At 39.6% G+C, this 113977-nt stretch overlaps 6 protein-coding genes and 1 pseudogene across 12 annotated transcripts; 2 read left to right on the top strand and 5 right to left on the bottom strand.

Annotated features, from left to right (window-relative positions):
- The first annotated feature begins 14379 nt into the window (after window positions 1-14379).
- On the top strand, window positions 14380-55402 carry LOC143611504 (amino acid transporter AVT6A-like; annotated as a pseudogene). Its single transcript, XR_013149783.1, has 4 exons — window positions 14380-14644; window positions 15130-15233; window positions 54747-55179; window positions 55264-55402. The product of XR_013149783.1 is annotated as an amino acid transporter AVT6A-like (transcript).
- A 516-nt stretch (window positions 55403-55918) lies between these two features.
- On the bottom strand, window positions 55919-62889 carry LOC143611493 (uncharacterized). The gene is made up of 10 exons (XM_077085701.1): window positions 62657-62889; window positions 62433-62534; window positions 61935-62292; window positions 61741-61854; window positions 61050-61672; window positions 60776-60972; window positions 60481-60700; window positions 60263-60382; window positions 59168-59944; window positions 55919-59089 (listed from the first exon to the last, which is right to left on the bottom strand). Exons 1-10 carry the CDS (start codon window positions 62804-62806, stop codon window positions 56036-56038), a joined length of 5715 nt encoding a protein of 1904 aa, XP_076941816.1. The 5' UTR covers window positions 62807-62889; the 3' UTR covers window positions 55919-56035.
- LOC143611494 (cell polarity protein mor2-like) lies at window positions 62872-75419 on the bottom strand. 2 transcript variants are annotated; one of them, XM_077085703.1, is made up of 7 exons: window positions 74362-74413; window positions 74153-74271; window positions 73629-73674; window positions 63516-63588; window positions 63373-63430; window positions 63187-63282; window positions 62872-63119 (listed from the first exon to the last, which is right to left on the bottom strand). In XM_077085703.1, exons 2-7 carry the CDS (start codon window positions 74209-74211, stop codon window positions 62987-62989), a joined length of 465 nt encoding a protein of 154 aa, XP_076941818.1. In that variant the 5' UTR covers window positions 74212-74271; window positions 74362-74413; the 3' UTR covers window positions 62872-62986. The 2 variants fall into 2 exon arrangements, with proteins under 2 accessions (XP_076941818.1, XP_076941817.1); XM_077085702.1 differs by lacking the exon at window positions 74362-74413 and adding an exon at window positions 75322-75419 and having other exon boundaries at window positions 62877-63119.
- A 1616-nt stretch (window positions 75420-77035) lies between these two features.
- LOC143611499 (biogenesis of lysosome-related organelles complex 1 subunit 2) lies at window positions 77036-78360 on the top strand. The gene is made up of 2 exons (XM_077085707.1): window positions 77036-77125; window positions 78088-78360. The coding sequence occupies exons 1-2, from the start codon at window positions 77036-77038 to the stop codon at window positions 78358-78360; spliced, it is 363 nt and encodes a 120-aa protein (XP_076941822.1).
- Window positions 78361-78836: 476 nt separating this feature from the next.
- LOC143611489 (DNA-directed RNA polymerase 2, chloroplastic/mitochondrial-like) lies at window positions 78837-85301 on the bottom strand. The gene is made up of 19 exons (XM_077085696.1): window positions 84736-85301; window positions 83687-83899; window positions 83456-83592; window positions 83304-83370; window positions 83165-83223; window positions 82962-83079; window positions 82754-82867; window positions 81677-81808; window positions 81186-81602; window positions 81048-81098; window positions 80289-80359; window positions 80124-80208; window positions 79879-80034; window positions 79732-79806; window positions 79573-79662; window positions 79424-79471; window positions 79225-79339; window positions 79044-79147; window positions 78837-78968 (listed from the first exon to the last, which is right to left on the bottom strand). The coding sequence occupies exons 1-19, from the start codon at window positions 85177-85179 to the stop codon at window positions 78858-78860; spliced, it is 2607 nt and encodes an 868-aa protein (XP_076941811.1). The 5' UTR covers window positions 85180-85301; the 3' UTR covers window positions 78837-78857.
- A 1642-nt stretch (window positions 85302-86943) lies between these two features.
- Window positions 86944-89723, bottom strand: LOC143611490 (uncharacterized). Of its 5 annotated transcripts, none has more exons than XR_013149780.1 (7): window positions 89385-89723; window positions 88679-88715; window positions 88354-88590; window positions 88208-88255; window positions 87685-88109; window positions 87464-87602; window positions 86944-87045 (listed from the first exon to the last, which is right to left on the bottom strand). XR_013149780.1 is itself a non-coding variant. In XM_077085697.1 (7 exons), the coding sequence occupies exons 1-6, from the start codon at window positions 89681-89683 to the stop codon at window positions 87527-87529; spliced, it is 1122 nt and encodes a 373-aa protein (XP_076941812.1). In that variant the 5' UTR covers window positions 89684-89723; the 3' UTR covers window positions 86946-86969; window positions 87521-87526. The 5 variants fall into 5 exon arrangements, 2 of the variants coding, with proteins under 2 accessions (XP_076941812.1, XP_076941813.1); XR_013149782.1 differs by having other exon boundaries at window positions 88684-88715; window positions 89385-89598; XM_077085697.1 differs by having other exon boundaries at window positions 86946-86969; window positions 87521-87602.
- A 7113-nt stretch (window positions 89724-96836) lies between these two features.
- On the bottom strand, window positions 96837-97247 carry LOC143611503 (uncharacterized). The gene has a single exon (XM_077085709.1). It carries the CDS (start codon window positions 97245-97247, stop codon window positions 96837-96839), a length of 411 nt encoding a protein of 136 aa, XP_076941824.1.
- Window positions 97248-113977: the final 16730 nt, after the last annotated feature.

Here is a 113977-nt window from a genome sequence, read left to right as displayed (position 1 = left end):
GCTTTCCCACCCTGTTTGGCTGCATGTTGCCTAGGTCCGGGCAAACGGCGGCGGACCCGCCTGCCGGCTATATATCCCTATATAGCCACTTTTTCACCCACTGCAACCTTCGTCTCCCGATGACAAGGTTTGTGGGTGCACTGTTGAAGTTCTATGGGATTCACATATCCCAAGTCCATCCGTTTGGACTCGTGCGCGTGACTCACTTTGAGTTCATGTGCAAATCCCAGCGCGAGGAACCCACTCCTCGGCGCTTTCAATATTTTTATAAGGCCAAGATCCAAGACAATTGGATCTCTTTTATTCCTCGCAGTCAGAAGGTGAAGTGCTCCACTGTTTCATTCAAAAGCCTTCATGACTGGTCTGAGAGGTTTTTCTACATTAAGGCCGGTGTGATCCCCATCCGTATGACCATGCGCTCTATCACTTCTGCGCCTGCGGATGAGGATGTCCTCAAGAACCCAACTGGCGCGTGGGTTAAGAAACTGACCGCCGAACCATCCCCCGCGAAGAAAATTTGCGAGGAGGCACTGGTTGGGGTCGGCATGAGCAGGCTCTGGGCCGACAGCGCGCTTGAGCCCGTTATCCAAGTCGACGGGTTGTGTAAGTTTTTTTTTTTTTTTTTTTTTTTTTTTTTTTTTTTTTTTTTTTTTTGCGCGAACATCGTTCTTTTGCTGATATCATTTAACTTGTCTTTGCGCAGTCACCAAGGATTACATCCTTGCCGCTTATGATGAACATGTGGAGGGCGGCTCCGTCGAACTTGGCGTTAGGGAGGTTGGTTTCCCGGATCGCTTTGATGACATGTTCATCCCAGTGGATCTGGATTTTGATTTTGACGGTGACGCGCCTGGTAAGCCTTCGCACTCCTGGTCATTCCTTTAGAATACCCAAGTTTATTAACAGTTCTGTCGCTTGTTTTTTGTAGATGCGCTTGAAAACTACGAGCTAGAGCTCGCGGAAGAGGAGGAGGAGGAAGAGGAGGTGCCTCTACTAAAGCGCAAAGCTAAGGGGAGATCTGGCGCAGGGGCCAGTAAGAAACAAAGGAAAGATGACACCCCTGTCGCTCATCCCCATGCTCAAACAAAGGGACCAAAGGAAACCCAGGTGTTTACCACCAAGGTCTCTTTATCTTCCCTCCCTGTGAAAGTGGGCAGGCCTCCTGTCCACTTGAGGTATGGTGCCGTCGCCTCCTCCGTTCGCGCTGCTGAAGAGAGAAGCCGCGGCGCGCCTGCAACAGGTATACTTTGCTTATCTTCATCTGATTGAGTTGTTATTAAACCGTTGGTTATTTGAATGTTTGCAGAGCCGGCGTCGGTAACAGATCAGCCGCAGGCGCCACAAGGTGCTACGGCTGCGCCGGGGACTCCATCGAAGTCCCCTGTTCTACCCTCTGAAAAGGGTAGAATGAATTTTATGGCGATGTTCGACGCGCGAACAGAGTTGCGCCAAGGTAAGTTTTGCACATTTGTCTTCTGAATTTTTCCTTTTGGACTTAGTCATAAACCATTTTTCCTTGTTTATTTGTTCATAGGAGTTGTAGCTGGCACAACAGTTGCTGGTGATACTCCTGGCGCCGCTGCCAGGCGCCGCTGGTTCTGGTCCTGCTCCTGCTAGTGCTGAGTCTCCCCTTGTTGGGATAACCAAGGAGCAGGAAACCTTACTGCGCGCCGAACTTGCGGCGTCGAGACCTCCCTCGCCTCCTCCCGCGCGAAGCCCTCCCCGCGAGGCTGACTTGGAGCCTTTCAGGTCGCAGGAGAAGAGGCCTGTTGAAGAAGATGAGGGGGACGAGGGGGTTCAAGTTGAAGACTCCTTGGGAGATCGCGCCAGCCCTGCGATGCCGCAAGTGTTTGCAGCGCAGACCTCTGGTGGGGCTGGCGCAGACATTCCTGCTTCATCCCCGCAGGTATGTATTGATTTGTTAGTCCACTGCGCGTATCTCCATATAAGTATGTTTTATGACTTAGAACTTTTCTTGTGTTTTTGCAGGAAGGTGACCACGTTTACCGCCCGAGATGGAATATTAATGAAGAAAGTTCCTTTCAATCCATGGGCGTATGCGAGGACTTCTGGGCTCATGCCGTGCCTCCTACTGAAAGGAGGTATCAAGAGGAGCGCACTCGCGCGGACTTGCTGAACGACCATGTTTTCGCTGGGTCGGCTTTTTTTCGCTGCTTCCCAAGAGCTTCGTCGTGATTATATTAAAGTACGCGACGCTCTTGTGGAAGCCCAGCGAGAGGCTAAGGTGGCCGCCTGGAACCTGTCTGATGCTCGCGCGCGAGCTGAGAAACTCCAGGCGGAGCTCAGTGAAAACCGAGCAAGTGCCAACACCGCATACATCAAGCGCGGGCATGAGCTCCAAGCTGCGCGGGAGAAGCAAGCAGTAGCGGAGGCCGAAGTTGCCAAGTACGCGCGCAGAGTGCGTGTCTTGGAACAGCAGGCCGAGGCGCGTGACCAAGCTATCATCCAGAGTATTACTGAGAAATCATCTCTGGAGAGCGAGGTTGCGCGCCTGAAAAGGGATTTGGCGGCCGCGCAGGCCGATAGAGATGAGGCCTTGGCCACGGCGGCGTCTAGCCAGGAAGCACTTGGTGCTGCGCAGGCGGAAAAAGAAAAAATTTTGGCGGGCAGCAGCGTCTGATAAGGAGGAACTAAAAAAGGCTAAGGAAACTGTTGAGTTATTAAACTCTCAGGTTCCTGCCCTCGAGACGTCTGTTGGTGGCCTCGCGCAGGATCGCCAATGGCTGGTGTCACAGGGCATGGCTCGCTGCGCTTTGGCGATGAAATATTCCGCCGAGTTTCAAGCCCTTGTGATGGACTGCAATGCCGCCGCGCGCTTGGTTGGCCGAGCTGAAGGGTTTACGGATGGGTATGAGTATGGCATGTTGAGGAAGAACCCATCCGAGTACCCTTACAAGAGCGATGCGGCCTGCGCGGACATGGCCACGGTGGGGGAAAAGTATATGAATACTCCCATCCCCATCCTTATGCAGGTACCTTGATCCTAATGAGTTTTACTTTACTAACTTTTCTAAGTGTTTTGTACTCATTACTTTTCTAATGATTTACAGATAGCTGCGCTTGCTGACCAGCCCGACCTCGGCGCACTAAAGAAGTTGCTTGATGATTGCGAGAGGGCTGGTGGCGATGATGGTGGCGCGGGGGATGTTGCCCCTGCCAGCGGCTCTGGCGCGGCGAAAGAATCTGCTCGTGACACCGTTGTGATCGAAGACTCCAATGAGGAGGAAGAACTTGACTATGGTCAGTTTGGAGATGAAGAGCAGACCGCGCCAGATGCTGCGCGAGATGATGAGGGTGATGAAGCGGCTGACGTCGACGTGGAGACTTGAGAAGCCCTTCATCAAATTTTGTATATTTATCTTTTATACTTGTAGTTTGTAACTCATCATACTTGTAAATTTCGATCCAATGAAATGAAACTTGTTATCTCCTTTTCGTATCTTGCGCATTTCCATTCATCTCTTCGTGTTTGGTTGTATAGATATAAGATATGCTTGAACGTTAAAATAAGAACAAGGTTGTAAGGAAATTATTCACTTAACCTCTGTTCTATTTTGTTTGTGGTTCTCGCAGTATCTTGCTCATGCTGACATGCGCGCTAATTTTTCGTTATTTCTTTTTCGCGCGTTGGTGTCACGCGGTATGGAAGTATGAGTTTAGCCATTACATGTCAGCTTGTGTTACTCAGATATCCACTATGGTTCCGCGCGCGGCCTCGACCTGAGACCTTAACATGATATGGCATGTACTTTGCCTTAGTTTTGTTTAAGGATTTTTATGATCAGGCTGCGCGGGGTGTAAGATGGATGTATGTGAGTGTTTTGAGCTAAGGCTCTTTGTTTTGGGCTAAGGCCCTGACGATTTTAGAGTTAAGACTCATTAACGTGTTTGAGCTAAGGCTCGTAATTTTGGGCTAAGGCCCTGACGTTTTAGAGTTAAGACTCGTTAACGCGTTTGAGCTAAGGCTCGCGCATGTATGTTTTACTTCGCTTTATTTTGTTTTGAAGTCAATATAGTGTTGTCATATTGTTCCAATTTAATAAAGGAAGTGTGAAACATGTATGCAAAGGTAATAGAACAAATTTTGAAAGATAGCGCGACAAATATTGAAAGATAGCGCGAATCATCATTCATGATGGCTTGAAAGCCTTGATTACAAATTTGAACTTTTTACATGAAGCATTTTCTAAGTTGTGTCGCGTTCCACGCGCGCGGTATCTTTTTTCCCTTCAAATCTTTTAAAGCGTAGGCGCCTTTCCCCAAATCTTCTGAAATTTGATAAGGTCCTTCCCAATTGGGAGACATTTTTCCTGGGGGTATTGCGCGACTAGCTTCGTTGTTTCGAAGGACAAAATCATTTTTCTTGAAGTGGCACTCTTTAACGCGCTGATTATAATATTTTTCCAGCTTTTTCTTGTATCTGGCTTCATTAATGATAGCCGCTTCTCTGCGCCCTTCAAGCAAATTAAGGTCCAATCTTCTTTCGCGCGCGTTATCAGTTTTGCTCATCATGAGTACCCTATGGGATGGGCACCCAATTTCCGCTGGGATCATAGCCTCTGTCCATAGGTTAGGCTGAACGGTGACTCGCCGTTGCTAGTTTTGCTTAATGTCCTGTGCGCCCACAGGACATTAGGTAACTCTTCGACCCAAGAATGGGATTCTCCCTCCAATCTTTTCTTCAGCCCATTTAGCAAACTTTGATTCGCGCGCTCCACTTGGCCATTCCCCTGAGGGTGGTAGACGGACGTGAAGATTTGGTTGATGTGCAATTCTTTGAGCCAGCTTGACATCTTCCTGTCAGTGAATTGTTTGCCATTGTCGCTCACAATTTCCATAGGAAGGCCAAAACGGCAAATGATGTGGCTCCAGATAAATTGCTTCATCGCCTCAGCTGTGATTTTTGCTAGTGGCTTGGCTTCAACCCATTTTGTGAAATAGTCCTATCGCCACTACCAAAAATTTCACTCGCCCTTGCGCTTGCGGCAGGGGCCCCACAATATCAATGGCCCATTTGTGGAAAGGCCATGCGGAGGTGACTGGAATCAAGTTGTTCTTTGGACGCATGGTGTTTGGCGCGTGGCTCTGACATGCCTTGCATTTTTGGATTTCTTTTAGCGCATCCAAGTACATGCCTGGCCAATAGTAGCCTGAGCTCATCGCCTTGGCAACCACCATGCGCGGACCAGCGTGAATTCCACAGATTCCTTCATGAATCTCCCTAATCACATAGCTTGCTTCTTCCGCATCCAGGCATTTCATGAGCGGTCCAAGATAAGAGCGCCGATACACTGTACCATCAAGTAGTTCATAGTTCTGCGCCTTGTGTCTTATCTTTCTCGCCTGTGCGCGATCATCCGGTAACTTCCCCTCTTTCAGGAATTCCATTATTGGAGTTATCCAGGATGAAGGAGTTGTATGAATTACCAGGACCGATTGCGTTTGCACTGACGGGCTGCTCATTATTTCCACCCTGACATCTTTGCCAAAGTGATCAAAATTAGTTGATGCCATTTTACTCAACGCGTCTGCGGACTTGTTTTTGCTTCGCGAGATGTGTATGATTCTGAAGAAGTCAAACTGCTCAACGAGCTTTTTTGCCTGCTCTAGATACAGAGGCATTGTGTTCTCCTTGGCGTCATATAGGCCGTTGACCTGAGCAGCTACCAAGTAAGAATCAACATGCGCCTCTAGTCTTTTAACCCCAAACTTGCGCGCGATGCGCAGACCAGCCAGCAGGGCTTCATACTCAGCCTCATTGTTGGTACTCTTGAAGTCCAACCTGATAGCATAAGTATATTCATGATTATCAGGGTCCACCAGTTTGAGACCTGCGCCAGACCCTTCGCTGTTGGAGGCTCCATCAGTGAGTAGCCTCCAAACATCTTCTTCATCATTTGGTCGCGGAGGGTCTACCTCGCGCTGAGCTTCTTCAATCTTTCCCTCTGGGATTTCCGTGATGAAATCCGCCAAAACTTGACCCTTTATTGCTGGACGGGGCTTATAAGTGATCGTGTGTTCACCTAATTCCAGCGCCCACTTTGTCAGCCTTCCGGAGAGCGCGGGACGTCGCAAGACTTGCTGGATGTTGTAACCAGTCAGTACTTCAATAGGATGACCATTGAAGTATCTATGGAGCTTGCGCGACGCGTGTGTTAGCGACAAAACTAACTTTTCCATGATGGAATAGCGCGTCTCAGGGTCTGTGAGCACCCGACTCACATAGTATATCGGCGTTTGTATCCCCTTGCGATCCACCAATAATACTGCGCCGATCGCTGCGGTCTCCAGCTGACAGGTACAATGTAAGGGTCTCGCCAGGAAGTGGAGCTGTGAGCGCTGGCAATTTAATGAGACATTCTTTTATCTCAGTGAAAGCTTGCTCAGCCTCAGGCGTCCACTTGAATTGGCTCTTCTTCAAACAGTTCCTCAAGGTGTTAACGAATGGAGTAGATTTGCTGGCGTGGTTAGCTAGGAACCTGTTGATTGACACCAATCTACCATTCAGCTTCTGAACCTCTTTCATGGTGGCTGGTGAAGGCATGTCAAGGATGGCTTCCACCTTCTCAGGATTCACCTTGAAACCATCCTTAGTGACCATTACACCAAGAAATTTCCCCTCTTCCGCGCCGAAAGTACATTTGCTCGGGTTGAGCTTCATGTTAACTTCCGTTAGGCGCTGAAGAGTTTCCTCGATGTCGTTGAGCATTTGTCTCTCCTCCCTGCTCTTGATCACCAAATCATCAACGTAGACTTCTAGATTCCTTCCGATTTGTTCATTGAAAACAGAATCCATAAGTCTCTGATAGGTGGCGCCCGCATTCTTTTAACCAAAGGGCATTTTTGTGTAACAAAAAACACCCTTGTCGGTTCTGAAGGCCGTCTTGTCTTCATCCTGTGGTGCCATTTGAATCTGGTGATAGCCTTTGTAGGCATCCAAGAAACATTTGAGTTTGAATGGCGCCACGGAGTCCACCTTTGCGTCGATGTTTGGTAGTGGGTAACAGTCTTTCGGACATGCTTTGTTGAGGTCCTTGAAGTCAATACACATCCTCCATGACCCGTTGCTTTTCTTTACCATCACAGGATTGGCTACCCACGTCTGGTATCGGATCGGGCGGATAATGTTTGCGCGCAACAGGTCCTCAACTTGCTCATTCATGGCCTTCGCCTTTTCATCCCCCATGATTCTCTTCTTCTGAGCAATTGGCTCCACCGACTTGAACGTGTTAAGAGAATGTTGCGCCAAGTCTCGCGGTACTCCCGTCATATCGGAGTGTTGCCACGCGAAAACCGACGTGTATTTTGTGAGCAACTTTTTCATTCTCAATCTCGTTTCGTCTGAAATGGTAGCGCCAATTGTGACCGTTTGCTCTGGGAATTTTGGGTTTAAAATCCACTTCTCTGGCGCATTGTCAGCCATTGTAAGTTTCATTCTCCCTTCCCGCGGCGTGCTTGTCACTGCGCACAAATGATCGCGGTAAACAAATGCTACGCCTGTTGGTGTAGGGATCCCCAATGCGCCGTGCGCTGGCGACGGTACAGCATTAAATTGGGCAATCGTTCCCCTACCCAGGATCATATTGTGGCATGACGTGGTGGGCAAGACCAAGAAGTTGACAACTTCGGCTCGCTTGTGCTCATCATCCCCCATAGTTAGTTCAAATTGAATCTGGCCTAGGGGATGTATGATTTCATTTGAGACACCACAGATGGGTGCGTTCACAATTTCGAGCCGAGCTTGGTCTGCCGGGTCTAACTTTCTGAAACACTGCTCATACATAATGTCAGATTCGCTTCCAGTGTCCACCAGGACCTTTGACACTTCGTAATGAGCAATGTGTGTGGTAATAACGAGAGGACTGCTTATTGAAGGGCCTCCCCTGATTCTTGGGAAGATGACTTGCTGCTCGCGCCAATCTCCGTGAATTTGCGCGCTTCTCTTTCTTGACGTCTGCCCTTGTCGTCCCCCCTCAGCCACACAGATTCTTTTGTACTTCTTGCTGGCAGAGGCTCCCTCCGGTTGCTCATCTTCTATTCTTTGGTTTTTTACCAAGTGAGCCAGCCTGCCAGACTTTACATCCTTCTCGATCGCATCCTTTAAATGATGGCATGCGTCGGTGTTGTGGCCCGGGGACCTGTGAAATTCACAATATTTACCACTGTTTTGCGGCCCCTTGTAGTGTAGTTGCTTGGGAGGCTTGAATTGGACATTCTCAGTACTTAACACCTGTGAAGGTGTTTTAGTGAGGGGAGTCCATATTCTTGGCAGAGGTCTGCTAGGATCTCTGCCGCCCTCCCTCTTGTCACCCTCCCCGTGTTTACGAGCATCCTTTTGGGGCTGGGGTGAGCTTGGTTGCGCTTGTTTTTCCGCGGAAGAAAAACTTGTTGGCTGCAACCTGGACCATACAGAGTTTTGTTTGGCCCTCTTCTCTTTGCTGCGCGGTGATTCAGCCTGATGCGCTCTTTCTCTTGCCCTATCTTGGGCAATCTGTTTCTCATTTCTCGCGAAAACTCGCGATGCCTCCATTAACTTGGCCCACGTGGTGGGCATACCATCTTTGCTTACGAGAGCTCGTCGTAACTGATCACTGCGCGCGCCTTGTATAAAGGCCACGCGCAGGAGCTGCTCAGTTATGCCCCCGATTGCCAGGGACTCCTGATTGAAACGAGTGATGTAATCTTCAATCGTTTCATCATTCCTGCGGATGCAGTGCATGATGTCATCAGGATCGCGCGTGTGCCTGCGCTGCTGTACGAAGTGGGCCTGGAACTTTTCTAATAGTTCCTCGAACCCATCAATTTGCCCTGTCGGCAAGCTCTCGAACCATACTCGCGCTGCGCCCGTGAGGCAGCGGGCAAACATATGACACCATGTTGGCATCGTCCAGCTCTCTAGGTTTCCCGTGTTATAGAAACCTTGCAAAAAGTCATCTGGATCTGTCGTGCCATCATATTTCCCCAGACCACTTGGCATCTTGGTCTTGTGCTGGATGGGAGCCTGCGCGATGCGCGCAGTAAACTTTGAGTGTTTTACCAGGATGGCTGGTCTGTAGGGTGTGGTTACGTCCACTTGCCCTCTGACCGGTGGGCTGTATGGCATGTGCAGATCCGGATCTGCTCTGGCTCCTGGCGCCATGTTCACAGGCGCGCGGAGCTGCGAGCCTCCTGCATGAGTATCCCTTGTCTTTCTCATGCTATGCACCTCTTCATCACTGAACTCTGTGTGTGCAGTGTGAACAGAATGCCCTTCTTCCGGCGCGCGCGGCCTTTTTGTGGGCTGTTTCTCCATCGCTTGCCTTTGTGTTTGGTCGGCTAGCTTCTTCTGTTTGATCATTTCAGTGTACTTTTCCATCAGACGCCGCTGCTCATTTATGAGCCATTCATTCGGATCGTCTGCTTCATCTTCTGGACCCATTGGTCCCTTCAGCTTCGCGCCGGCCATATTTTGTAACGTGTGATCGTCTGGAGGAGTTTCAGTCTGGCCGTGAGGGGTTGTGACGAAGGGACGGTTGCTGGTGGTACGCGTAGAATCACGCGGAACCCTCAGAACCTGCTGTCCGTCGTTAACACCCTCACGTTCAATATCCTCCAGAGCTTGATCAACGTTACGAACTCCAGAAACCATGGTGATTGAATTTTTTAGATCTGGATGAGATCTGATTGCCGTTTGTAACAGTGGATGGCGCCAATGAAGAAACGTGGATCTACTCACTGGTAGCAGATCTACTTTCCTCGGGTGTGATTAAACTATTTCACCGATGGTTCTTCTGGATCCGAGTTCTTCCACCTACAAAATGAACAGCGCCGTTACTTACCCCTCAGAAAGGGACAGAGGGGTCCTCTTTGGGGTAACCCTCCGGCGTGAGAATCAGTATCTTTTGGAGAAGATAATAATGTTTGTAGGTAAGTCAATCTCCAGAGTATTGCTGAATCGCTGAATACCCTTGATGATGTGACTGTGTGTTTTTCTGTAACTGACTGTGAGTGAATATAATTCAATATGACTGAATGTGATATCACTGCTTGTAACTGTCAATGATTGAGTGTGAATGAATGTGTCATCAAAGTGGAGTTGATGCTGTATTTATAGTGCTAGGGTTTCCACTGGTTGGGCTCAGCCTCGTTGGCCTCCTCCAATCGCACTGCGCCATGTGTCCTCTGGGACACCTGGCGCTTTCTCGTTGGTTGTAATCATGTGGTAGCACATGTGTCATGCTGAGCTGTCGACCTTTCATTTGGCAGCTGTCAACATCAGCATATTCTTACTCCTTAAAAAGATGCCTTCTAGAAGATTGTCTGACGTGCACAATCAAGGTTGCCCTAATCCTGATTTGGATAAGGACGAGGTTGATTATGTGCACGTGTGATATGCGCCCATCCTGAGGATGCGCGAAGTCTTCTTTTTATTCTCACGCGCAGATATTTCATGCGCAGGTGTGATATGCACGAGCGTGTGATATGCGCCACGCGCTGGTGCGCCACGCGCATATGTGACGCGCGAGCATATGTGATGTGCAAGAGCATGCGATATGCGCCGCGCGCATATGTGATGCGCGAGCATATGATGCCTGAGCATGTTTTGTATGCGCCATGCGCCTGGGTTTTGGCTTTGTGCCTTCATAATGTCTTTATCTTGTGGGTTGACCCGCCTTGCTTGGTGTTGAGGCGGGTACATACCTCTTCAATCATGAAGCTTTGCATATGCATTTGGATAACTAGCTAAAGTAATTATGAAATCACTTATTTTGAAACTGATAAAGTTTTGAGTATGTATCTTTTATAACTAACGTAATTATATACATTACTAGATTAATTATTTAATCAAAAGTGTACCATGTTGTCACAAACTCCTTTCCCTTATTTTATTTTTTTTGGATTTCCTTAGGCGTAACTGATGTGTGAGTGAAATATCGTGTATTAGATGAGTCATATCACATGTTTTGTGTGTTTATATGCCGGAAACACGATTACTTTGTGTGAGTTTATAATTGCAGGTGTGCGGAGCTTAAAGGAGCTAAATGGGAGCATATGAGATGGAAAGGAAACGAAGATTTTATTGCATGAAATGATAGAGCAAGTGAAGACGAAGACGTGGCCGAAAACGGGGCATAAATCGGAGTTCAAACTAAGAAATTACAGGCGAAACAGTATGGTGGGTGACAGACCCACCGTAGCTTACGGTGACCCACCGTAGCCTACGGTGGGGCTGCCACCGTAAAGCAGAGAGTGTTGACCGTAGGCTATTGTCCCCACCGTAGCCTACGGTAGTCAGACCGTAGCTTATAGTCGTCTGGACGGGGAACACGATTTTTAGGTTTCTTTTGTGCTATTTAAGGCCGGTTCAACCCTAGGACAGCTATCTTCGATATCACAGCATACTTGGACGTTTTTGGAGGCTTCTTCCACCATTCTACCACATCCGAATCACCCGAATCATCCATGGTATCATCCACTCAAGAATCAAAGAATACATTCAAGATGCAAATGCTAGGCTAATTCACTCGTGACCATCTCCGGGTGTATGGTTGAGTTGTTCATTGGATTGTTGGCACTCTAAATGTAACATCCAACTTTTGTTAAATAATAATTAACGGAAAGTTTTGTTGTTAACAGTGTGTCGTTAAATTAGTCGTGTGTTAAGTGTTTGGATAATATTGGATTTGGAATTGTGAGTAGGTTGTGGGGCCCATAACCCCCCTATATAAACCCAACCCCTCCTTCCTTTCACCATTTTCCTTCCTTTCACAACACACACACTTTCTCTCAACATTCCGAATCCAAATCCGTGTAAAAGGAAGAACGTATCGTGGGTGTAAACACCATAAAACAACAAGAATCATGTCCAGATCTACGAGCTGGTCCAGATCCGAACCGAACCGAACCCGAAGCAAAAAGGTGAGTTTTGGTTTAAAAGGGGTAAGTTTTGTGGTTGATTCGACATGCAAACTGATAGAACGATAGATTAGGTTGTAGAACGTAAGAAAAACATAAACTTGGTAAGTTATAACCTCACGGGAGTGTTGTATGACAAAAGATGATGTTCGGGCCATGAAAAAACACGGGTATACAAAGTTGGTACGACCCAAAACTCATAAAAAGAGTAGAATCGGGTCTTAAGGAAAAGTCTCGGAGGAAAATGGCCTTAAAATAGTGAAAACGAAGTAAAAATGGGTTTTTCGCATGAAAAGGAAATCGCATCGCATGACCATGCGAAGCGAAAAAGTCATGCGAAGAGAAATACTTCCATGCGAAGCGAAATACTTCCATGCGAAGCGAAAAAGTCATGCGGAGCGAAATACTTCCATGCGAAGCGAAATTCTTCCATGCGAAATTCCTCTCATGCGAAATTGTTTAGTTGCTATTAAAACGTAACCCGATTCATTTTCTAATGCGTTTTTTATAAAGGATCTATTAAGGAAAATTCTTCCATGCGAAATTCCTCTCAGCTCAACCTCAGCCAGGGGCTCTGCCCCTTGGACCCTGCTAGGGACTGCCGCCCCTAGACCCCGCTACCAGGGGCGCTGCCCCCGGACCCCTGTTAGTTGAGGGTTTCCTTAACTTAGATGTTGGAAGTAGTAGTATTGGATAATTGACACGCATAATGTCTTGTACAGTTAGCAGTGCACAACTAAGGAAGGGCATTACCATTAACGGCGAGAGAAACCGACTCCAGGTGAGTTCTAGCTCCTTTATCTGTTATGTTTTCAGGGCTATGTGCATACTCCTATGTGGTAGATAATACACTTACTTGATTGATAAAGTGTATGATACGTGTATGATTGTGTATTGAATGTATTGTTACATAATGATTGTATGAACGAGTATGTATATATATATTTATAACTAGAAGATAGGTAAAGTATGCATGTGTGATAAAGGTATGGTTATTCGAGACAGAAGGGACCAGACCCTCATAATATCTGAGATGATAGGGACCAGACTCTCATAATATCTTAGATGATAGGGACCAGACCCTCAAAATATCTGTGATGTTAGGGACCAGACCCTTATAATATCTGTGATGTAATGGACCAGACCCTTATAATATATGTGATGTTTAAGATAGAATAGCTTATGGTATACCATAGGGTTTTATGAAAGAAAGTATGTAAGAACATATGTATGTATGTAAAGTATGTATGAAAGAAGTGATAGTAAATAAGGTATGAATACGTATCTCCGAACATGTATGAGTATGGTATGAATGTAATGTATGTAACTAGAACTCACTCAGCGTAGCTGACTTTTAGTATGCACGCAGGCAAATAGGTTGAGGCAGCTGGCTTAAGGAGGGACACATGGCACGAGCTAAAAAGACTGGCATCTATGAAGAAGTGTCATGACTATTTTATGTTAATGTTTATGAAAAGACAACTTGTATGTTAAGACATGATTTGATGTTTTATAATGTAATGCATGAAGTTTTAATTATTTTGCGAAAGTTTTTATTAACTCTGATTTTAGAACTGTGTTTATGAGTAAATCCAACATCAAAGTAGGGTTACCGGGAACGGGGCCTTACACTAAACCTTAATTTTGGATTTTGTTTGTGTGCTGGAACATACTTTTGGGTAATCAATGATACTTGCAGTTTATTAGTTATCGATTTTGGTCATCAACAATTAGGATTGAGTTCTTAGTGTCATTGACCTAATGTCCTTAACCATAAAACTGAGTGATTCATCATTGCCTAAGATTAACAATCAAGTAGATTATTGTTTAGCCGTGTCAATCAATTGGATTAAGTTCTAACGATTAACATAGCCACACATCTAGTCTCTTGGTTTATTGTTTCAAACAAAGGTTATAAATTCAATAGGTTTACTCATCAATATAATTTACTTCAAAACCTGAAACCTGGAGTTTGGTTACTTTTTAATAATTGTTTACAAATCAAAATCTTTAAAACCGCTTGACATCGTTTGTCCACCTAGTATAATTAGTAATTAAGTATTAAACTTGATTAGCACTTTCCACTGATTCCTTGTGGATTCGACACCTTACTTGCTCTAGCTAGTAAAGGTAATTTATAAATGTTTTTGATTGACCTTTCGACATCGATCAGTAACATAGTCATGAAGCCCTTATTGTATATGTTTAGTCTAATGAACGGATTATGTGCAGCCAAATTATGTGCCTACTATATTCACCTCCTATTTGTTAGGCTAGATTGATTCTTATTATTTTTTTATGTTTGACCAATGTATCCATATTATCTGTGATTCTCCAATGTATTTTGACACAATACTTTCAATAGAAAATAACCAATCTTTGTGCCTAATAACCATTTTTATTATGGCATCTGAGCATTAAGATCCACACAAAAAAAATAAATGAAAACTAAAACCCTTGTTCATGGCAACCGACGAACAGCAGTGGGCCGTCTCCGGCACAAAAAGATCTACCAATGGCTCCGTTGCATTTCAAGCTTCTATCAACTCTAAACGTGAACAAGGTTACTTGGAGTGGTGGCTGGGCAAAGCAAAGCAAACAAAACCGAACGACGCTTGTGTTGAAAATGAAAAGAGTCCTATACAGGGGCTAAACAATGAAGAATTCAAAAAGTTCATCAATTTCTTTGGAAACAGGGAAAGCACACCAAATGCCAGCATTACTACAGGTAATATCGATTGAGAGGGTAGGTGGTAATTGATTCGGGTGCAACCGAGCATTTTACCTTTGATTACTCTTTACTTAAAAACAAAATCAAAAGGCAATATGAGTATCTCGTCACTATACCAAATGGTTCAAGTATACCCGTTGAAGGTCTTGGTGACCATACTTTACCAAACGGAATGACTATTAAAAATGTTTTACACGTTCCGGATTTCAAATGCAATTTATTATCTGTTAGCAAGATATCTAACGTCCTACAGTGTGCTGTGACATTTTTTCCCACTTTTTGTGTCATGCAAGACTTGAATTCAAGGGCATTGATTTGAGCCGGTGAATGTAGCAATGGTCTTTACAAGATGGAGACGATGGGGAATAAATGACAAGCAATGGTTGCAGCCGTTAATACGTGGCATGAAAGACTAGGTCACATATATATCTCTAAATTTTCTTATGTCGATTTTCTTAAGAATATTTCTTTAAACTCGAAAGGTGTTTCTGGTGCTTGCACCAAAAACAAGTTGCTATATTACCTTTTTCTGTTAGTGCAACAAAAGCTAATGCTTGTTTTGAGTTATTGCATTGTGATGTGTGGGGTAAATACCGAACGCCTTCTTTCACAAAAGCCAACTATTTCCTCACTATTGTTGACGATTTTAGTCGAGTCGTATGGGTTTTTCTACTTAAACATAAATTTAAGGCTAGCACCCGTTTAATCGATTTTCATAAAATGATACAAGTACAATTTGAAAAGAATATAAAACGTATAAGGTGCGACAATGAGGGTGAATTCACGTCCAATAAAATGCTCGATTTCTATGCTAAATAGGGAATAATTTTGGAAAGCGCGTGCCAACACACACCACAACAAAATGGTGTTGTGGAGTGTAAGCACCGACACCTCTTAGAAACGGCAAGGGCATTAAAATTTGGAGCTAATCTTTCACACAAAATTTTGGAGAGAATGCATTTTAACTGCTACTCATATTATAAATTGGCTTCCGTCCGATGTGATTGATGGCAAGACACCGTATGAATTATTATACAACAAAAAACCCGACTACGAACACCTCAAAGTTTTTGGGTGTCTCGCTTACTACCGAAGCATGGAGACAGAAAGTGACAAATTTGAAATCAGAGGTCGATCGGGAATATTTATAGGCTATCCATCGGGCATAAAAGGTTGTAAAATCTAAGACTTACAACATAATAAAACTGTCATTACAAGATACGTAAAATTTATGGAGGACGTGTTTCATCTCTCATGAGTTAATATTTCAAACGATGAGGATGAAGTTTTTATTTGGCCAAAGTGGTGGGATGATGAACCTACTGTTCTACAAAAGTTGATTATGTGATAAATCATAGTGAGCCCCAAGAAAACCATACACAATCTATTGATGAGCCCTTAAACAATGAACCAAACTCTAGCTCACAACCGATAAGTGATTTTACCACCAAAAATCCACACACTAAAGCCCAAAACATACCCAGCCCATAAAAAGTTAATCTTGAGCCCAATGAAAACTCACACCTTGAAGCCCAAAAGGAACCCATCCCTAATGCCACGATAGTCAAGCCCAGCGATCCTGTAGCCGAGCCCAACGAAGCTGTTTTTAGGCCGACTATTGATAATCGGCCCAAGCAATAACGCAATATGCCGTCCTATCTAAGAGATTACAACGTAAAACTACCCCCATCTTTGGACCTAGAACATTCACCCATCGTCTCCAATCAACAACCCTCAACGGTACACCCTACTTCTCATTTCGTTTCCTATAATAGTTTTACTAATGCACGCAAAGGTTTTTTGGCTGCCATTACTTCTAATAATGAGCCAAAACATTTTAACCAAGCAATTCGTAATCCTAAGTGGGTTGAGGCGATGAAAAAAGAAATTCACATTTCCCATCTGTGATATGTTATATGGAACAACTATTTGGACTCATGCATTACATATATCATGTAATTGTTGGTATCTAATTGTTTCCTGAATTTTTTAAAAAATGGAGTATATTTAAGATTCCTAATTACCTGGGGGGGCTGGATTTGTCTTATAGTCACAAATTAGGTATTAGTTTTTAATAGTGGTAAATAAGAAATTTGGTATATGTGTGTAAGCGAATGTAAGAGGGTTGATAGGTGAGACTCTTATTTGCATTTGATAGTGGCAACTAAGGTTAATTTCGTTTAATAGTGACGAGTAAGGTTAATTTCATTTGATAGTGGCGAGTAAGAGTGGGGTCACGTGACCAGTTACCATTAGCACTTAGTATTTGCGAATAGCCTTAATATCGCTTGATATTAGCGAGTAAGGGGCTAGGCTCTGCTTCGAATAAACCTGTATTGGGCTCACATCCTAAAATTATGAAAACAAATTAAAAATAAAAGTAGATAAGACTTTACATGGGAATCTCTCGAAAATGAAAAGAAAAGGTTGATAGACAACTCTTACCAAACTTGTACATAGAGAACCTTTGCAGTAAGTCACATGCATGATCATGCATGATGCATCCACAAAATCCAAAAATCAAATGAATAAAAAACTCTTAATTTAAACATGTCGATGCTTTTTCTATTGTTAGTTTGTTATTCATTTTAGTATTATTTTGCATTCAGTGATGATGTGCTTATTTAAATTTAGGATTGTTCCGGTATAGTTAGCAACATTGTGAACTCATGCATTACTTGTATCACGTGTAATATTATTTTGCATACATTGGTAATTTGTTTCGTTATGCCCATTATTCGCCATGGTGGGTGCGATACTCATGCTCTATTTCAATCAAGTTGTTGTCTTCGGTTTCCTTTATTGCTTCTTTCATGGTGTTAATTAAAACATGCCTAATCTTTCTTCTTTTAACATTATTTTGCCTTCATTGATTATGTTTGTATTAATAATGAGGATTGTTTTACAATTGCTTTTGATTTGAAGTTTTTGTTCATCTATACAATGAAATTATTTATTACTTTCCAACTTTGTTAAATGACTTCTTTGTTCATGGAATACATGTTTGTGTTTATGTGCCATCATTGACATATAATTTGTATAATCAAAAATCATGAGATTTTTACGTAATTTGAGGTGTATGGAAGTGTATGTCTGATTATCTTCTGTGGTTAGTGTTAGATGTTCTGTTTTCCATGTTTAGCATGTATTTTGTTATGTTGTAGTGGACTTTCTTTTGCTGTGTTTCTTGATAATCTGTTTTTTCTTTTGTTAATTGGCAGCTTACAAATGTTGTTGTCATATGCTCTTAGTCTTCTTTGAAGGTTATTGGCAGCATTTTGTTTAAGGTATGTGTCATGTAGTTTCTTATTTAAGTCATATGAGTTATGAAATTTTGACTATTTTGATTGATGTAACATGAATATGCTTTTATTCGTTTAAGTTATGGCGCAGGTTTAAACAATATCGACCGAGTTTCCGCGACTCCCCGCCAAAACTTGCGGGTTGCAAGCAACTCGCTAATATGTAAATATGAGCGCATAATATAAGCCGATCAATTTTCCAGTTGTCGGAATAGTTACCCACTACGAAGGTTGCAAAAACCAACTCGGTTGCAGAAGAACGAGAGAGATGTGACGTGGGAAAAGATAGTGGTGACATCAACCTCACACCAGTACAGTGATGTCTAATGCACACCTCTTAATTATAATAAATGTATTACAATAAACCTATGTAATATATTGTGCCTAGTATGCCCCGCGGGGGCAGACTTGATGTTAAACTAGGGGTAGCCTCCGCTACCTCTTAATTTCTGTCAGTAGTGCAAATAATAATAATAACAACAACAACAACAATAATTGGTTAGTTTTCGTATTCCGCTACCTCTGAAAAAATATAGCGTTACTCCTATTTGTTTAAAGCTCAACCAAAGTTTAAAATCCAACCAAAGTTTAAAGTTCAATCTAATTAAACTCATTATTTTAATGTAAAATGGCAAAAGCAAAAATAATATAAATAAATAAAGCCCAACATAAGCAATATGATTTTTCTTGTTTAGTGCTATACTCCAACCAATCATGTTTATCAAACCATTTTACATTAAAACGTCTCCGGCCACTAGAATAGTTTGCTCATTTAAAATCATGACCTCGTAGTTGAAAAGTCTTTCTAACAAGATACCAAGGTTGCAGAAGTTGATAAACGGACCCTAGGCGACAAACTGAGGAATTGGGCGTCCTCGAATTACTCGGGGAGTACTCGAACAAGGTAAATATAAAGAAAATTAATTTTGGATATTATATATATGTCAAATATCATAAGTTTATTAATATTTATAACAAATTAGGTGAATATCAATATAAATAGGAGAAATACATTTTTAAATACTAAATTGTTTCAAAAATTGCTAATCATTAATTAATAAAATGATCTTCGATCTTTAATTCTATAGAAATACGAATTATGTTTTATTTTTAAGTTAAAATTGGCCGAAGTTGGCTGACTATATCTAATTATGGCTAAGGTTGACTACCTTTGATCAATTCTTAATAACTGCGCGAAGTTAAAGAAAATCGTATCGGCGCCATACCTTGTAGCGATTACTCGGGAGTACTCGGCCTTCTAGACCTACTTTTACAGCATTGCAGTATACGCTCTTCTTATGTCATATATTTGATTAGAATGATAACTAGCATAGGTGGTCTATCAAAGAGATCCAAAGGAAGATCATTAAATCGATTGTTGTATTGGAGGACTTGAAGCCGAAGGAATATTTGGACCAATATTATCATTTTCTTGTATATCATTATCAATATTTGAACTTGGAGTGATATCTTTATTTTTTTTATATCGTCAACAGTATTTGAACTTAGAGTTGGAATATTTGAAATTGGTTTTGGACTGATATCATCATTTTCTTTTCTTTATTATTTATTGTTGTTTGATTTTATGTAGTCACACTTGGGAAGGATTAAAATGCATTTAAAAAAAAAAGAAAAAGAAAAGCATCATTATATATCAACAGTAAATTGAACTTTCAAATTTTCAAAAATCAATCATACATAAGCAATAGGTTTGATTGGGGAATTGATTATAGTTTTATGGTTTACATTTTTTTCGTTTAACTTGAAAGATGAAAAAACAAAGTCTTATCAACAATTTTGTTAAACGGCAAAGAAAAGAAAATGATGATATTGGTTCAACACCAGGTTCAAATATTCCAACTCTAACTTCAAAAATTGTTGATGATATGCTAGAAAATGAAGATATCGGTACAGGTTCAAATACTAATAATGATATGCAAGAAAATGAGAATATTTGTCCAAATATTCCTTCAGCTTGAAATCCTTCCATATGATCAACAATGGATTTGATTGATATTCCTACGGATCTCTCTGATAGACCACATATTCTTAGCAGGGTCGGCCCTAGAGGGGGGCTGAGTGGTCAACAGCCACAGGCCCGACACCCCGCCATACCTGAATTTTTTAAAAGAAAAAATTATATGTATTTTTATTAAAAACGGTATGTATATTTAATGTTTAAAATCAATTACATAAACTTGGTCTAGTGGCAAAGGGGTATTACTTCTAACTAAAATGTTATGAGTTCTAGTCTCATTAGAGACATGTTTAATTTTATTTTTATACAAAAAGTTTTTTATACAACCCAAATTATAACCAGGTAAGCCCATATAAAGAATAAGGGTATGTTTGGTTGGAGGTAATGAAATGAAGGGGGAATGAAATGGGAGAATGAATGGAATGGACAACGGAATGAAATGGATCATTACCATTCCTTTTCTTTGTTTGGTTAACCTATGGGAATGGAATTGATTATTAATTTTTATTGTTTGGTATCCAAAAAAATTGTAGAAATGAAATAGAAATAATAAAAACACTCCTATCTCAAAATATTGTTTAACCTGAAACCAAAAAAAAAATAAATAAAAATAAAAATAAAATGGCGACGGTGGTAGCTCCGGCGACGAAAATGGTGGTGGCAGTGGCGATGGTGGTGGCGGTGGTGGTGGTGGTGTCGACGGAGTTGGTGGTGGTGCCGATGGTAGTGGTGGTAGTGGTTGTTAGGTGGTGTTGAGAAAGTAGGGTGAAGGAGGAATGAAATGAAAAAAAAAAAGTAGGGGGTGGGAATGAATGGATTTGATGGAATGAGATTCCATGTGTAATGGATGATTTTATTCCATTGAGCAACCAAACATCACTTTTTTCATTCTCACGTAATGAATCATTTCATTCCTACTGTTATTCCTGCATACCAAACGCTACCTAAATTGTTTAAACCCACAAAATACTCCGCTTACTTAAAGCCCAAAAAAATTTTCACCTTCGGCTCAAAATTTTTTTTCCGTTCTTGAAGCCAGCCCCGATTCTTAGTTATCCTAGTCAAATAAAAAGAGTGTATCTTGTTAAAAAGGTTTTTCAACCATAAGGTCATGATTTTAAATTGAGAAACTACTAAACTCGATGAAGATAATGTACATGTGAGACTCGAGTATGTTGATAAGACCTTAGAGAGGATTAAAAAAAACGCTAAATATATTGAAGTAGACTAACCGCAGATGAAGACGTGCAAGACTGCAAGACAATGGCCAAATCCGATTCGAACTTATGGTCCTGTCCCGTGTACTTCTCACATATATACGAGAAGAATGAGCCTCAGGCCCAACTGCATACATTAGCCCATCTTCAATAGCAAAACAGCTACTCTTAAAGCCCGATTGTATAACCAGCCTGTTGCAGGTCTCTAGCCCACAATTAAACAACTAGTTGGCCCAAAGCCATTATTCTCAAAATAGCCAAGCCATTAGAGAAAATATCGACATATGTTTCATAGCATGCCAGGCAGCATTGAAGGCGGCATAAGGCAATGTTGTTAAACACTAAAAAATTGTTTGGAGAATCAACGGGCTTTCGTTTATCCCTTTTGCCTTTGACACATTTGATTTCTTAGCTCCGGATGCCGTGGACTTTCTAAACAGAGTTCAGCGGGTCGTGCATAGTAATATGTCGACCCTTAAGAATCAAAACTTTGTTTTTAATAGGATTAGGTTTGCTATCCAAAAAGGGGCTACCATGCAGCATGTTGCACGCTTATCTGCAACTTCATTGTAAATCAATTGAATGTTTATTAATGAAGATATAGATCAATGATAAAAAAAAATTAAAAAAAAATTATTAACTAAACAATTTAGTTTTAAAAATATTTCGATGCAGTTATTCAAACTTATTTGCTTATGACTTTTCTATACCCATTACCCAATTATTAAAACACATTGTATGGAGTTCCAAGAAGTACTAACATCATATGCGCTCACGTAATACTAACACAACACGCTTATTTGCTCGTATCATATGACTATACTAACCCAACATACCCGATCAACGCATAAAAGCTTAGGCTTTTAGGTAATGCATCGGAGTAGCAAGTGTGACTAATAGCGCCATATCTGGTGCGCCATGTACCCATTCGACACTGACATTCATTATTCTAGTTCTCTCTAAGCATGTGCTGGTTCTCAGCTAAGTCCGGTCACGTTGAGTTCCTTGCTACCAGTGTTCGTGTATATATTATATACATACATCAAAATCAAAGGAAATTAAACAGGAGCAATGGCGGACCAAGTGCATATCGGCTCGAAAGGCTCGATGACACTCCCATCCCAAGAACATGGAAGGGAGCTCAATTACACATGCTGCATGTAGATCAATTCCAAACTTGTAAAGAAAAGGCCCAGAGCCACTTCTAATGGAAATGATTCTCCTTATCACATTGACGCTGATGATCTTACATTTATACTTGTAAACTTTCCACACTGATATGCCGGTATTCACCGCATAAGTGGAGACGTTGTTGCGTGTGGACGGCGGCAAAACCCGCATAAACACAAAAAACGACAAACCTTCACGCAGGTCAGTTATAGGTAAAGTTTGGTCATCCCACTAAATGAAAGCGCCGGTCTTATCCGCACAATCATGATAGAGGAAACTGAACACTAACCTATTAACAACCGCGCGTCGAACGGTTAACTTATTCAAAGCACTGATATGCCGGTATTCACCGCATAAGTGGAGACGTCGTTGCGTGTGGACGGCGGCAAAACCCGCATAAACACAAAAAACGGCAAACCTTCACGCAGGTCAGTTATAGGTAAAAGTTTGGTCATCCCACTAAATGAAAGTGACGGTCCTACCCGCACAATCATGATAGAGGAAACTGAACGTTAACCTATTAACAACCGCGCGTCGAACGGTTAACCTATTCAAAACACTTGGAAAATTGCTAAGTTAAACTAAAGTATGCACGAGCGAATCATATATTGTTTATGCGGCAAAACAAGTGCCAAATTAAGCTATAATATGCATGAGCAAGTCATATAACGTTTATAAAGCAAGTCATCCAGTGAAATTGGCGGTCCTACCCGCACAAACATTTATATTTCATAAAAAATTCAAGCATTACAAGAATGGCCGGGTATCTACCCGCCTACGGAAATATAAATCTATCCTAACGGTGGGAAGGGATCTCAAGGTTCAAACTTCAGGACCACTACCTCCAAACCCACTTGTACCCGCACCACCAGTTGGCTGTGGCGGTTCAAGGAAAGTCTTGAGAATGGTTAGCCCATCATCAGCAGCAGCAATCTCGTTCACCTTCTCCACCACCGGATGCGGGAAGACAGCATACTGGTTCACTGCTTGGTCATAAGCAGCTTCAGTATCCACATCATATAGAGGGAAGTTGGAAGGCGGGATGCCCTTCTCAACAAACCCTAGACCAAGCAGGAAGCCAGCCTTTTCCCCATCCTCATGAGAAGCGTTAAGGGCTGCGCTCATGGCATCGTCATAAGATTTATTCGTGAAGACTCGATGCACAACCTACAACAAGAAAAAATACAAGTATCAAAACCTTTTCTAAGTACAAAGAAAAGCGTAAAGACGTTATGAAGCTAAGCTTACCTGCGACAACGCTTCTCGTAGAAGCCATTCCTTGGTAACCAGAGCCTCCTGGAGGGCAGCTTGAGCTTGGTTACGGGCGCGTTCGGCTTCACTTTTGTTAAGGTTGGCAAGCAACACTTCCTTAGCAGCAGCCTCTTCAACGCCCTTTAGCTTACGCTCAGTATGGTCAAGCATACCCCTCTGGTCCAAGATCTCTTGAAGCTTCTTGGCGTCTTCCATGACCAAGGCGTCATGAGCCTGCTGGAGCCTCTCTAGTTTGGCTTTGAGCTCCTCATTCTCGGCGCGCAGAGGATCCGCAACAGCTTCAGCCTTGGTGGCCCTCTCGGTTGCGTTCCGCGCAGTTTCCTTAGCCAACCGAAGCTGTTCGTTAACAGCTTGGGTAGCCTTGGAACGGGCCTCGAGACGGGCCTGAACTTCAACCTCAAGGGCCTTGAAGGCCTTCTCCTTCTCCGCAGCAACGGCGGAGAGTCTTCTGTTCTCCTCCCGGATAGCCCGCGCCTGAGCTACTTCTTGGATACGAGCCGCCTTTAACTTGTCGTTTTCACGACAAAGCAGCTCGACGCGCGGCTGCATCCGGGCAAGGAGAATTCGAAGCTCGTTTGTCAGCCTACCCTCCTGGTAGCTTGACATAGCTTCCCCCAGCGCCCCACTTGGGGCGGCGTGGCGCGCCCACTCGACGCAGTCCACAGCCGTCCGAAGGGTTGTTCCTCGGCGGATGTTCCAACGTGGAACATACACTTCATTGGAATCCGACACTGTAAAAACAAAAAACAGTTAGGAAAAGATGATAAAAAAAAAAGAGGCCAAAATAACCCTACGCACCTGTAGGGTCGACAACAGGCCGATAGCCACCAAACCCATCACCTGAACCTAACGGATATCCATCCAAGAGGTCAGGCAGATGGGAAGGAGGCAGAGATTGGCTAGACGCCTCAACCCCAAACATACCTGCTGAACCGGCCGGGGACGAGGTAGTCGCCGGTGCCGGAGGCACGGTTGAAGCCGCCGCGGTAGAGACCATCAGTGGTGAACTCACTGGAGGTGAACTCACAACCGTGGCCGCCGCTGCGGGAGAATCCGCAGAAAACACCACTGCCGGCTCAGTAAAGGATTCCGTGAAAATGGCACTGACAGCCGGCGGAGATGATGTTACAATTGGAACAGTTGCCTCAACGGGATGAGCAACTGAACCAATGCTGCACACAGGCGCAGCCGCCTGGGTCATCGCCTCGGGTAGGTTGACCAAACCTACCGTCATGGGTCCAGAGACGCTCCCTCCCGCTCTACTCTGGAATGCGGTAGCATCCACGCCTGCATGAAGACAAGATATATAAGTACAATGGCGAAAAGATATACAGTTAAAGCAAATGAAGTTTATACTTACGGGTCCTCTTGAGCTTGAAGGTGCGAACAGGCGGGGACGAACCCGATGGAGCCGGCCTCTTCGCGCCGGTCACCGTCGTTGTACTGGGCTGCCCGGAGGTTACATCTGTCTCAACCTCCGGAACAGTGGTCTCACCACCACCAGGGTTCCCCGCCGCCTCCTCGCTCTCGGTCTCTGAGTCAGACCGGTTCCCCTGATCGGCGGTGGAGGCAACCTTCGCCTTCCCCTTCGCGCCAGCCGCCTTCTTCTTCCTCACGAAGAAAGGACCATCTGCGGATTCCTCATCAGAAGATGACAAAATTAGAGGAATTCCAGCAGAGGTTTGAGCATTGAGAGGGCGAGGGTTAAATAATCTTTTACCTGGCCGTGTGGCGCTCAGTATCTCGTGGCCTGGCGGGTAGGCCTCCACAAACCGATCCGCCGTCTGCTCAAGGATGGACAACTCGTTCTCATCAAGAGCACGAGTACCCAGCCGAACGGGACCACCAGCCTCCCGCGGATGCAGGAGCGATTGTAAGTCATTCCCCTCTGAAATAAAAAGAGAAACAGTTAGAAGAAAAACCCTAAATCAGCAAAGAAGACGGAGCATACCGTAAGGGATAGAGTTCAAACCGTATTCGAGGACGATGGGAATCTGTGGCGCCTCCGCCCCAGCATCTTTCCACACCCGGCTCATACCGAGCATCACCATCCCAGACTCCGCGAAGCGGTAAACCGGAGTCTGGATCCGGGAGATCTTGGCAAACCATTCCGCCTCCTGGTAGTTGGAGGCGTGAAGGCTGGGGAGTGCTCTCCCGTTCTTGAATGTCATCGCAATAGGGACGACACGGGCAGAGATGTAGAAGAACTCCCGCTTCCAAGACCGAATACTGCGCTCGGTAGCACAGATCTTCAAACCCTTAATCCGGGTGACCAAGGTGTACCAGCCTTGGATGCACCTCCAGGAGTAGAAGGTCATCAGGCGGTCGACGTGGGGATCCACACCAAGAATGAGGCACACCCATTCAACATGACGGATCTTGGCGATCGCCATTGGATGTACCTTCGTCAGGTGCACACCGTGTCTTTCCAAAACACGGTATACAAACTTCGTCAATGGGAACCTGAGATTCCCATAGACGAAGAACGCAGCATATACCCCTATCTTGCCTTTGGGGGCATCGTACACCGTCTGATGAGGCCCAGGAAACTCAGGCTCGAAAGGCTCGAGCATGAACTACCTGACCATGTACTGATAAGTGTCGACGGAAAGAGCACACTGGCACTCACCAGCAGTACTCTTGTCATCCTTGTCCGACGTGGATGAAGGATTCTCGAGGTATACATCTGACTCCTCGACAGTAACCTCAGGATCATGAGTAGAAGACATGTTTTGGATGTAAAGAAGAACGATTTCAGGAGAATGCTCGACAGAAAAGTTAGAGTATTCGCCGGAAATCGTTTAGCAGAAGAAGAGAGAAGTGAAACTGTGAGTTGAGATGCATCCTCTCCTCCCTTTATATACTCATCGCAATGAATGCGATGAATTTAATGCGGAAGAGAGAGGAAAACGCAGGTGCAATGAAACTATGACACGTGGAAAAAGCAAGCTGGCAACAACTGTCGACAGGCCACGCGCCCGAAAACTCGCGCCCACGCGCCAGAAAAAGCGTCTGGAATGACCATATACTGTCACGTCGCCATAACTTCATGCACGTCCTGAAACTGTCAGAAGAAACCGTCAGACCACGCTGATGTCCCTTCAACAGTTGGACTGTTCTTATCCTCACCAACTCTTCGAATTTCAAAAAGAATTCAAAAAGATTCAAAAGTAAGCGGGACTATGCCCCTTACCTTGGCAACCAAGTAACTATAAGACAGGTGCGAGTACAGTGTCAAGGCAAAACCCTTCACATACTTAGCACCTGCAGGGAATTGAAGCCAAGAATACCTCGGCAACCAAGTAACTATAAGACGGGTGCGGGTACAGTGTCAATGCAAAACCCTTCACATACTTAGCACCTGCAGGGAATTGACGCCAGGAATACCTTGGAAGTAAAGTAACTATAAGACGAGTGCGGGTACAGTGTCAAGGCAAAACCCTTCACATACTTAGCACTCCGCAGGGAATTGAAACCAAGAAGGATCTTCTGGGCCATGCTTGCGGAAACGGAAATAACATCCCCGCATAGCGGGGAACGTTGAGAACTAGATTGTTTGAAGCTCCAAGATGTAATTGGTTGTTTAACATAATTGATCACTACGTTCAAAACTACCAAAACCCCATGGAGAATCTACACAAGTGGAACTCAACGCTCCTGACTTGCGAGGAGGTTACAGACCTACCCGCATCATACCCAAAGATCAAGCAGAAAAGTCGAGAATTTCTGCACGTGACATTAGGACTTCCGCGGGAAGAATCCCCATGGAAAACCTTAAAACTAAACCCCTTTTCAAAACCCCTTGCTTAAGTCCAAAAGTTCACCTCACTTATTAACAATTCATGAGAAGAACATTGGACTGGGGGGACTTGAAGAGGTAGGTCCCAGCAGAGCCCAGTTGGACCGGCAAGACTCACCTCAAATAGAGACGTCTGCGCAGTCGGACCCGCAAGACTCACCTCAAAGAGGGACGTCTGCGCGGTTGGACCCGCAAGACTCACCTAGAGGGGCGTCTGCGCAAAGACCAACTGGATCCGCAGGACCCACCATGCTCAGAGACGCGACGTCCTTACGCGCAGTACGCAAGCTGCTCCCGCAGGAAACGCCTCCCAATGGTCGACGTACTCCACCTGTTCCCGCAGCTACGGATACTAGCCATCAGGGAAGGCTACCCGCACAGCAAGGCTACACGCACAAGGCACTAACTCTCAAATAATTCAGTAATGTCACCTGAAGAGGGAATGAGCAAGCCGGGAACACTCCCGCCCAAAGCCGGGAACACTCCCGCCCAAATGAGCCAGTCCGTACGATACTGGAGGATCTTTTGTACTGTACCTGCCAAGGTATGGACAAAAGATCTGACCAAAGCTGCTACAGCTCACTGACAACAGCATGACGGGCAGCACGCTCTAGTACTTAAAGTCACTATTAGCCGCTGCCTACTCACCAACCCCTGTCGGGGCACGTCCATAGCCTGCAGTTGGTGGAAAAGGAATAGTACACAGCCGGTCTGGTCACTATCAGCCGCTGCCTACCCACCAACCATCAGCATGGCACGTGCGTAGCCCACAGTTGGTAGAACAGGAATACTATTCAGCCGGCTGTACCTGCTTGGAAACCTACCTTCGGCTATAAATACTCCAACACCTTGGAACGGTATCATCATCTTATATCTCCATATATTATCTGATATCTTCTCTCTAGCTATTTCTCTTAATATACACTTATATTCAAGAGCAATCTAGTCTGATTCTCACGCCGGAGGGTGGTCACAAGGAGGTACCCCCCCCCCCCGCTTCTCAGTAACGAGCTCACGGTGTCTGTTTTGCAGGTCATCAGAACAACCATCTTTGCCGGAACTAACCCTCGTGGGAAACATCCAGATTATCCGTAATCTGCCCGGGGTCGATTAGTGTTTCTTCAGTAATGCATCGGAGTAGCAAGTGTGACTAATAGCGCCATATCTGGTGCGCCATGTACCCATTCGACACTGACATTCATTATTCTAGTTCTCTCTAAGCATGTGCTGGTTCTCAGCTAAGTCCGGTCACGTTAAGTTCCTTGCTACCAGTGTTCGTGTATATATTATATACATACATCAAAATCAAAGGAAATTAAACAGGAGCAATGGCGGATGTAGCATATAACTAGGGGTAGCCTCCGCTACCCTCAACTTTTCGCCGGTAGTACAAATTTTATATGTTTTGGTCGGTTTTCGTATTTCGCTACCCTTGAAAAAATATAATGTTACCCCTGTTTGCTTAAAGCTCAACCAAATTAAAAGCCGAAACCAATTAAAACCCAACCAAATTTAAGCATAAACTAAATAAAACTATTTATTTGTTTTTCCTTTATTCTTAAACGTTTGGTTTAGGTCGGACATCAACATTCAACAAAACAAAGTTTCATTAAGTCATGGCTTCCGCCCCACACTGGTCCAACCCCCTACATGCTGTAGCCGAGTAGCCAACGGTCGGTGCTCCTTTAGTCCCCTACTCCCTCGTCGATAGTTTGACTTATACTTGTTCAATTTAGGTATTCTTCTATTTCTACTTAAAATTATAATTGTTTATTTATTTATAAAAAATGTTAATTTAGAATTGTTTATGGGCAATTAAATGATTTTCTTTAATAGTAAACTTCTTTTTAATTTTTGTTGTCTTTAGGCTTTACGTTTACCAATGGAGCACCACCCCATTGGTAGCAATTGAATGACTGATTATGGTTTGTTGGATATTCGGATAATATAAATTGGAAATTGTAATTTATTAGGGATTTATGGTTTATGTGTATTTTGAAATTGATTATAGATTCATGGTTTAAATTTTATCCCTTTAAAATTAGGAAACTTGAAAGATGAAACAACAAAGTCTTATTAACAATCTTTTAAATGAAAATTACACGAAAATGATGATATCGGTCCAAAGCAAGTTAAAAAAAAACTATTGTATGAAATATCGTAACAAAAAAAATCGGTTATTGTATGAAATACAGTAAAAGAAATTCGTTTACATTATATGAAGTACGGTAAAAAAAATTTGTTTGAACGTTACCCCTAAAATTATGGTCTAGATCCGTCACTAAACAAAAGCACAAGTAGTCTGATTAAACACCACCACATAATCTTTATACCAACACCACCACAAACAGACCATGCAACCCAAAACGAGACAACTAAACCCCACATTAAATAATTACTATTCTATTACGGTATCCAATATTTTCTAAAACCAAATACTTAAGTTTACGTTAAATAACTTATTCATGTGTTATTTTGTTAATATATTCTGATGACTTAAATGTAATCAGTGTTGTAAAAATTTCTAGTCGTTAGTCCGGTGGTAGGGTGAGGATAAACGATAATCGGGATTAATTGGCAGAGCCGGCTCAACTTAGTTGGAGGCCTAAAGCTATCTAAAATTTTAAGGCCTTTTTTTATGCTTATAGTATTAGAGAGTATCCAAGAATTATGGAAGATGGATGCATGATATATAGGGATAATGGATATGAGGCATTTCTCCTTAACTTATGGCCATCACTTAGTTACTAATTGTAAAAAAAAATCTACATTCAAAATCCCAAAATACATATCTGTTCTTTTAAATGGAGGCCCTATAAACTGAAGGCCTAAAGCCGTTGCCTGGTTTGGCTTACCCAAGAGATGACCCTGTTAATCGGATCGGACTTTAATGTATAATTTTCAATTTTATATATACATGCACACATTTTTATATGTATTTTTCAGTTTTATGCGTACATAAACACATTTTGGTCGAAAAATGACTGAAATCTTGCTGGAAATCGCTGGTTTTTTATGGAATCTAGTCGGAAATTACTTATTTTGGTCGGAATTTCACCGAAAACCACTGATTTTGGTCAGAATCACGCCGGAAACCGCCGATTTTGACGGGATTTGACCATTGACCAATTAATTGGTAGATTAGCCCAAAATTAATCAGTGAAGTAGAGACTAACGATTAATCGGAAATTAATCGACGCCTAGTCGGGATTTTTGCTACACTGTATGTAATGTGTCACTAGAATTTTTTTTTTTTTTTAATAATTACAACAGTTAAAATGCTAAACACAATCTTCATTAAAACATAATTTTTAATACACCAAGACCGGGATAGTGTTTATCCAATCATGTTTACTGAATGACGTGTGGATCTTTTTGCTCTATTTTTAATATACATATGTGGTGTTTCAATGTAAACATATTTATCAAATATAACGTGTGGACGGGTAATATCTTGGCAAGCCGGTCATTTTCGGCTCCCTTCGCCGCGTAGACACAAAAATGGTGGGCCCAACTGATGGCATTCATATAAATTTCGTGGTCCATAAATAAGTTGGGCCCATGTGGGCCATGTCTAGTATGATCCAACTCACATTAAAAATTTAGAACAGTTATTACCCCACTTTGTTAAAACAAACACGTCTCTAACTTGACAGAAATTAAATTATTTACTGTTAAAAGAGTATAATATTTTTGTTAGATGGAAAAGTAGAACTCGGTATCTATCATCAAAGTTTATACTGCTTCAATTTGGAGTGGTAAATGTGACCCATTGGGTTAAATAGATTGTAATAAATGTATATAATATGTTAGCATGGGTCAAACTAGAAAAAAGAAAATGATTAAAATGAGTCAAAATGGGTTGGTGTTTCTTGAGTTTTTTTTAATGGAATGAGAAAAATAGAGGAAACTTTTTAGTTTTTCTACTTTTTTAGTTTATAATTTATATTTAGAGTTATGATTTTTTAATTGTTTTTTTTTATTTTTTAATGAGGGGCTTTTTAAATGGGTCAAAATGGGTTGAGATTTCATAAACCCCTTATTAAAAAATTCAAAAAAAATAATAATTATTAAAATAAATCAAAAGCTAAAAAAGTAAAAAAACTAAAACTTCCTCCGTTTTTCTCGTTTCATTAAAAAAACTCAAGAAATGTCAACTCGTTTTAACCTGTTTCATTCCTTTTCTTTTTTTAGTTTGACCAATTCTGACCCATTATATACATTTTGTTACAACTCATTCAACCCAGTGGGTTACATTTGCCACCCCTAGTTTTAATATAATAAGACTACCAAATGTATAAATGTAATGAAACTTTGTAATGACAGGAATGCTGATTACGATACCGACAAACAAATAAGAACAATAGAATGAAGAAGACAATTCGTGATAATAAATTAGCTATGTTGATGCTTGTAAGATAACTGCGTGATACACGGTCAAGGTATTAAACGTCTTTTGTAGTAGTTGTTTATGTTCATGATTACGGATAGTTGCCACATAATGCGCATACGCATTTATAACAAATTTGAAAAGTTGTACACATTCTCTGATTAGAAGATATCATTTTGTATTTAGGTGAGTACGGTCTTCGTCTTCGGTTATTTAAAATCTAAACTATTGACTAAAAAGATTTAGCATCCAGCATTCTATTTTGAAACCGTTTGTAATCCATGGTATCTAATTCTAGATATAAACGATTCTTTGATATTATTGGTTCTTCTAAATTAAATCCAACTAATAAAACACGAATAAAGAACAACAGAAATTGATTGCCAAGTAGATCCGTTCACCAATGAGGTAGATGTATTATTTATACGTGTCACAATTATAACCACAAAAATTTAGCATATAATATTGTAGTTAACATACATTTTATCTGACTAATTAAGCATTTAACAACCACAAGTAGGATGATTTTGTCATGAGTTAGTTGTCTGTTTTTTAATGGTACAAAAGATTCAACAAAATGATGTGAGTTCAACCAAGCAAACTAATGTGTTAGGTTCGTATTTAACGATAAAAGTTTCATGTAATCTCATCATGGGTATGTTTGGCAATGAGCTTTTAAAAGTTTTTAGAGGCTTCAAGCTTTTAAGAAAAAACTTCTATCTAACCAAAAATCTTGTTTGGTTCAATGGGCTTAAAGCTTTTATATTAGGAAAAAAAACTTTTTTTCTAAACGCTACTACTACTAGTGTTTGAGAAAAAGCTACAAGCTTTTACAATTCAATTTACAATTTTGGTACTTGAACTTTCATTAATTTTATATAATAGTTACATATTTTATCCTTATTCAAAACTAACTATCCCCATGACTCTTTAAAAGTCCATAACTTTCTCACAAGTTAATATTTTTTTAAACACATTACATCATAAAAAAGAGCATTTTATTCTCTTTAATTTGAGTATGATATTGATATACTTCTTTACCGGTTATGATTGGCAACAAGTCGAGTCAGACGAGCTCGGGTCATATGGAAGACCAAATTAGGGTCGGAACGAGTCGATAAAAAAGGGTTAATTTAGTTCGGTTCGTGTCGGTACGGTTTTGGGTCGAAAGGGGCCAGGTCAGAACATGTTTCAGATTAAAACGGTGTCGGGTCGGAAAGGGTTTCAAATCAAAAGAGGTTGGTTTAAAAAACTATCTGTTTGAAATTACTGTATATTTTAGCTTTGTTTCTTGATTTTCGTCACGATTACACCCTTGCTGCCTTTGCACAAAGTACACGTCTGCATTCGGGTTATGCGTGCACTAATATCAAGTGAATCACGTACCGACACTTATTATGTGGTTGATCTCAGGTTACGCGCGCACTCCGTTGCACCGCGCTGGCACCCATTTAGTTTTATTAAAAGCTCCAGCTACTCTGCCAAATACCTAATTATATCTAAAAAGCTCCAGTTACTCTGCCAAACACCTAAATATATCTAAAAAGCTACAGCTAACAGCCACCAGCTACAGCTTCCAACTTCTAGCTACCAGCTTCCAGCTAGTTTTGCCACAAACTTTTAACAAATATACTTTTTTTTGCTAGGAACAAACTTAATTTCGTTAGTTTTTTTGTCATAAAACTTTCGCATACTTTTTGGCCCTTCAACTTTATTCACAAGTTTTGGTTTATAAGAGACTTTTGTCACGAAAGTTTCGCATGTATACTTTGTGACCTCTCAACTTTAGTTTCACATATTAACTTTGTGGCATGTCACATTTGGTAATGAAACTTTTATCAATAAACTTTATTATAACGAATTGAACTGATACTTGTTCTTATTAAATATTATTATTGTTGTTGTTGTTATAGTACAAATTCATATAAGATTTCAACATCATATAGGAGATGTTTAGGATTTCTTATTTTTGCCTTCTTATAATTTTTGGAAGAAGTTATAAATTATAAGTTTATAATTTATTAACTTTTTCTCTCACACATTAAATAATTCTAAACACTTTTTTAACTTTTTAAAAGATTATAAGGTAAATAAGTTGTCCCGAAAGACCCCATAAACTATAACCCTTTACTATTTCAACACTAAAAATTTAAACATTATTTTAAAACGCTTACTAAAATGAGAAAATGAAAAATCGAGTAAAAGCATTATTAAGCTAAAATAAAAATACAAAGGTACAAAACACAAGGAACATGTTAGTTTGAGGTGCGTTTGGGATTAGAGATGCACAAAAAACCCGAATCCGGAACCGGACCCGAAAAAAGTACCCGGAACCGGTTTTTTTAATACCCGGGTTTTTGATACCGAACCCGTACCCAACCGTACCCGTAGGGTACAGATAGGATGTGCATTTCAGTACCAAAACTCGTACCTGGAACCGGACCCGATTTATACCCGGTAATACCCGAAAACCGGAACCGGTTCCATACCCGGAACCGGGTTTCTCCAATACCCGAAACAAGGTTTTTCAAATACCCGATTTATATCCAAAATTACCCAAAAAAATACCTGAAAAATACCCCAAAAAGTGAGACCTCTTAAAAAATCCAATCTATACCTGAAAAATACCTAGGAAAAAGCCCGAAAAAGCCCGAAAAAGCCCGAAAAAACCTGAAAATAGGGTTTATTCAATATCCGAAAATAGGGTATTTAAATACCCGGTTTTAGAATACCCGATTCAATACCCGACCCGAACCCGATGCATAGGGTATGGTTTTTAGAGACAATACACGGACCAGAACCCAACCCGGGTATTGAAAATACCCGATTTTCCAATACCCGGTCATGCCGAAACCCGGTTCCATACCCGAACCCGGGTATTTGAAAAACCCGATTTGTGCACCTCTATTTGGGATTGCTTATTTTCACCAACTTATAACTTATTAACTTTTCGAAAAATAATAAGGTGTTTGAGATTGCTTATATTGTGAGAGAAAAAGTTTCATAAGTTATAATTTTGTAACTTATTAACTTAATGAAAAGTTATAAGGAGATAAAATAAGGAATCCCAAACACCCCTTAATTTAATCGCGTAATGATTGATTTCCACTTTTTAGTTTGGGAAAATTCTCAAAATAGCCTCTTTTAGATAGAGAGTTCCCAAAATAGCCTTTTTTCCTCAAAAGAATTTAGAATTTGGACTGTCAATACGCATTAGAAAAATATAAAAATAAAGAGGCAAAAGGCCAAATTTCGAAAGAAAGTCAGGTAGGAGACGAGATTTGGGGAAATAATGAAGGTAAAGTCCAAATTTTTTGTCATCTTAGAGCAAAAGTTCAGATTTTTCCAAAACTTTTTTTTTTCAAAAAACCGACTTGATAGACTGTTTTTTTATATTTCCCACCTTTCTCGCCCATATTTTCAAATTCTTGAAAAAATATATTTTTTACAATTATACCCCTAAACCACCATCACCGACGCCGTCGGCCCCACCCCATCACCACCACTGTCACTACCACCATAGCCGCCTCCACCACCATCACCGAAGTGGAGGAAGAGCTCGCCACTGCTGTATGAGTTAGACACAGTTGCAAAATTTCGGTTTCCGGGTCTCGAGGGGTTAGATCGGGTCATACCCGGTCGGAGGGTCGTTAGTATTTTCCGGCGCCACTTCTCCGGCGAGCAACGTGCTTCCCGCGGGTAATATTTGCCCTTCCGGCAGGGTTCTGAAGACGGGTATGATGGCGAATTGGAGCTCCAAACCCGACGTGTTGAGTTTACGGCAGTGGCGAGTATTAATATCATATATGTGTATGATATTTGCCCCCAAAAATAAAGTTTTGAGTTTGGACGTTCTAGTCTTTATGTGTATTATCTAGCTATGCCTATGCTAGTATTAATATCATATATGGTTGCGAATTAATAGTGGGGTCGAAGCCCGGGAAAGAAAGGCTCACATTTCAACCCGGATAGTGATATATTTCTTCCTAACTCACACAGCAGCGCCGAGCTCTTACTCCACTTCGGTGATGGTGGTGGTTCAAGGTGGTCATGGTGGTGGAGGCTATGGTGGTAGTGACGGTGGTGGTGATGGGGTGGGGCAGACGGCGTCAGTGATGGTGGTGGTTCAAGGTGGTGGTGGTGGTGGTTCAGGGGTATAATTGTAAAAAATATTTTTCTAAGAATTTGAAAATATGGACAGGAAAGGTAGGAAACAAAAAAAACAGTCTCTCAAGACGGTTTTTTGAAAAAAAAAAAGTTTTGAAAAAATATGAACTTTTGCTCCAAGATTACAAAAAAATTGGACTTTACCTTCATTATTTCCTCAAATCTCGTCTCCTACCTGACTTTCTTTCGAAATTTGGCTCGCTCCCTCTTTATTTAAGTCATATCGTTTCTACTTTTTCGGGAAAACCGGTCTTCGGGTATCTAGGCATGGTTTATGCCATGATCAGTATAGGTGTTCCTGGATCTCTTGTTTGGGCTCATCATATGTTTACTGTGGGCTTAGACGTTGATACCCGTGCCTACTTCACCGCAGCTACCATGATCATAGCTGTCCCCACTGGAATCAAAATCTTTAGTTGGATCGCTACCATGTGGGGGGGTTCGATACTGGGAAAAATCATAAATAAAATAAAAAATCATAAAGCAAAAAAAATGTTAACAATGGGAAAACTCTTGCATAAGGTTCTCGGTATAGTGTTTCTTGTTTTTTGGGGTGAGATAGGGTCAGAGGGCCTCACTCGGGTGTCTACGCATTATTTTATTCTTTCTTTCTTTTTATTACTAGCTTTCATTCTGATTTATCGAATAAGGAGAATCAGGGGAAAAAAGGATTATCTTATGTTCTTCTTTATTCTTTTTCTAATTTCGTTTTTGGGTGCTTGGCTGAAATCTTCTTTTCTTTATTTTGGCTCCTTTTTATTCTTTTTTGGTGGCTCTCCGGGCAACGGTGCCGAAAGAGGGCTTTCTCTTCCTTCCGCTTCTTCCGGCCCATTGGGCCCTGAAGATGATTCTTTCGCGGTCGATGTGTTGATGGAAAGCTGGCCAACATCAATGGAGAGCGGAGACAGCAGCGCGACGGTCAATCAGCCAGAATCTAGGCGCGTGCCGCCTGCGACTCATGTTGCTCCACGGGGGGACGAAGCTGGTCCATCGAATCAGCCAGAACCTAGGCGCGTGCCGCCTGCGGCTCATGTTGCTCCGCGGGGGGACGAAGCTGGCCCATCGAATCAGCCCCCACAAAAGCAAGGGGTCCCCTACCCATATCATCCGGAGGAGCTGATCGGGGGCGATTCCCGTCTCGTCCATCCAACGGCGACTTTTGGCTTCTAAAGTTGGGTAGCTAGACCATCTACCCTATGTTTCAAACTTGTTAAACCTGGTGGTCAAACCGATAGAACATTGTTTAAACCATACTTGTGAGAGTGACTGTCTTACGCTACAGTAGCTACTGCTGCTACTGTCTTACTGTGTACAGGAACTGTGTATGACTGTAGCTACCCGACCCCAAGGGAGGTACTTGTTACCGCTCCTCAGGTGGTTAGTGAAATGCTTCTCAGGTGAGGAGTATGAACGAGATAATACTGATTGAATCAGAATATTATTTTAATCGACTTAATTAGAAGCTCTAATAACTATGAAAAATTGATGGTATTTCAACCACGATAATCTTGGTTGGTACCAAACCCGATAGTGATTCTTTCGATTCGTATTAGAGTGATGGCCCCTGTTTCACTAATAGCTGGGAAGGGAATACGTTCTCCAATCGGCATGTGTTAACCATTTTCTATTCTTTGGATGAAATGTCGAGATTCAAGAGAAGATGGATCGGGTCTTCTATTAAGATGGACCTTGAAGCAATCATTGTCATTGTGGATTTGGGGGTTCTAAACCAGAGGAGAGGCAGAGGCAGCGAAAGAAGAGAAGCTTACTCTATTCCAGAAGCAGGAATAGCGGGACGGAGACAGCTACTTTGAGAATGAGAGGAGTCTTGCATTAGTAAAGGAAAGCACCTTTCTTAGTTATCAGTAAGGTTGTAGACTTCTTGTAGTTCTCTTTCCCCTATGTCGATTCTCTTATCTTTCCCAATGCGTCTTGACAGTCCAAATTCTAAATTCTTTTGAAGAAAAAAGAGCTATTTTGGGAACTCTCCCTCTCTCTCTAAAAGAGGCTATTTTTTGAATTTTCCCTTTTAGTTTTGTCCTCCTATAGTAAAGCTTTACAAATTCAGCCCCTGAATTATAGTAGTCTTCCATCACTTTCCCTATATTTAAGCCTAATATTAACCAATTCTCTAAACCTTAGTGAAGAAACACTAAGTGACCCCGGCAGATTAAGGATAATCTTAGGGTTAAGTAGATGTTTCCCATGAGGGTTAGGTCCGGCAAAGATGGTTATTCTTCTGATGACCTGCAAAACAGACACCGTGAGCTCGTCACTGAGAAGGGGGGGTACCTCCTTGTGACCACCCTCCGGCGTGAGAATCAGACTAGATTGCTCTGAATATAAGTGTATATTAAGAGAAATAGCTAGATAAGATAATATCAGATGATATGTGATAAGATGTGATATCCATACCGTTCCAAGGTGTTGGAGTATTTATAGCCGAAGGTAGGTTTCCAAGCAGGTACAGTCAGCTGTATAATATTCCTTTTCCACCAACTGTGGGCTACGTACGTGCCATGCTGGTTGGTGGGTAGGCAGCGGCTGATAGTGACATGGCCGGCTGTGTACTATTCTTTTTCCACCAACTACAGGCTATGTACGTGCTACGATGAGGGTTGGTGGGTAGGCAGCGGCTGATAGTGACATTTTGTACTAGAGCGTGCTCCTCCTCGTACTGTTGTCGGTGAGCTGTCACCCTGTGATTGGTTCATGGGCTTCTTTGGTCAGATCTTGTCTATTTTGTCCATACCTTGGCAGGTATAGTACAAAATATCTTCCAGAAGCGTACGGACTGGCTCATTTGGGCGGGAGTATTCCCGCCTTGCTCATTCCTTCTTCAGGTGACATTACTGAATTATTTAGTGCCTTGTGCGTGTAGCCTTACTATTAGTGCGGGTAGCCTTCCCTGATGGCTTGTATCCGCAGCTGCGGGAACAGGCGGGGTACTTTACCATTGGGAGGCTTTTCCTGCGGGAACAGCTGGCGTACTGCGCGTAAGGTCTTCATCTCTCTGAGCATGGTGGGTCCTGCGGATCCAGTTGGTCTTTGCGCAGACGTCCCTCTTCAAGGTGAGTCTTGCGGGTCCAACTGAGCTCTACTGGGACCTACCTCTTCAAGTCCCCCCAGCCCATTGTTCTTCTCATGAATTGTTAATAAGTGAGGTGAACTTTTGGACTTAAGCAAGGGGTTTTGAAAAGGGTTTTTAGTTTTAAGGTTTTCCGTGGGGATTCTTCCCGCGGTTTTCCTAATGTCACTCGCAGAAATTCCCGACTTTTCTGCTTGATCTTTGGGTATGATGCGGGTAGGTGTGTAACCTCCTCGCAAGTCAGAAGCGTTGAGTTTCACTTGTGTAGATTCTCCACGAGGTTTTGGTAGTTTTAGACATAGTGATCAATTATGTTAAACAACCAATTCCATCTTGGAGCTTCAAACAATCTAGTTCTCAACGTTCCCGCTATGCGGGGATGTTATTTCATTTTCCACAAGCATGGCCCAGAAGATCCTTCTTGGTTTCAATTCCCTGCAAGTGCTAAGTATGTGAAGGGTTTCGCCTTGACACTGTACCCGCACTCGTCTTATAGTTTCTTGATTTCCAAGGTATTCTTGGCTTCAATTCCCTGCAGGTGCTAAGTATGTGAAGGGTTTCGCCTTGACACTGTACCCGCACTTGTCTTACGGTTTCTTGGTTACCAAGGTAAGGGGGTATATTCCCTCTTATTTTTGAATCTTTGAATCTTTTTGAATCTTTTTGAAATTCGAAGAGTTGGTGAAAGGATAAGAACAGTCCAAACTGTTGAAGGGACGTTAGCGTCGTCCGACGGTTTCTTCTGACAGTTTCAGGACGTGCAGGAAGTTATGGCGACGTGACAGTATATGGTCATTCCAGACGCTTTTTCAGGCGCGTGGGCGCGAATTTTACGGCACGCGTCCTGTCGACAGCTGTTGCCAGCTTGCTTTCCACGTGTCATCGTCTCATTGCGCCTGCGCTTTCTCTCTCCTCCGCATTAAATTCATCGCATTCATTGCGATGAGTATATAAAGGGGGAGATTCACACCTTCACTTCACTCTTCTTCTTCTAAACGATTTCTGGCGAATACTCTAACTTTTCCGTCGAGCATTCTCCTGAAATCGTTCTCTTTCATACCTCCAAAATGTCTTCTACTCATGATCCTGAGGTTACTGCCGAAGAGTCTGACGTATACCCTGAGAACCCGATGTCCGCGTCTGACAAGGACGACAAGAGTACTGCTGGCGAGTGCCAGTGTGCTCTCTCTGTCGATCTATACAACTATATCGTCAAGAAGTTCATGCTCGATCCTTACGAGCCTGAGTTTCCGGAGCCTCACCAGACGGTGTATGATGCCCCCAAGGGTAAGATAGGGGTTTATACCTCATCCTTCATATATGGGAATCTCAGATTCCCATTAACGAAGTTCGTATACCGTGTTCTGGAGAAACACGGTGTACATTTGACGGAGGTGCACCCGATGGCGATCGCAAAGGTTCGCCACTTTGAATGGGTGTGCCACATTCTGGGCGTTGAGCCCCGCGTCGACCTCCTGATGACCTTCTATTCCTGGAGGTGCATCCAGGGCTGGTATACCTTGGTCACTCGGATCAAGGGTTTGAAGATCTGCGCTACCGAGCGCTGTCTTCGGTCTTGGAAGCGGGAGTTTTTCTATATCTCCGCTCGCGTCATCCCCATAGCGATGACGTTCAAGAACGGGAGAGCACTCCCCAACCTTCACGCCTCCAACTACCAGGAGACTGAATGGTTTACCAAGATCTCCCAGATCCAGACTCCGGTTTACCGCTTTGCGGAGTGTGGGATGGTGATGCTTGGGATGAGCCGGGTATGGAAGGATGCCGATTCTGGGACGCCGCAAGTACCTATCATCCTCGAATACGGTTTGAATTCTACTCCCTACGGTATGCTCCGTCTTTTTTGCTGATTTAGGGTTTTTCTTCTAACCGTTTCTCTTTTATTTTTAGAGGGAAACAACTTGCAATCGCTTCTGCAACCGCGGGAGACTGGTGGTCCTGCTCGACTGGGTACTCGTGATCTCGACGAGAACGAGTTGCCCATTTTGGAGCAAACGGCGGATAGGTTCGTGGAGGTCTACCCGCCGGGCCACGAGATTTTGAGCGCCACGAGGCCAGGTAAGGGATTCTTTAACCCTCGCCCTCTTCATGCTCAAACCTCAGCTGGAGTTTCCCTAATTTTATCATCTTCTGATGAGGGATACGCAGATGGGCCTTTCTTCGTGAGAAAGAAGAAAGCTGCCGGCGTGAAAGGCAAGGCGAAGGTCGCCTCCACCGCCGATCAGGGAAATCGGTCCGACTCGGAGACCGAAAGTGAGGAGGCGGCGGGGAACCCTGGTGGTGGTGAGACAATTGTCTCGGAGGTTGAGACAGCTGTCACCTCCGAGCAACCAAGTTCTACGACGGTGACTGGCGTGAAGAGGCCAGTTCCCTCGGGTTCGTCCCCGCCTGTCAGAACCTTCAAGCTCAAGAAACTCGTAAGTATAAATTATATTCAGCTTAACTGCATATCTCTCCGCCATCATACTTATATATCTTGTCTTCGTGTAGGCGTGGATGCAACCGCATTCCAAAGTGGTGCGGGAAAGAGCAGTTCTGGACCCACGACGGTAGGTTTGGTCAACCTACCCGAGGCGATGACCCAGGCAGCTGTGCCTGTTTGCAGTGTTGGTTCAGTTGCGCATCCCGTTGAGGCAACTGTTCCAATTGTGACGTCATCTCCGCCGGCTGTCAGTGCCATCTTCACTGCATCCTTCACTGAGCCGGCGGTGATTTTTTCTGCGGGCTCCTCCGCAGCGGTGGCCACGGTTGTGAGTTCACCTCCAGTGAGTTCACCTCCGATGGTCTCTACCGCGGCTGCTTCAACCGTGCCTCCGGCACCGGCGACTACCTCGTCCCCGGTTGGTTCATCAGGTATGTTCAGGGTTGGGGCTTCTAGCCAATCTCTGCCTCCTTCCCATCTCCCTGACCTCTTGGATGGATATCCCTTAGGTTCGGGTGATGGGTTTGGCGGCTACCGGCCTGTTGTCGACCCTACAGGTGCGTAGGGTTATTTTGGCCTATTATCTTTTTTTTTCTTTTTTATCATTTTTTCCTAACCGTTTTTTGTTTTTGCAGTTTCGGATTCCAATGAGGTGTATGTTCCACGGTGGAACATCCGCCGGGGAACAACCCTTCGAACGGAAGTGGACCGCGTCGAGTGGGCGCGTCACGCAGCCCCAAGCGGTGCGTTGGGGGAGGCCATGTCTAGCTACCAAGAGGGTAGGCTAACGAATGAGCTCCGAATCCTCCTTGCCCGGATGCAGCCGCGCGTCGAGTTGCTTTGTCGTGAAAACGACAAGTTAAAGACGGCGCGTAACCTGGAAGTGGCTTAGGCGCGAGCAATCCGGGAGGAGAATAAGAGGCTTGCCGCCATTACTGCAGAGAAGGAGAAAGCCTTCAAGGACCTTGAGGTCGAGGTCCAGGCCAGGCATGAGGCCCGTTCCAAGGCTACCCAAGCTGTTAACGAACAGCTTAGGTTGGCTAAGGAAACTGCGCGGAACGCGACCGAGAGGTCCACCAAAGCTGAAGCCATTGCTGAGCCTCTGCGCGCTGAGAGTGAGGAGCTTAAAGCCAAACTAGAGAGGCTTCAGCAGGCTCATGATGCTTTGGCTTTAGAAGATGCCAAAAAACTCCAAGAACTCCTGGACCAGAAGGGTATGCTTGACCGCACTGAGCGTAAGCTGAAGGGCGTTGAAGAGGCTGCTGCTAAGGAAGTGTTGCTTGCCAACCTTAACAAAAATGAAGCCGAACGCGCCCGTGACCAAGCTCAAGCTGCCCTCCAGGAAGCTCTGATCACCAAGGAATGGCTTCTACGAGAAGCGTTGTCGCAGGTATGCGTAGCTTCATAATATCTTTACGCTTTTCTTTATACTTAGAAAAGTTTTTGATACATATATTTTTTTTTGTAGGTTGTGCATCGGATCTTCACGAACACATCTTATGACGATGCCATGAGCGCAACCCTCAACGCTTCCCATGATGATGGGGAAAAGGCTGGTTTCCTGCTTGGTCTGGGGTTTGTTGAGAAGGGCATCCCGCCTTCCAACTTCCCTCTTTATGACGTGGACACTGAAGCTGCTTACGACCAAGCAGTGAACCAGTATGCTGCCTTCCCGCATCCGGTGGTGGAGAAGGTGAACGAAATTGCTGCTGCTAATGATGGGTTAACTATTCTCAAGGCTTTCCTTGAACCGCCACAGCCAACTGATGGTGCGGGTTCAAGTGGGTTTGGAGGGAGTGGTCCTGAAGTTTGAACCTTGAGATCCCTTCCCACCGTTAGGATAGATTTACATTTCTGTAGGCGGGTAGATACCTGGACGTTCTTGTAATGTTTGAATTTTTTATGAAATATAAATGTTTGTGCGGGTAGGACCGTCACTTTCACTTAATGACTTACTTTATAAACGTTATATGACTTGCTCATGCATATTATAGTTTAATTTGGCACTTGTTTTGCCTTATAAACAATATATGATTTGCTCATGCATACTTTAGTTTAACTTAGCAATTTTCCAAGTGTTTTGAATAAGTTAACCTTTCGACGCGTGGTTGTCAATAGGTTAGTGTTCAGTTTCCTCTATCATGATTGTGCGGGTAGGACCGTCACTTTCACTTAGGATGACCAAACTTCACCTATAACTGACCTGCGTGAAGGTTTTCCTCATCTTTTTAGAAATTTTCTAAGTGTTTTGAATAAGTTAACCTTTCGACGCGTGGTTGTCAATAGGTTAATGTTCAGTTTCCTCTATCATGATTGAGCGGGTAGGACTGTCACTTTCATTTAGTGGGATGATCAAACTTCACCCATAACTGACCTGCGTGAAGGTTTTCCTCATCTTTTCCTTAGAAATTTTTACCGTTTTTTGTGTTTATGCGGGTTTTGCCGCCTTCCACACGCAACGACTTACTTTCCCACTTATTTATGCGGTGAATACCGGCATATCAGTGTGGTCAGATCATAAGTAAATGTAAGACTATCAGCGTCAATGTGATAAGGAGAATCATTTCCATTAGAAGTGGCTCTAGGCCTTTTCTTTACAAGTTTGGAATTGATCTACATGCAGCCTGTGTAATTGAGCTCCCTTCCATGTTCTTGGGATAGGGGTGCCATCGAGCCTTTCGAGCCGATATGCGCCTGGTTCGGAATCTCGTTGTTTACGCAGTATGTAGTCTCCAACATTGAAGCTGCAGTTTCATTCGTGTTTTCCCCAACTGGGGTTCTACACGCATTAGCCTGCTTAGCGTCCATTATGCCACGAGGTGTGTGAGTTTCCCATCTCTGACAAATGTCTCGACGATGTCTTTCAAGGATATGCATTCCTCAGTGGTGTGACCTTTTGTCCCGTGGAAGTCACAAGACTTGCTCTGACCAGCGTTGTGACGCTGTCGGATTATTGGAGCCTTTGGCCATGGGAGCCTCTCAGTGGCAAGTATTTCGGTGACGCTTTTGGTGAGTGGCGTCCATCTGGGATTCCGGTTCGACTGCATGTTGTCCTTTCCGCCTAAGAGAGGGCGAGAGCTGGATGAGGTGTCAAAGTTTACCCTTGACTGCCAAATACCAAGCTTCCTCTTTTTGTTTTGTCGGGCGGTAAGGACGTTGTTTTCTCTTGTTTTTTGAGTGTAGAGGTTTGTGCTCTGGGGAAGATCTCTACCCAGTTGCTTTTCCGTTTCCGCGAAGCGTTTAGCTGCTGTCATGATGGCATCCCACGTGGATGGCATGCCATCTTTACCCGTCAAGGTGCGGATGAGCTCTGGGTCTTCCGCGCCCTGGATGAAAGCAGCGCGAACAAGATTTTCGCTAATAGTGCCCAGACTTAGCTTCTTTGAATTGAAGCGCGTGATGAAGTCTAGTAAAGACTCATCTTCCTCTCGGATGCAGTTGAGGATCGTCCATTGCTCTTCGGTATACTTTCTTTGTTGACTGAAGTGTTGGCTGAACTTCTGCTGGAAGTCTGCCCAATCGTAGATGTGGTGGACCGGTAGACGGTCAAACCACGCTCTGGCTGCCCCAACAAGCGTCATTTGGAACATGTAACACCACGTGGGTTCCGTCTAATTGCTGACGGTTGCCCCCGCTATGAATCTGTTCAAATGATCGTCTGGGTCAGATATACCATCATATGTGCCTATGTTGGACATTTGTTTGGCACTTTTCGGGGCAATTGCTTCCGCAATGTCCCTTGCAAATTTGGACGTTCCCGCATTTGCAACAGTTGGTCTGAAGGTTTTAGAGAAGTCACGTGGGTTTCCACCCGCGTTTTTTGGTTTAAAGGTTTCTCCAAAATTTCTTCTGTGGAAATCTGCTTGTTTACGCTTCCCTTTCGCCCTATGGCGCGGGTTTGCGTCACTGTCAGATTCTTCCCAATCTTCATCATACTCGCACTCATTACTCATGTTGAGCTGTTGTCGAGTGTTTCCGAACTCGTCATTAGCCTGTTGGAGTGAACGTAAGCGTTCATCCAACTCAGCTTGGAATTCCTTCTGACGTGCTTCCGCCCACGCTTTAACTTGATCAAGTGTTTGGCGGGGGAACCTCGTCTGTTGTATCTCCAACTGGGTATCGGTGAATCCCAGTGAAGGATTGTTTACTGCACTTGCCTCGGCTTGGGTAACCGGGGTAGTGTTCGTAAAAATTGTGTACTCGCCGGTGTTCCCCCCAGTAGCTGGGGTTGTGGTTACCGGGGTTTCTTGGTCACTCGCTGGCCTTGGCACCGGAGTAACCTTAACCATCTTTCCAGAGGTTTTGAAAAAACTGAGAAAATTAGTTCTAGCTTTTATGCACGGATGGCGCCAATGAAGAAACACTAAGTGACCCCGGCAGATTAAGGATAATCTTAGGGTTAAGTAGATGTTTCCCACGAGGGTTAGGTCCGGCAAAGATGGTTATTCTTCTGATGACCTGCAAAACAGACACCGTGAGCTTGTCACTGAGAAGGGGGGGTACCTCCTTGTGACCACCCTCCGGCGTGAGAATCAGACTAGATTGCTCTGAATATAAGTGTATATTAAGAAAAATAGCTAGATAAGATAATATCATATGATATGTGATAAGATGTGATATCCATACCGTTCCAAGGTGTTGGAGTATTTATAGCCGAAGGTAGGTTTCCAAGCAGGTACAGCCAGCTGTATAATATTCCTTTTCCACCAACTGTGGGCTACGTACGTGCCATGCTGGTTGGTGGGTAAGCAGCGGCTGATAGTGACATGGCCGGCTGTGTACTATTCCTTTTCCACCAACTACAGGCTATGTACGTGCCACGATGAGGGTTGGTGGGTAGGCAGCGGCTGATAGTGACATTTTGTACTAGAGCGTGCTCCTCCTCGTACTGTTGTCGGTGAGCTGTCACCCTGTGATTGGTTCATGGGCTGCTTTGGTCAGATCTTGTCTATTTTGTCCATACCTTGGCAGGTATAGTACAAAAGATCTTCCAGAAGCGTACGGACTGGCTCATTTGGGCGGGAGTATTCCCGCCTTGCTCATTCCTTCTTCAGGTGACATTACTGAATTATTTAGTGCCTTGTGCGTGTAGCCTTACTATTAGTGCGGGTAGCCTTCCCTGATGGCTTGTATCCGCAGCTGCGGGAACAGGCGGGGTACTTTACCATTGGGAGGCTTTTCCTGCGGAAACAGCCGGCGTACTGCGCGTAAGGTCTTCATCTCTCTGAGCATGGTGGGTCCTGCGGATCCAGTTGGTCTTTGCGCAGACGTCCCTCTTCAAGGTGAGTCTTGCGGGTCCAACTGAGCTCTGCTGGGACCTCCCTCTTCACTTAGTTATCTTTGCTACCAAATATCATGTTACACACTTACACCACACAAACCCTTTTAAAAGAAAAAAACGATACTTTTAATTATCTTCACCTTTTAAACTTATCTTTCTTTCTTAAAGAAAACACACCAAAAAATAAAAGAATACATATATATTGGTATTCTTCTAATATTTTTTATCTATCGTTTCAAATTTATGCTCTCTCACATAAATAAAACAAACAAAATTCTTTCTGAATATCTGTTATTATTTTGTAACCTTGAACGAAGACCAGCGGAAGACATAAACTCAAATCGATAACATGAACTTTTAGTCAAGATTGTTGGCATTGTGCCAAAGTATGTTGATGTTTGACAAATAAGGTACGTGTTGGGATAGCAATGCTTTAACTTCAATAAATCTCTTGTTTTTATAATAATCAAAATTAAGTAACTTGTAATGTTGTTTGTTAAGAACGATTATATACTGCATGCATGTCCCTACAATTATCTTATTGGTAATCAAACATAAAAAGATTCATGTAGGTCTACGTAGAAGCAAGCATCAAAAATTAAATCAACTGGCTTTGAGGATCGAAAGTTTAATTTTGCAACATTAAAAACAAAAATGATCAAAGTGCCTTGGCAAAGGTTTATAAAATGATTTATAAATCATATGGATTTCAAAATGCTAAAGCCTAGATACAAAAGGAATGGACCAACTCAACTTTCCAAAATACGAACGTAAATCTTACCAAAATGGTGAAAACGAAATGGCCATGGAAAAGGGTCAAATATGTTTGCCAAAGTGGACAAAATAATACACAAAATCCAACTTGTGGTTGATGGACCAACCATGGCGTCGATTGTGGGATCACCAGAAGTTGGCACGTTTGTTTTGTTGTCTAGAAATTGAGGCTTTTGTGAACCATTTTCGTCACCGCTTTTTTTGCTCTAAACACTCCCAAATGCATATCTAATATACATCTCTCTAATCAGTTCCTTCATATTTAAACAATAAATAAAGAAGAGATATCGAGATCAAGATCAATATCAAAAGAAAAATACAAGAGTTATGCTACAACTAAATCAATTTATACATACTTGTATTGTTGTGAAGTCATCACTATCATTGTATTAGTGATTAGTTTGTGAGTGGTTCACCATACTTGTTTGGTGACTCGTGAGAAAGGTAATTACTGCCTCTTGAGATTAGTGAGAAGAAAAAGGTGATCACTACCTTGGACCAATGAAAAGTTTTTACGAGGTGATCATTATCTTTGAACTATGAGTGCTTGGTGTATCAGTAATCACCTCTCTTCAAGAGAAACGTTAATTAAGCAACTCCAGATTAAAGAATCGTGAAGAAGACGTAGAGTGAATTAGTTAAAATCCACTTGAATCTCTATAACCAGTTTTGTCACCAAACACCAAATATGGTTAAAAGTACGTATTAAAATGCTTTGAAACAAATACTACGTTTTGTACAAATGTTGCTTGATAAATAAAATAAGACAAACCATAGGTGTTTGTGGAGTGACTCTGACCTATTCCGGAGTGGGTTCTTTAATTTTTATTATTTTTTTCTTTACAATGGCTAATTAATTTTGTGTGTGTGAGCATATATAATTATTTTAAAGGCCAATTGCTAATTTATTTAAGGAAAAAAAATTAGAACAACCAAAAGTGTAATCTGAAATTAGTTTATATAATGATTAAACTCAAGGGCGGATATATATGGAAAGTGGGTGGTTCTGGATTTCGAAATAATGGTGTATTTTTATATAGAAAATATTATAGGAACCACCTTATAATAGGAAGGAACCACCCTAATATCAACTATAAGCGCTAATCTAGTGGTAAATACTTGGCTTGTAATTGTGAGGTCGCGAGTTTGATCCGGTTTTGAAGCTTTTTTTGAACTTTTTTTTAATTAAAGCATTATGTGTTATCAATTTAGGGTTTTAAGTTTTAAAACCCATCACAATTCAGTCGCTGCCTCTCTTTCTCTCAAGACTCACGCACACACAGACCACACCATCTGCGTCTACTACTCTGCCATCGCCGACCTTCTCTGACCAACACCCACCGCCGCTGGCCGCCTGGCCCTCTCTTTTTCCGGCCAGCCACACGTCCACACTCCACACAACTCCTTCCTTCAGCCTTCTACTCTTCCTCAAAGCTTGAATCCTCCCACTTTGAAGGTATGTTCACATTCATTTGTTAAATGCTAATTACTTGTTCTTGTTAATTGTTTTTTATGTTGTTAGTTGTTAAGTTATTTGTTAAATTTAGTTTTAATTTGTTAGCTTGTTAGTGTCTTAGTTTTTATGAACCATCGAACCTTAGATCATCTTCAAGTAGTAAACCGTCAAAAATAAATTTGGATGATCTTTCATGGGATCCTTCCGAATGGCAACCAATTTCATCTTATCACCTAAGTCAAAAAGATGAAATTAGACAGGCATATCTACTTAGAGGTCTTTTATTATTTTATCGTATTTTTATTGTGTAATGAACTTTGCCATCGAACAGACCCGAACCTCAAACCGACCTGAAACTTTTTTATGCCCGACTCTATAAAATTAAAGCATCTGTAAGTAGTGCACCATCCGAAATAAATTTCTGGATTCGCCACTGATTAAAACTTTGTAGTTTGGATTTATGTAATTCTTGTTGTTTGTAAATTTTGGTTTATGTAATGATAATTTTGTAACTTTTTAAAATTAATGTAGTGATTGATTTTTTTTTCTTTAAAATTTTCAAATTTCTCCTATTTTTACAGCATTTAAATATATTATAATATGTGTTATTATTAATAATAATACGAAATTAAAAAAGTAGTTTAGTTTAAAAAACAATTTGATCAGTTATAAAAAAACAAATCTAATGTAACATCCGGCCCCTCGCACCATCAATATTGTCCGCTTTACCCATGAAGAGCTCACGGATTTGTTTTTGGTTGCCCAGGTGGAGACTTCCCAGGAGGTCACCCATTCTGCTACTACTCCTACCTGAGCATGCTTAACTGTGGAGCTCTCCTCTCGTCAACTACCATTAAGTCCAAAATGCGTTGGTGATTTATGAGGTGGGGCATTTACTTATGAATCAAGGATCTCTTCTGTCTACGGTCGATGTGGGATTTTCCTAGGGTGTTACATCTAAACACCACTGGTAATGTATAAATCTAAGGATCTTTAAGAATATTTATATGGTTAAGGAGAAACATGAGTATTTTTTGATAGATGAGTGAAAATTTGATCTATGATTTAATTAAGCACATATATGGTCTAAGTAAGAGTATCAAAAAAATAAAAAAATAAAATATAAAATAATAGTAAAAAAAGGGTGATCAACTAAGTGGAATATTAGATACAAGCCATCCTAATCAAAGGACTAAATTTGTAATTTATTTCAGTTTTTATTCACATGTTGCAATATAATATTTTGATTTTATTTTAATAATCTAAATATTTATTTTTAAATCTCACATTCTAAATTAAATTTTGGGCTTTCACACTTCATGTTTGGCATGACAATAAAATAATTTGTTTAGTACTTTAATACAGTTTTCAGATCTATAATATATATAAACAAAAACCCAAAAATCCTATGTGTCGTAATGTAGTCGCTCACCCCTTTCATGAAAGTTACCAGATTTCTTGATTTTTAAATGGAGGCTTCTTATTGATTTAACCCAAATTTATGGGTATGGGTTTTACCAAAACCAGATAGCTCTTAAACGGGTTATAACATCTCAGTAAATTAAAAATTAATCTTACCACTTATTGATATACTAAAATTTAATATCCAATTTAAAAAAAAAAGTTATTATTTATAATTAATAAACAATTTTATAGTAAAAAACATAAGCTGGTCACGGGTCACCAAATCCAGATAGCTTTTAAACGAGTTATAAAATATCATTTATTTATGAAACTCTTTCATCATCAAGCCCTAAGTATATTATTAACTTTATTACAATAAATAAAATTAAAATTCAAAAAATAAATATTAAAAAACGAAAAATGTAAAACAACCATTCTCTCGCCATCAGATTGCTTTATTTGTAAATGATGGTTTTTCACGTATTTGACCTGAATTCACGGGTAAAGGTCTCACCAAACCCAGATAGCTCTTAAATGGGTTATAACATCTCATTATATTAAAAATTAACCTCATAAAATATTTGATATGAAAATCCTATAAAATTGAGATATACTAAAAATTAATATCCTATTTTATTTAAAAAAAGATATTATTTATGATTAAGAAACAATTTTATAATAAAGAAAATAAACATGTAATGGGTATCACCAAACCTAGATAGCTTTTAAACCGGATTATAACATATTATTTATTTGTGAAACAATTTTATAATCAAACCTCAAGTATATTAATTATTAACTTTCTTACAATAAATAAAATTAAAATCCAAATATACATATATAAATATTAAAAGGGAATAATATAAAACAACCCCCGTAATACGGGGGATAAAATCTAGTTATTGTATATAACATACCCATGTCTCATTAGTTTGGAATTATAATCTCATCAAGCTAAAATTAACTCTCATTTTTAGCATGGTTATCACTTCACAGTTCATACAGACATGATCTCGGTAAAACCTCAAAATACTTTTAGAAAAAAGTTTTAATGAATCGAACACACGTCACATGAAACATCAAATCTCTTCTCTATCACTCCACCGCAAACTCATCTAAACGGCTTAATGAAAGTTTGCCTTTTCAATCTACCTATACTAATAAACAAAAATAATAATGATGTTGTGTCATAACCACATTCATTCTAACATTAATTCCCTCATATTTTTTAATCTTCACCCTCGTTGATCTATCATATCCATGAGTCATGTGTTTAATTGGTATGACCCATTAGTTATAACTCATGAAAAAAAAGGTATTTAATGTAATTTAAATTACAATAACTTTTACTACCAACTACATCTAATTTTACTATTAGATATAGAAATTTTGACCATGATTTTTTTAAAAAAACATATAAACTACTGAATATCTATAATAAGTTTAAAATCAAACAGTGAATTATTAAATTAGTTAAATAATAATCTACGAACCATTATCGTATAATATTTAGTGACTTATGTAATAGTATTTAATTATATGTGTACTTTAAATTTCGTTGTATAAGTACAATAGGTATTTACATATATCCCCTCACTAAGTTCTCTTATTACATATTTACCCAACTCTTAAAAATCAATTACATATTTCCCCTTCCTAAACCACATATATCGCATATTTCCCCATTTCATTAAAATTAACTAAAAAAGTAACTATTTTACCCTTAATGAACTAGTTAAAGACTTACTTATATGTATCCCCTTTCTAACAAAAATAATTACATATATCCCCAATTTAACCCTAAGTGAGTCCGTGCTAAGACAAACATATCGAAGCTATTAAAAGGCTTAAGGAGGAGATATATGTAAAAGTTTCTTTTATTATTATTATTATTATTATTGTTGTTGTTGTTGCTGTTGTTGTTGTTAGTACTTTGATGTGGCTAATGTTACAAAAGTGAAATGAATATTATTTAATATAAAAATAGTAGTCTGGGTTGTTTGTTCAGACTTACTCAAATGGACATATGTATAGATTTAATAACTTAAATTTATGGATATTATTTCCGAAACATCACTCGACGCACTGAAATCTTAAATGATACAAGTTGAAATTCATATAAAATGTTTGTAGACTTTTATAAAACTTTAATCCCTTTATTAGAGCATTCTCATCCCACCCCTATCTCCAAACTAAAAGTTACACTAAAACTCACTTTATTTTCTCTCTCTATTTCAATTAAATAATACTTTTTATACCTTTTATCATTATCTTTTCTCTTTCATTCACTCACAACCACTTTCAAAATATATTAAAAAATTATAGAAGATGAATAGTAACTTTTCAAATATACAGAAAAATCACTACTTTTTCCAAAATATAAAAACTCTTCACTCACTCATAACTCCATAAATCACTCTCTAAATTATAAAAAACACCCCTCATATTTATGGTTGGATGAGAATGCTCTTAATATTATTATTATTAACACATTATTGGGGTCAATTTTTTAATCGTTAGCAAATATAAAAAATATTTTTTACATAGTTAATAAGCTAAATATTTCTAACATGGGTGGCATATGAACAAATTTTTGTCACATAATAAGGGTAAAAGGGTAATTGCATGCTAAAAGAGGAAATATGTAATTAAGATTTTAACATTAGGAAGATATATAATTAAGAGGCATAATGAGAGGATATATGTAAAAATCCCTAAATGCAATATATATATAATCTTACAATTTGTAAAACACTATTTAACTTACATTCATATTGATCATAAAACTCTTTACTATGCTTAGGTACCAATAATTGATTTTATGCTATCTTAAAACATTATTTCAATCTTTAGAAAATACAAAATTTAAATATGTAATATTTGAAGTGTGTGTGATAATATTAAAATTAATCTATAAATTCAAAAGAAAATCCATAAACTGCGTATGATTAAATACATAAACTTTAGTCATTTGACAAATCCCGTGTAATACACGGGCTCAAAAGCTAGTACATAATATAAAATAGAGAAAATTACTGTTTGAGTCCTTGTGATTTTAAAGCGGAGGCACAATGAGTCTTTGAAAAAAATTTGAACTGGTTGAGTCCCTGTGGTTTCAGAAACGAACCATTTGAGTCCTTGTCATTACTTAACTTTCAGGATAAAACTTTCATTTTACTGAAACCACATGGACTCAAATTGTTCGTTTCTGAAACCACAGGGACTCAACCAGTTCAAAAAATTTTTCGAGGATTCATTATGCCTCCGCCTTAAAACCATATGAACGCAAACAATAATTTTCTCTAAAAAAATATAAAAAATCTCAAACGCCCAAATTAAATTATTAAGTAATTAATGTCTTAAAATATACATAAATCTCAAACACTCAAAATCTCAAAAGACATTACACATCTTCTCAAGCAAATATTCTTCTCTCCAAAATTAAGAAACACATTAATTGCGGTAGTATCAGTACACGTCGGCTGAGGCTGTGTCATCATTTGATTGCGGGTCACATGAAATTGGGTATTTTTGGAATCTTCGTCGTCATCATCCTCACTCACGACAAAACCCGTCGATTACGACCCGATCCACCAAATTCATGATTGCCTTGCCACACTGTACCTGTACTGTACTGTAATTCCAACCCTATTTCACTTTCACTTCAGTAAAAACTTGCGTGTAATAACACTGCACCTTCTTCGTCTTTATATAAACCAACCCCACTTGATATTTCAACTGAAAGAATTATTCTACGCCTCCCAATTTCTTCAATAGACTCCATATTTGATTCAATCCGATTTCTGGGTTTCACACCCAATTCAAATTGTTGACTCTTCGTTATTCAATTCTATCTTTCCACGTATGATTTTGACTTCAATTGGTACGGTTTTGACTTCAATTTTTACGGTTTTGAATTGGGGGTTTTGTAATTCAGCTTATTCCTTCATAAATCTTGTTAATTTGGCTTCAATTTTTGCTTTTTAACTTCAATTGTTACGATTGTGAATTGGGGTTTTTGTAATTCAAGTTCTTCCGCCATTAATTGATCATAAAGCTTGTTAATTTGTTTCCAATTCTAGGGTTTTGATTCAATTTTAGCTTTTTCACTTCAATTGTTACGATTTTGAATTGGGTTTTTTGTAATTCAAGTACTTCCGCCATTAATTGATCATAAAGCTTCTTAATTTGTTTCCAATTCTAGGGTTTTGATTCAATTTTAGCCTTTTCACTTCAATTGTTACGATTTTGAATTGGGTATTTTGTAATTCAAGTAATTCGGCCGTTAATTAATCATAAAGCTTGTTGATTTATAAGGTTTTGAGTGAAAATGACGATTGGGAACGGTAAATCCGTTAAAGAAAAGAGATCAAGCGGTTGTGAGAACATCACTTATCCTCTGTTCATCTGTTTATGTAATGACAAGCCTTTTCGGGTTTTTGTTATTCGGTGACGGGACGCTAGACGATGTACTTGCAAACTTTGACAGAAACCTTGGAGTCCCATACAGCTCGTTACTAAACGATGCTGTTCGTGTTAGTTACGCACTCCATTGATGCTCGTGTTTCCCATCGTGTTCTTCCCGTTAAGACTCAATTTGGACGGGCTGCTTTTCCCTTACAAAGGCCCGTTAGTGTCAGATAATTTGCGGTTTGCATCCATTACAATCGGGCTCATCAGCGTCATCTTTTTGGGTGCTAATTTCATTCCGAGCATCTGGGATGCTTTTCAGTTTACCGGAGCGACTGCTGCGGTTTGTATCGGGTTTATTTTTCCATCTGCCATCACTCTTGGGTAAGTTGCATTATTTTTTTTTAGATTTTATTTCTTCAAGAACATAATATTGATATGATGATATTGTTGGTTTATAAAAATTAGGGATCGATATGGGATAGCGAGTAAGAAGGATAAGATCTTGTGTGTTTTCATGATTGTTCTCGCGGTTTTCTCGAACGTGGTGGCGGTTTATAGTGACACATTGGCTTTATTTAAGAGGAATGGGCCGACTACCGAGTGATGGGAGCCGGGTGGGTTTCTTTGGAGCTCTGGTGGAGGATGAGATGAGACGCAACTCGGGTTGCTTTCTCGGGGCTAAGTTGTATAGGTGTGTGATTGATGTTTTCAATTGTTGTCATCTTGTTTGATATGTATTTATATTGTGTGTTCGTTTGAATGCACTTAGAAAACGGTTTCGTATTGTGAACATCTACTTTTAAGAATATATATAAGAAATTGCTATTGCATAATTAAACAATTAGTAGTTTGAATCGGGTATAAGCTGTGGTATAAGCTGTCAATTACCCATTGCTTTTAACGTTTGAAACATTCACTTATTTATTTTGATCGTATTTTATCTATTCGTTCTACTATAAAAACACAATAGTAATAGTTCGGCTTCGGTTTACAAAGGTTAAAAATCGTTAATAACCGTTTGGCTCACGGTTTAACCTAAAAACCGTCAAATCCGAACTCTTTATCATAATGAAATAAAAGGAAATGAAGATGAAATTCTAAATGTTGTAACTTAACAAAAAGGGCATATTGCATGCTTATAAATAACTATCTCAAGTCCAATTATATACAACAATACAACATCAACCCAAAAAGCCATTCACCAATTTACATACACACAGCTAACATAAACTATCATTTAAGGGTTACCAGAGGTGGTCACAAAAGGCACAAATCTCTTATAATCCCTTCTTTTTCCAAGTGCACAATTATCAAGCACCCGCCCGAGAATCAACCGCGTGTTCTGCAAAGCCAACTCTCTAGGCGAAACACCCGTCTCAGACGGGCTAGGTTGTGCAGCCATCATAGACCCCGGTCCAAAGCCTAAACCCATGGCCTGTTGCAAAGGTCCACTACGAGCCTTGAAAGACGATTGAGGAAACAGCACCTTATCTTCATTCCCACTGAGCCCGTTCTCGTAGGACGCCTGATCATGATTGTGGGTCCCAGTCATCGAGCTGCAACTTTCTAGAAGAGCTTCTTGTACACTGAGTGCCTCCCAACATAATGTGCTTTCAACTAACTGGGAAACGATTGCGTACATATGCGGGCTTTGTGCAGCGTCCATTGGAGTATGTTGAAGCAAGGCTTTCATAATTAACAGAATAACCCGTTGATACTCAACAGGCCCACGTTCTAGAAGCTTCAACAGATGCCCAAATGCTAAAGCTGAGTGCTTTGGTAGCCACTCGTTGCATAATAAAGGTGACACGCACGCAAGTAGGTTGTCTATTGATTTAATTTCCCCTTGCGAATACGCCATGAAAACCGTCGCTAATTCATCTAACGACTTTGCACGACACCAGATCGCTAAGTTTGTTGATACGCCACATGCTTTTTGGTATTGGTGCAATAAGGGTGAAGCGGGCCCAGCCACTGCTTCTTCGTTGAGCTGTAAACAGAGCCATGGGAGCAAGCCGGTGATGTGCATTAAGAGTCGTGTTTCCGGGTCCCCGAATATCGAGTCACATGAGTGGACTGTGATCCGTGAGAGGACCTCGATTGACACACCATGGCTCACGGTTGACATGAGTCCTTTCAGTACAAGTGGCTGCACCCCTTCAAAAGCTGGGACTTTGCCACTCGATGGCGCGATGGGATCCGCGGTTTGTGATTCTTGGAAGTCGGTATGATCAAGCTCGTCTCGTGGCATGCTCGATAGGAGGACGTTTTCGGTGGTCCGATCACGAAACGATAACCGGTCGATGACTCGAGCAAACAGCTCGAGTACCTGGCAATAAACGTGAACAAAATCCGTGTGCATCATGGCTACACAACCCCAGAAAAGCTGTGGATAGAGAATAACCTTCTCGGGCTCCATATTCTCCACCATTACTTGTAATGTCAAAAGTATTTCCATAACAAACCCTAGAACTGAAGGTACGGGATTCGCTAAGCATCTATGGAGGCATCTCAGAAGCGACACACACGCATCATTAGTGACACGTGGTCGTAACGCGCGGTAAATCTGGTGGGAACGACATGACAGATGGCGCGACGTGCACTCCATGGCCCACTTGAGTGCCTCAGCTCCCCACGTTTCTCTGAGGTCACCTTGAAAGAAGATAGCATCCACCATGCTTTGAACCAGTGCAGATAATAGCGCTGCACTCGGAAGCTCAATTTTGACAAGTGTCGGGTCCTCGTTTTCCCACATCATACTCCCGCGTTTCGACTGGACATACTTTATTAAACTTACAACTTGTTGCTTGTTCTCACCGTCACTATTTTCAACATCGTAGAGCTCCAAATGACGCCCCGCAAGCGAATACAACAAATTAACAAGCAAATGCTGGCAATGTTCCAACACGATGTCTTCCGAGCTATCCATCGAGACAAAGGTGACGTGAAAAAGTAACGGTAAATGCTCACGGAAATCCTCGTCATTCTCGTATGCAATTTCCGCTAATAATATTAGCGCGATATCAGCATGGGTTAACGAATGCTGCTGATGCCCTTGTAAAGCCGAGTGAAGTTCTTTAGCATTAACACCGTGGGTCCCACCGGCCGGATGCAAACCGTCTATTTCAGAATTTGGGGTGTCAATAAGATAATCACCACTGTCTCGAGACATGTGTCGACTTCTCATACTTCCGGTCGAGCTTCGAACCCCCATTAAAGGTCCAGACATGTTGACTAGTGCGGGAATGAGTTGACCCGACCTCCCGGCAGTCACAGGGACCACGTTTATCTCGGGAGCCATTGGAGTTAATGGACCAGAAGCACTCCGCCCACCTACACCCGCAGTTCTCCAGCTTAAGCTTCCACTCGTATTCCGTAACGGACCGTCAAGCGACCCACGAACCAGCAATGGTGACATACGAGGCTGGTTGTCTAAAACCGCTGCAACCTGGGCCACTGATGAACTTTGAGAAAACTCCAACACATAGTTCCCATTAACGTCACCCTTGTTAGCCGTGGGTCTAGCCGGATCCAAGCTATCTTCAAGCATACGTTGAGCCAATTGGTAAACCAAGTGGTCAATGGTCCCTTGAGGACATATGCGAGCTAAGTACAAACTAACTCGTTTAGCAACCGAAAAATACGTAGCAAACGCACCACTTATTTCAGCAGAAGCACTTGAATCACAATCTTCAATCCCTTTAGTGATCAAAAAATCCAAAACCGGGCGTATATTACGGGCCTTACTCGCAATAGTACTCCAAAGCTTCTCGATCTCATCAGGAAACTGATCACCGTGCCTCCACGTTACATAATAAAGACTCTTCAACAACCGGTCACTCCAACCAGAATCTTTGAGTTTCCAGAAATTAAGATTCTCGATCCACGGAGCCATACATGTTAATACCTGATGTTGAGCGATTATATCAACCGCATCGAGTTGCCTCTGCATGATTTCTTCACAAAGAAGCTGGCTTAACTCGGGATGATCTTTTGCAAGCTTGCAAGACAATTTGTACTGGAATTGTTGGTAAGAGTCGGGCAGGTTCCCAACGACTGCTGCCCGATAACTGCCCGACCCCTCGATTTTATCTTCAGCCCATTCCCGGACGGATAATGTTTCCAGCATCTGTAAAGCATCATCACGAATCTGTCTAGAAGGGTCCACCACTTTGTAGAGGATTAGACTTAAAAGTCTTTGTATTTCACATTTAGGTATTTCTTGACGCATGTAAACTTCAGCCAATACACTGAAGTAACCATCTGCTATTGCAGCATCAGAATAGTAACACTGTAACACAAAAAGATTTAATATTAGTGTCTGATAGCCACATGCAAAAGTTTACAAGTATGGAAGAAGATGGATGACCTGGTCAATGCAAGCAGGGAACAAGTCTAAATTAGTAAGAAGAAGGTTTTTCAAAGCCATTTTGGCAAGGGAGACACGAAGGTGACCGCCTCGGTTCCGATCACGTGGTGCGCCCCCTCGACCGCCTTCTCCTGTGTATTTATTAGTATAAGACGGGGTTCTTGGGTCAACGGGTGAATAACCAAAAGGGGCCCGTGGTGTGGGCTCAATGAAGAGGCTATTGATCCATGAAATAACCCGCCCGCTCATTTTTCTTGCACTGTCATCAAAACATGGACCGTATAACAATGAAGCCATAGCATTCATGGAAGCCCACTGAATCGCCTCAACTTGTTCAGTTACTTCTTTATCAAATGATATTTTGTCAATGGAATCTTTTGACCGGGAGTGCTGACTGGACTTGTAACGCTCGAGTTCACGTCGGTAATCGCTCGAACTGTCTTGACTCCATGTGCTACCAGATTCATCACACCACGAGAGAAGAAGGTCAAACAATCGTTTTCGGGTTTTAGGGTCAAATTTCTCTGATTTTGACTCTACAAACTCGGGGGCTAGTGATCTTAGTACACATGCGAGTGAATAACGAATAGGTTGCATTTCTTGAAAACTTTCAAGAGGTGAATTTGAAATTATTCTTGTGGTTTCCTCAATATACTTTAAATAGTGAAGACAGAAAACGGGTTTACGGCTTAGCATGCCCGGCCAAATATTCTCAGCAACGGTTCTATATATATTTGCAATGCGAATTCGGAGTTCTTCACGACGAGGTTTTTGACTCTGCATCAACACAAATAGGAATAATAGGATTTATATAGTTATGAGAATTGTGAGTCAATTTTAATGCCATACAACCTCCTAAATATTTTTATTCAAAGGTATAGATTATTGATGTAATATTACTGCTTTTGTAATTATATGTATTTTCATTGACAATAGACAAAGAAAGGGCTTGTGGGTCAACTCAACAAAACCGCTGTTCGGACACACAAATGACCCATTTTAACCAAAACCATTTTGACCCGTTACCAAACCCATCTTGACAAGAGAACTGCTTATTTATATAAAGGCGACCTCCATTGAAAACATTAATCATACCTTCCATTTTGGTTTTCCATCTGTTTCCATAGAAATATCCTCCATAAAAGCTGCAAGCTCGCTGAACATTGTTTCACACACTTCCAAATGTGAGTGCCCAAGAGCCATAGTTGCTGCATGCTGAAATTCAAGAACAATAAAAGATAATAACAGTTAGCTTAACCAATATGTGAAAAAACAAAAAATGCATCTGTTTTTATATAAAGTTGATGACTCACAACACGTGCATCAGAACCAGATTTTAATGAAGGGAAGATAATATGGAATAGATCTAGTGTCGTTGCTGCACTGGCTCCTTCCCTGCCAGGTGGACATGAGCAACCAAACATAGCATACATCAACCACTGATCTAGTTTACTGTCTGCTTCCTGAAACTGATGAGCTTTCCCACCCAATTCAACAGGCGTGATCTGTTGAAGCCGCATAATAACCTCCACCCTAACAGTCACAAAAACACAGATTTGAATTTTGACCACTTTTGACATCAGAAGAAAGCAAAAAATTAATAATTACTTTGCTTCCTGAACCGACTGTGGGCACAGCACTGCACTATATTTAACAAGCTCACTAAGACTTCGGGCCCATCTGTTCTTATCAGGGCTTTCAAAAAGTATAGACTGCAGTGTTGCATCCGGAGGTACAACATCCGATTCTCTTCTAAGATCAAAAGGCCGCCCAGTATCCCAATAACAGCTTTGAACTATATCATCCTGTTATAATATTAAATGTCAGACTTAACAAGAATAATAAGCATATTAGAAAATGAAGTGAACAAGGTCAAACGCACCCCGTTTTCTTCTAAAACATCAATTATAAAGATTGGTTCAGCTTCATCTTTTATGAGATCTGATCTTTCATACAAAGATAAGTCACGTATATCGTTCCGTAGGGCCCGCACGCAGCGAAGTAACTCCAATGCCGTGTGTCTGATTTGACTATCAGCAGAGCTAAGAAAGATAAGACCAACAGAATCAATCTCTGAAGCACGATACTCTATCGGTTCACCTTGATGAAATGAAGATCTTTTATATCCTAGTTTTTTCTGCGCGCTTTTTACATCCGAAACATCGTTTTCAATGTTGTCATCAGACAGACAAGCTCTCCAAAACCGCAGGAGTTCCAAAAGGCGGCCCAGTGAGGTTTGGATAAGAAGCGGGAATTCGTCTGGTAACCGTAGAATGAAATTAGCCATACCTCGCATAACTGCAAATCTACGGTGGGGAAGGTATCTAACGATACGGTTCAATACTTGTACCGCTTCTTCACGAACACCCGGATCGATGCTGATTCCATGTTGTGGGATTATCTCAGTTATTTTATCGGTTCTACCAACTTCTTCGATTAGGTCAGGTATGCACTTTAGAACTGAACGGAATAGATATCCTTGTGATTTTTCCTTGGTAACAGCATCTGCATAAGATATGTTAGAACTTAGACATGAACCAAGAAAAATTGTGGTTATGTTATAAAACAGTTACCTATAGTTGTTTTTGAAGAAGTAAGAAGAGCTTGACTATAAGCTCGATTGCAAGATCTCAAAATAGATTCAATTGCAGCTTTAACTTTTGGAACATAATGCCCTATGTCATGAGCTGGTAAGAAAAAAGTCAAAAACATAAAAAAGGTCAAAATAGATATGGATATCAAATGAATTGAATAAGTGAATAAGTACCATGAAGGATTTCTAAGCCGACATGTTGGCTTGTGGGAGACATTGCGATGGCAAGTAAAGCACGGAGACCGATAACTTTTCCTTCACTAGGACTGTCTTGTTTCAGCAATTCTAGAATCACATGATTCATAGAAAAATCAAGGTTATGTTTGGCAATAGTAACACAGAACTCAACAACTTTATCATGTTGTACATCCTGTGTAAGCATCCCTTTTCTGAGAATTGTGAGAAGCTGAGCTGTCACGCTGTCTAGGTAATCCCATACACGATTTGGTGGTTGGGAGTTTCCATGAACACTCAAATAAAATCTTAAAACACGGTGAAGACAGTCTAAAGCCATGAACCGGTTGTTCTTGTCCTGTAAAATAAGACTAAATTAGGTGGTGCTTGGAAGTTGTGATAATCAAATAATAAGATGTTAGGAGAGTTTGAATTATCCTTGTATTTTAAGGAAATAAAAGAAAAAATGACCAAAAAGGTTCTTAAAAAGAATGTTACCCTTAGATGCTTGTACAGTTGCTCCATATGAGAACCAAAGTTATTTAGAAAAACAACAGGATCACCAAGACAAAGAAGCAAAGTCACCAAAGGATAAGCAACCTAACACAAACAGAGAAGCATAGTTATAATAATAATAATAATAATAATAATAATAATAATAATAATAATAATAATAATTGAATATAAGAAGAGTGTTCTAAAAGATGAAGTGAACGGCTTACAGCTATATGTTTGTTTTGTTTATCAGTCCAATGCACTAGTTGCCCTCGTATCCGTGCAACAGCTTCATACCATAGAGTAAGTGCGGGGTCCACACCAGGAGGTGTACCTTTACTATCATCTGCAAGTGGTGCTAATATGTTTGACAGCATATTGCAAAGAGCATGGTAAAGCTCACTCTTCCGTTTATGAGGAGCACGATTAAGAGGATTGGCTTTTGCCACAAAAGAAGCTGATGCGTTTAAACCCCCCTCTGTTTTCACCTGCCAAAGAGTATTCAAAGTATGTTACTATACAATATATACTTCTCTCATAAGTAAATTAATATTTATTTAAAACACTTGTACCCCAAGTTTTAGATAGCACATTCCATTAATAATACTGAGTGTTTCACTTCGAGCGCCACTGGTATCAATCCGACGAGTATTGAGTTCCGCAAAAAAACGCTCAGTTACAGAACTAAACCTGTTAAGGGATAGATAATAGAAATGTTTTAGGAATTATGTTAATTTAAAACTATGTATATCTTTACCTGATACGCGATAGAGCACCAAGAAGTTGTGCAACTAGATCTAGAAGGAGCCCACGTAGATCAACCAATGAAGGATATTCAACCTGACTAACAACCCTGCGATGAGAAACTTTTCAGTTATTTGCCTGTCACAATGCAATTAGATATTGTAAAAGGATGAAGGCTATAGAGTTAATCTGGTGTTACCTGTCAGCATTTATCAGCCAGTCAAACACAAAGTTTTCAAGTCCAATCCAGAGTTTTTCTGCAGTGATAGTAGAAAATATTTTATCTCATGATACCATAACTTAACTTACAGAGATAAAGTTAAATTAGTAAAGATGTTGAACCTGTAAGTCCCTCTTGTGGACAACACTCTACAAAGCAAATACATGCTGAGCAAAAAATGCACTCCACAGCAAGCTGGAATGATAAAGGCCCAATTAAAGTATACTCGAGAAGAAGGAAACGGGCCACAGCTGCCAATGCGGGCCAGCTGAATTCTGTTTTTGGGCTTAAGCTGGATCCACTTGGTCAAGGAGTATTAGACAGAATATGTTTAGTCATAAGGGATCTGAATATGTAGAGTCAAGGGATATGGACGGTCTGTAGGTTTCAGTTGTAATCCCTTTATATATCCCTATATTCATCTTGTACATAGACATTCAAATACAATATACAATTACCAAGTTTTACTTGGTATCAGAGCCTAGTCTCTCTGCCGCCACCGCCGACACAACAGTCCGGCTCATCTTGTTTTCTGACACAGCCAAACAATGGCTCTCCTTGCTGCGTTTACCACAACTGAGAAAACAGCCCATAATTCTCATAAGTTTGGTTTCACCTTATCACCAACAAACTATGGCTATTGGAAGACCATGATCCAACCCTTTTTGGTTACCAATAATCTGTTTGGTTATGTGGACGGAACCATACCGTGTCCACCAGAAAATATAGGTTCTGCCACTAGTTCTGGAAAAGACAAAGATGAACCAACTTCCAATCCAAACCCTAATTTCTCGACATGGACTGCCAATGATGCCCATGTTCGGATGCTGATCATATCTACCATCTCTGAGGCGTCTTTCCAGCATGTTCAGGGACGTACTTCACGAGATCTTTGGCTCTCTCTTGAACGTGCGTATGCTCCTCATACTTCCTCAAGAGAATTTACTCTTAAAACACAACTGCTTAAGATCCAGATGCAAGGTGATGAAACTTCCTCAGCCTATCTCACCCGAGCCCAGGGATATGCAGATGCTTTGGCCAATATTGGAGAACCTGTGAAAGAAAAGGATCTTGTCCTGCTTGTGATATCAGGACTTCGAGAAGAATAAAACAGTTTCAAAACAACTATTCTGACTCGTCAATTTCCAACTGCATTTACCGAACTTCATGGTCTTTTATCTGACCATGATCACATGGTCAAGAAATCCCTACCTGATATCTCTCCTGCTCAGGCGTTCACTGCTGTTACAAACAGCCATGAATCTGCTGCCTCCTCCACTACTAGTGTCTCTCGCTCTCAACCAGCACTTCAACAACTACAACAACTAGTTGGTCAGCTTGGCCTTACACTACAACCCGCAACTCAGCAGGTTTCACCATCCCCACAGGCCTTTTACTCTAATCGGTCTGGTGGAAATAGGGGTCGTGGTCAATACAATCGCCGCGGTAGGGGTAATTACAACACCAACCGTAACCAGGGAGGAGGAAATCGTAGCCAGTTCTCTTGGGCTTCAAACCAAAACACCATTTATGGTACATGTACCACGTGTGGTATTGCTCATGTTCCTTCACTATGCCCCAACTGTGACCCTGCCACACTAAGGGGAAGACAACCTTCAGCCAACTTTGCTGATTACCGCTCACAAGCATCATCCTTTTGGCTTCCTGACACGGGTTCCACCAATCATGTTGCACCAGATCTCTCCGACTTTGATGGTGCACAACCGTATCATGTCGAAGACAATCTTCATGTTGGCAATGGTAAGGGGTTACCCATTCTACATATTGGTTCCTCTCGTTTTTACTCACCAACCAAAACTTTTTCTCTCACAAATATTCTTCATGTTCTCGAAATTAAAAAAAACTTCTTTCGGTTCAAAAATTCTGCCATGATAATAATGTGTTTTTTGAATTTCACTCTACTTTTTTTGCTGTGAAGGACATATTTACACGCACCACCCTCCTCACGGGTCCAAGTAATGGTGGGCTATACTCCTTTTGTCTTCCTAGGGTTGAGCATGTTCACAAAGTTGCCTTTTCAACCACACGTGCTTCCTCCACCACATGGCATCAAAGACTTGGTCATCCACATAAAGACCTTTTACAATTTATGCTTTCTAAGTACTGTTTACCTCTTTCTAATAAGAGTTCTGTTTCTTTTTGTAATTCATGTCCAGTTGGAAAATCTTCCAAACTTCATCTGTCACCATCTACTTATAAAAGCAATGGTATTTTGGATTTAGTTTTTTGTGATGTGTGGGGACCTGCTCCCGTTAACTCTTCTAATGGGCATCGTTATATTTTATTGTGTGCTGATCATTTTTCCCGGTTTATGTGGATTTTCCCGTTAAAACTTAAATCTGATGTGTATGCCACCTTTAAATGTTTTCTAGCGATGGTTGAACGGCAATTCCACACTAAGTTAAAATCCGTTCAAACCGATTGGGGAGGAGAATTTCGGAATCACAGTTTTTCTCCTGTCTCGGTATCATCCATCGATTATCTTGTCCACATACGAGTGAACAAAACGGTTTTGTAAAGCGTCGTCATCGACATGTGGTTGAAACCGATTTAACCTTACTTGCCCAATCAAATGTTCCACAATGTTTTTGGCATTACGCTTTCGACACCGCTGTTTACTTAATTAATCGAATGCCATCCAGTACAAACTCAAACACCTCTCCCTTTGAACAAGTGTTCAATCATAAACCTGATTTCTCTTTCCTTCGGGTTTTTGGGTGTCAATGTTACCCTCATCTTCGTCCTTACAACAAACACAAAATGGATTTCCACTCCACATGTTGTGTGTTTCTTGGGTATAGCACCTCTCATCATGGCTATAGATGCTTTGATCCTACTTTTGATCGCATCTACGTCGCTCGCCACGTTCGTTTTAACGAATCAAACTTTCCTTTCCATACTTCCCACACCCACACCGACCCTCCAACTACACCAACTCAATCTCCCTATGTTTCGTCCTACCCAACTAATTTTTCTCCATTAGCTGCAATACCTACAAATCAATTCATTCCAGCCCAAACAACTCCTCACACACCAACAACCCAATCTACTTCAGCCCCTTCCACACCACCACCCTCTCCTCAAGCCCAAATACAACCAGAAGCTGCAAACCCATCTCTTACAGCCCAATCTCCGCCGTTTCGCACATACAGCAGGCGTCCCAAACCAGCAGCCCCTGTCTCCTCTTCCGACCAGCAGCCTGCTGCTCCCATTTGCTCTTCTGACCAGCCCTCTCAACCTCGTGTTCGTCCTAAAAACCTTCGGTCTAACCCTAAACAAACCACCAAATATAATGCTCATTCCTTTCACACCTATACCACTATTGGTTCTGTTACCGAACCCACCTCATTTACCATTGCTAACAAAGATCCTAAATGGCGTCATGCTATGGCTGAAGAGTACTCAGCCCTAATCAGGAATGGCACCTGGACCTTACTTCCTCGGGGTCACAATGTTAATGTAGTTGCTTGCAAATGGGTGTACAAATTAAAACGTGACCAAACTGGAGCCATTAAGCGCTACAAAGCACGTCTTGTTGCCAAGGGGTTTCACCAACAACCGGGTATTGATTATCACGAGACCTTTAGTCCAGTTGTGAAATCCACAACTATACGTGTCGTTCTTTCACTCGCTGTCACCAGACGATGGCCACTCCGACAGTTAGATGTGCAAAATGCGTTTCTTCATGGTGATCTCAAAGAAAAGGTTTACTTGCAGCAACCACCTGGTTTTGTTGATCCACACAAACCAGATCATGTATGCCTACTTCATAAATCTTTGTACGGGCTCAAACAGGCCCCGAGAGCTTGGTTTCATCGCCTCTCCACGGCTTTACATGCCCTCAGTTTTAAAGGGTCCAAAACTGACCCATCTCTTTTTATTTACTCGGCACGAAGCACCATCTTATATATATGCTGGTGTGCTGATGACATTATTCTAACAGGTAACAACACTACAGCCATTGATAATGTTGTGCACAGCCTTAGCAAGTCTTTTGCTGTTCAAGATATGGGCCCTCTTTCCTATTTTTTGGGTATTGAAATTAGCCCCAAAGGTGCGTGACATGCTTCTTTCCCAAAAGTACATTATGGAACTCCTCGATCGAGCGGGCCTATCTAATGCCAAACCTGTGCCCTCTCCCATCACAACCACCGCTAACTTGGCTCTTGGTGATAGTCCACCATTTGATAATCCCGTTAAATACCGGCAGATAGTTGGGGCACTTCAATATGTGACTCTTTCACGCCCGGATATCACATTTGCAGTCAACAAAGTCTGCCAGTTTATGCACTCGCCTATTGATAACCACTGGTCTGCAATTATACGAATCCTTCGTTACCTTCAGGGCACAGCCGACTATGGTCTTCTGTTACAACACAAGTCTGGTTCTCGCTTGCATGCTTACACGGATGCTACTTTTAACTCCCTCAGCGCCTTTTCTGATGCTGATTGGGCAGGTTGTCCAGATGACCGTCGATCCACTGGGGGATTTGCAATATATCTTGGCTCCAATCTAGTGTCCTGGTCTGCTAGAAAACAAAAGACTGTCTCTCGGTCATCAACAGAATCCGAATATAAAGCCCTAGCAAATACGGTTGCTGAGCTCACTTGGCTTGAAACCCTCTTGCGGGAATTGTGTGTTCCTGTTGCCTCGGCCCCCACTTTGTGGTGTGATAATTTGGGTGCTACTTACTTATCGGCGAATCCTGTTTTTCATGCACGTACCAAACATGTGGAAGTTGATTTCCATTTTGTTCGAGAAAAGGTAGCACAAGGGAAACTCTCAGTTCAGTTTATTTCTACACATGATCAGATCGCTGATGTATTCACAAAGCCGTTGCCTTCACAAAGATTTCTTCTATTACGGTCCAAGCTACAGGTCGCTTCCCGGCCTTAGCTTGCGGGGGAATATTAGACAGAATATGTTTAGTCATAAGGGATCTGAACATGAATACGTAGAGTCAAGGGATATGGACGGTCTGTAGGTTTCAGTTGTAATCCCTTTATATATCCCTATATTCATCTTGTACATAGACATTCAAATACAATATACAATTACCAAGTTTTACTAGGAGTTAGTGGTAAGTTGGAAGAGTGGGGAGTAGCTATATGACCTTTATTAACAGGAAGATAAAGGAGTGAGGGGCTGTTCCTATGCCAACAGTTACATATTTTGGGTTAATAAAAGCAGGCTTCTTACTTTGTATTCCTCATTCTAGTTTTTCTTTATCAAAGTATTGTGTAATTGGAGACATTGCCCCTCTCGAATCGGGCTGTTTATCTCAGTTTAAATAAAAGTTGCCTGCTGGAATTTTAGACCTTATCATTTGGTTCCATTGCCGGGAAACGAAGATGGTTCAAACCTGGAACAATTCTGAGCGCGGTGGATCCAACACAGAGCAAATAGCTGTTCAACTGGCTGCTATTGCTGCAAAGTTGGAGTCTATGGATTCAATGAAGGAAGACATTGCAGCCTTGAAAAGAGACCGTTCTAAAGGCAGTAGGTTTGACGAAGGGGAGAGCTCGTGGAGGGGACGATCTGGATACAAACCCTACAACAAAATTGATTTTCCTGTTTTTAATGGAGGGGATCCAAGTGGGTGGATACTAAAGGCAGAAAAGTATTTTTGGTATTATCTAATACCAGTCGAAGAGAAGGTAGAAATAGCCTCCATGCACCTAGAGGGAGACGCCTTAGACCTCTATTCCTGGCTGTCAGACGACCATCCTTTAACTTTCTGGGAAGAATTAGTGCAAGCCTTCACCAAGAACTTCGGTCCAGCCGAATTTCAAAATCCAGATGAACACCTATGCAGTATCACACAAACTGGGTCGGTCCAGGAATACCGTCAAGAATTTGCTAAGCGATCTTCGCGGGTTTCGAATTGGCCAGAACATTGTTTATTAGGGGTTTTCCTTAACGGATTGAATTTGAGGCTAAATCCAAACCACGAACTGTTTACAACGCCATGAGTCTTGCTTTGGAATTTGAGGCTAAATCCAACCAGCATCGACCCGGAAAAAGTTCTACCGGGGCATCAACTTCTAAGCCACTTGATTCTAAAACCATTATCCCTCACATTCCTCAAACCTCGAACCAACAAAAAACTCCCTTCAGAATTTCAGACACGGAAAGACAAAACCGTCAATTAAGGGGTGAGTGCTACAGATGTGGGGAGAAATATAGTCCTGGGCATAGATGTAAAGTTGGTACATTGAAAATGTTAGAAGCCGATGAGCACTTGGGGGTGTAGCATGAAACTGAAATTCCTAAAAATGATGAGGCACAAGAAGAGACAGCAGAAATCAGTTTACATGCTATTCTTGGGAAATCACATCCCACAACGATGAAAGTCCATGGTATGTTAAATTCCACTGAGGTTTTGATTTTAATTGATGGGGGTTCTACCCATAATTTTATCTCAGATTGTTTGGTGAAAGAGATTAATCTTGAGACCCAAGCGATACCACCTTTCGGGGTTCAAATTGGCAATGGAGATGTAATCCGATGTCACCATATTTGCAAAAGTCTTTCTGTACAGATTAATGATTTGAAGATTATTCAAGACTTTCACCCTTTTTCAATTGGAGGGGCTGATTTAGTTTTGGGTATTCAATGGCTATCCACCTTGAATACGGTTCAAGCAAATTGGAAAGAATTATTCATGATTTTCACTATCGAAGGGAAGCGATACAAGCTGAAAGGTATTGAAACGGGAACCCAGAAATCATCTAGCTTCCAACACTTGGCTATCAAACCAATGAGCAGCCCACAAATTCCATCTCCACTACAACCTATTATCGACAAATACTTCACTGTGTTTGATGAACCCAAAACCCTACCACCTGTTAGAACTCAGACCCACTCAATCCCCTTAATTCCCAACGCACCACCACCAAATATCCGACCCTACCGATACCCCCATTCACAAAAAACAGAAATAGAGAAACAAGTCGACCAACTTTTGGCAGCTGGGTTTATTCAAGCAAGTACTAGCCCGTTTTCGAGTCCGGTTTTACTAGTAAAAAAGAAAGATAAAACTTGGAGAATGTGTGTCGATTATCGAGCCCTTAACAAGATAACAGTAGCCGACAAGTACCCCATTCCGAATATTGACGAGTTACTGGATGAATTATATGGCGCACGGGTATTTTCAAAGCTTGATTTACGATCTGGGTATTACCAGATCAGAGTAACTGCTCAAGATGTTGCAAAAACAGCTTTTCGTACTCACTCAGGGCACTACGAGTTCAAGGTGATGCCATTTGGATTGACAAATGCGCCTTCCACTTTTCAAGCCATTATGAATGATTTATTTCGCCCCTTTTTACGTCGTTTCATACTCGTATTTTTTGACGATATATTGATATACAGCCATACCATGGAGCAACACCGGTCTCATTTAGAATAGGCCCTAAAGTTGCTACACGACAATCAATTTTTTGCTAAGATGTCGAAGTGTTGTTTCGGGCAGCCCCAAGTGGTGTTCCTTGGGCATGTGGTTAATTCAGAAGGTGTTAAAGTTGAAGAAGAAAAGATTTCAGCAGTGCAATCGTGGCCGATACCTTCAACAGTCAAGGAAGTGAGAGGTTTTCTTGGTCTAACGGGATACTATAGACGTTTCGTTCGAAACTATGGTTTGATAGCGCGACCCCTCACAATGTTGACTAAGAAAGATGGGTTCATATGGTCGGAAGCCCTAAATGCTTTTAATAAACTGAAACAAGCACTGCTGTCCACACCTGTTTTGAGGTTACCCAACTTCTCACAACCATTTGTCGTTGAATGTGACGCTTCTTCTGATGGTGTGGGGGGGCGATATTGTCCCAAGCAGAACATCCCGTGGCTTATTTTAGCAAGGGATTTTCCCCTTCTAATCGATTTAAATCAGCTTATGATCGGGAGCTGCTGGCTGTAGTATTGGCAGTACAAAAGTGGAGTCATTACCTGCTTGGCCGACATTTCCTCATCCGTACCGATCATTACACCTTGAAGTTCTTACTTGAGCAGCGGATTACAACTACCGAGCAACAACGTCTACTATTAAAACTTATGCCTTATGACTTCTCTATTATTCACAAAGCAGGGAAAGAAAATAAAGGAGCAGATGCCTTATCACGCCGACCCCATTCGGGTGAGTTATTAACACTGATGGTGCCCTATTGTGTTGAGGTGGCTGACATCAAACTCGGACTCCAAAATGACCCAGTTACGAGTGATATTGTCAACAAATTACAAGCTGACCCATCATCAGTTGCTGGCTTCTCCACCGTTGATCAGTTTCTATTTTATAAAGGACGCTTAGTGATACCTGATGTGCCTGATCTCAAGAAGAAATTGTTACAGGAGACACATGATACCCCAACCGGTGGTCATGGGGGATTTTTAAAGACTTTAAAGCGTCTTTCAGTAAGGTATTTTTGGCCTAAGTTGAAACAAGATGTTCGAGTTTTTGCGCAGCAGTGTGTAATCTGTCAACAACAGAAATACCAAACACTATCACCTGCTGGCTTACTTCAGCCCTTACCCATTCCCAATCAGATTTGGGAGGATCTCTCCATGGACTTTATAGTCGGCTTACCTCCTTCGGGTCGTTACGATACTATATTAGTGGTGGTTGATCGTTTGAGCAAATACGCTCATTTTCTTTGCTTTGCCTCTCGCATCCATTCACTACAAAAGGGGTGGCTGCAATTTTTTGTAAGGAAGTAATTCGCTTGCATGGATTCCCGCGATCCATCGTATCTGACAGAGACGTGGTTTTTCTCAGTCACTTTTGGCAGGAACTATTTCGCTTAAGCCAAACTAAGCTCCAATTGAGTACAAGTTACCATCCCCACACGGATGGATGGGCAGACTGAAATCCTGAACCGGTGTCTTGAAGCTTATTTACGATGTTTTGCTAGTGAACAACCTACAAAGTGGAGTACTTATTTACCATGGGCTGAATATTCGTATAACACGGGGTATCACACGGCAACAAGCACCACTCCTTTCACTATCGTCTATGGTAGGGAGCCTCCTTCCTTATTGCCTTATGCCATGGGAGAGACAAAAAATGCAGAATTAGAACAGTTAGTAGACCGGGATGATATGTTAAAGCTTCTTAGAAACATCTCAAAAGGGCCCAAGACCGGATGAAGAATCAAGCTAACCACAGACGGCGAGATCTAACATTTCAGGTTGGGGATTTTGTTTTCCTAAAAATTCAACCTTACCGTCAAAAAAGTTTAGCCAAACGTCGCTATGAAAAACTTTCTCCACACTTTTTCGGTCCATATCGTATTAAACGTGCAGTGGGTCCAGTTGCTTAAGAATTGGAGCTCCCACCTACTGCTAGAATTCACCCGGTGTTCGATGTGTCCATGCTTAAACCCGCCTATGGATCTTTCTCTTCTGACCAGCAAACTCCATTACCCGTCACTCAAGACTGGGAAATTGACTTACAACCAAGTTCTATTATAGCTCATCGTTGGATTTATGAAGCTGATCATTTGGTTCTTGAATTACTGGTATCTTGGTGTAATCGTCCGGTGGAAGAAGCTACATGGGAATCCTATGATCTGTTAACAGAACAATTTCCCACATTCCGCCTTGAGGACAAGGCGTTTTACCGGGAGGGAAGTAATGATAAAGGCCCAATTAAAGTATACTCGAGAAGAAGGAAACGGGCCACAGCTGCCAATGCGGGCCAGCTGAATTCTGTTTTTGGGCTTAAGCTGGATCCACTTGGTCAAGGAGTTAGTGGTAAGTTGGAAGAGTGGGGAGTAGCTAATCTGGCCTTTATTAACAGGAAGATAAAGGAGTGAGGGGTTGTTCCTATGCCAACAGTTACATATTTTGGGTTAATAAAAGCAGGCTTCTTACTTTGTATTCCTCATTCTAGTTTTTCTTTATCAAAGTATTGTGTAATTGGAGACATTGCCCCTCTCGAATCGGGCTGGTTATCTCAGTTTAAATAAAAGTTGCCTGCTGGAATTTTAGATCTTATCATGGAAGCTTAAATTGCAACCATTCATGATAATATAAACGAATGTATTCGGTCCGAAAGGAGCATTCTTGTGTTCATGTTTTTCTCATATTTAGTCAAACTCGTTTAAGCCCAACTACTATTTTTTAGTTACAAAATGGTAAAGATAACAAAAGTGCTATTGTGTTTTAATATTGTGTTCTTAAACAAAGTAAATAACCATGATGGTCAACGCATACGAACCTTTCTTTGGAATGTAGATGCATCATTTGCACCTTTTGGGGATTCACTGCAAAGAGAGAAGATACAACATGTCAAACTCCAAACAAATGAGCTAATGAAGCATGTTATTATTAATGTATTTGAGTTATCTTTAGAAATCAGGTGACTTAACAACGGTTTTACCAAAACAGTCAACCATAGAATATAAATCTCTTCATACAACTAGTCATGAAGGGATAGAAAACTAAACAAACTTATTTTTGACACGCTCTCACATGTGAGAGAAACAACACCGATATGAATCCAAATTCTCACTCATTGTGATTTTTTTATGTTAAACTTTCCAATTCCGTTCCAGTCTAAAGTAACACACGTGTATTTATAAATATAATCATTAAACAACTTTCCATTATTCTATCACGTCACTTTTCTTTCTCACTCAAGAAGTCTACTATTAAATCTTAGCACGACCACAAACATCTAGAAATGAGAAAACACTTGTCAAAGGCACGTATGCACGCTAAAAATAGAATTCAGGGACCTACGTTTCTCTCCACCGAAGAAGTGCTTCAAGAAGAGGTACAGGCGTGTGTCGTGCTACCATAGCTAAGGAATCCAATACTTGCTCATAGGCAGGGTCTGATGGCCTAAGGTATTGTCCGTCCTGTAATTTCCCACATTTGATAAGAAAAAATAATAATTAATGAGACAATCATGTGAGAGATACCTATGGTAACAATATATGATCACTAACCTACACATTATGAAAATTCCACATGCAGAAATATTATTTCTAATTTCTTTGGATCTCCAAACACTCCATTAAATGACACAGAAAACGCGTAAATCAAGCACGTGTAACACATTAAAACAGCCTTATCCTAACTAATCCACATAACCTATATAAATACACATGAGAAAAATGCTACAAATCAAGGTCTCTATGTTAAGAGATAGTTTCCTTATTTTCGCATCAGCATCAATATCCATACCAACTTCAGAGTGTTGTCTACAAATGTTAACTAAACGACAGATTTTTGTGCGTCATCAATCTTTATTGTAATTTAACTAAAAAGAACCGAGTCAAACTAATAAATTAGTAATCACTTGAATAATCACCACTACCAAACAAAAAGCCCCCCGATAACACTCAACAGAGTTGTGAACATATTGCATAACATTAACTATTTCAAGGCTTCCTTCGAATCTATATACTAAAACAATTGACCACCACAACTGAACCGAAACCTAATCGGACCAAAATTCATCTCAATCTCAAAAGTCAAAAGTTTAAAGTTTCTCAAATATCAAGCAGCCTCCTAATCAAATTGCTAACAACTCTACAAGTATCATGGTTGTCACTAGTAAAAATCCCGCCTAGGCCCCGATTAATCGCTATTTGGCCAAAATTGAAAAGTTCATATATAAAATTTGATGTATATATGTATATGTGAACATTTACATATAAATTCCAATCAATTTAATCCCGATAAAACCCTACTAATCTCGATCATTCACTAGTCCCTACTCCACCACCCGACCAGCGCCTAACGATTTCTACAACACTGCGCCTTTGAAGCACCACATATAAATTCCAATCCACCTTATCCCGATAAAACCCTACTAATCCCGAATATTCAATATTCCCTACTCCACCGCCCGACCAGCGCCTAGCGATTTATACAACACTGCAGCTTCACACACTACATCATACCTGCGCCTGTGCCGTTTCAATTCGACGCCTCGCAAGCGGAAGAAACCGTTGCAGCAGCGCATCGACAATCAGCTTGGCCGCACTCCCAGCCTTCACCATCATCAGTCAATTTCACCTTCTTCTTCTTCGTCTACCTCCAACTCACCAGTTTTTTCACTTCATGATCCTGCATATCACTCAGTAACATCAATTAAGTTATTAAACTGTAGCATAACTAATAAACGCCCAATTTTTGTATGAATCTCAAGTACCTTAATACAAAGCCCTAACGCTACAGAAAATATCTAATTCTTCTTATTCATGTGACTATTGAAGCGATTTTACATAATTGATTGCGAATTTTGTAGGACTGTTTTCACCATTGATGACGACAGCAGACCTCGACGGTTTGTCAAAGGCGTTTACTGTGAAATTACCGAAATGCCCTTGGCATTGCGTTCCAACTATATCCTATCTGTAATTATTATAGCTTTTGGCCTTTTTGGCACTAAATACTTGGTCACATGTTTCTAATTAATTATATTTGTTTTGTTTTGTTTTATTCTATTTTTTTATTATTTATTAATATTAATATTTTGGTTGGCAGTTTGTTCCTTTTCTCAAATTTGATCGATTACTTTTTGATGTTTCAATAAGTTATACAGGACATAGTCGGATGAAAATGAGAAGAATCCATTCTTTACGTATATAATTGTTTATTGGATTACATCGAAACAGAAGGCAAGCGGGCAACAAGCTGCGCCGCTACCCCTTTTTAAATGAGAAGTAATTTTAGTTATATAGTAAAACTTTTTAAAGAAAATAAAAAAATTAATTAAAAAAATCATAACTTAAAATTTAATAAAAAAAACAAAAAAAGTAAAAACACAAAAATGTTTCAACTGTTTTCTCGTTCTAAAAAAATAAACAATGTTCAGTGAAAACATTATTGCGTCTTTTTGTTTATCATTGTGTTTTGTGTTTATTTTCACCATTTATTGTGTCTTTTTTCCTTGACGTTGTTTCTTTTTTATTGATATTGTGTTATATTACTCAACATTGTATTATATTTTGCGATCTATTGTGTCTTTGATCTCGGCATTGTGTCTTTATCGTAATAGCGATTACACCGCCAGAAGTTCGGATATGGGAATCGTCTCGTGGCACGCACCCCGAGGTTGTGTGCATGTTATAGAAGGCGCTTTGTGGGATTCTTTGATCGATGCCCGACCTCCCCTTTTATAGGCAAAGTTTTGAGTTCTTCGCGCATCACGATGGCCTGTTTATAGGGCCACCGCGTAGCGCAAAGACTCAACATATTTCGGAGCTGCCACGTGGTGACTCATGGGCTGTCACATTGTGCCATTTGTTGCAACGTGCCCCGGTTACTTAGCTCATTTATCGGTTTTGTGAGACTTGACCGCGTATCAAGTTTTGGGATGCCACAGGAGACAGAAACATCCAAACACCTCTAAAAGCGCTACCGTCAGCGACGACTCCTTGTGTGCGAAGCATCTAGGGTTCGGTTTTCTCAAATGTGAAGCGTATCTTATTAATTAATAATTATTATCATTTCATTTGGATTCTTTTAGTTGAATTTGTGTGAGTGATTCTTTCTGTCATCCCTAATTAATATAATATTTTTGTGAAAATTGGATCTTCTAATAAACCTAATTGATTTGTGGAAGCCCAATTGCAAAGTAATATTAATTATTTGAAGGAGTTTGTTGTAGCCATGGCTGAAACACATGATGTTGATGAACTCACTGAAGCTCTCAAGGATTTGTTTTCCAACGTTTCCGACATCATTAAAGCCGATCTTCAGGTTTCTTTCTTGTTCAACAAGCTGTTCTGTAGATCCATATATGGCCCGTATTGATGCACCAGGCACATTACATATAAACATTGTATCTCGTATGATTGGCTAATCATAAAACCTTGTTTGTATGACTGACCGCTCATATAAACTTAGTATGTCATCCATGTTTCAATCGGCCCTAATTGCACGTTGTAAGAAATTATTAAAATGGCAAATTAACATCTTTGAGGTCAGTAATGGTCCTGGATGTTAATATGTTGTTACCCTTTAAACTGTCATTTTGAATATAAGCGCGTTCGTTTCACAAATGGAAATGGAATTGGAAAGAATTGGATTTGGAATCTGAACATTCCAATAGGTATTGGAATTGGAAGCAATTGAAATCCAATTCCATTCTTGATGTGTTTGTTTGACAAATGAATTGTAATTTATCACCACAAATGAATTGGAATCGTTTTTTTTTCTTTGAACGAGGATAACGGCAAAAACATTTTAGTTCTTTTTATTATTTTTTTTGAATTTTTTAGGGGTTTTCTATTAAGATCAAAATCCACTTAAAAAAATAATAATAAAAAATTCGTAACTCAAAATACAAATCAAAAACAAAAAAAAGTAAAAAAAACTAAAATGTTTTATTCGTTGTCCTTGTTTAAAAAAACAGAAAAACAAAAAAAAAACTGGAGATAAAATTTCACAGAATTACTTGAATCCCTCCGCATTTTTGAAGGATTTGGAATTCCTTTATTTAAAGGAATTGAATTCCAATTCCAATTCTTTGACAACCGAACACACCAAAATGGAATTAGGATTATAATTCCAACGAAATGAACACACCATGCAATGGGATTTTAATTCCAATTTCTTTGAATTCCCACGAATTCTGTGAAACGAACGCGCCCTAAAAGATTAATACATGCCAGATTTGAAGTTAGAATTTCACAAGTTGTGGCTTTTATATGCTCTTCTAGGGTACAAACAACACACTGAAATTGTTGGAGAATATGAACCTGAAAGTTGCAGAAGAGTACAAAGGTTTTGGTGATGTTGCCTCTGGTTTAAGGGTATTTGTGGAACAGTTGAAGGCCAAAAGCGATAATTTCGATGAGTATGTTCGACAAATTGATGCCATTGAACAGCAAGTGACGGATCTTGAAGTTGTAATATCAATGCTCGATAAATACGTTTCTTTACTAGAATCAAAAGTTCAGTCTGCTTACAAGATGCCAACTTCATCACCATGATTTGCACATAGTTTTCGAGATACTTGGGCAAGCACAGTTCGTGTCGGTTTCCAAGTATTATTCTTCTCATAAATCACAGCAGTTTTTATTTTGGTGAATTTGAGTTGTCATTGCTTTATTTTGATTTTTTTTATCTGTTATATGAAAATGAATTCATGTTGTGTATGGAGTGCGATTACGAGTTACCGCGAGTGCATAAATTTTATAAGTAAACTAAATTCGACACCGATTTATCAAATTCTTGATTTTCACTTGTTTTTTAAAGAAAGTGTCAGAACATAAAATCCTAAAAAATATACATCCAAACAAGTAGGCTGCCTGTTATGATCATAATTTCTTCATGAGGTTCTGTTTACATACCAAAACTATACATCAATGACCCCAAAATATTTACAAATTGAACAATCCTGAAGTAACCTTTAGGTATATCCAACTGCACCGCTCAATGCTCACTAATTAGCATGTTAAATCTGTAATCAGACAACAGAGGTGCGGTTTCAGTTGAAAAAGTACGACGACTCTAGAACATTTGACAGATCAAAGTCTCCTCTATCTGGCAATGGCGGGAATGAAACCGTAGGAAAAGACGTTTCAAAACTCTCCAACAACTGTCATCACAACATACGATCACATGATAATCATAGACGATATGAAAACAAATGAAAAACGGGAAGATGCCATACATTTTCTAGTATTGGTGTTCGGTAAAGTTCTACAAACTTTTCCCTTAAAATTCTGTTCATTTCATCCACATTGCAAGCATGAGTCCAGTATGAATCATGAACACCTGTAAGTAGAATAACTTGTTAAAAATTAATAATTTATGAAGTTTAAAAAAAGTTGGAGAAAAGGATTAAAAAAAACCTGCAAAATTCAAGCCTGCTCGTTTACACGCGATTGCAGTCATCATCATATGTGAACCATCAAGTGAGTGAACAAAATTTGGTGGAAACGCCGTTCTTTGCCGCCTCACCATCACCTATATAAACAATAAAATATAAATTCATTTAAAAAAAGGTAAATCTACTATTACTATCTGACTTCGACACTACAAGAAAATCACCTTTTCGGTTTCATGTTGCAGTGTCAACGCTTGTAGAGAAGTCGAAACCTACATAAAACAAGAAAAAAGTAAGAATGTAAACCATATTGTCGCTAGAAAGCGGACAGAAATCCTTAAAATTGTGAAACAGTTAAAATTTTAATGCTTACAAGATGTCTTCCGTGCACGCGATAAGGTTGTACAACAGGAAGACCAAGTGGAGTCGTCCACCTCATGGGCTGATTTTCAGAAGCTATCAACTGTCAAAAGATTTACAATTAATAACCACCAGAAAACATACAATTTGCATAATATGATAAAACACAAACCTTTGCACATTCTCCAAGCCAGTTCATAATATTGCGGGCAGCTTCAAACATTTCACCGATTGCAGCCAAAGTAATCTGTTAATTTAACAAAAAGTAGTTTCAGATAATTGCAAATCTCACTTGAAATAATAATAAAAACGTGGTTACTTTAGCAGCATAACAAGCAGCACCGAAAAGCTCAGCATCATCAACATCAATATTACTTCGTTCCTGTAACCTTCGTTTAATCTGATCACGCGCACCGATGTACGTGACGCCATAAACCGATGTCATTACTGTCTGCTTCACCAGCTTCCTGTCAACCTGGAGTGTTACCAAATGATTCATATACCAGTCAAGTCAAAAGGTCGAAAAGTCAAAAGGCCAAAGACAATGATTGACTTTCATCAAACCTGATTGATCAAAAGTTGTGCATGCTTTGCGTCTGGAAATGAAACGGGATCTAATTGTGCGTCTCTCTTCACAGTATCCAGAACACTGATTTGGAGACGATATTTTTTTTATTATAAGTAAATGTCACATAAAATAAAATAAGTATTACACATCAGCAACATTACCTTGCAGCAATTCCAGAGTACACGTCAGCAGGTCGTTCTCCTTCAACCAAATTGACCGCAGACGCTCCTAGCTGAATAAAAACGCATAGAAAAACAAAAGAAAGTTAAGAATAATTTTTAAAAAATAAAAGTTAGGCCTGTAAACGAACCAAGCATTTAGTGAACTGTTCAGTTGGGAAGTTCTTTTATTTAATAAACAAGCGAACATGAACAAAACTTTCTGTTCATGTAGTTTATGAGCGATGAACATGAGCACATCTTGTTTGTTCTTTTATGCTCGTTTATGTTCTATGTTTACATTTGTTTTAAGTTTATATTCGTTTATGCATTCATTTAAATTGTCAGGCCCATTATAATTTAGTCTAGTTTTATTAAATTAAAAAATCACCCATCAATTTAGCCTACTTTTATTATTTTTAGACCCAATAGATTGATATTCACGTCTACTTTTAATTGGTGTTCGCTCAGTTATGTTCGTTTATATCCGCTCATCTACGTTTAGTTATATTCATCCATTTACGTCCATGAACCGTCCGTTTACACTATTAATGAACTAACATAAACGGACATGAACACATTCATTTTCTTAACAAACAAACACGAACAAGAACCCCGTCCGTTTAACTATTCTTATTCGATCATCTCTTCAGTTAAGCGAACGAACACGGACATGCCCCATTCGTGTTCTTTCGATTTGGTTTGTTTACAGGCCTAATAAAAATAAAAAACAATCAGATGGAGGGTTTGAAGTGCCAGTACTTTGTCTCTACCGAGGGCAGCATAGTGTTGTAAACCATTGCAGGAACCGTCCTGTAAAACCACAAACCACAAGATAACATTTTTCTTTAGAAACAGAAGGTATATAAGTTTCCTTTTATAATTTATTCAATTATTTACCTGGTGCACAGGAATAAAAGAAACAACTGTTTCAGGAGATGGGCTTCTTAGAGCTTCAGCAAGACCAATACAAACCGCCAAACACTGAAACGGGTCTTCAGCATTTAACCACCACTGTCCACCATCAAGCGGTCTATCAGCCGAATCAAATATCTCATCCAAATGACTTTCTGTGAATGCTATTCTGCCCTCGAGTGATAACTTGTCGACTCCACCAGCGTATAGATTCGCCAGATGTATCTTCAGCCACCTAACACCCGAACCGCCAAGTGGCCGGCCCTCAGCAAACTCCAATATCCCCCGACACAAATCCGAACCCAGATGGTTCAAATGCGGATGCATCGGGTATGCTCGCCCCCTGAAATCTAGATTGTGCGGGTAGAAAAATCCCGCTTCTTCTTTCATCTTTCGCGCCACCTGTCATTTGATAACATGGTTGTATTCTTTGATTTGTTATTTGTACTAAACTTTAAGTAAAAATGTGATCTTACGGTTAGTTTGAGCTCAACATCACAACGTTGAGAGTGTCGCTCTCGGTTCTCCTTGTTGATCCGTTTGACTTTCCATTTCCACTTTTTTAGTTGTTCTTCGTCTTCTGTATCTGGTTTCTCAGGCAAGGGAATCTAAAGGTGATAATTGAAATTAGAATTAATTGAGCGGTTGGTCCCCTGGTCTGTCACTCTGTCCATATTACGGATCTCATATAATGTATATATGTGTGAACCCTCAGATGGGCAAAAGTGAAATTGCACTAATTTTGACGTTATTTTACTAATCTCGTGAAAATAACGTTAAAAGTGGCGGAAGGTTAATCAGGCATCATGTGGTGGTGTTGATAGTCAAAAGACAAGGGTACATGCACCAATCGGCCGGTGTCCTGATGGTTGAGTGTTATGTGCCTTAGTCCAAGGTTTGATGCAAAACTACAACTCAGCAGGGGTCTCACCGGAAGCAGCCTCTCTATTCCTACGGGGTAGAGGTAAGGCTGTCTACATCTTACCCTTCTCAGACCCTACCATAGCTTTGCTATTGGTGGGATATACTGAGTACGATGATGATGATGTATATAAACTCTCATAAATTTCACGGACTATCAGTGTGTAATAGTAAGCCGATTCAAGATGGCTAATCTCCCAATTGATAAACCCTTTGAGCGGGTTAGACTCCAAAGAACACATATGACAGAGAAGAAGACATTGCTGTCAATTTTCTATATTTTCATTCATATGTTTTACTAACTCAACATGGCTTTAAATACAAAGACGGAAATGCAAAAGAAAATGCAGAAACATAAATAGAACATGGTGATAACTACTATTAACATCTAAATTATGGGAACATGGCTATGAGGATACAACATGGATATGGTGACAGGGACTCAAGCACGTATCACACTCATAGATAACTTTGGGCTAAGATTGTACTTTCCAATAAATATGGATCAAATCTAGAATATGGACATACCATAGAGACCATCCGTGTAATTAGTTCTTAAAATTATATTTTGGAAACATATAAGAAAAAAGGCTATGTTATGTCATATGTGATGAAGTTGTAAGGTAACTCACATCATGACAGTCAACCAAACCAGCAAGTCGGCCACCGCTTGACCATATCCGGTCAACCACGGGTAGTACCCTCTTATTCACTCTCCATTTAGTATTTCCAAGTGTGTCCAATGCCTAACTCAACCACAAAAGAAAAACTTATCAAACTCCCAATGAAAATGTAGAATAAAGGGTATTAAATATCAAGAATAAATTAATCGATTCTAACATCAAGAACCATCTGCATATTCTCCTTAGGTGTCCTTTTAAGAACTTCACGTTGTTGCTTAGCTCCATGAATGCGCATAATGTAAGACGGTAAAAAAAGATAAGCCCCTTTATCGTAACTGTTAACCATCAAAAAATGCTATCAAAAAATGCAAATCGTTGATAAAAATATTAAATTTTTGTACAAGAGTTTAAATATCTTACTCTGTCCACTTGACAGGGGGTATTAGCATTGGCATATAAGGCATAACGACATGCTTTGACTGTTCCAATACATAAAAAGAAAAAAAATGACTACTTATATTTTCTTTGAGTATTAAATGGAAGAAATATTCATGCTTACCGCTCTCTCTAGTCCTTTGTGAACCAACGGGTCACATTCAATAACACCATATCTTCTTCCTGAATTCCTGTTTCAATAAACAACCACTTAATTATATTTATAAATTATAAATATTACAAAGTTTACAATCACATAAGTATTTAAATCCTTACTGTCCTCCTTTCACTGAAGTCCTATAAGTGTGCACAAAGGCAGGTCGAAAATCGGGTGGTGTATCGCCACCTAATTGATCTGCTTGAGGCTGTATATAAGCAGACTGCAAAAGCAGTTCAATCAAATGACTTCCCACCTGAAAACAATCAATACACATATATATGTGAATACATGTATGTACATGAAAATGATCATTTGAAATGTGTGAATATGAACATATGACCTCAAACCTGAGCTTTAACAGGCTGTGACCACGGTTTTGAATCATCATAACCCTTCACGATCCGCCCTACAGCCTGCAACTTCTGTTTTTTCATCAACTTTGTAACTTTCTTATGTAATCCCTCTTGTTCTTTGCTAACATCTGAAACTTTATCTTTATTATTCAGATCTTTTGCAGCTTTTTTTGTTCTTGTTTTCTCCAAGAAATTGTGTATCCGAATCTGACACATAACAGAAGCACCACAATTCACAAATCAAAATAGAGGGTTCACACAAAATGATAACTTTCAATCATAAGAATGGTGAACATAGTTACTAACTTATTTCTACAATTAAGAGTTGTTCCAATGTGCAAATATTCTCAACACAACAAATTTCTGATTATTTGTAAAATAGTAACCAGGTTTCTCAAAAATGTTCCACTAAAGTCACTCAAGAATTATTTTGTACCTCAAAAGTCACTCAAATTTATTAGATATTACAATCCTGTGCAACTTTTTTTGTAAATGTAAAAATTTTAAATTAAGAGACATTGTTTTGACTATAAGGAGTATATAAGGTATATATGTGTGAACCTTCAGATGGGCAAAAGTGAAATTTCACTAATTTTGACGTTATTTTACTAATCTCGTGAAAATAACGTTAAAAGTGGCGGAAGGTTAATCGGGCATCATGTGGTGGCGTTGATAGTCGAAAGACAGGGGTACATGCACCAATCGGCCGGTGTCTCGATGGTTGAGTGTTATGTGCCTTAGTCCAAGGCTTGATGCAAAACTACTATCGAGCTGGGGTCTCGCCGGAAACAGCTTCTCTATTCCTACGGGGTAGAGGTAAGGCTGTCTACATCTTACCCTCCTCAGACCCTATCATAGCATTGATATTTTGTGGGATATACTAATTACGATGATGATGATGATGATGATGATGATGTTTTGACCATAAATATTCAGAAAACGTTATCGGCACTCGACTTTACCCAAGCAATCAAACCTACAAGATCAAACAATACCACGAAAACACAAACATAAATAAATGCTAGATAAGAAACTACTCACACCTCTTGTTCAATGGCTTCACCGACACTACAAGAAGCCGATACAACTCGTGCACAACCATTCTCCCCGCCTGTCATAATCAACCCCATGATCTTATGCATTGTGATAACCGCCATCTTATCAGCCGGAAGCAGATCAAAATAAGGCGCATACGCAGCTCTAAGCTTCCCTTTCCTACACAAATCTTGATCTTGACTAATCCTCTTACACAACGGCTCAAACCACCCGAGAAACAACGACTTCATATACGGCAAATTAGGCGCCAACTTCTGCTCACACATATCACTCAAAAGCTCCTGGTACTCTTTCGCCGCCTGCTCCCACGCTTCCGTCTCGATCTTCACTTGCCGCCGTTTAAGCTTCATGTAATTCCAATTACTCCCGGCTTTCTCCCGTCTTTGCTTCCACCAACCCCGCTTCGCCTGCCGTTGTTCTTGCTTACCCATTTCATCCAACAACCTTTTAACCTCATCGCCGCCGTTGATTTCATCTTCCGCGTCGGTCGATGAAGGCACCACAGCCTCTGCAACACTGGCAAATGTTTTAAAACTGAAACCCGGTCTAATATGTTGATAAAATTGGCACCTTTCGAGTGAATTTGGATCTGGGTGTGGGTTAATTGATGAAAAATGATCGAAATTGATAGCCCTGGTTAATAATTGGTTAGACCCAAATGGGTTTCTTGAAAAGCCCCAAATTTTGTGGCGAGTTAATGGGATTGTTGAAGAGAGGCGTTGAGAGATGTTTCTGAACATAATAAAGGGTTTAGTGTGAGTTAAGGGGATGTGGGACTGAGTAATTGGTGGAGTGAAATGGGTATTGAACATCAATTTGTGATTTTATGGAAGAAGATGATCGGAGAAGACGATGGGGTTAAAACCCTACATAAACCTAAAACCTTTTATTGTATTGTTTTATAATCTAATAATCTAAACCGACTCTTCACACAAATGTGATTGTTTATAGGTGAGGTTACTAACTTAAGTACAAACTAATAGATGCCCTCGCGTGTTGCGTCATGGGTTTCTACATTCTACGAACGCAACAAAGCAAGATAAAAGAAAATAAATTCGGGAAAGAACGAAAAGCTAAGGAAAAACTGTCGATTATTTATAGTTTATGAGTTATAGTTCAAAGGTAGTGGTGTATGTTAAATAAAAGTTTAAGGGTGTTTACTGCAACATTTCTAACCCCCCCCCCCCTCTCTACGGTTTGAACCCATGTCCCACAAGTAGCAACCAAACACCTTTTTCACCACAGGTCTACAGCATCAGAGTTTCTTGATTTAATATTCCTTAGTGTGTGTATATATTAAATACTAGATCATTAGAGGAGAAAAAAAGAAAGTTAGTGAATGTCATGTGACATCCACTAGTTGGTCAACCGCTCACCTTTAACAATCATAACAAAAAACTGTAGTGTTTGTTGTTATTTTATACCATGTATAATATTAGTATTTTTATTACAATATTTTGTTTGGCTTTATTTTGGAAACAGCGCATACATCTAATTCTTGACTTCACTCATTAGTATGCACCCTTTCTTGTTTTCCCAACCGGTACAAATGAAGTAAACTTTTTGCAAGTGTCTCTTCTCTAGCGGCGATTTTGATGTATGCTATTTTACGATTCCAATGACTTTGATGCATCTTCAACTCTTCACAATTAACAAAGGAGCATATTACAGGTCATGATTTTGTGATTCCAAGTTGAAATTTGCGATTTCAATTCATTCGAGAGTTATCGGAGAAGGTAGGGTCGTGGGTAAATTTTACATTCAATGACGTATCAGAGAATTTATTGATGGGTTAATTTCACCGCACACGTGCAAAATTGGGAAATATATGATACTCCCATGCTTCAAAAGTTAACTAGTGAATTGCGGATAAATATGCAAAATGTTCTTTATCGGAAAGATTAAGAGGGAGCGATAACCCACATAGTTGCGCTCTAGTAGAATTCCTATATATGTTTTACTCAACATTTAGCGTTTGACTTACGTTATTGGCATCTCTACTTGACAAAGACCAAACTATGCATAACACTTGCAAAACTTCAAAACCTTTGTACATTTATGATCGAGAACCGACAAGATAATAACGTTGCACCATAATCCATCCTCAACTTCCCTCACCTCGATTCAAACCATTGCAGACCGACCTTTCCATGAACAGTATCTAACAGTCAACATTGTTAAATCTAATTATCTAAATCTAAGACCACTTTGTTCAACATAACTACAATCACATAAACACATCTAATGAAACATTATTAGTTTTTCACAGTACCCATGAACCAATTTGTTTTGGCAATCTGGAAAGAAGTAAACCAACATCCAAACAACCATCATCATCATCATCATCATCATCATCGTACTCAGTATATCCCACCAATAGCAAAGCTATGGTAGGGTCTGAGGAGGGTAAGATGTAGACAGCCTTACCTCTACCCTATAAGGATAGAGAGGCTGCTTTCGGTGAGACCCCCGGCTCGATAGTAGTTTTGCATCAAGCCTTGGACATAAGGCACATAGCACTCAATCATCGGGACACCGGCTGATCGGTGCATGTACCCTTGTCTTTCGGCTATCAACGCCACTACATGATGCCTGATTAACCGTCCGTCACTTTTAACGTTATTTTCACGAGATTAGTAAAATAACGTCAAAATTAGTGCAATTTCACTTTTGCCCACCCGAGGGTTCACACATATATACATCATATGTGCGCACCACAAGCAGGGCTACATCCAAACAACCAATATAAAGAATCAAAATCAAACAAACAACCTGGCTTTACAACCCCGTCGCGCCTGTAGGCTTAAAACAATCAATATTGCACAACACCGCTGCTCGCATCATACCTCCAAATCTGCCACAAATTCATCTCAACTGTTAAAAAAACGCAAAATTTTAATCATTCGTTATAACAAATTAATAAAAGCTAACCAGACCGATCAATGCTGTTTCTGGCTTTCTCAGGCTGGTCAATGGCGTTAGTTGACTTTTCCACGTTTTCCTTTTCCGAACTCTTCTTTGACTTCTCCTTTTCTCTTCGGTCAACGCTTGGCCTTGACTTTTCCGTGCTCGTGCTTGGACGAGAATGCTCCGGAACATCCGTGCTCGACCTCGACTTCTCTCTAAAATCCGTACTGACCCGACCTTTTGCGTCGGTATCCGTTAACGACCCGGGCACATTTTTCAAGCGACCCGATTTTTCAACCGCCGATATGAACTTCTTAAGGTGCCGTATATACTCTGGGTACAACTCCAAATCACAGTGGTTCCCGCCTTTTATCCATAACGGTTCATATTTCTCTACACATAACTCCCATAACTGCTTACCGTGAGAACAATCTACAACATCGTCAGCCGTACCCTAAAACAAAATATAAAACAATAATTTGCAACAGATTATTTCAAGATTCAAACACATTACAAGTTAAATGTTATAACATGTCACATATTAACACGTACGTGAATAACAAGAACGGGACACTTGACCAACGGTATTTTGTCAACATTCTGCATCACAAAAAAGAAAAAAAGAATAAAAGATTAAACGATTTCGAACAATATAAAACTTATCTTAAGGCAAACGCAAATTTTATTAGAAAATCAACCTTATAAATATCAAACCAATACGTCCGTTTCACAGGATACATGACTCGAAGTCCAGACATAATCGGGCTATGAAGGACAACAGCCCGTAATCTTGACAACCGAGATGCTAGATCTAACGTAGGCCCACTACCGACAGACTGACCATATAATATAACATCTTCTTCGTTCACACCGTAAGTCTCTATAAGGCATCTATACGCAGCTTCTATGTCGGCATACGTATTCTGTTCACTTGGCTATCATTACAAAAACAACCAAATACTTATACTTCAGCAACCTAATTTCAAAACCGAAAGCATATTCGATTCATTCAAATTATTTTACCTTACCGGACGACTGCCCATATCCCGTGTAATCATACCTGCCCAAATTCAACATCTTGTTACAAACCTCAAATTAATAATCTAATTCCTAGGGCTGAGCACGGTTCGGTTCGGTTATTAGGCGAAACCCAAACCGAAACCGAAGTAATCGGTTATCTGAATATGCAAACCGTTTGGTTTTCGGTTTTCCGGTTTTTCGATTAATTTTGGTTTCGGTTCGGTTATTTTCGGGTTTTTTTCAATTATGTGTTTGGCATTGAAAAAAAAAAAGTTTAAAAAATGAAAATGCATATTTTAAGCTTGTATAAGAGCCTGTTAGATACCACAGTCCACGTATATATGAATTCAAAAAACAAAAATAGGCATGCGTTACGTGAAACTATACGAATACAAAGTTGCTAAATAGAGTTTAAAAATTAAAAAGCATTAAAAGTTTAGTCCAAACTCATCATCTTATTTATTTATCTTAAAAGTTTAATCCATTCCCTCATCATCTTGATAATCTTTATCATCATCAATCGGTTCTGTTCGGTTTTTTAAAAATGGATAACCAAATCGAAACCGAAAACACAAAGACAAAAAATTAACTGTTGGTTCGGTTCGGTTGTTTGGGTTAATTCGGTTTTCTGCTCACCCCTACTAATTCCTATCAAATTTGAATAGTATGTATTTAATTAGTCATAAACCCTAAACTTATTACTTATTACCCCAATAAGTTAACTCTGAGATGGAGGCTGAGTTCGCAGAAGAGATCATACATCTGGCCGAGATCAGCAGCGTTGCCATGAGAATACAAGACCGTCAAGGAGGCCACCGGATTCTTGACATACGCCGCCACGATCTCCGACCCACGTTTGGTCTTCAGCTTCAGCACGTCAACGTTGTCTCTCTCCGACACATCCGTCATCCTCAGCTTCCCCGATTCGTGGACCTCCACCCTGTACGACGATGGGCTTGGCGGGAAAAAGGCGAACTTGGCGGCCACGGTGGACGTCATGGCCCCCATCGGATTAGGTTGTGTAAAGTTTGGGTTTTTATGGATTTGGGTGGGTTTAATTGAAGAGATATTGGATGATTAGTGGGTTTCTTGAAATGGGTTTGATGATGATCAGATGATGAGACAGAGACACAGAGTGGAAGAAGAGAGAGAATAGAAACGGAAGGAAGGAAGAGATCAAGGAAGTAATTCCGCCGTTAAAGAGGTAGGATACCACGTGTTCATTAAAGCTCTTATCATTTTTTTCAATTATTATTAAGAGTATTGATTTTCTACATTTATATATGCAATCTAATATTTCAATTTTCAAATACATGTAAAAGCTTTTTACAATACTTAAATAAAAAAAATGTTTTGCTTCGATCATGTATGGGTATTGCTAAACTTTTCTTCGGGTTGAGAGCATGCCAACCTGTACACATGATGGAGGCAGCGTTGTTCTTTGACAAGGGATTGCGTGAGACGGTCGAGGACATTGTAGTTTGTGGAGGTCCTTTCTTTGGAGACATCCAATGGTGACTTGCTTCCTTACCTATTAAGAATGGGGTTTGGGGTTGTATTCGGCAGTAGAGGCTTCCTCCTGTGCGTCTGTGGCCTCGAGAGCCCAATCGTGGGTGCTTCAGGATCACATTTTGCGAGGAAGTGGTATCTATGGGATGAATTCTGATTATTCTTGTGCTTTGACTTGTCTTCGTGATATGATTCCAAGCGTCGATTTTAGCAGTTTCACTAACAAAGAGACCTTTTTAGTAAAATTGCTCACGACATGGAGCCACAATTTGACATGACAAGTAGACAAAAAACCATTTTAGAGTGTCTACAAGCACCACATGCCATTTTAGAGTGTCTACAAGCACCACATGCTCAAGATTTTCTTCTTATTTTTGACAGAAAAATAAGAAGATGGCTCCATATGTCTCTAGTGGAGTATCGTATTATCCTTAAGTATCGCCTCATGATTCCTCTATTCCTGGTTTATGAGATATCTGCTGTTTGACGTAAGGAGTGTTTGGACTCATATGGAATATGAGAGCACGCAGTGCATTGTAAGGAGCTCCCGGGGTTCAAGTACCGACACGATCTGGTTAAGGATATGCTCTTTGACATATTTAGGCGGGCCGAAATTTTTGTTAAGAAAGAAGCACATGTGAATTTCCTGACTGACCCGTCGGAAGGAATATCATCTCTTCGGCCGACTGACATTTTGGTGTTTGGATGGATAGGAGGAAAACATGCATGTGTGGATTTAACAGGGGCTTCTCCTCTAGTGGGCTTAGTGAGTAGTGGTTTCACAGCCAGTCAAGTTGCTTTGAAAGCTGCTTTAGGCAAGGTGACTAAACATGATAAGGCGTGTCTTGACAACCAACATGTATTTATTCCTTATGCTTTTGACACTTTTGGTTTCCTCACGCCTGAAGTTGTGGAGTTACTTACCCGTGTTCAATGGGTCATGCATAGTAATGTTATGACTCCAAGATCAGCAAATGTAGTTTTTAAAAGATTGGGTTTTGCAATTCAAAAAGGGGTAACTACACAGCTTGTTGCCTGCTTGCCTTCTGTTTCGATGTAATCAAAAACTCATGCAAATTTAATTAATAAAGCAACAATACATTATCGATATAGTTCTGTAAAATGGTTTTGTTTTCTTGCAAAGTGTATGAAACAATCAGAGAATGTAACGTGTGTATTTTAGACGAAGGTATATGTAGGTGCGTATGCATAATTGTTCAACATGATATGTATATACTTATGCATAGTTGTAAAAATGATATGTGTGTAAATATGCGTCATTATAATCAGAATGCATCAATGTAATAAAATTGCGCACATCATATGCATACAAGTAATGCTGTAGGACTTGCTAGCCGTTAGTCGGGGATAGGGATTAACGATTAATTATCGGGATTAATTTTATTGCAATATATATATATATATATATATATATATATATATATATCCAACATTTATATATAAATTTGGCCGATTTTGGCCAAATAGCAATTAATTGGCAGCATGTCTGTGGGCTTGATTACTGTCCCATTGTTTAGTTTTGGCGACACCGGGTGATAATTGGGGACTAGGCGAATAGGTGGCGATCACTAGTTCAATCCATGAACTGAACGGGTTTTGTCTCACCACATTGTTGTGCTTTGTTCACGGGCGTTGGCCTTAAGTGAGGGTTTTCCCCAAATCGAAAGGCGATTGCAACCTGATGTGGTGAATTTGGCAATAGCCCATTGAAGGATTTGTTGCCCATTCAAGCAAAAAGAGTGCTAGTTAAAGCGACACGTCATTCACATAGGCAGTGGAACTTTAATTAGCTCATCCATTAACTAGAGTGTTGCGGGTTTTAACTAGCTAGTTATAGATGATGAAGGAAATAAATAAACAAAAAAGTTTGATTTGTTGTTAGTTTGATGGCCCCACCTTTTCATGTTTAACACTTGTTAACAAACACCCTTAGGCTGCGTGCTATGGTGGGGGGCTTCGAAGCCCCTCCACAGTGCTACGTCAGCGCCACGTGGGCTCTGGGGGCATCGAAGCCCCAAGGCATAATGCCCCTCTATGGTGAGGGGGCATCGAAGCCCAACATTTTTTCTTTTTTTTTTATAAAACAAAAAAATCAAGACAAATAAAAATAAAAAAAACCAATAAAAATAAAAACCCTACAAATAAAAAAAAACCTAAAAATAAAAATATAACTAATGCTCATCGTCGTCGTCGTCCTCGTTTGCATTTTTGGCCAATATCTTTACTCTTCTTTTTTCCATCACCGCCCATGACACAGGATCTAGGTGCGATAGATCTTTTGTGATGAGCTCGAGTTCCTTTTGTTTCGTTCGCTCTTGGTGCATCGCTTTGTATTCCGCAAGCATCGCCTTTCTTTCTTCGTGCACCTTCATGAGGCCCTCCTGTTTTTGTTTTTTAATGTTGGCAATCTCAGTTAGTCTCCGCTCCAAGTTTTCAAGATGCGAGCTCGTGTCGTGTAAGGCCCCGAACCCGGTAGCCCTACTTTAGCGTCGGATTTACTCATAAACACAGTCCTTCAAATCAGAGTTTATTAAAACTTTTCGCGGAATATAAAACATCAATCATTTGTTACAAAACATTAAATCTTTTCTTTGATACCATAACACAAAACTTTATATTTAAAACATCTTTACTTCTTTCTTCAGATGCCAGCCGTTCAATCCATGCCGTGTGTCAACCTCATGCTAACTCTATAATCAGCTCACCTGCGTGCATACTAAAAGTCAGCTACGCTGAGTGAGTTCTAGTTAATCAGGCAACATACAATCTATTCTCATATATTACTTCCCGTATCCGAAGACACATATTACTACCTTAACCTTGTATAAATATCCATAGGAGGATCGTCACGTAATATCTATTAAAAGAACCATTACCATTACCCTACCATATATATACTTTCCATAGGAGGAACACTATACTATCCATAGAAGGAACACTTTACTATCCATAAAAGGAACACTATACCTTCCATAAAAGGAACACTATACTTTCCATAGAAGGAACACTATACCTTCCATAAAAGGAACACTATACTTTCCATAGAAGGAACACTATACCTTCCATAAAAGGAACACTATACTTTCCATAAAAGAAACTCTATACTTTATTATTTAATATCCATGTAAGGAGCTAGTCACTTCCCTCGACGATACGTGCAATATCCGAAGATCGTTCACGTACCGGCAAGCAATCATTCATCTATTTCACATTATCCATATAAGGCATACACATAAAATTTATATCCTTTCGTTCATACTTTCTTACTTTCTTTAGTATTATCTTACTTTCATACCTTACGTTATAAAGAGCATTACGCCCTACATTCCTCGAGTATTACTAGGGCTCGGTACCCTCTTCGTAACCATACAACCATACGTTATCGTTTCTTTCTTCTATTATCTCTATCATGTTCATACACATAAACATACATAACATACTTACCTTATTCTTAGCGCTGCAACCTGACAGTACGTGCAATATCCGAAGATCGTTCACGTACCATCAAGCAATCATTCATATATAACACATATATCACATAGGGCATACACTTATCACTTAGGATAAATGTATTGACAACACATCAAGTATGCACACAGCCCCGAAAACATAACAAGGAATGGGGCTAGAAACTCACCTGAATTCTGCTTCTTTTTCTGATAGCTGTAAATCCCTTCTCTATCTGAGCTCGGCTGACTGTACAAGTTACACGTATCAAACAACTATCACTACTCATATCATCTTTCCAGTCTTAACTACTACCCACAACGAACGGGGGTCCGGGGGCAGCGCCCCTGGCAGCGGGGTCTAGGGGCGGCAGCCCCTAGCAGGGTCCAAGGGGCAGAGCCCCTGGCTGGGGTCGAGCTGCCAGGTCAGCTTGGAAAAATTTTATTTACATTAACTGTTTTAACACATTTTCCATTAGGTTTTAATTTATTTTCTAAACGAACTTCACTTTAGGCGAAGTTAAACCTCGGGCGAACTTGGCTTCAGGCGAAGTTAAACCTTAGGCGAACTTGGCTTCAGGCGAAGTTATCCTTAGGCGAACTTGGCTTCAGGCGAAGTTATCCTTAGGCGAACTTGGCTTCAGGCGAAGTTATCCTTAGGCGAACTTGGCCGTAGGCGAAGTTATCCTTAGGCGAAGTTACGCTTGAAGGCGAAGTTACGCTTGAAGGCGAAGTTCATCAGGCGAACTTAATCTTGCAGGCGAAGTTATCGCGCTGCAGATCTGTTTGCCCATAAATCCTTCGTTTCTTAGCCAAATAACTCGATTTTGGTACCCACGGAATCGTATGATCGGCGCCTACAAATCCCAACCATCAAATCGGCCTAAAATCGACGTTTTAGGGGTCCGATTTGGGCAGTTTGGGTTTCGGGTCCGGTTAACCCATCCAATCCTAACCATTTTCAGTAATATTAGCTTTGTTGGATTTGTTCTTGCCTTACCAACTCAGATCTATCAACGAAATCTCGGGTCTCGGCTTCGAATCTTGATCGGTTAGAATGTGTGTGTTTTGAGTGTGTGAAGAAATAGATGTAAATGAAGATATTTTGGGGTGTTAGGGTATTTATATCTCTGAGATCCCATGGACCTAAGGCCCATTCTCATTTAACCCATCCTAATTAATCCAAGTCCATAACCAACGTCCATTACCCGACACTAGCCCGACCCATACCAACTCCTATTCTTTTATTTATTTCCTGATAACCCGAGTAAACTTTCCCTCTATTATTAAGTAATATAATTAATATTATCTTGAAATTTCGGGATGTTACATGTCGGAACTCTTAGAGGATGTGGTTCTAGAAGAAGATCCTCCACCTCTAGCCACCGCCTTGGCTTTATCTCTTCCTACCGGCCGTGGCAACTCATCCGGTTCGTCAAAAATTAATTCCGGATCCAACTCGTTTAGATTAACTTAACAACAACCATCGGACATGGGCTGTGACGGCGATTGATCGGCCGAAGTAGACGTTGTCTTTGACCGTTTGGACGGTCGCGATGATGATAATGTCGGGACCGTATGCCACTTTGGCGAGCTTATGCATTGTCTCCAAACATCCAACATGCTAAAATCTTTATTATAAAGGGCTTTGTATTGTTTTAAGCATGCCTCCAACACATCGGCATCGCCCATGCCGCTTTTTCTGTTGTTCACAACGCGGGTGTGAACGGCTGTGAAGTCGGTTATTTGTGTGCGTAATGACTTCCAATTGTTGTAGACGGAGTCATTCCCGCGATACTCTCCTCGACCCATTAAAGCAAAGAACTTGGTGCGTATTTGTACCCAAAACTCCGGCGAATGTTTGCCGTCACCTTCGATACATATAAAAGCTTAATATTAGTAAACAAAAATATATAACATGGAAAACATATAAATATTTTTATAATATACCTTGAATCGAGTCTTCGGAAGAGTCGATCAACGCTAAGGCTAACGCCATTACCTCGTCCGCTTCTCACATTTGTCGTTTGCCCTTTTCGGTTGTTCGAACGTCACCCGGGTTCTTTTTTTTATGACTTCTTTTTGGACGCCGGACTTGCGTTTCGGGTATTTGGGTTTGTGGTACTTGCGAGGACGTATACATCATTGGCGTCCGAAAGAACATATCAGGGGTAAACGGTTGCATGGGTGGAGGAATCGTCGGTCGTTGTTGGTTTACATAGAACGGGTTGCTAAGGTCGACGTTATTTGCGAGCAAACTAGCCCACCATATACAACTCGGATCCCACGGGTTTTGATTCGGGTTCGGGTTCGGGTTCGGGTTCGAGTTAGGATTCTTGATTTGGTGTGAAGATGAATGTTGTGAAGATGGTTAAATTTGATGTGAAGATGGTTAAATTTGGTGTGAATATGAAAGTTGTTTGAGTAAAATTGAAAAAAAGGTTTGAATTTATATAGAAATGTTAATTTTAATTTTTTTTAAAACGGCTAGTGACCGTTGGTGGTGGGCCCCCCACCGCGCCCATCGTCCCCTCCACCCTTCCCCCCTCCGCGCCCCACCTCATCGCGCCCCTCTACGGTGTTTCATGCCAACCGCGCCCCTCTCCCCCCCTCCTTCCGCGCCCATAGTGCATAGCCTTAGGCTGTCTGCTATGGTAGGGGGCTTCGAAGCCCCTTCACAGCGCCACGTGGGCACTGGGGTTATCGAAGCCCCAGGGCATAATGCCTCTCTATGGTGAGGGGGCTTCGATGCCCAACCTTTTTTTTTCATAAAACAAAAAAACCAACACAATAATATATAATGCAATAATAAAAAAATACAATAATAATAAAGTACAAAATAAATTCGATATGAAAACATATAAAAAAAAATTAAAAAAAAATTACAACTATTTTTAATCATCGTCATCGCCGTCATGTTGCTTATTACTCCAAAGATGTTCAACCAAATCCGATCGAAGGCTGAAATTCATTTCCCTTTTTCGTGTTTTTAATAAATTAGCAAGTTTCTCATCTTCGTTTAGTGTACAGATCAGCTCTGGCTCATCGTTGTACTCGCCTTAGCAAATTGCTCTACCCGAGTCCTCCAATATCATATTATGCAAGATAATGCAAGTGTACTTTATGTCTTAACTTATCCATTTGTTGAAAACAAGCCGGTTGTCTAATGATAGACTAACGTTTCTTTAATACTCCGTATGACATTCCGATGTTTTTTTGGCCGACTCGTGTTTTTTCTTATGCTGGCGTTTTTCGTCAGTCGGGCACTTAAAGCTAAGAACCAACGTGGCCCACTCTGGATAAATACCGTCGACTAGATAATATCCGTATTCGTAGTTGACATCGTTCATGGAAAATAGGGTGTCGGGTGAGACTCCATCTATGAGGCGGTCAAAAATAGGGGACGCATTAATCACAGCTATATCATTGTTTGCACCGGGCATCCCAAAAAGCGCATGCCATATCCAAAGATCAAATGATGCAGCCGCCTCAAGCATAATTGTTGGGCCATCATGATCACCTCGATGATATTGACCCTGCCAAGCAACTGGACAGGCTTCCCAAGGCCAGTGCGTGTAATCGAGGCTACCAAGCATCCTGGGAAAACCATGTTTTTGTTGATGCACCTCGTATATTTTTTGTACGTCACTTTGAGTCGGCTTCCTCAACTATTTTTTATGATATAGTTGAGGAATACCTAAGTTTAACGCATTTTATAAAATTCATACTCAAAATGTTAAGGTTTTGAAATAAATAATTAGAATAATAATACTCATATTCGCAGAATGTGTGAAACGCCTCACGAGCCACTGTCTCCGACATCTGTAAATACTCTTCTATGGAGTCGCTCGCAGTCCCGTAGGCTAGTTGACGAATTGCCGCCGTACATTTTTGCAAAGTAGAAAATCCCGGTTTACCTCTTGCGTTCGCCCGTTATTGGAAGAATGCATAATCGCGTGCTAAATCACCAACTATTCGTAAAAATAGTTGGCGACTCATCTGAAAACACCGCCGAAATCGTTCCGAATCAAAAGTCGCGTCCGGCGAAAAATAATCTTTCATCAACCGATCATGAGCACCTACGCGATCCCATTGAAGATGAGGCCATCTTGTTCGTGATTGTGAGCTTTCGCGATGCTGGACTAAGAGTTGGGCAGCCTCTCGAATATCACTAAATGTCGCTTCATCCTCTGAATCCGAATCGGAAATAACGTCGATATTGGGGTGGTAGTCGGGTGTCGAAGATGATTCGGAAGACATAGTTGTGGAGAAAGTTTTAAAAAGTTTAAAGAGGAGAATGTGATGTTTGTAGAAATTGGGCGAATGATATATATATATATATATATATATGTGTGTGTGTGTGTGTGTGTGTATTATATATTATTTAAATTTGATTTTTTTTTTAATTTAACGGTAATAAATCCGTTAAGGGGGGGGGACCCAACCTTCCACCGCGTCGGCTGTCCTCTAGGCGCCCCATCCCTCCGCGCCCCCCGGCGGTGTTCCCTTTTCTCCCCTCCATGACGCCCCATAGCGGGGAGTCTTAATGTCGTGGCACAGTATAGCTTCCGGCTTTAACTAGCAAAATAATAATAATAATGTACCTATTTTATTAAAGCAACGTATTTTTTCACATGTCATTCAATTAGACACTTACATAGGCTTCAAGCGTACAAGTTTCTATTTTTACAATTTTCTCTTTATGAATGATAAAATGAAATCGGTGGGATGAATGATAAAATGAAAAATATATTGTTGGTGGGAATTGAACTAATCAACTTGCTTTTAAAATGTTTATGACTTTCCAACTCAACCGGGAAGAATTGATGTTAGTCTTCTCTTTTTCTTAATTGGTATAGATTTACAACCTTCCATTTTATTACTTTTAGAGTTAAGTGTCATTTTAGTACCTGTGGTTTGTTCAATTACGCAACTTTAGTACCGTTTTTAAATTTATTGCAAATGACTACTTCACTTTTCTAAAACTTGCAATTTTAATACTTTTTTCTAACCCCGTCTATATTTATTCGTTAAGTCAAGGTTAATTTGGTAACTTTGTTATTTTCTTTATTTTCCTTGTAATAAAAAAGAGAAGGTAATTTAAAAAATATATATATTTGTCCGGCTAAATTAAAGCCTCACCTAACCATCACATACACTTGGTTAATCATCACCACACAACCATTGAACCAACACCACACAGCCACTGAACCACCACCACTATGAAATTCTGGCGACCATTGTACAGCTCTGACTGACCCCTACCTGAAGGGCCGGCGATGGTACTAATACTAACGGCCGGAGGAAACAACCGTAGACCGTGGAGACTGCCACCGCATCTCACACCACTCGGCCACCATTCGACAACAACACAATTTCCTGACCAAAATCTCTCTCTTTCTCTATCTCATCAGATCTGAATTGCTAGAAACCCTCTCGATTTTCCGGCGACTTGTCAACCCCCCCCCCCTCCTCGATTTTTCCAGCTACCCGACCGGTGGCTTTAAATGCAAAATCACGGCGGCGGCGGAGGTTTTTGGTGTTGGCGGTGGTGGTTTTCGATAATGTTTGGGTTGTCTTTAAAGGTGGCAGTGGCGGTCTTTGGTGGTGGGGATGGTTTTGATTATTAGAGGTCTTCAATGGTGGCAACGGTTATCTTCAATTGTTGCATCGATGGTCTTCAATGGTTATTAGATATAGAGTTCAATTTATTTTTGTTTTGTACCACGCCAAGGAAGGCATATAAAAGAAAAGAAAAAAAAAATAAATAAAAACTTTTACCAAATTACCCCTCATTTAACGGGATAAGAATAGATGATGTTAGAAAAAGGTATTAAAATCGTAAGTTTTAGAAAAGTAAAGCAGCCATTTGTAATAAATTTAAAAACGGTATTAAAGTTGCGTAATTGAATAAACCATAGGTACTAAAATGACACTTAACTCTTACTTTTAAAATGCAAATACAAATTATTCTTACCAATCTATGCATTTTAGAAAATTATTTATATCTTAAATTCATAAGATATGTAAATATGTATATTATTAAATTTAACTTCTTAATTTTATTTTTTAACCACCCGTGTATCACACGGGTTCTATCCTAATAATAATAATAATAAAGAATAATAATAATGTTATAAATGTTTTTTTTAATCTGTTTGACACGTGTACTTTAGATTTCATAGCTTCGGGCTAGTTTTGTTTCATTCCGTTCATAAAAATGTCCTTTACATTCGTAAATAGTTTTATACCTTAGTTTATTATGACACAAATATTAAGTACGAAAATGATGAATAAGGTAAAATGTTAAAATAAATAAATAAATCATGAGATAAAACGACATACAAATACACAATTACTGGCCATACAATATGACATGTTTCCACGATGGTGGGGTACGGAGATGTCGATGAATCGTTGCATTGTTTGAAACTTTGTTTTAGATTTGACCGTTCAACGGCTCCAATCATTATTTATTGTTTACTTGTTTGTTGTTTTGAATGTTTTGGATCAAGTGGTCATGTCAATTATATACCCTATAAACTTTATCTCACATTTATTTAACCAATAGCATAATATCAAACCTATCTAGCCAGCCCAAACCGGGTCACTAGTTCAACCACCTCAAACTAGCCGGCCCATTCAAAGGCGACCCAAACTATTGAACAAAGTCGACTAGCGTTCTGTGTCCCGGTCTGATCTGGTCGAATTTATCAAACAGTTGCGACATAAACATGGCTGGTTTCATTTTACTACTCTATTAATTTCCTCCATATTTTCTACGTAACACCATTTTAAAAATTCCACATAGAATACCATCTAGATGTCATGAGGACTAGTGCCTTATTAATCAACTTTCTTTGTTAACTCCAAAAACACACGGACCCGTTTATATTGTTTTAACCTGTACCCCAAAACTTATTGTTAATTACTGACCCTAATGTTATTCAAATACTACTTAAATTGTATATAATCACAATTACCTGTTTTATAAAACTCTAATCCTCCTTTCTCTTTTCTTATATTTTTCTTCCTCCTGCCGTCATTATCTTCTTCTTTATTTTTTACTAATCTAGAGGTAAGTTATTTGGTTTTTGGTATGCCATTATAAGTCCAATAAGAATACGTTTGTTGATGATGTATTTTTACATATGAATTCTTCTTCCTGCTGCCATTTACTTCATCTTTCTTTGTTAATAATTTGAATGTAACTTATTTGGTTTTTGGTATATTATTAAGAGTATAATAAGATTCCGTTTGATGATTACGCATTATTATATGTGAACCAGTTTTGTTTATACATGAATATTTATTAAAGAATTTTTTATATAACCTCAATTATTTTTTTGTTATGTATAGCATACTAACAAACTTTTTTTGTTTATCTACAGATTTTTGAGTTGAAATATTTCTTGAAGATGACAACGTCTTTCTACATTGTTTTTTAAGATCCGAAAGCCCCTTTTATGGTATGCAATCAAACCGTATATTTCTATTATAGGTAATTAAAGAATTTAGGGTTTTAGTAATGTTGTTTATATCATATGATATTCTTATTAGGTAATTTAAGAAGAATTTATATTTTGAGTTATGATTTTTTACTATTATTTTTTCAACTTGTGAGTGACTTTTTGTATGATCACAAATCTTTTTCACATTTCTCATTTTTGTCTCCCTTTGCATTTTAACTTCCCTATGATACAAATGCTACCTACAAGGCTACAAGTTATGATGTGATCATAATTCACTTCCGTGCTCTCTAAAACAATTAGTCGTACATAAAGCTAATAGAATCAAGAAATATTGTTAAGGAATCACGATCGATGTCACCGTTAAACCGAATCAAGTTACGAACCAGTTGCGATTCTGAATTATCTTTTTTTCACCTCTAGTTATAGCTTATAAAAAGTCAAGTGATATCCAACCCATTTTATTTTCAATCATCCGCCATGTGTAGGCTAGAGGTGTACAAAAAACCGGTTTCACATAAACCGGTTCTCAAACCGTTAGTTTCAGGACCGGTTCCCTTTAAAATCTAGAAAACCGAACCGGTTTGAGTAAAACCGGTTTATAAACCGGACCGAACCGAAGTGACCAGGCCGGTCTATCTTGCTTCTAAGCCAGTCTGTAAACCAAACCGGTTTGAATCAAACCGGTTTTGACCAGCTGTTGACCAAACCGGTTCGGTTTGGATTTAAATCCGGTTTTGTACACCTCTGGTGTAGGCTACTACTATTCCTATTAAGAAGAGCCTCAGCCCACCACAAATATATATCATCACACTATGTTCCGGCCCAAAAGAAGTCTTCTAAACCTCAGTTGGAGTATTTACTCGGGAACAACATCATTGCGATTCAGTTTTGATGAAGAGGCTACAATCCAGTTCCTTAATCTACAGCCGATGGGTTTTCTAATAGCATGCGAATGAATTCTGGTTACATCTAACATATGATATTATGTGTAGCCGTGTAGGTGACAATATTGACATATTCTTTAAAAGGTGAGTTGATATAAGAAAAAATAAGATGTATATGGATTAATTTGGGTCACTTCATATTAGTTGACGACTCAAATTTGGATCATGTCAGATTATTCATTGGTTCAAAACGTATATGTACTAAAAGATTGTTAACTTAAAAAAGATCCAAAAAGGTTAGCGCCACCCATGACTTAATTTGTTTGCCTTCACTACCTAATCGTTGTCACCACAACCAATCTCCATTGTTGCCGCCACTCCAATGTTGGCTCCCCCGCCGCTACTCCACCAATACCATCATCACCCCCCCCCCCCCAAAACAACCGGCACCACTACCTTATCCATTGTTGACAATCCACCCATTCCACCACCACCGCCCCTGTGGCACCACAAGTCCACCACTGGTGCTACACCCGAGACGCCACCCACCACCATCAACGCGTAGTCATCCTACTACCGGCATCGCCTCAACCACCATAAGAAATATAGCGGGTGAACATATTTTTATACTTTTTCTAAAGCGATTCACTTACTTGCCTCCATTTTGGATATAACCCAGTTTGATGGGAACGAAATTGATAACTTTTGTTTAAAAGCCTCTTAACAGAAAAATTTAAAGTCTATCAATCAAAAGGACGTAATTTGCTACAAAATGTAGACATAAATGATGTTTTTTTGTAAATTCTTTAGTTAAATGATGAAAATTGAAAATTTTTATACATATTTAAAGAACGAAAAAGCGTAATTTACTCTTACTTTTTCTTTATAGTCACCTATAAAACCATAGTCATTTGATACTACGAGAAAAAAAAACAGAAAGGTCACGCCATAACATTTAATGGCGGTCTAAAATTATTTATTCTTATTCTTTTTTAAATTTTTGAAAAGTATATATATTTTAGGTTCTATATTAATAATGTTAGATTATCGGCCGTTTACAATTTATTAAAATATATAACACACACACATATATATATATGTATATATGAAGTTTTATATATATATTTCCATCCGTGTTTAATACGGGATCTAACCTAGTTATGATAGTATATTATACATATATACGCCACTTGAGTTGTAGTCAGTTATAAGAGACAACACTTCTTCGGTAAAGACACTCAGTTTTAAACTTGAACTTCGATGATGACTCAGGTTCAAATCCAATTGCAAGATAATTTAATAAACAATGGTGCGTTTTGTTATATAAAAAAACATTATACGTATATATCCATTTATTACCTTTTCATGTTACTCATTTATAACTTCACAAACTATATATTTTTTCCCCTTTCAAACCCCGAATATAAAGTTGCTTATTCATTAGTGTGTCTCATAAAATACAAGATTAACTACATTATACACTACTCACATAAGTTTTTTGTTTATAACTCGATTGTAGTCGGGTATAAAATTATTAATCAATTAATTAAAAGTGAGTCACTGGGTACACAAGGCATATGATGCATGAGCCTCGGTATGTCAAACAACCACGTGTCAAGTTGTGGTTTAGAGACAACACCTAGTTTTTGATGAGCACATACCATATGTGTATAGAGATCTCATGTGTGTTTGCGTTGTTTGATGAGTAATATTCTAGCTTCAATTCTTTACATAAGAAAACACGCATTTCTCAAGGTGCTGCTTGACGTCCAAGGCTGCCTAACCCCTCCACTTGCTTTGACTTCAAAGATTCTCATATGTACACTACTCACTCTCTCACACACAACACATGTGTGTATATATACAAACAAGTAGTGATGGAGCCAAAATATATTTCTTTTAGGTTCGTAATTAAATTTTCAGTGCTTGGATTTATTATTATTCGGCGTCAAGTTTCGGTGTCAAAGTGTGTAATATTCAACAGTAGCACTTACCCACAACATTGTAAAAAAAGAGAGCTTAATTTGTATAAAAAGAAAGTGAAAGCTTTTGGAAAAAAGGGAAAGAACTGAAATATGTTTTAATAAAGGTATATTGATTTTTAATGATCTTATTCCTAACTATTGTCTTTTGGTCGCTGTCGGTCTTAACTAATGAATTTGCTCCTAATGGTCCCAACTTTTAATGTATTTGTTCCTAACGGTCCGCGACTAACAGAATCCTAACGTCGTTAGTTTCAGGTCGCTGGAAAACTCAATTTTCCCCCCAAAACTCAACATTTTCGTCCCAAACATCTTGGTAACATCGTATCGGACCTTTAGGAACCTTTTTCTAGTAAAAATCATTAATTATTGAGGTCGCCGGAAACCCTAGTACCGTCGTCGGAATCGGTCGATGGTGCTCAAGTGGTGGTAATTGGTTAGCGGTGTGTCAATTGGCGGTGGCTGCGGTGTTCAGGTGTTGTTTTCCGGCCAAAAATGTTTTCCCGACGACCTGAAACTAACGGCGTTAGGATTCTGTTAGTCGCGGACCATTAGGAACAAATATTTTAAAAGTTGGGACCATCAATAACCAATTTATTAGTTGGGACCAGCAGTGACCAAAAGATAATACTTTGAATTATTAAAAACCAATATACCTTTAATAAATTAAAGGCACCATTTGGTCAATTCTACTTTCCATTTTTATTCTATCGAGTGGTCGGTTCTTACATGTAGATACGCAGACCGGATGATGATTCATGAAAGTAATGCAAATACCAAAACAAATCATATGCAATGGGAAACAAGAATATAAATTCGATCAAACGTTGTCAGAAACTAAAAAAAAATATTCTTTTATTTTCAAAAATCAAGTAAAATAAATGTGTGAGCAGAAAATAAGTATCCAAAGGAAAGGAGGGTTGATTTAAAATTGATAATATCGAATCTCGACCCCAATGAACTTTACCTCATTGACCGTATTTTCATATTTTGTATTCAATATTTTCGTACTTTCCATGTGTTTTAAGTTTGTCATGTTTAAATAATAATTAAGATAATTAAGTATACATCATTTGTTAATTTTTGAATTTTAAGTTTACATTTTTATAAATAATATCGTACACATTCATTAAAACTTTGCACAGTTCAATTTATAGAGGAAAAATTTTAAGCGTCAATTCCTTTTCTTATCTTCAAATCCAAAATTATACAAAAGTCACTATATTTTCTCTCTTCTTTTTAATTAAATAATACTGTTTTATACATTTATCATTATCATTTCTCTTAAGTTCACTCAAAACCACTTTCAAAATATATCAAAAAATTACAGGACATGAACAGTAACTTTTCAAATATATAGAAAAATTACTGCATTTCTCTTTCTTCCAATCACAACACCTTAAAACACTCCCTACATTATAAAAACTCCGCTCATATATTTTGATGGATTAAATATGAATGCTTTAAATATATTTATTAAAGAATATTAATAATAGCTGGCAAGAAGATAGAAAGTAATTACAATATATGGGAAATAAAGGAATGAAAGTATGAAAACTACTAACGAAAGTTTAAAAGACACAGAAGCAGCAAACAAAATGGACTGTCAAGAATTAATAAAACAAAGGCAAAAATTTAAAAAAAGCTAGCTGTATAAATAATTTTTTACTTCATTTAAATCAATGAATATTTTTTGTCTTGTTCATTTATATAATAAATTTTGACTGGCAAAATAATATCTTTGATGACATGATCTTTAGTAGCTTTTAAGGTAACAAATAACTTACAATTTGGGAAAATAATATCTTTGACATGGTGACACTCTTTAGTCTTTACACTCATCCCGAACATCTCAAACTCATAGGCACATCACATACATGAAGTTCCAACAAATCCAAATTTAATCAGAAATTGTAGGTAAGTTTTGCTCTATGATCAGGGGAGCTAGGTTGACAATGATGGAAGGCCGTAAAACCATGCTTATTTGATCAAATGTATGTTTACTGTATTCAAGTGATACATCCAACATTCGATCAAGCTAATGACAAGTGTGAGATGTAAAACCTCAATGTGATTTTCGTATTAGACCAAATTTATTTTTAGTTGTTTACTATAATCGACGAGCTACGTACTTTTGGATTAAGTTTTGAAAACAACCTATAGAAACATGCTTCCAAATGCTTTGTAAGCCATATTGATTAATTTTCTTAGTAGTTTTGTTTTGAAAAAGAAAACACCTTTAATTTCACTTTTTGAATCATATGTTGAAAACAATTTAGAATCATGTTTCCAAATGCTTTGTAAACCATACTGATTAATTTTCTTAGCAGTTGTGTTTTGTATAAGTACTACTTTTACTTTCGGATGATGTGTTGAAAATGTAGGAATCCGTTCGCGTATAAAAATAAAAACACTTTTAATAAAATGATTACAATACAAGGAATCAAACCTATTTAGGAAAGCAAATAAATTACAATACGAATTACACCAATACAATTGAAATAAAATAATGCAAGAAAGGTGTAGAAAGAGAATGGTGTCGTGGTCTTTGTGGCCGAGGATCGTGTTTTACACGGGGCCCTTAAAACAAATTCCGGGTCTCTCCCCGTTTTGTTTCCCAGGGTACAACGGCCTAAGCAATATGTACTGCCGGGGAGGGCTCTAGCACCCGAATAGTACCTTAAAGAAAATGATGAAGATGACCAAGAATGTTGGAATTTTTTTAGAGATAAATTTGGAGAAAACACAAGAGAGAATGTTTTATTTTGTGTGTTTGTGTTTTTGTGTCTACAACCAATTGGAATTTTTTTAGAGAGAAATTTGGAGAAAACACAAGAGAGAATGTGTTATTTTGTGTGTTTGTGTTCTTGTGTCTACAACCAAGGAGCTCCCTTGGTATTTATACTAGTAGAAAGTTGAAACCATTCAACCATCATTAATGAAAAAATGAAAACATTCCAATCAATATTAACCAATGCATTTAAGTTTTGACCAAAACTTAATGACATGTTGAAAGGTCTTGACTAAATTAAAGGTGCTTCAACTAATCATATAACATAAAAGAATTCAAAATTAAAAATATTTTATTTACACAAAAAATTTTCCAAACAAAAAACAACTTGAAATCATGCTTCCAAACGATTTGTAACCCATATGGCCGTGTCGATTAATTTCCTTAGTAGTTTGTTTTTTTTGTTTTTTTTATAGGAAACTCCTTTTACATTCTGCCATGAATGCTTTATGCTTAATTCATCGAATAAAGAAAAAAAAATTATTTATATAAATAACTAGAAGGTAGTTTGAAATGTTCGTCAATAACAATATAAGTGTAACATATTCTACTTTAACTACTCTAATTTACATGTTTTGATCATGCTTATATGGGTTTATTTTGACTTAATTCGTTTTGACCCGACAAAATTTTTAACATTTTCTTTGTTTAATTTTCTTCTCAGATTGGGGGAGACAAAGATGAATGCAGGGAGGCGGATATTGACAGAATTTGAGAACAATGGTCAACTTTTGTGTCACAGTTTATTTTCCGATGATGTATTTTGTATTAATTAACTGATATTTTGTTAACTCGTGAATCTTTGTAATATTGACTTAGGATCTCTAATTATGACATGAAATTGACAATTTTGCTATATTTGTAATTTATTTTGTTTGCCATGAGAATTTAATTATTGTCATTAATGTAAAAATTAGTAATTAAGAAAAAAAAATATAATACGATGATACGCATAAATGTAAGTCGTAAATCGGTGTCATAAATGCGAGTAAAGAAAGCGTGCCATAAATGCGTCATGTTTTATGACACGCATGTGCGTGCCATTTTTAATTTATTACTGGGGCTTTAACGACACGCATTTGCGTGTCACCTGTACCCTTTAATGACACGCAATGCGTGTCCTTAAAGGTGTTTTTTCTAGTAGTGAGAAAACAGTTTAACATTACGGTACATCTTGCTTAGATGGATAAATCAAAATTCAATTTGACTTTCATCCTCGTGCTGAAAACTTGCATTTACGCACACACTAGCTCTCCAAAATCTAACTTTACTAATAAAAGAAAATAATAAGGAAGATGTGGCAATCCCACATTCATTTTTGGTCTAATATCTCTTCTCATTCATTCTACATATCCATGAGTTATGGGCAAAACCATTTTGTTAAATGGGTAATAATTTCCTTTCTAATCTTTCATCTCATTCATATCTATCCATGGGTCTGGGTCAAAATAACTTTGGCAAGAGGGTTATAATTTCCTTTATAATTTTCTAATTCCTTGTCTTAGTTATCCCACATATTCACGGGTCATGGGTCATGGGTCAAAACAATTTTGACAAATAGGTATAATTTCCTTTCTAATTTTCTAATATATTATCTCATTCATTATAGCTATCCATGAGTAATAAGTCAAAACAATTTTAACAAATGTTGTATATTATTATAAACTTGTAATGGTTCATCTAATTTTAATTTCTAAATTTGAGATTATAGACTTCTTACTATTTGTAGTATATATTTTATTTTCTTCTTACCTTTAATTTTTTTTATTTCTTAAAAAAACACACTTTATTTATTTTTATTATTTAACAAATCACGCGTAATACACGGGTTCAAAAACTAGTGAGTTATATATCCAAATATTCCTTTTCGTTCTAAAACTTTAAGCTTGCAACTTAGCAACCTACACCCCTCATGTTTCTTTTGTTTAACCCCTGCCCCCTGGCCACAACTTGTACTATTTCTCACCACCAGCGACACACTTTCACCAAGGTAACATCATCACCCCTTCACAAAATGTTTCTAGTAACCCTATACTTGATAGAAATGGCAACAAAGAGCCAATTCCGGGTTCCAACGACATCAATCTTTCCTAGTCACAAACCTTTTGAGTTTAAAAACATTCTTGCACCTCAAATAATCAAAAGTTCATAATTTGTTAGTAAATTTATAATAGCTTTCATTTAACTGGCACTCTACTATGACTAGCGAGTGTAGGGCCCTAATAGATAACAACACTTAAGAATTAGTACCAGGTTACACAATGCACATTTATTCGTTTGATGATGTTCTTTCACCAAAAATTTAATACATATGGTTCAATGCAACGATGCAAAGCTCGATTAGTCACCAATGGTAAATGTTAGCAAGTGGTATTGACCATGAAAAGACCTTCACACGTTGTAAAGGCGATAGTTCATAGTCTCACGGTATCCAGCTCTTGGCCAATCTATCAACTGGATGCTAAGAAAGCCTTTCTACATGTCGGTCTAATCTAGACTGCGTATATGTTTCAGTGACTGGGTTTTACTGATCAATCTAGTCCCTCACAGCTGTGTAGCAGTGTTGGTAACCTAGATTATTGGGTCATTTGATATCATTTATTGCGAACTTTGTACCTTCCATAGATACTTTAAAGCTTAAACGGGATTGGTGATTAGGTATAAATAATGTCAGCGTCGTGATAGGTGAGGATCTCCCATTATTGTAATCCTTTACAGAAAAACCAAAAAAGACTAAATTCGAGGAAACAAAATTTTCTATTGTACACCTTGAAATGATATTTCCTTTCATGCTACTAAATTAAAAAACCAACTTCTATTTATCTAAAATAAGGTTTTATCTTTGGAAGAAACATGCCTAGAGAGAATAACAAGGGGGTTAAATAAAACTTTTATAGGAGTTAGATACTTCACCATATAATGTACTAGTCTATATGCCCGTGTGACACAAAGGTTGTAGATGTTAACTCTAAAACATGTGTTAATAAATATAATAAAAGTAAATTTGAAAACTAAATAAATATTTTTTACCATCATGTTGCGGCGGCAAAGGGTCGTGCTATAGTGTTATACTACTATTCTAGAGAGACAAACAGATAGTTAATCATAATGTTGAGTGCAGGGCCGGCTGGAGGGTGGCGTCGGTTGGACCGCCGGCCGGGCACGTAATTTTTAGGGGTCAAAATTTTTTTATTTATATTTTTTATATATACATTTAAAAATATAAAACTTATAAAATATGAATTGCTCTTTATCATCTTATAATTATTGGGCCCGAAATTATTTTTTATCCACAATCCATTTAATTAAGTTTAAATTATTGGGCCCAAACTAAAACTAAAAACTAAAAAAAATTAAATAAAAACCCGATGCAAAATAAAAGAAATAGCGATCGATGAAATTTCTCTTTGGTTCTTTCTTTCTTTGCGAATGCTGAACAACGACCAACCTAGCCGACCACCACTGTTGGTTCGTTGTTAACCACCAGGCTCCTTCACGGTTGACCAAGCTAGCCACCAATGACCAAGCTATTTTTTTTCCAATGTTAGGACTTAGGAGAGTTTCATGAATCATTGGTTAATCGTTAATTATTACAGTATTTGATTTTAATAATATATTTTTCTATGTTTATTGTTATAACATTAAGCCTTGTTTAAAAAAATATTAGATTATATATTTCGTTACTCGTTAAGGCTATGGGTCTTTTTTTTCCGGCTCGGCTGAGGTATTTAAATCCTCGGAGACGGCCCTGGTTGAGTGCAACAGTCATATTACAGTTAATCATCATGTTCTATATAAAGAACGAAATCCTTTGTCTAATGTCCTAAGTTTTAAATGTAGCCTTGCGTCATGCAAACCTGAAATATTCATGAGAAAAATATGTCATCTAACAAAAATCTCAAATGTAGACAAATTTAGCGCGTCAAAGCCTTTTGCACCTGATTAAATGTTGTTCCTTAAGAAATGGTTCCATTGTTGTAGTTGCTTAAATGTATTGTATAATTTCTTGGGCAAGATATTTTTCTTACAAAAATTGAAGGTACCGAAGCTTGGAAAACTTAGATGATGGTTCTTGTGAAACCTAACATTTTTTTACCAAACCGTCTAACGAATATTCTGCACCTGAGATCAAAATGAGCAAATTGAACATCAAGGTTGAGAAGGTAAACGGTTTAGGATTAAAAAAAAAAACAGTCACCCCAATGCAAGTCTAGAAGTGGTTCACTTGCAACAACATCAACAATCCATGATCTCAACTTCTCAAGGTTAACCACAAAACATGTCAAAGTTAACAAAAAGTCAACTCTAACAAAAAAGTCAAAGATGACAAGAATAAAGAGTTAAGACCCTAATACAAGGTTAAATTTGACCTGATAATAAAAACATTTTTTACCCGTTAATGAAACAAAAATGCTGACAGGTTAGTGGGTTAAATTTGACCTGATAACAAAACCTTTTTAACCCATTAATGAAAAACATTAAATATGTTTCCGATCGGGATTTGAGACTCTTTTAAATCAATCATTCGACACGAACTAATTTTACTAAAAAAACCCATTGACCTAAACTTGTTTTGAACTAAATACGAACCCGGCTATTACTGTTTAATTTGACATAAAAACTAAAAATACATGAACAATTAATTTGTCTTTTAAGTTAGCAAAACCTTTCTGATAGGTGAAACTTTTTTGACCTGTTATCCCAGCCAACCAAACTTGCCTGTTTAAATTAACATAAAAAGTATGGAAACATATGTTCCAAAACCCACCAAATATTTTATTTCTTTCTGAATAAAAACCGTTTTGTGTAAATCCAAAGTACAACTTAATACACAGCTTAAATATATACATCCCGCGCATGATAATAACAGAAAAGTGTAAGAGATCACGCGTTTACCTTCATTTTAATTTCAAAACCTCGAACGATGCTTGCACAAATCCACTGCCATCCGGCTTGTTTTGCTTTTGTACCACCGTTTAGTTCACGGTTATGTTGTTTTAACCTTCAAATGGGAAATCAAGTAGTAAAATAATATTAATTTAAACTCATATCGTAGTACCTCAAAAAGTACACCAAACAAACCCATGCCAGCTACAAGCTCTACCATGTAAGATAAAGTCTAGACCAAAACATATTCAATTATGTAAGTCCAGCAACTACATATAACGACTTAGTTCACAAAAATACCGAAAAAAATGCTATTATTTTACAATAATGACCTGTTTTGAATGCCTATTTCGATCACCAACGGAAGTCACCATAATCTGTCTTTTTTGTCCCAATTTCCTATGTCACAAGTTACCAAGTAAGAAATGAATTGAAAAGATAACAAAAATAATTCAATATGAATAACTAAAATAAACTTATGCATTCAATTAAAATGTATCTTTTCTTCATATTTCCATTCGTTGATTCAATTTGAAATGTACCTCGACCAATGGGAATATCAAAATAGCAAGACCATACAAGACCATACACAAATGTGTTGCAGTCAGTATCATGGGAGACACAAACCCCTATTTGATATGTAAGGAAAAATACACAGCATAAGACAATATCAATTCCAACTTAAAACTTACCTACAAGTGTGAATAGAAGATGTAACCCAAATACAATAAAAATGGAAAACATATACCTAGTTAACTATTAAATATGTCTAAATAAATTTCTTGACACCTTAAATCAGCCGAATCTTTAAAAAGAGCAAGAAACTTCAAAAAACAAAAAAAAAAAAAAAAGCTACCCGAAACACAGAAACATATGTTCCATTACAAACCAACAACCTAAAGGCAAAAGGAGACTCTATCTGAAACTTTAAGACCAAGTCCTTCTAAAAATAGCTTTATTCTTGTGTGGCCCCTAAATTGTGACGATATAATTAAAATGATATATATGAACAGTGAAATAAATGAAATTTATGAATATGAGTGCATATATATGAGAATCAAATCAGTAATACCTTCGGCTTAAATGCAAATTTATATTTAGATTCCGTAGTTTAGTGTGAAGCATTTCGATAAATGCATTTTTTAATTAATATAGTTTGTTTAGTTAGATTAAAAATATTTTTGTGTTAATTCTTTTTTGTTTGTGAGAGATGATATTGATTGCTACAAAGAAGTTATTTGATTAATTTATAGCTTATTTGGTTGGTACAAAGCATTTGTTGGATAGTTAATATTTTGCGTTTAAGAAAGAAGTTGCTCCATGCGTTGATTTTTAGGTTTTATTAGTAGAAACATGATCAAATACATTTTATTCTTAACATGAAAACAGTGAGAACCAATTTGTTATTATTATTAGGTTTATTTTTATAAGTGTTTACTGTTATTTTTTGTTCGTATTTGCTAATTTTCGATTATGAGACGTATAAGTATTTGCTTGTTTATACTTTGTTGTTATTATTAGATTTTTTCTTTGGCTGATATTGGTATTTGTTGGTATTATTTTTTTCTTGATTTTGATTCTTTTATTGTAATTTTTAGGTTTTTTTTCTTTGTTATTATAAATAATTGTTTATATAGATTAGTATTTTAGTTGGTATTGTTTCTTACGTTCTCATTTTTTTATAAATTGGTATTATTTCCTATTTTCTTATGTTAAAACTAAAATACACATGAACCTTCCCTTTTATCAGTATATACAAATAAATCATTTATATTGTTAGTTTATAAAAGTTGTTGATAAGTACTATGTTTAGGATCCTATTTCTCACTTAATATTCTTGTAACAGTTAATGTTGTGATTGAGAATAAAAAGAAAAAAAAGAAAGAAAAGAAAACTCAATCTCATATGCAAAAGAAAGCTGATTAAACCCATAGTATTGTTAAATGTTTTTTAAACCAACTTCAACTAATTAATATTTTAGGTCGCATCACCTATAACCTCTCCTTGTTTCGATACAATACTTTGCTATCGACTACAACAACCCTAATGCAGGTCTCGAAAGGGTCGGATCTAACAACTTATCTTGGATCAACCAAACTTGGTGCTAGTGTAATATCACACCAAGACACCTTGGTCTCAGATCTTGTGGAGTTGTCTTTATTTCGGCTTTTGTTAGCAGAGAACTCAAGAGAAGATAAGAACTTGTTTAACAAAAGCTTAGTTGTCTCATACTCATGCTTGCCATTTATAGACAAGCATGATATGAGACATGCATGATGTATTTCATAAAAGGCTTAATGGGCTTATGTA

This window comes from Bidens hawaiensis, unplaced genomic scaffold (assembly GCF_021521415.1).
Source record: "Bidens hawaiensis isolate Kalapana, Puna unplaced genomic scaffold, B.hawaiensis_p1.1 tig00031241_1, whole genome shotgun sequence".
Lineage (NCBI taxonomy): Eukaryota > Viridiplantae > Streptophyta > Magnoliopsida > Asterales > Asteraceae > Bidens > Bidens hawaiensis.
The sequence above is the reverse complement of the archived record's forward strand: the minus strand, read 5'-3'. Positions and strand labels throughout refer to the sequence as shown.

Excerpts from the sequence above, each read along its gene's own strand:
- LOC143611493 (XM_077085701.1), bottom strand. The coding sequence starts at position 62,806 with ATGCTGTCAAACATATTAGCACCACTTGCAGATGATAGTAAAGGTACA. Across the intron at positions 62,293-62,432 it reads AACTGTACAAGCATCTAAGG|GACAAGAACAACCGGTTCAT; the intron begins GTAACATTCTTT and ends CTTATTTTACAG. Across the intron at positions 61,673-61,740 it reads TTCTTCAAAAACAACTATAG|ATGCTGTTACCAAGGAAAAA; the intron begins GTAACTGTTTTA and ends TATCTTATGCAG.
- LOC143611494 (XM_077085702.1), bottom strand. The coding sequence starts at position 74,211 with ATGGTAGCACGACACACGCCTGTACCTCTTCTTGAAGCACTTCTTCGG. Across the intron at positions 63,431-63,515 it reads TCCACAAGAGGGACTTACAG|AAAAACTCTGGATTGGACTT; the intron begins GTTCAACATCTT and ends CTATCACTGCAG. Across the intron at positions 63,120-63,186 it reads GGTGCTCTATCGCGTATCAG|GTTTAGTTCTGTAACTGAGC; the intron begins GTAAAGATATAC and ends ATCCCTTAACAG.
- LOC143611499 (XM_077085707.1), top strand. The coding sequence starts at position 77,036 with ATGGCTGAAACACATGATGTTGATGAACTCACTGAAGCTCTCAAGGAT. Across the intron at positions 77,126-78,087 it reads TCATTAAAGCCGATCTTCAG|GGTACAAACAACACACTGAA; the intron begins GTTTCTTTCTTG and ends ATGCTCTTCTAG.
- LOC143611489 (XM_077085696.1), bottom strand. The coding sequence starts at position 85,179 with ATGGGTAAGCAAGAACAACGGCAGGCGAAGCGGGGTTGGTGGAAGCAA. Across the intron at positions 81,099-81,185 it reads CTTTTATTCCTGTGCACCAG|GACGGTTCCTGCAATGGTTT; the intron begins GTAAATAATTGA and ends GTGGTTTTACAG. Across the intron at positions 79,148-79,224 it reads AGCAGGCTTGAATTTTGCAG|GTGTTCATGATTCATACTGG; the intron begins GTTTTTTTTAAT and ends TTCTACTTACAG.
- LOC143611490 (XM_077085697.1), bottom strand. The coding sequence starts at position 89,683 with ATGGGGGCCATGACGTCCACCGTGGCCGCCAAGTTCGCCTTTTTCCCG. Across the intron at positions 88,716-89,384 it reads CTCAGAGTTAACTTATTGGG|GTATGATTACACGGGATATG; the intron begins GTAATAAGTAAT and ends GAATTTGGGCAG. Across the intron at positions 88,591-88,678 it reads ATGGGCAGTCGTCCGGTAAG|CCAAGTGAACAGAATACGTA; the intron begins GTAAAATAATTT and ends TTGTAATGATAG.
- LOC143611503 (XM_077085709.1), bottom strand. The coding sequence starts at position 97,247 with ATGCTTGGTAGCCTCGATTACACGCACTGGCCTTGGGAAGCCTGTCCA.